We start from the raw sequence: 135,067 nt of genomic DNA, 5'->3' as shown, positions 1-135,067 counted from the left end.
CAATCCAAAAGAATTGACAAACTCCTGAAACTAATAAGCAATTATAGCAAGGTTACAGAATCCATAATTAATATGCAAAATCTATCACTTTTCTATATACCAACAATGAGCAAGTGGGATTTGAAATTAAAAACACAATACCATTTACATTACCAAGAGAAAAAAAAGAAATTCTATGGTATAAAGCTAACAAGATATATAAAATGAAGAAAACTGCAAAACTATGATGAAAGAAATTAAAGAAGAACTAAATAAATTGAGAGATATTCCATGTTTATTGATAGGGAGCCTCAATATTATCAAGATGTCAGTTCTTCCCAAATTAATCCTTAGATTCAATATAATTCCAACAAATTATTTTATATATATGACAGACTGACCCTAAAGTTTATATGGAGAGCAAAAAGGCTTAGACTAGGCAACAAAATATTGAAGGAGAAAATGTTGGAGGACTGAAGCTATCTGATTTCAAGACAATATAAAGCTATAGTAATCAAGATAGTGTGGTACTGGTAAAAGAAAAGACAAGTAAATCAATGGAACGTGATAGCCTAGAAATAGATCTATGTAAATATATTCAATTTGTTTTTGACAAAGACACAAATGTAATATAATGGAGCAAAGATAAGCTCTTCAATTAATGGTACTGGAACAACTGGACATCCTCAGGCAAAGAAATGAATCTAGACACAGACTTTATACCTTTCACAAAAATTAACTTTAAATGAATCACAGACCTAAATGTAAAATGCAAAACTATAAAATTCACTGAGGATAACATAGGAGAAAACTACATAATCTTGGGTATATTGATGACTTTATAGGTTAAATATCAAAGGTACAATCCATGAAAAAAATAATTGATAAACTGGATTTATTTAAAATTAAAAACTTCTGCTCTACAAAAGACAATGAGATGAACCACAGAGTGGAAGAAAATATTTGCAAAAGGACTCCTAAAGAACTGATATGCAAAACATAAAAGAACTCTTAATTCTTCCTGTGATTCAACAGTCTTGCACAATTCACAGTGCTCACCATAGCGATTAATATAACATAAATAAATAAAAAAAGAACTCTTAAAACTCAACAATAGGGGAAAAAACAAGCTTGATTTAAAAAATAAGCCAAAGACCTTCACAGAATATCTTACCAAAGAAGATATACAGATGGCAAATAAGCATACAAAAAGAGGTTCCACATCATTTGTCATCAGGAAAATGCAAATTAAAATGAGATACCATTACATATCTATTAGAATGGCCAACATTTGGAGTACTGACAACACCAAATCCTGGTGAAAATGTGGAGCAAGAGGAATTCTCATTCATTACTGGTGGGAATTCCAAATTGTACAGCCATGTTGGAAGATAGTTTGGGAGTTTCTTAGAAGAGTAATCATACTCTTATCATGAGATTCAGCAATTACACTTATTGACATTTACTCAAAGGAACTGAAATTTTATATCCACACAAAAACCTATACATGGATGTTTACAGCAGATTATTCATAGTTACTAAAACTTGGAAGCAAACATGCTGTCCTTCAGTAGGTAATGGATAAATAAACTGGTACATCTAAGCAGTAGGTAATGGATAAATAAATTGGTACATTCAAGGCTAAAAAAAGTGAGCTATCATACCATGAAAAGATATGGAAGAAATTAAATGTATATTAGTTAAGTGAAAGAAGCCAATCTGAAAAGGCTACAAACCATATGATTCCAACTATATGACATTTCAGAAAAGGCAAAGCTGTGGAAACAGTAAAAAGGTGAATAGTTGCCAGAGGTTAAGGGGGAGGGAGGTGTGCATAGGCAGAGCACAGATAATTCTTAGGGCAGTGAAACTACTCTGTATGATATTATAATGGTGGATACATATCATTAGAAATTTGTCCATTTGTTGAAGGGACTGTTTTTTTTCCATTGGACATTCTTTCTTGCTTTGTCAAAGATTAGTTGACCATAGAGTTGAGGGTCCATTTCTGGGCTCTCTATTCTGTTCCATTGATCTATGTGTCTGTTTTTGTGCCAGTATCATACTGTCTTGATGATGACAGCTTTGTAATAGAGCTGGAAGTCCGGAATTGTGATGCCGCCAGCTTTGCTTTTCTTTTTCAACATTCCTCTGGCTATTCGGGGTCCTTTCTTGTTCCATACAAATTTTAAGATTGTTTTTTCCATTTCTTTGAAAAAAGTGGATGGTATTTTGATGGGGATTGCATTGAATGTGTATTGCTCTAGGTAACATTGACATCTTCACAATATTTGTTCTTCCAATCCATGAGCATGGAATGTTTTTCCATTTCTTTGTGTCTTCCTCAATTTCTTTCATGAGTATTTTATAGTTTTCTGAGTACAGATCCTTTGCCTCTTTGGTTAGGAAAATTGGACAGCCACATCCAGAAGAATGAAACTGGACCATTTCCTTACACCACACAGAAAAATAGACTCAAAATCGTTGAAAGACCTAAATGTGAGACAGGAGTCCATCAAAATCCTAAAGGAGAACACAGGCAGCAACCTCTTTGACCTCAGCCACAGCAACTTCTTCCTAGAAACATCGTCAAAGGCAAGGGAAGCAAGGGCAAAAATGAACTATTGGGACTGCATCAAGATAAAAAGCTTTTGCACAGCAAAAGAAACAGGCCACAAAACCAAAAGACAACCAACAGAATGGGAGAAGATATTTGCAAATGACATATCAGATAAAGGGCTAGTATCCAAAATCTATAAAGAACTTCTCAAACTCAACACCCAAAGAACAAATAATCCAATCAAGAAATGGGCAGAAGACATGAACAGACATTTTTCCAAAGAGGACATCCAAATGGCCAACAGACACATGAAAAAGTTCTCAACATTGCTTGGCATCAGGGAAATCCAAATCAAAACTTCAATGAGATACCACCTCACACCAGTCCGAATGGCTAGAATTAACAAGTCAGGAAACGACAGATGTTGGCGGGAATGCAGAGAAAGGGGAACCCTCCTACACTGTTGGGAATGCAAGCTGGTGCAACCACTCTGGAAAACAGTATGGAGGTTCCTCAAAAAGTTGAAAATAGAGCTACCATACGATCCAGCAATTGCACTACTGGGTATTTACCCCAAAGATACAAATGTAGGGACCTGAAGGGGTATGTGCACCCCAATGTTTATAGCAGTGTTGTCCACAATAGCCAAACTGTGGAAAGAGCCAAGATATCCATCGACAGATGAATGGATAAAGAAGAGGTGGTATATATACACAATGGAATATTATGCAGACATCAAAAGGAATGAAATCTTGCCATTTGCAACAATGTGTATAGAACTGGAGGGTGTTATGCTGAGTGAAATAAGTCAATCAGAGAAAGGCATGTATCATATGACCTCATCGATCTGAGGAATTCTTATTCTCAGGAAACAAACTGAGGGTTGCTGGAGTGGCGGGCGTGGGAGGGATGGGGTGGCTGGGTGATAGACATTAGGGAGGGTATGTGCTTTGGTGAGCACTGTGAATTATGCAAGACTGCTGAATCACAGAACTGTACCTCTGAAACAAATAATGCAATATATGTTAAGAAAAGAAAAAAAAGAAGAAGATAGCAGGAGGGGAAGAATGAAGGGGGGAAATCGGATGGGGAGATGAACCATGAGAGACGACGGACTCTGAAAAACAAACTGAGGGTTCTAGAGGGGAGGGACATGGGGGGATGGATTAGCCTGGTGATGGGTATTAAAGAGGGCACGTTCTGCATGGAGCACTGGGTGTTATGCACAAACAATGAATCATGGAACAGTACATCAAAAACTAATGATGTATGGTGATTAACATAACAATAAAAAATTAAAAAAAAACAAGAAATTTGTCCAAACCCATGAACTGTACATCAAGAGTAAACCTAAAGTAAATTACGGTCTTTGAGTGATAATAATTTGTTAGTGTAGTTTCATCCATTACTCCTCTGTTGAACGATGTTGATAATGGAGGAGGCTATGCATGTGTAGGACAGGGGCTAGGGTTTATATGGAAAATCTCTGTGCCTCCTCTCATTTTTGCTATGAACCTAAACAGAGCCCTAAAAAATAAAATTTATTGTAAAAAATTTACTCCTGACTTAATCAGATGATTTTTTCCCATATAATTACTCATTTTCCCCTTCTCTTCCTGCTATAACTCATATTATTTATAAGACACAATTCTGCTTATATCATGTTAGGTGTAGCTAGTTATGCCTTCATGTGTATGATTTTGCCATTCTAAATAAATATTGTGCTCCTTAAGGGAAGGGATTTTGTTTTATTCCTCTAAATTTTCTTTCTTCTAAGTATATATATGCCTTGCTCTCTATATGTTTGTAAATAAGAAAATGTTTATTGTGCAGAATAATGTTTAATATTTATTTTTCTTTCAATTTGTTTTCTATATTCTATAATTTTCAACTCAGCAATGCTGACATTATTATTTTTTTTGATTAATAGAATTTTTAATATTTTTTGGTTCTAAAAGCATTGAAGGCAGCAGGTAGAATTTTTATTAAGGACAAATAATTTATAAGACTACCTAGGAAAACAGGATTTACTTGTTCTGGAAACTGATATTTGTATGGACATGTATTACTGAATTCACTTTTCTTCTTCTTTGTCTCTAAGACCAAAAGGAAAACATATTGTGTTACTTCACTCCCATGAACTAATAAAAGGAGGCCTATTAGTTCTTAATGTTTTTAAATGTGAATTTTATATAAAAGTCATGGCATGACATAGAAAGCATTATCTTTATAGCAGGTACATGTCAAAGCTGCACAAATGTTTTTCATATTCTATAGTGGTAGGCAAATGATGGCTCCTCAAAAACATCTATCTCCCGATCTCTGGAGGTTGGAGATGGAATTAAGGTTCTAATCAGGTGACCTTAAAATAGAGAGATTATCCTGGATTTTTCTAGGTTAAATCTTACCACAGGGATCCTGAAATATGGAAGAGGGAAGCAGGAGAGTCAGTGTCAGAATGATGTGATGTGAAAAAGACTCAAATGCCCATTTCTTGCTTTGAAGAGAGAAGGAAGGGGGACTATGAGACAAGAAATGCCAACACTTTGATTATAATCCATCAAGGCCCCTTTTGGATTTCTGACTTTCATATTATAATAAATTTTTGTTGTTTTGAAGTCACTAGTTTGTGGTAATTTGTTAAAGCAGCTATAGGAAATAAATAACACCCATCATATTAGCCCTTAAAAGCTTACAGGAATGGCACTGTCATAGGGATGATATCAAATATTCTATTTCCTACACTCACATTTTCCAGTCTCCTTGAAGTTAGATGTTACTCATTTTGGCCAGTGAAATATGAGCAGAAGTGAAATGGGTCTCTTTCAAATCAGGTTCTTTTCTCCTGTTTGTATGGTTCGGATGGTACAACTACAAGGTGGTAAGTCCTCAATCACCCTGGGCCACAGACTGTATATGTATAGCAGAGCAGACACTCTCGAATACTTGTTGAACATGTAGTGAAGCTAGACAAAAATGCTTTATTATGTTGAGCCACCACAATTAGAGTGGTAATTTGTTACTGCAATATGGCAGAGTTTATCTTAAAAAAATACAAATATCAAGTTATAGCTTAGTAAAGATCAGGGACTAAATTTCTCTGATTTCTAGAATTCTGGCTTAAAGATAGAGTTTAGAAAATTTAGAAGACTTCATGGCTAACATTCCCTTAGACTGTTATATCCTACCTACACGTTTAGCACAAAAGATTTCCAATTCCAGGGGCACCTGGGTGGCTCAGTTGTTAAGCATCTGCCTTTGGCTCAGGTCATGATCTCAAGGTCCTGGGATCGAGCCCCGCATCGGGCTCCCTGCTCGGCGGGAAACCTGCTTCTCCCTCTCCCACCCACCCTGCTTGTGTTCCATCTCTCACTGTCTCTCTCTCTCTCTGTCAAATAAATAAATAAAATATTAAAAAAAAAGATTTCCAATTCCAAATTGTGTTCTCTGGCTAGTGACTAAAAGGAAGACTGTGTATCTTATTTAAAAAAGCTATACCTTCTTTATGAACAATGGTCAGTAGCAGAATAAGATGCAGTTATTCACATTATGTACTTTTTTTTTTTTTTTTTACTTAGAGGTAATTCCACCTTTTCATGAAAGTGGCTGGGGCAGAGGCTATAGTAATGCCTGGCAGGGAGTCAACATTTCTCAAAGAGCTTTGAGCCTCTAATATGCCTGAACAAATATTTTTTTTAGCAGTTGAGAGTTCTATAAGAACTAAAAGTTATGATTTTATCTTAGCCTAGGAAGTTTTTTTATTATGTTATGTTAATCACCATACATTGCATCATTAGTTTTTGATGTAGTGTTAACCCAGAAGTTTTTAACGGCAAGTAGTTGCCATTTAATCCAGTCAATTATAGAAGAACTTTAGTGTGAATCTGTTATTAAATTAACCAAAGATGGGCCCTAGGTTGTTTATTTCTTCACAGAGTTCTGGGACTTATTAGCCCAAAGATCAATGGTGCCAAATTAAAATTTTTACACATCCAATATTTTTAGCATAGCCCAAATAAACAGATTTTTATCCATTTTGAGCTGGCTTGCTTTGCGTATCATGGAAAACAGTGCCCAGCCTCTGCTAGCCATAGATAAAATAAACCCTGTAGCTATAAAACATCCTGAGCTGCTGCTGCCATTTGGAGCTCTGTGACCCAGACTCCCCGCTCAGCTGTTGAGTGGCATCACCTACCCATCATTACAGTTGTTGGTAGGATTCAGTTTTTCAAGGTATATTGGACCAATGGACTCAGCGATTCACTAGCTTTTGACCAGAGGCAACTCTCAGTTCCTTGTCCTGTGGGCCTGTCCATGTGGGCTCACATCATAGACCTTGCTTCATCAGAGCTGCAAGCCAGAAGAGCCACAGAGTAAGTGCAAACAAAATAGCCTTCTATAGCCTGGTCTCAGAATTGACATCACATCATTTTTTTTTATAGTCTTGAGATCCTTTATTTTCTTACACTTATTATGCCATGAATTCATAGGAAATGGGTTCTAGCAGCTCAGGCTCCTTTCCATTGGTTCTCACCAAGTGTGTGACTCTGGTGGAGCAGATTGGCACTTTCGTTGAACCCAAATACCTTTCTCTTTGGTTTCCTTCTTTTTCTGGTCACTTTCCTTCACGTGCTTCTGGAAGCTATCTTGTCTCTTTAAGTGCTTAATATGCTCAATATGCAAATTAATTCTCTTGGCAAGATTCTTGCCTTTAACTTGTTTACAGCAATGCCAACAGCATGCTGGGTAACGTTGTAGAGTTTTGCCATGGTAGCATTTGTGGGTTGTTCCTTTTTGAACAGTGCCCATTCCCTTGAGGTCCACAATATCACCTTTCTTGTAGATTTGTACGTGTGTGGCCAAAGGAACAACTAAATGTTTTCTAAAAGGCCTAGAGAACATACAATGGGTACCTCTTCTCTTTCGCTTTGTGTTGGTCATTTTGGAGAATTACAGGAGGATGGCAGTTCTGGCTGAAAGGTGACATCTTATCAATTTTTTTTATTTTAAAGATTTTATTTATTTATTTATTTTGGAGAGAGAGCAAGAGAAAGCACTTGCAGGATGAGGGGTAGAGGGCGAGGGAGAGAATCTCAAGCAGACTCCCTGCTGAGTGTGGAGCCCACACTCTCATGACCCTGAGATCATGATCTGAGCTGAAACCAAGAGTCTGATGCTTAACCAACTGAGCCACCCAGGAACCCCACTCTCATCCCTTTTTTAAAAAGTTAAACTATAACTTTATTCAGATGTCACAAGTTTTTCCACCCATGTTCTGTTTTAGGACCCAATCCAGGATGTCACATTGTGCTTAGTCATGTCTCCTTAGTCTCCTTGATCTGTGATCATTCTTTCCTTACATTTCATGATCTTGACATTTTTTAGAAGAACTGATGGTTTTTTGTAGAATGCCCCTAAATTTGGGTTTGTGTGATATTTTTTCATGATTACACTGAAGTTTTGCATTATGGGAAAGATAACACAGAAGTGATTTGCCCTTTCCATTGCATCATATCATGGATACATGATGTCATGTATTGCCAGTATCGTTAACCTTGATAATTTGGTTAAGTTCATATACAGCAGGTTTCACTCCAGCAAAGTTCCTTTTTTATCATCTCACCCCCCACCACTTTTGGCATATCTTGTTTGTTGGAGACAAGTCATTAGTTCTATCCAGTACACACAAGGGAAAGAGATGACATAATGGCATAAATTCCAGAAGATAGAATTCATTGAGTGCCATGGCAGAAGCTGCACATTCATACTATGAAAGGAAATGTAGGGATACAGTGGTAGGTAAGGTAAAGATGTAGTACGTAAGGTAAGGATACAATACTGCACATAAATGACTTAATATGTTGCTGTCAAGATGAAAGGTAGCTATTATGATGATTATTACAATGATAACTATTTTGTGGCTTTCTTTCAAATTGATTCATTCAACAAATGTTTGTGGACCCCTTAGTATGCCAGAACTGGAAATACAAAATTCCTCTGGTTTAGGAGGAAAATAATAAACAGGTTAAGAGAAATATTTGTGGACTGTGATACATGATATAAGGAAAGTAATCAGGACAAGGTGTTACAGAATGTGTATTTGTGTGTGTGTATGATGATTATTTCAATCAAACAGAAAAAGCCTTCCTGAGATGACATTTATGCTGAGCTTGAATGTTGTGAAAACATCAGCTTTACAAGATCCTGGAAAGTAACATCCTAAGCAGAGTGACTAGCAAGTTCAAGGGCCACGAGACGGAGAAGAGTTTGTTATGTGAAAGAAATAGGAGAACCTTATGACTAAATCATATTTAGCAAGGGGTAAAGTGTTATGAACTAATGTTGGAGGTAGGCAGGGGCTAAAATATATAGGGCCTTGTAGGCCATGGGAACAACAGTATTTTACTCTAAGTATGATGGAAAGCATTGGAGAGTTTTATGAAAGGTAATAACAAGATCTTATTTTTATAAATTCTAGCCTCATTGCAAAATTATATAGAAAACTTACACGAATAGTGCAAGTAAGTTCTATATACCCTTCATGTGAGGTGAAAATTATATGACAATGCCCGCTTTATATTATTCTGATCAAATCTATTCCAAACATCTAAAATGGTATACTGCCGTTTACTTTTCTAGGATTCAAAGAAAGACAACATTTCTATACCTATTATATAAGAACCAGAAATCATAATAATTAGGTTCCTTTATCTTTAAATATTTAGATAATAACTACAAAAATGTTGGAGGGACTATTAAGATTATCTGTAGTGTTTATGTTTAGGACAGCCACAGATTGGCACCTATTGGCAGTTGGGAAACTATTTTCCAGATCATCCTCTATTGTCTTGTATCATTCCAAGTATCCCATGAGTAATTTTATTTTACTGGTTGATTTTACCTTAGGATGTTTGCCTTTACTCTTGACTTTTTTTTTCTTTTTTGATAAGGAAATATAGGTGTAAGTTTTTTTTTTCTTTGCTTATTTTTTATTGGTATGATTGTGTAGGTGTAAGTTTCTGAACCATGGACATTATAAAAGAATGTATAAATGATTCCAAAGCCTTGATACCATCTATCATGCTTGAATATTATGACACATACATTATAGTAACCAATTAATGTTTATGCTTACAGTATTTTCATGTTTATAGCATATCATACCTACTGATTTATTATACTTCGGTAAGTCTCATGTGGCATTTGTTCAATATACCTTTTATATTCAGGTACATTATTTGGGAAAGCATTTGTTAGTGTACAGTTGTGTATGACTTACTGTTTTATGACTCATTCCACTTCATGAATAACCTCAAAAGCAGGTAGTATCCTCGTGTGGCTTCATTCTTGTTTTCTTACTTTCCACCCACATCCCAGAACTGAGTCTTCCTTTGCTAACGTGTACTTTGAATGCCTTAGACACATAAAGAAAACAAGAGTCTAGGTAAACAGTATATCAGAAGCCTGAGAAATATTTGTCTATTCAGTCAAGGAGTATTAAGAAAGGAAGGTAGTTACAACCAAGAAACATCTCAGGCAGTGAACTCATGAAAGGTTCCAGTTAAAATACAATACGGTCCATTTATTTGCTTGGCCAAAGCCTGGAGGTAAACAGAATTGCTAAACTATGGGAATAGGATCAGGGGAAGGAATAAAAGTGGTCTACTGAGTTGACAACGGAATTCTTAGTTCTGACACTAAATAAATGTTTGATGAGACAAATTTTAACAAGTTTATGTTCGTGTCAGTATTTTATTAAATTAACGGATGAGTACAGATTTTTAGCATCATTGTATTTCAGATTTGGAATGGGTTTCAGTGGCTTCAGTCTACTTTAGTTTATCCCATTTTGTAAAGCTCTAATTCTACAGGTCTTAAACTATTTTATCTCAAGACCCATTTATATATTTAGCACTTATTAAAATTGCAAAGAGCTTTTGTTTATGTGGGATATATCTATTGATGTTTATCATATTAGAAATTAAAATGAACCATTTTAATGATTCATTTTAAATAGCTATAATAAACCCAGTATATATTAACATAAATATTTTTAAGATTCAATAATTATAAGCCAGACACAGAAAGACAACTATCTCATGACCTCATTTGTATGTGGAATCCAAAAACAAAACAAACAAACGAACAGTTGGATTCATGTAACAGAGAATAGACTGGACATTACCAGGACCTGGGAGGTGGGGAGGGAAGGGAGATGTTAGTCAAAAAGTACACACTTTCACTTGTAAGATGAGAAAGTTTTGGAAATCTATTATATACAGCACAATGACTATAGTTAATGTACACTGAGAAATTTGCTAAGAGAGTAGATCTCAAGTGTTTTCCTCATACACATACACACACACACACCCACACACACAGATAACTATGTGAAAGGTGATAGATATGTTAATTACTTGACTGTGGTAATTATTTCACCACATATACATATATCAAAATATCATATTGTATACCATAAATACATACAATTTTTGTTTGTCAATCATACCTCAATAAAGCTGGAAAAATATATTTTCAAAAATTATGGTGAAAAGAATGGAATGGTTTTACCTTGTTCAAATCTCTTTTATGTCTGGCTTAATAAGAGGTTCTTATGTCTTCTTTTTGTGATATGACATGTCCAGTAGCCTCTGGAAAACATCACTGTAGGCTCATGAGAAAATGAGAATCTAAAAGGCAAATAACACCCTAGAATCATTTTGAATATAATTGTGAATTTGAAGACCCTTTCAAAAGGTTTCAGATTTCCCCTGGGGATCCTGGATGACATTTTGAGAATCGCTGCTCTAATTATTTATAAAGATTTTCCTTTATTTTGAGCTCATATTTTTCTTCTTCTACTTTCAAGATCCTTGTACTAATCTCAAGAACCATAAAGAATAAGTCTGATCTCTGTTTCAAATGGTATCTCTGCTCAAATATTTTATGACAACTCTGTTGTTAACCCTGTATCTTTCCTTCAGGATCAACTTTCATAGTTATTTCAACTAATGTTCATGTGACAGATCTCAATTTTTCTATCTTAGTTATATTATCCTTGGACCTGCTCTCATTAGTCATTTGTTCTTTTGGTAAAACAATTAGGGTTGAGTACATTATTTTAAGATAGTCTGAATGTTGGGAAGTAGAAGTAGAAGTAGAGTTTCACCTTCTTAGAATTTTTTGGTATTCTTTTCTCTTTCTAGTCTAGCAAATTTTCCTCTCCTCAGATAAGCTGAAGTATGCAGAACTTCGTATCTTCTCTTCAAAGAAGACACATTGATTCTGTGAATTTTATCTGATAATCAAGAAATTCTCTCTTTTCTTATCTCTTTCACAGAGTATAAAATCTTCATCCTTGTCCTTTAGGAATATGCCCTGAGAACTTTCACGAGTTATAAAATAGAAACGTAAAGGTTTCTAAGGTTTTGCTTTGTTTTATTTATGTCTACTGACTTGAGTTCTATTCATTAAAGCTCTTATTTGTACATACAAGTAAGTTATTTTACTAATTAATAGTAGCCTGCTAGCTCCCTCAACCTTACACTAGACTTCTACCAACTTCCAGTAAACTATAAAAAGATCACTATGAAAGAATATATGACAATTCCTCACTCACCACTACCATACCCCTTGTTACTGGCCTATTTCCTGCTTCTAATTACATTGAGGTTTTGGGTACATTTGACATTAATCTGCCTAGAAACAGGTTGTTGGAACAAATGACATCTTGATGTCCCTTGTAGTTCTATAAATCTAAATTTTAATAACCGTCATCATCCACTTTGTTAAGAAATGGTAGTGATTAAATTGTAGGAATGACGGGACTATCAAGAGTGGCAGCATGGCTGTTTCTCTGTTCAGTAAAGCTGGTGTTTTGTCATGATGATGACCTTGTGATTACATATATTCTACAAAATGATAACATTGAACTGTTTCCTGGCATCAAAATCAGATCTTGAGCAGAAAAGAAGTATGTTTTGAGAAATATTATCCTAACTATTCATTTGCTGTAGAATAATTTCTTCTAGCTTAAAGCATTTCTTGATATATATATATAAATCCAAATATGCTATTTTCACTATACCTAATGTTGTGATATTTGTATAATAAATACTCTTCTTTAGAGTTCACAGTATTTTGAGTAAATTATAATATTAATCACTTATCAGTGAAATGCTTAACTTGATACGCTACAGTAAGTTTTATGCTAGTATACATTTTTCACTGCCTACTGAGTTAGCTTTCTTATGGGATTATAGTATTAAATGTTTACATGTTTTCTTTTTAAAAAATTATAATCATCCATGTTCATAGATATGAATTTCTTAATGATTTATGATTATATTACTGAAGAAAATATAACTGCAATTTCTTCTAAACATAAATGTATCTTTCTGTGGAACTGCAATCAAAAAGTATTAAAAATAATCTGGTTCAGCATTACATTTTTCTTAGATATAATTTATTTATTTTTTTAAAAGATTTTATTTATTTATTTGAGAGAGAGAGAATGAGAGATAGAGAGCATGAGAGAGAAGAGGTTCAGAGGGAGAAGCAGACTCCCTGATCAGCAGGGAGCCTGATGTGGGACTCGATCCTGGGACTCCAGGATCATGACCTGAGCCGAAGGCAGTCGCTTAACCAACTGAGCCACCCAGGCACCCAGATATAATTTATTTTTAATTACACATTTTATAGAGCATTTAAAATAGAAAAGATAAATGAACAATACTAAGATCACTTAGATTGTGCCATTGCTTTTATTTAATAAATATAAGATCCAGTGGTACTAATAAGTCATTAATAGTGATGTTTTTAATTACCACAACAATATCTGCACTTGACCCTCTTTGTATTCAGGCTCTCTCAAGATCCTGCAGTTTTAAAATTCTGTGAGCATCATAGTGTTATATTACTAAAGGATTTATATCCACTATACACCTGGAAGGGAACTAATAAATTATTAAAAGTACACAGAAAGAAAAATGATAAAGTACTCAAGATAGGCATATATTTCCATCCTATAGGTATATCTACATGGAAGGCCAACATATAATGATAAGATTTCTTTTAAGCATGGAATCAGACCAAGGGGAGTTAGTGGGATAATCTTGATAGCTTCTGTCATTCAGCCACTTTGTCTTGGTTCATCCAATTCCTGAAGGGAAAGACCTACTGCACATTCCAGAGAAAAATCCATAGGCAGGGACATCTGCTCCTGTGTACAATGTTGGAGCTTTACTGTAAAATTTGGATACTATTCTTTATCCCATTCCCTACCCTTTAAAAATATATCAGCTGAAATCCATTAAAAGAATAGCAATTTATTAATTACCTTCTGAAATTTAACATGGTGTATCTTGACTACGCTCACTAGATTTACCCTACATGGACCAAAGAATTAAAAAATAACATAATAATAATAAAAAAATGACAACTTTCCACAGAATTATAAGAGAAAAAAATCTATCAAAATTTTTTTGTTTTGCTTTGTTTTGTTGTCTTTGTTGCAAACCTGAACCCCCTTCCTTCCATCATTGCAGCACAAAGGATATAAGGGAACAGGAAAGTGGTGTTGGTAACACTTTCAGTAAGAGCAAGATGTATTTAAGATGAAGCAACAGTGCTTTCACTAATCTTTAAAAAAAGTACTACTCTTTTTTTTTTTTAAAGATTTTATTTATTTATTTGAGAGAGAGAATGAGATAGAGATAGAGAGCACGAGAGGGGAGAGGGTCAGAGGGAGAGGGTCAGAGGGAGAGGCAGACTCCCCGCTGAGCAGGGAGCCCGATGCGGGACTCGATCCCGGGACTCCAGGATCATGACCTGAGCCAAAGGCAGTCGCTCAACAGACTGAGCCACCCAGGCGCCCCCAAAAAGTACTACTCTTTAGCACTGTGAAAGTGGAGTTTTCTCCTTACACAGTACCGATTTAAGTGCATGATGATTATGCTACTTGGATTCTGATAGTATAGTTTGAATTTGTTATTTCAAAGCTTGTGCAAAAGAGTCTTAATCCATGACTGTGTTTAATCATATTTCATCAAAGCAAAATTTGCTGGTTGTTTAAATTAGTTCATATTTCATAGACAAAATTGTGATCATATGTACATTTACACTTTTAGACATCACTCTAAGTCCATTTCTGTGGAAACTTTTTACAATAGAAGGCCTAGGGGGATTCCATATCAGGCCTAATTTGGATATCTGCAAAATCTGAATATCTGCACTTCAGAGCAGAATTAGTCTTCCAAACCTTATCAACATCAAATCATACGACCATTGATCTCCTAGAATGGCTAGCAAAAATTCTAACCAATAGTGATAGGCTGTAGCAATTCAGAGAGAACTTCGAGTTCAAGTCTGTCAGGCCACTTATTAGCTCTATGGCTTTAGGAGAGTTACTAATGTAGATAATAATAGCTACTGCTCTAGTAAGGATTAAAAATGGAATATATAGAAGAAATTTAAAAAAAAGATAGTTCCTACTTCTACTCTTTCACTATGTTCTTGGCCAGTTTAGATTGTCAGGGAACAAGGAACAGGATGTACGTCTGTTGAAAGTAAAATATATGTATTTTTGATCTCAATCCCTCAGCTCAGTAAATAAAGCAGATATAACTGAAATAAAATTTGCACAAAATGGTAGCTATCATGTGTCGTGCACTGTGTATTTCTTCTGAATTCTAGTACATCTCATTAAGAAGTAATAGTATTTGAAAACATTCCTCTAAACCATTTTAAGTGAGGTTAGTGACTATCTTTAGAAGAAATAAACACATCTTGTTTTATGATGAGGGATAACTTTTCCATCACCATATTCTCTTCTCTAGGATTAAGGCTATGCTTGGATATGGTCATCATATACTACCAAATCATTGCTATTCAGGAGGTATTAGCACTGAATCTAGAAGTAGCTTCTTGGACAGGCAATCAGCCAGGTGTTTAATGAAGACAGCAAAACTTGGAAACTCTTTTCCAATTTTTAGTGAAGTAATCTTTTAACCAAAGGACCTTTATAAATGAATAATAGTACTAATGTATTGAAAACAATTATAATAAGACAGGTGTAGATAGTAACCTGACATCTGAGACCTCGATTAACTTTGCTAAAGGTAGTCCAGACACATTGTTTTGAAGTTTTTTTATAATCAATAATTAGATTTGAGGAAGTAGTTTCCTTAATAGTCTGAAGTCTTATGAAACGTAACAGCTTTGTGTATATAGCCCTATTACACAGCAAAAAAGGAAATATGTGTGATTTATATTATGTTCCTTATCACAAGACACATTTAATTTAGGGAAAGATTAACATCTTGAAATGTTGATACAGTTTTAAAAATGTCTTCGTTTAAAATATATTATTTTAGTATGCATTAGTGTATGTTCAGAAGGCAAAGAGAATGGATCCTTTGAAAACCTAATCGTGTCATGACATGTCACTCCTTGGTTCCAAACCTTCCTATTTCAGTCACAATGGAAGCCAGAGTCCTTATGATGGCTTCCAAGGTTTAGCCCCAATCACTTCTTCCCCACCCCATCTGCACTGCTTCACCTGCCTTCAACTCCTACTGTTCTCCAACCATTTCATTCACCCTAGCCATTCTATTCTGCACATGAGACTCCCTCCCTTACCTCCTTCAGGTCTTTGCTCAAACTCAGTGAGGCCTTTCCTGTCCACCATTTTTTGATGAATGAATGGAAGAATGAATTGTAACTATTGCATAATAGTGTGTGTGTGTTTTTTAAAGATTTAATTTTTATTTATTTATTTGACAGAGAGAGAGAGACACAGAGAGAGAGGGAACACAAGCAAGGGTAGAGGGAGAGGGAGAAGCAGGCTTCCCGCTGAGCAGGGAGCCAGATGTGGGGCTCGATCCCAGCATTCTGGGATCATGACCTGAGCTGAAGGCAGTTGCTTAACGACTGAGCCACCCAGGCGCCCCAATAGTGTGTTTTTAAATTGATTTCACAGGTAGAAATTATTACATGAATATCAGCATTGCTGATCTTAGCTATGCAGTATACAGCAGAAAGAATATCATATATAGGTTTTAAGGATTTCTAATTTCTGTATCTTCAGTTTTGGGGTAGCCAAACCAAACAGATGGTTATGTTGCCACGTTAATGGCCGTGGTAATGGGGAGGAGACCGGTGGGGATTTCTGTTTCTAGGGAGCATGACAGGTTAAAGTCGCACCATGATGTTCAAAATCCAAAGTATTGTATTTGTGGCTGCTTGACTCTTGGCAGTCCAGACCTAATCCGGTTTGGTAGTCAGCAAAGGAAGAAAACCGGCAGGATATTTTCTGGAATGATCTCCTGATGCAACTGTGTTTACAGCTTTCCTGTCAGCACCCAGAGGGAGCTTTATGGCCACCAGACTCGCAGCCTCTGGTTAGTTCCCAGGCCCTGGGCTCTGGGAAGCAGCGCGGCGGGCTGAGGGGCTTCGCGGGGTCAGCTGGCGGCGTCCGGGCCGGGCCGCACGCCCGCGCCCCGCAGTCCAGTAGACCCCCGCGGCAACAGGTGAGGCGCGGCCGAGCGCCAATCACCCCGCCAGCGGGCCCGGCGTCCGCGCTCCGCGCTCTAGGCGGAGGCAAGCTCGAAGAGGAGGGTTCCCGGCGGCACCGCGGCGGCGGCGGCGGCGGCGGCGGCGGCGGCGGCGGCGGCGGCGGCGGCGGCGGCGGCGGCGGCGGCGGCGGCGGCGGCGGCGGCGGCACAGCGCTTTAGCGGTGCAGGAGCGACGGCACCGAGGCGGGAAGTCTTCCCGCACGGGGGCGCTGCCACCTGCGCGGGGGAGGAGCCAGAGGGGAACCGGGTTTTTCTGCCGCTAGAACGCGCTGGAGTTGGGAGAACCCATCCTGACCATGAAGGGCGGCAAAGGCATCGAGAACCCGGCTTTCGTCGCCTCCAGCCCAGACACCCCGCACCGTTTGTTTGCATCGCCCTCTCACGTCGAGGTCTCTGACTTGTCCGCCAATACCCAGAGACAGAATTCGCAGCCACAGGAACCTCAGAAGCCCCAGAAGTCACCGGAGCCACCCCGGCCTTCGGCGGATCCCGCTGTCTCCCAAGAGCTGTCCGTTCCAGAGCCGCTGAACGAGTTTGAGGAGGGACCCTGTGGGTGTGGGAACTTACAACCGCGGAGTCTCCAGCGCTGCAACACGCCCCAGGGCTTTCTGCTTTACTATTGCCTTTTGGCCCTCACGCAAGGTAATGGCCAGCGCCCGCTCGAGAGAGGACAGTGGCCCAGCGAGGGCGAGGAGGGGCGCGCGGAGCTGGTGGGGCGGAGAGGGCAGGTGCGCGCCGAGCCCGCATGGTAGACGCGCGGGGCGAGGCAGCCCTGGCCTGGGGACTTGGAAGCGCTCGCACACACGTCAGCTGGGTCAGGCATCGCATTTTAGCTTTTCCTTTGTTGTAGCAACTTTTAAAACTTGCCATACGAGCTTTTCTCCCCCCACCGCCTTTTTTTTCCTTTTGTGTTCTACCTCAGTTTACTCGTTTCGATTCCTTAAAGGAAGGTGGAGATTCTTGGGGCCTTCCTTTGGGAACCGTTTACACTGGGGGTATCCAGTTCTGTGCTACGGAAGCATATATTTTGCTAAGCTCCTTACTAAAGGTTTGTTTTTTTTTTTTTCTTCATTGTTCTGGAAGGGAAGGATTAATTTGCAGGTGAGTTAGGTAAGGTAATTCTCAAAGGAGAAACTTGTGGTTAGGTAGAAGCATTCATGTTTTGTGAGTATATTTAGTTTGCGTTGTGTGCAGGTACGGGTGGAGTCCAGTAAATGTTAGCAAAGGCTCGAGGCGTTGTTGAAGGGTGAGGCTTTTGAAACGCAGAGGAGTTGTGCAGTATCTGTTTTGTTCCAGGATCTCTTTTAGGGTCTCTTGGGAGTTACTGATAAAGTCCACGTTTATACCCTTAGGAGTTTGCAGTCTAAACCTGGTTTGGAGGAGTGAGTGGTAGAGTAGAGGAAGAATGGCTCCCAGGAAAGAAAGCGTGGAGAAGGTAAAAGCTGTTGCTGTGTTGCCTAATGCAGGGGGTGAAAGAAACGGGAAGTCACACTAAGGTGACAGACACATTGAGGAGAGGTGAGCATTAAGATGGAGCATCCTGAAGGAAATGCTGAAGGTTAGTTAGAATTTGATGGTATGTGATATTTTTTGGTCACTTGAGTCTTACTTTCAAAGTATTTTGTAAAGAGAACATCCAGGGCTGATTGAAAGAAGTGTAATCCAAGAAATATGTTTGAGGAGGCGGATCTTTTTTAAGATTAACAGAAGAGTAAATCTAAATATATTCTTTCTGTTCTTACTGCTGCTCCCCTGTCTGAAAGGAACTCAGCGCCCCTTGCTTTTGCACATATTAGGTGTTCAGGAAGTAAGCATTGATTGAAGGTCAACTGCAGCTCTTCTGCCAAAGGTTGTTTTGTGCTAAAAATTTATTTCCATTTCCACGTTTCTTGTCCCCACCCAAGTTCGCCTTCTCTCAGTGTCTTGGTCTTAGTTGTCCAAAATCCATGATCAAACATTTCAGTGCCAAAGGAATGCAAAGTTCAAAGAAGGTGGACACAATTAAAATTTCTTGTTTTATCTTAAAACATATTCTGAAATTTCTGTATTCCAGAACACATACATCTAATGTAAAATATTGTTTAAAATTATTAGCAAATATTATTGACACTCCTAAAAAGATGTGTCAGTTTTAGCCTAGAGCTACATCTACCCAGAGGTCCCCAATTTAAGTAGCATAATCCTAGATGAAGGTGACCCAATAAATTCTTGCTCAGTTTAAATCTGAATTATTACCATTTAAGTTTGAATTATTACCATGTTTCTCAGACATGATCCCTGGGAGGTCCTTTTCCATGGTATATTAAGAAGTGTTTGGGAAAAACAAAAACAAAAACCCAAAACTTGTCAGGTTAGTTTACTTAGCCCAGAGTTTCTCTTAGCACTTAACCTCCTAATGTGCCTCCTATTTTCATGTATGTATAATAGAGACATATAGTATGCAATTTTTCATGAAATTTCCTTTTTTAAAGCAGAGTTCTTAGAACTTTTGCAGCATAGAATTCAGAGTGGTATTCATAGGCTTAATGTACTAAACCTCCACAAGAGTTTATAAATTTCTTTCTCAGAGAAGTACCAAAAAGACAGTGAGTTTTCATGATTGACTTTTAATCAGTATGGCAAGTGTTTGTTTTGGGAAGTTGATTTTTTTCTGGGAGGTGGAGTTGATTTTTGGATGGGGAAAGTTTTATATTCTCAGGTAGATTTATCTCATAAGCATGTCATTCCTAGGTACATTAGACACTTTACCTTTAAATTTTAAGAATTGTAAATTGTCTTTTGACTTATTAAACTGGCATAAAAGTAAAATCATGTTAGGACTTTTAAAACTTGTTATATCGATTTTCTTGAAATGTATTTCCAGTTAACAGTCTTGATAAAGCAAAATTTAAAGTGGTTGTAGAAATCATGTCTTGTGTATACTCTGTTAATTAATGAATGAAAACAATTCATGGCATCCTCTTAAGTAAAGGGGGTAACTAGTTACAAACTGTAATTTGATCAGATGCTTTTTATTTTCAACTTATACTAATGTTTAGACTCCTGTAAATTTAATCTGTATCTGGACAAAACGTTTTTGTTAAGTCAGTCACAATTAAATTTTCAACTTTTCCTTGTTTACCTTATATTCTTCCATCATAGTTGCAATAAACAGATGAAGTGTGTATTTTTTGTTTACTTTGCATTTGATTTAGAATGCCCGTAGTTGAAATGACTCTTAGTGTTTGTTTATTTTTGCTCTAGGACCTTTTAAATTATAACTTTAATGTCTATAAAAGTGTTAGAGGAAAAGAGGTTTGAGAGATCAATTTCACCTTTCATAAGACTAAGTCAAGGATCTCTAGTTGTATATAAGTATGTTTAATAATTGAACAACCTGGGCAGCAATTGGGCATTACTTTTTTTTAAACATGTTTATTATTTTTTTAAGATTTTATTTATTTATTCATGAGAGACAGAGGGAGAGAGAGAGAAAAGCAGACTCCTAAGGAGCAGGGAGCCCGATGCGGGACTCGATCCCAGGACCCTGGGATCGTGACCTGAGCCGAAGGCAGACGCTTAACCATCTGAGCCACCCAGCCACCCTGGGCATTACTTTAATGACCAGTGGAGTCACTTGTATTTTTGTACTCTTCTGAGTGAGGTCCATGAGTAAGTATGCTACTCTTGGAGTCTCTCTAGCGAACTGGCTTCATGAGAATTTACCAGTCTGATTCTCTCTTTGTCATATAGAGAAAAATGAAGTTAGCTACAATTTAGTATGTGGTAAGCATCGATTTTATTTAACAGCTGAAAAGTCACAAGTGTACCATTTAAAAGCAAACTGATTTTTAAGGAAGTATGTTTGAGTTGCTAGCTTTGAAACTTTGGGACTTTTAAAATTGGTGCATTAAAAAAATGTCAAAATAAATGACAGTCAAACTTTAGTCACAACCAAACTTTAGTACATTGTGTTAAAAATCATAATCCATATGGTGAAGTTAATAAAAATCATGCACATACATTTTCTTTTCTCTCTTTTAGGTATTATAGTAAATGGCCTCGTAAATATCCAGCATTTCCACTATTGAGAAGCGCTATGAAATGAAGAGTTCTCTGACGGGCCTGATATCATCAAGCTATGATATCTCCTTCTGTTTGTTATCTTTATTTGTGTCATTCTTTGGTGAAAGAGGCCACAAACCAAGATGGCTTGCATTTGCATCCTTTATGATAGGACTGGGAGCACTTGTATTTTCAATGCCAAAATTTTTTGGTGGAAAATACCAGTTGGGGTCCTTTTTTGAAGGTAAGTTTCTGTTGTGTTTTTGTTTGTTTTAATTTAAGAAGTACTCTAAAACAAGGCCCTTAATTCTATATTGCAACTCACTTGTGCAGGTAAGGTAAGGACTTAGTCTCCTCCACTGTTTACTGTTTGTTTTGATGTGAATTGTGTGAAGTAGATTACAGAGATTGCATTATTCATTGCTTCAGTCATTATTCACATTATTAATCTTCTGATACTCATTCTCCAAATTACACACAGTCCTCAAAAAGCAATGATCAATTTTCCTTTGCACTTGTAACCTCATTGGGGTTCTAAGATCTATAGTTTTCCCCTTGTGTGTGTGTGTGTGTGTGTGTGTGTGTGTGTGTGTGTGTGTGTGTGTGTGTGTGTGTGTGTGTGTTTTAAAGATACTATTTATTTATTTGACAGAAAGAGAGTGAGAGAGAGAGAGCACAAGAGGAGAGAGGGTCAGAGGGAGGAGCAGACTCCTTGCTGAGCAGGGAGTACAATGCCAGGATCCCTGGGACTCTGGGATCATGACCTGAGCCAAAGGCAGACACTTAACCAACTGAGCCACCCAGCACCCCCCTAAGCCACCCCTGCCTTCTGGTTTTATTTGCTGTGCTTACAGCTCTGCACCCTGGACATGTTGATGCCCGATTCCTGAGATAAAGAGAGATGAAATTTATAGAACTGAAGCTGGCTGTATTTATGACTGTAGTTTAGAGATTCAGAACTTCATGAGTTACCTAACATGTTGCTCTGGTTAGTTGAAAAAAGCACATTGTCCAAAGGCTCAAAAGGAAATTTGACTGTATTTCTACTTTTTTTTTCCTCCCAAGGAATCATTTTCAGTGGAAAAACAATTATGGTAGAGCCAGAGGGATGTGCTAATGAGGACCTTAACATTTTTATTGTCTTTCCTGGGATTTTTAATAGCAAATGTTGAGAAAAAGAGGGCTATAAAATTAACTTTCAGGAGTTAGGTAAGTGAAGAAAAGGCTTAGCATAAGAAGAAAGGAGAACTGGGGCCTGCTGCAATATAGGCATTATTTTTAAAAAGTTAAGGCTGTTACATTTGTGAGTTTTAATATTGAAAATTAATACTAAAGTGTTAACATTCCTAAGACCAACTTCCAAATTATAGAATGACGACAAATTGGAAAGTATTTTTAACAATTTAACAATAATATTTTTAACAATTATGCATTGTGGTTTTAGGAGTATACTTATTAGGTAAGCACCCTTCATTTTGGAAATAAAAATAGAATATACAAGCATATAGGACAAATAGAGGGTTTTTTTTTTTCAAAGATTTTATTTATTTATTTGACAGAGAGAGAGACAGCTAGAGAAGGAACACAGCAGGCGGAGTGGGAGAGGGAGAAGGCTCCTTACTGAGGCTCTCTACTGAGCAAGGAGCCAGATGTTGGGCTTGATCCCAGGACCCTGGAATCATGACCTGAGCTGAAGGCAGATGCTTAACCAACTGAGCCACCCAGGCACCCCCAATAGAGGGTGTTTTTAAAGTATGGTAAGGGGGGTGGGGGGATGGGTTAGCCTGGTGATGGGTATTAAAGAGGGCACGTTCTGCGTGGAGCGCTGGGTGTTATGCACAAACAATGAATCATGGAACACTACATCAAAACTAATGATGTAATGTATGGTGATTAACATAACAATAAAAAATGTAAAGTAAAAAAAATAAAGTATGGTAGAGTTTGGAATAAATGAGATAAGGAAAATATGTTATCAGTGGAAAGATCACTTATATAGATTCTAGTACATTATCTAATATTGGACAAGATTCTGTAAGGCCAATGTCACGTAATTTCACTGGAGGTAGTTTTAGGAACAAGGCACACTAGGCTTTAGTATGACACTTTTGAAATCTTAACAGTAAGGTAAAGTCTAAACTTGAGTCTGTCACACAGGAAACATGATACTGATTCTGTGAGAGCAAAGATATTGTGTTTATTGCATTTACATGGTAAGCTTTGTGCTAAATCAGATTCCTCACTCTTCCAGCTGATCAGATGCCCTACTTGTTCTTAAAGTATATGAGCTTTGATAAAATCTCTGACTCTCTAAACTAAAACATAACACCTGTTCCAGTACCAAAGTCTGATCTCTCTTCAGCAATTTTCTTAGGTTCATCTCTTGCCAAACACTTTGAATTGCAGCTAATCTGAATGATTTATAATTCTCAAGGGGAAATGGCCACAAATTAAGGTGTATGTGGGGGTCGGGGGCAGGGATGAAGCCAAGAAGATTGCTAAAACCAGGTCACATTATGGTGTACTATGTAAATTTTCACTAAGTTCTTTTTGATAAATCTTACTGATATTTTTTATTATTTTAGTTGAAGTAGATTAGATAGAGGAATTGGCTGATTATGAGGTTTTTAGTCTAAATTAGACTCATAGTTTAAATAATAGCTTATCATTGGCAAATGGAAACAAAAACTCAGGTTGCCCTTATGTTCTATCATTCATAAAATGAATATTGACATGGATTGTACATGGTGCTGAGATAATAACAGTGAAACAGTTTCATGCCATCAGGATTTTATGTAGTGGAAGAAATAGAAAGTTGATAAACAAACAAAATAATTGAGGATTAAAGTGAGTGTATGAAGGGAACAAATAGTATGAAGTAATAGTGTATAAAAGAGAAATATGTGGGCAAACGAAGGCCGTTGTGACAATAACTGGATAATGAGGAACCAGCTTTGAAAGATGCTTTCCAGGTTGGAGAAATACATGGTAAATGGCCTTAGGGGGAAAGAGGTTGGTAGGTTTTAGGAATTGTCGCTTTGGCCAGCATGATCAAAGCAAGGGAGAACATGCATGAGATGAATTGGAGAGACAGGTAGACACCAACATGAGGCATTTAGATTTTCCTTTAAGTGCAGTGGGAAATCATTAGGAAGTTCCCCCCCCCTTTTTTTTTTAAGATTTTATTTATTTGAAAGAGAGAGAGGAGGATGCACATGAGCAGGGGGTGGGGTGGTTAGAGGTAGAGGGAGAAGCAGATGCCCCACTGAGCAGGGAGCCCGACTACACAGGGCTCCATCCTAGGACTCCAAGATCATGACCTGAGCAGAAGGCAGACGCTTAACTGACTGAGCCACCCAAGTGCCCCGAGAAAGTTTTCCAAAGAGATGTGCATGAGCTTATGTTCTGATATCATTTTGGCTTCTGTTGTTCTGAAGGACGAGAGTAAATGGGAAAAAAATCACCTAGGAGTTTTTTTTACTAGAGTCCAGGTGAGAGATAAAGTTGGTTGGACTGGGCTGGTATCAGTAAAGATCTAAAGGAATGATTGATTGATTCTCAATGTTTTTTCAAGGAAAAAGAGATAGGACTATTTGGTAGATTGAATATGAAAGAGGAATGAGTAATGACTCCTTGATACTTGGCTTGACCAACTGGGGCCATTCACTAGCATTAGGAGTGGAAATCAAGAAATCAGGTTTGGAATTAGTGTGAACTGAATATTATATATCTATCCAGTGTTGTAATATGTATCTTTGAACATACATGTTTATATAAGTGTGCCAGTTACTCTTTAGCTTTCATCCCTAGAAGTGCTCATATTAGGTTTGAAGGCCTTCCTCATTCTAATTTTTGTTTTTTTTTATTTTTTATTTTTTTTTATTTTTTTAAAGATTTTATTTATTTATTTGAGAGAGAGAGAGAGAGAGTGAGAGATAGAAAGCACGAGAGGGAAGAGGGTCAGAGGGAGAAGCAGACTCCCCGCTGAGCAGGAAGCCCGATGCGGGACTCGATCCCGGGACTCCAGGATCATGACCTGAGCCGAAGGCAGTCGCTTAACCAACTGAGCCACCCAGGCGCCCCCTCATTCTAATTTTTGATAGATAATGCCACGCTGACTTTTAGGAAGGGATGTACCAGTTACTCTCTCACACTTAGTATATGAAAATGCCTAGTTGCTATTTTGAATTTTTGCATTTTTTTCTCCTGAAAGTTTTCTTTAATAGGAATGTGCCTTTGTGGTATGTATGTGTCGTGTTAACGGTATAACCAATACAAAATTCAGGACTAAAACCACATTACATATCTAAAGGAAAGGGACCCAGGCATTTAGAAACAGAAGGAATGCTAGAAATCATAAATTCCTTCTTTCATAGTGCAGAACCTTAGGGTAAGAGGTGAAATAGTGATTTCATAGAGAGGTCAGTAACAGCTAAAACTAGTACTAGTTTTTAATTTTTTTGTTTATTTCTCATAGGTTTATTAACTATATTGAATAGTTTCAATATTTTTACGAATTTATTTTTTAAGTGTTTACTTATTACATAATTATTTTTATGAATTTAAACCACTTCCTGCAATTTCAAATAGCCAGTTATAATGATCTATACTTTCTTAAAAACAAGGAAGTCAATCCACTTTTGCACATTTTGGACTCTATAACCAAAAAGCTTAATGATTTGTCCAAGTCTAAGGGGAGTATACAAGAAAACTGGAGATCAGTGGGCAAAGAAACAAAAGAGTTGAAAACTCCCTGTAAATAAACTGGAAACAAAGGCATGTACAATCTTGTTAGGTAATATAACATAAATAACCTAAAGAACCTAACACTAAGAAATCATTTTATTAATTGAAATTATACATGTAATTTAATTTGAAAATGACATTGAGAGCATTTTTCCTTCGTGTGTTTTTTTTTGTTGTTGTTTTTTGAACTTGAGAAAAGTCAGGGCTCAGTTTGGATGAAATCATCTCTATAAGGGGAGATTAAAGTAATATAATATAGTTGGTAATTAAAGGAAAACAAAATGTGAAATATGATAAGCATGTATAATTTCCACAGGTGTTAGAAAAACACAAAAGGATGTCAAGAGTTAGCAAAAGGTAGAAAAGTGTTTGAAAACAGCTTGAATTTTCTATTCTGTAAAAATTAAAGTAGGTTTGGAAAAGTATTTTTTTAAGGGAAATGCTTATGAAGACCTAAGGGTTAGGTGTGATTATCTAACTTTGGAGATAATATTTATCAAAGGGAAGTTTTGATTGTTATTGGATACAAAAAAAGGGTAGAATTAAAATTGAGAGAAATGCTTCTCAGGACTAATTTTTATATATGTTAGCCTGAAAATAGAATAGTGTCATAAAATATTTTCAAGTAAATAATATTTGATATTTACTTTTGATATATTTTAACTTGTTATAATATATTTTAATATAACTTTGAAATATTATAAAAATATATTAAGTAAATCTTTACCACATAACATTTTGTTTTCCTCCAAGCACTTTTTAATTCCTTGTGGATGAACGTTAATTTAATGGTGTTAAGGAAAATAATCTTTTTGTCTCTTTGAGACCTTGGGAGGGGGATGATTAGTAAAAACTTAGAAATTATGGGTAATTATTAAATCCAGTGAAGCTCTTTTTCTTTATTGACCAATAGTTGGATAACTTTTCTTAAGTTGTATTATTTTCATGTTTCTCTTTTCCATTCCTTTCTCAGGAAAAGGTAGCTCTCAACACTTTACATTTACTTCAGCATTAAATTTCTAATGTTTTAGATTGGTATTTCAGGAAGAATTCTGTACCAAAGGATGTTAGTTATGCAGTGACTATTTAAAATTTTGAACTAGGAAAATGATTAGCGTGGGACTCAATGTGTGATTGAGCTTTAATTACTGTTTTGTCTTTTATCTTGTATTCATAAGGACTTTTTTAATATGGAATACTTGTCTAGATTGGAGAAGACATAGGGCCAAGGATCTTACAGTTTTACGGTCACTAATTTAATACAGTATACTTTAATTTTGCTGGGCCTCTGAGTGTTCTTTCTTGATATTCCTTCTTCCTTATAAAGAATCAGTTTTATTTTTCTTATATTTCAATTTAATTATAACAAATGAATAAAAAGGAAAGATGATATCTTAGAAGATGTAATGGTGTAATAAAACAAGTGATTCAAAAGATTTTTAAATTCAATATATACAATAAAAGATCTAGAACTAAATTTTAGGGATGGTCAGTGCTCCAGATGAAACTAGCACAGTTTTTAATATCCAAGGCACTTCGGACTTCCCCAAACTTCCTAGATTGTATGAGTTACCCTGGATGCTTGCTACTGTCACTTAATGTCCCTTGGGGATCCTGATTCAGTAAGTCTGGAGTAGGACTCAGGAATTTATATTTTTTAAAACTACCCAGGTTATCTTATCAGTCCATTTGGGGAAACATATGTCCAGTTTGGTGCTTGATTATTTTGTACTGTTTCAGCTGTGGGCACAGAGGTTCTTTTCATTTCAGGATTATTGCTTTATAAATTCCTTTAAAATAGAAGTTTCACAACTGTCATGAAATACTAGATACTTTAATGCAGCCAGTTTTTTTGAAATTCAAATGACCAAGCTTCTGAAATAGAGGAAACTAACAGAGAAAATTAAGTAGGAAGGCATGTGTCAATGAGTTGTTAGCACAAACTCATTTCTGCTCACAGCTATAATTTGTAAATAGAAAAATGCATGCCCTTGTGTAAAAGAATATAATGTCCCAGCATTTCCCAAAGTATGATCTGCAGAGCACAGTTTCTGAAGATATTAAGAATATCTTAAAAATAAGTTCCATGGTTCAATGAGTTTGGGAAAATCAAAGTTAAGGGGTGTCTCTGTTGCATCCCTATAAAAGTTAATGCAGTTTTGAATCTTTAGTTAGAGGATGTGATATGTACCAAAGGACTCCACTGCTTGCCCCTTTACTTGGCTTCTAGGGCTTACGTCATGTTTTCTCCCCCAGATAAGTGTTTTGGTGAACAGGCTTTGGGAATACCTGTTCTATGCTATCTTATGTCATTTTGAAAGCCCTTGTTGAATTTAGCATCTTCATTATGGCCAGCTTTAGAACAGCATGTCATGGATAGTATGTGTTCAAGAAAGGTTTGTTGAGTTGTCAGATACATTAATGAATGAATGGATCCTTTCAAATTAGAGGCATATTAGGAGTCTAATGACTTCCTTTCCACAGAAGGCAGTAAGAGCAGTTAATGTCAGATAGAGGCAGTTTGGGATGCTCTGTTCACATTTTCCATAAACCTGGCCTTAAAGAGTAATGGGGCGGTTTATTTTCTTTTCTTTTCTTTTTTCTTTTCTTTTCTTTTCTTTCTTTCTTTCTTTCTTTCTTTCTTTCTTTCTTTCTTTCTTTCTTTCTTTCTTTCTTTCTTTCTTTCTTTCTTTCTTTCTTTCTTTCTTTCTTTCTTTCTTTCTTTCTTTCTTTCTTTCTTTCTTTCTTTCTTTCTTTCTTTCTTTCTTTCTTTCTTTCTTTCTTTCTTTCTTTCTTTCTTTCTTTCTTTCTTTCTTTCTTTCTTTCTTTTTCTTTCCTTCTTTCTTTCTTTCTTCTTTTTTTCTTTCTTCTTTCTTTCTTTTTGCCACTGAATTGGGCGGAACTGTGTTATCAGAGGCAAAGTAAAGATGATCTTTACATGTAAGATTTGGGATCTGAAAAATTTGCAGTGCGAAAAAGGAAGCTAAAACAAGAAGCATATTCAGAAATAGTAACACAATGTTTTGATATTCTCCTTTCGGTTTTTGTCTTAATTACTTGCAAAACTGGATTTCCCTGTGTAGCTACCATGCTTCTAAGGTGATGCTAAAATGGCAGGAATTTTTCTTGATAGACTATTAGTAGGGATTACCCTTATTTGTTTTCATGTATAAAATAAAAGGAAATGCTCTGATAAGGCATTCAAGTTGACCATAGGCATAGTTGTCTCTTACTGGTATAATGTATGGGAGGTAATAATTAAGCAATGCTTTTGTCGCTTCCTCAGAAAGGTTGGTAAAACTGTGGTTTGTGGCAAGAAAGAAATGAGGAAATTCTGTTTTCTAAGTCACTGGTCTTAAAAAATGCACAAAGAGCCACTGTGTGTTTTAATGTATTTTTTCCCTTTATTTTAATAATATTAACACATTACATTCAAGGAAAGTATGCAGGAGTATAGCAGGGATATTAGGGTCAGACAAAACTGAATCTAAATTTTGCTCAAACATTGTGTGATAGAGCTGTGTGGCCCTGGACAAGCTTTACTATAAATTATGATGATGATAATAACTCCTACCTCATAGGAGACTGTACATGTACAGTGATAAGGCAGTGCCTGGTGTATGGTAAGTGCTCATTAAATAGTAGCAATGAATAATGATGCTCATGATAATTAAGTAACAGCTATACTAATGTAAAAAACTACCTTTCTTGGGGCACCTGGGTGGCTCAGTTGGTTAAGCGTATGCCTTCAGTTCAGGTCATGATCCCCAGGGTCCTGGGATCCAGCCTTGAGCCTCGGGCTCTCTGCTCAGTGGGGAGCCTGCTTCTCCCTCTCTCTCTCCACAGCTTCCCCTGCTAGTTCTCTTTTTCTCTGTCTCAAAAGAAGGAAACAAAACAAATAAAAAACTACCTTTCTTGGTTTGGTTAGTTATGGGCAATGGTAATTACAAAATCATATAAACAACTAAAAATCTTTCAAAATGGTACATATATATTTTTTTCCTTTGGTAGGTGTCACTTGATACTGATGTATCTCAAGTCTGGCTAAACACCTCCAAAATATGATATTAGAGAGGGTTATAATTAGCTATGTTTCCAGGATTATATTCTTAGGAGATGAGAAGGTAAATTTGTTTGGTGTAGCTCAGCTTAAAATGATCCACTCAAAATAGTATACTAAAATATTATCTTTTAAATAGTCAGAGTGCCTATTTAAATATCTTTAATTTTTTATCTGCTTTTAAACATGATACATCCTTTGCAAGCCATTCAGAAGATAAAACCAAAACCAAAACCAAAAAGAAATGGAATAAAAGGAAAAATGGTGAATAAATGGAACAAAAAAGGAAGGAAATAAGAAATTTTTTTCTATTTTTTGTTATGTTAATCACCATACATTACATCATTAGTTTTTGATATAGTGTTCCATGATTCATTGTTTGTGCATAACACCCAGTGCTCCATGCAGAACGTGCCCTCTTGAATACCCATCACCAGGCTAACCCATCCCCCCACCCCCTCCCCTCTAGAACCCTCAGTTTGTTTTTCAGAGTCCATCATCTCTCATGGTTCGTCTCCCCCTCCTATTTACCCCCTTCATTCTTCCCCTCCTGCTATCTTCTTATTCTGCTTTTTTTTTCTTAACATATATTGCATTATTTGTTTCAGAGGTACAGATCTGTGATTCAACAGTCTTGCACAATTCACAGCACTCACCATAGCACATACCTTCCCCAGTGTCTATCACCCAGCCACTCCATCCCTCCCACCCTACCCCTACTCCAGCATCCCTCAGTTTGTTTCCTGAGATTAAGAATTCCTCATATCAGTGAGGTCATATGATACATGTCTTTCTCTGATTGACTTATTTCACTCAGCATAACACCCTCCAGTTCCATCTACGTCGTTGCAAATGGCAAGATCTCATTCCTTTTGATGGCTGCATAATATTCCATTGTGTATATATACCACCTCTTCTTTATCCATTCATCTGTCGATGGACATCTTGGCTCTTTCCACAGTTTGGCTATTGTGGACATTGCTACTATAAACATTGGGGTGCACGTACCCCTTCGGGTCCCTACATTGTATCTTTGTGGTAAATACCCAATAGTGCAATTGCTGGATTGTATGGTAGCTGTATTTTCAACTTTTTGAGGAACCTCCATACTGTTTTCCAGAGTGGTTGCACCAGCTTGCATTCCCACCAACAGTGTAGGAGGGTTCCCCTAATAAGAAATTTTTGTAACACAACATAGATTACCCACTGCTAATATTGTTTAGCCTTCTTAGTGTACATCTACATTTATACATGTATTCACAAATAGTCACACATAATACACACATTTTCATTATAGTCATTAATACACGTTCATGCACAATCCACACACTCTTACTAACATTTATACATATTCATACATCTTACATCACATTTACACATATGTATTCAAATGTAAATTTTAAGGAAACACATTTTGAATTTCTAGATATCCACTTTTTCTTTAGGAATATACATTGGATATTATATGTTAAAACAGAGTTGTGAATTATTTATACTTTTATATTCATTTTATAGATAACCTTTTTAATCAGCTCTCTTTTGTTATGTTTTTTATTAATACATTTTTCTGGTTAGAGAAGTTCTGTGGGTCATTGCAGACAATTTGGACAATAGAAATAGGAAAAGAAAAAAATTTTCGTTGTTTTTTCTCAAGGAAAACAACTTTGGGACAGTGTTAATGTTTTTAGTATGTCTCTTTCTTATCAAGTTAATATTTTGTATAGTTTGCAAACCTTGAGCATTCTTATGCTTGCATAACATTCCATTTAAAATTTTCACCATTCTCATAAAGTTGAATATTTATATTTAAAAAGTTTTCTATTGTAAATTACCTCATGCTAACATTGTTATGTTTAAAGATTTTACTATATTTTGGTAATTATACAGTATTTAACATTTCGGAATTGGATTTTTTCACTCAGGCTAATTCTCTAAAAACTCATCAGAGTGATGGTTATCAATTATTCATTCCTTTTTATTGCTAATTACTAAGTAGTTCATGGTGTGAATATATCATGCATGGTTTGTTTAACCATTTACCTACTAAAGGACATCTGAGATGATCCCTTATTTGGCTGTTACAAATAAAGTTATGAACATTTGTACAGATTTTTGTGTGAACATAATTCCATTTCTCTAGGATAGATGCCCAGGAGCAAAACAGCTGGGTCATGTGGTAGTTTTATGTTTATTTTTTTTGAGAACTGTTTAACTATTTTCCAGAGGGACTGTACTATTTTATGGCCCACCAGCAACATATGAGTGATTCCACCCTTGCCATCATTGGGTGCTGTCATTATTTTTTATTTTAGCCATTCTGATAGGTTGCGATGAAATCTCACTGTGGCTTTAACTTGCATTTTCCTAATGGCTGATGATGTTGAGCATCTTTGCTTGTGCTCATTTGCCATCTATTTGTCCTTGGTGTAATGTCTGTTCATGTTTTTTGCCCATTTTCTAACTGGATTGTTTAATTTTTACTGTTGAATTTTGGAAGTTGCTTATGTGTTCTAAGTCCTAGATCTTTGTCAGATAGGTGATTTGCAATTATTTTCACCTGATGTATAGCTTATCTTTTCATACTTTTAACAGGGTTTTTTTTATAAGAGCAAAGGTTTTTTAATTTTGATGAAATTCAGTTTATCAATTTTTCCTTTTATGGATTATATTTTTGTTGTCAAGTCTAAGAATTCTTTACTTGTCCTAGATCCTAAAAAAATGTTATTGTTTTCCATTTTTGTGTGTGATACATTTTGAATCTTGACTCTCTTTGTATTCCCATTAGCACTAGCATTCTCTGTGATTTTCCTTTAATACTCCAAACACATAAGAGATATATTTGTCACAATTATCATACTGGTTGGGAAAGGAGAAAATACATAGCAGTCACTAGTTCAGAGAAATCCTGAAATCCCACTGGGAAGATGTTATGCTTGTTCCTTGAGTAAACCTGCTTCTTGGGAGGGGCTCAGTGTTCTCTGTTGGTCCTTTTTTTTTGTCTGTGGCTATATTTGAAGAGGGCAAAAAGAAAATATACTCCTTGGATGGTTAGAATCTGTATCAGCCTCTTTCTTACCTGTAGAAATTTGGGAACTAAGGGTTATTTTCATCCTCATTCAGTCATAATCCCTCTGAGAAGAGGCTGGTGGGTCATTTGGTGGTGCAACTGTTTCAAAAAGCCAGTTTGTTAATCTAATTGATTCAGGTGTATGTGCCAATAACCATACTCATAGTTTTGTTGTATGTCTTATCTTTCTTAACCTCATGCCTCTCTCTGGACTTAATTAAGCATATCAGACTAATGGGAGAGTCATACCCTTAGGTACTTTTCTCTAAGCCGTATTTTCCAATTAAAAGTATTTGCTTGGTACCATCTTAATCCATTTAATGGTATTAACAATGAGTGTGACCAGAGCCTTGTTTTTAATCCATGACACAATCTGTTTTAATTGACCTTTGTTGCTCACAAAGGACTTCTGAGTTTTATCTTTTATAGGATTTGGATGAGAAGCAGTTGTCTCTTCCAACTGTAAACTCTAATCATCCTGTGCCCTTTCATTCCATCCAGAATACTTGGCACAGATCCACTGACCACCCATAATGTCATTACTGTCAGTTATTTGGGTTATTGGAGAAGATCAGAAAGGCAACGACCCATAAGGCTCTGTAGGATGTTAAAATATGTTACTTAAGAGTTTCAGCACAAACTTACACCATTGTTTAGCCTATTATCTGGCATAGGGTAGATAGTAGATATTTGTTGAATAAGGAGAGGGACACTCTATAATGCACAGACGAGCCCACCACATGAAAGAGGACAGAAGGGAGAAAGGAACTGTTTCAGAAAGTTAATGAATAAACAAACTTACAGGATTTCTTTATTGAAATAATTCTGAACTTCCTGAGTAGTACTAAATTGTTCATGGGATCCCTGGGAATAATGTGAAAAACTTCTTTCTTGAAAAATTATCTGTAGCCGTGCTATTTTCTTTTTGTAGATTGTATTTCCTATTATCTCCATTTTGTTACCAATCTGGTCGTGTTTCCAATTTCAGTTTTATAAGAGCAATTAATTGCTATAATAAAAAGTATTTTACCTTTTGTCTGAGTTTTTAAGATAGACTCTGGTATTAAGAAGAGGTCATAATAACTATATAAAATAGAAAATATTGGTCCTTCTGTTTTTACTAAATAAGACATTTTCTAGGATACAATTTTTGTGACAGAATTCTGGTTACTTCAAACTGAAATATTCTCTAGTCCTAATGTAGCATTTAAATTTCATTTATTACTGTCCTTAATTTATGATTTCTATCCATTCTTTTTCAGATTAATCTGTTACACTCTGACATTTCCATTTCGTTTTTTTAGCATTTATTCTTAATTTCTTTTGTTTATTTTTATTGCTATAATACTTAGAGCATATAAATTTTGTATTTGTCAGGTTTTAATTTTTATAATATCAGTTAGTACTGTTACTACATCAGACTGAATTTTTGGGGAATGTAAGGGTTATAATTTATTCATCATTTTCAGTAGCTAAAATAGTAGCTACTCTGTCGAATTTTAATAAATTGAGTTAACCAGGGCTTTTTGCTATGAAATTTAATTGATCTTATATTCTTTTTTTAAGATTTTATTTTATTTATTTTTTAATATATTTATTTATTTAAAAGATTTTATTTATTTGAGAGAGAGAGAATGAGAGACAGAGAGCATGAGACAGAAGAGGGTTAGAGGGAGAAGCAGACTCCCTGCCGAGCAGGGAGCCCGATGCAGGACTCGATCCCGGGACTCCAGGATCATGACCTGAGCCGAAGGCAGTCGCTTAACCAACTGAGCCACTTAGGTGCCCTTTATTTATTTATTTGACAGAGACACAGTGAGAGAGGGAACATAAGCAGGGGGGAATGGGAGAAGGAGAAGCAGGCTTCCTGCTGAGCAGGGAGCCCCCTGCAGGTCTTGATCCCAGGACGCCGGGTTCATGACCTGAGCCAAAGGCAGACGCTTAACCAACTGAGCCACCCGGGCACCCCAAATCTTATATTCTTATTGTAACCCTTGTTTTTTGTAAATTCAAAAAGACCTGTAGGATATAAGTTGTACTGGATAGTCTTCATTTGTCCATCCAGATCCTGGGGAGGTAGAAACTACATGGCTATGCTAACCTTCAGAGGCAAGGTTGGCTCCATTACACGAATAAGTTTCAGAAACTGAATTGACTTTTTTTTTTAAGATTTTACTTATTTATTTGACAGAGAGAAACACAGCGAGAGAGGGAACACAAGCAGGGGGAGTGGGAGAGGGAGAAGCAGGCTTCCTGTAGAGCAGGGAGCCTGATGTGGGGCTCGATCCCAGAACCCTGGAATCATGACCGGAGCCGAAGACAGACGCTTAACGACTGAGCCACCCAGGCGCCCCTGAATTGACATGTTTAAGTGGGAAAGTTCTAAGTCTTATGGGCAGAAACCCAATCTGAATCAGTATTGTAGGGTTTCACAACCCTTTAACCAATTCCCAGATCTAAGCTAGTTCACAGATACAGAATTCATTATTGATAGGGAGGCTAGATATCTTTGAAGAGCTTTACAACAAAGCCAGGAGTATGTGATGCTTCTCTTTTCCTAAACCTATCCTAAAACCTTTTATCCAGTGTTGAGGGGGAAGGGTAGTATTCATACTCATTAGAGGTGATTAGATAATGGCTCTGAACTCACCTGATCTCTGGAGTTCTAGAATAGTGCCATGGTCCGCTGGTAAGAAAGGGACTTACAGAGGTCCAATAATGGACTTGGCCCCAAACTGCTCTATATCACAGTGAGATATCCATCCTGTAATTTCCCCTAGTCTTAGGATATAGAAAGGGTATAGATATATTAGCTGGTAGAATCTCCACACTGGTTACCTGGCCTGTGGTTTGAGACATATTATTGTAGGAAGAAATGATTAAAAACCTGTGAATGAACTAGTAAACTAGAAGTAATACTGTATTCTTAAGAGGATTATGGAATTTTGTGATGCCATCAAGATTTGAAAGATACTGGGATGGTGAGTCCTACTACATTTTCACTTTTTTTATGAATTTGGTATAAATGAACGATAAAGTCATGGAAAAATGACTTTAGATCATTATAAATATAATCAAAATTATAACTACTTTTTTATTACTTTATAAAGTATACATAATACTAATTATAGCCATGTTTCCAGATTTGGTACCTTTTCTGGAGCAAATCAACATAGACCCTGATATCTAATATATATCTATTGATCTGGCACATGTTTTGTTTCACTTTTCAACTGCAAAGTAATCAAGATGACTTGCTTTTCTGTGGAGGAACAAGCGTATACCACCATTGTCTTACATCAGTACAGCATACATCGTCTTGCTCTTTGGTATAATATGGTCTCGAGCAGTGGTTCTCAACTGTGGCCCATTTTCTCTTTCTGGAGACATTTTTTGATTGTTATGACTGGATTGGAGGGTGCTACTGGCACCTGGTGGGTAGAGGTCAGGGACACTGGGAGACATCCTACAAGACCTACAGGAGGGGCCCTGCCACAACAAGGATTATCTAGCCCCAGATTGACATTTGTGAAACTCCAGTCTAGAGGTACCATGATTATCTTACTATCCCACAGAATGTCATGCTGGATTTTATCTTGATGGTATTAAGCTAATTGGACTTGCTTAGTTGAGTATTTATTTATTTATTTATTTATTAAGGTATTTTAGAAGCCTTAGTAAAGCATATGCACGCTAGAGAAAAACCACAAAAATATCAGGAGCCTACCATAACAGTGTGGCCAAGGCCATGTTATAGTATCCACTTTGCATGTTCCACATTCTGTACTTGAATAGCCCTTGGTGTATCTTTTGGGATTTGGGAGACCTCACCTACCTCATTTATATACATTAATCTAACATATTTATTGGTTAATGCCTAATATTGCCAGAATTGGGTAGGAACTGAAACAAGGTAAAGTTCTTGCAGCAGGTATAGGCAGTATTTTTGGCGGACAGGCAGGATGTAGGAAGCCTCTGACAAGTCTTCACAGGGAAATCACTGTGAGGACCCCTAGGTTTTTGTAGTAAGACCATGCTTTCTTCTGCTTACAGTATTCTCCATTTGAAAAGCAACTCTTGGTTTGGTACTAGATGTTGGTATATTAGACATAAACATGATTATGATCTGAACTCCCCATGATGAAGTATGTGTTATCTACTGTAACAAATCATAAAATTAGACATGTAAAGCAATATTTTTTATTAAATGAAATGGTAGATACAAGTAGGTTTGGAAAGCACAAGTAACTCTATAGGCAGGCATCTCACATTTGTATGCTGCTTGTTTTTATTGCCTTGTCTATGAACTGAAAGATATTTTTGTAACTTGTTCACTTGAGGATATCCTTTGTGGAAGAGGTTCTCAATCAGAAAGAAAAGATGGTCTGTACAGGGAATGTCATTCAGTGTCTTGTATAATTGTACCATGTAAAGAGTGGCCATAATGACATAAGCATGGATTCGGAAACATGCCTTTCCTTCATCAAGACTGGTCTAGCTACCCTCACTGCAGATGGACTGCTTGACTTACTAACTATAGGGGCCAGTTCTGAGAGCTTCTGATATGCCACCTTTCCCCAGGGCAACCAATATACCCAAAGGCAGTTAAAATATATCTCAACTAGTGGCAAAGTATCCTCCTGACTTAACCATATATTCTAGATATGAATTTCTTTTCATGCCCTCCATGTCTCTACCAACACTCAGCATTATTTGACTCCCAGAATGTCTTATTCATTATTATTATATTCTATACATCACTTCTGACCAATAAACTTATTTTGCATCAAGAGAAGTATAGTAACGAAGTCCTGCTCACGAAATTCACCTATATGTCTTACTCTGTACCCTAAACCCAGAAACCACTGACTTGCAGGATTGGTGTCCATTGCGTTGTAATTTGCAGGATAAAATTTTCTTAGAACACGGTATATGTGTTAAATAAGGCAGAAACCACTCTGTTTTGCTGGATCCTTTATAGCCATAATGCTTAGGGTAAGGAGCTAGGAGTGGCAAAGGATTTGTGCCTCTTCCTACTGTATCTAAAAATCCATTTATGGAATTTTTGCTTTCTGCCTTGGTTTTGTTGAGTCCTAGTCCCCAAGGGATAAAAACTTTCATCAGATAACACAGTTATTATTCCCTTAAAGTCAAAGCTGAGACTGTACCCTAATTATATATATTATATATATATATATACATACATATATATAATATATATAATTATTTTATCTATTTATATTAAATAATCAACAGGAAGAGAGGGTGGTCACTGAACTGGCAGAAATGATAGGTCTTAGTTACTCAGGGGAAATTGGGTTGCTTCTATACAGTGTCCCCCCAGAATATATTTTGGACTGAGGGAATTTACTTGCAAGCCTCTTAATACTCCCACAACCAATAGTATTGTTAAAAGGATAACTGTGGCAACCAAACAGATAAAAGAGCTGAAGACTTGAAAATGCTATGTAAAATCCCAGACCAGTTGAGATATAGGCAGGAAGTAAAGAGAACACAACCTGGATGATAGGAAAGGAAGTGATGTTTGTCAACTCAGGCTTTCTGACCAGCTATAGAAGGAAGAACTATAGAACTTGTCAATTGTCCTACTGTTGTTTTCCTCTACCCATTATATGAACACCACTGGTGATGACCAACCTTTCAGTGTTGGTTTCAGGTGGGATAATAACTGGATTGACATCACCCCAGGATGATGTTTTGGTGATAGATTCTGTTGGATTTCTTTTGTTGAAGATAATGTTTTTCACCTGGACAAAGATAAAAATGGATGCTAAGATACCAAAAAAACCCACCAAAAATGGACAGTGCTGGATATCCTCTCTTAGTCCTTCCAGATCTGTCATTCATTTTATCCCTGTTTTATCACCCTGTTTAATAGAATAAGCCCCATGGACTATGTTGCCTTGGCACTTTTGCCACCAGGTTTCTAGTTGGGTTTAGCCAATGGGAGATTGCATATGGGAAAGAAGGAAGTTGTAGTGCCTATTTTCCTGGTATGTTCCCCACCAGAGTTGGTGCAGAAGTTGCTGTGTGCCTTTACCTATGCTAGAGTTTTTGCAGTGTTTTGGTAACTGCCTAGTGGTACTGGTACGTAAGGTTTGTTGCCTTTAACTCTGTCTTTGTAAAAAATCCATATCCATAAAAAATGTTAAATTCCCTCAGTAATCCCTTTTGTCTGTATTCTACTGCAATCTTATCTGATACATAAAAAATAATCCATACATATTTTCTAGCTTTAGTCTTTTAAAAAATATTTCTTTTTTTTAAGGATTTTATTTATTGATTTGACAGAGAGAGACACAGCGAGAGAGGGAACACAAGCAGGGGGAGTGGGAGAGGGAGAAGCAGGCTTCCCGCTGAACAGGGAGCCCGATGCAGGGCTTGATCCCAGTACACTGGGACCATGACCTGAGCTGAAGGCAGACGTTTAACTGACTGAGCCACCCAGGTGTCCCTTAAAAAATATTTCAATTTAAAGTTCCTCCTTACAAATGACTGCCTTTTTTTTTTTTTTTTTAAGATTTCATTATTGAGAGAGCGAAAGGGAGTAGGGGTAGGGGCAGCGGGAGAGAGTCCCAGGCAGACCCCTGAGCTGAGCACGAGCCCAATGTGGGGCTCAATCGCATGACCCCGAGACCAAAACCCAAGCCGAAACCAAGAGTTGGAAGCCCAACCGACTGAGCCACCCAGGTGCCCCCCAAATGACTGCTGTTTTGAAATGAAGTAGTCCTTTTTTTTTTTTTAAAGATTTTATTTATTTATTTGACAGAGAGAGACACAGCGAGAGAGGGAACACAAGCAGGGGGAGCGGGAGAGGGAGAAGCAGGCTTCCTGCGGAGCAGAGAGCCCGATGCAGGGCTTGATCCCAGGACCCTGGGATCATGACCTGAGCCGAAGGCAGACGCTTAACGACTGAGCCACCCAGGCGCCCCTAAAATGCAATAGTCCTAATACTTTATAACAAATTGGAAACTTTATATATTCTTCTCTATATTGGAATAGTTTAAATAACACACAGCGTTGATTGTTTTTGATTGAGCTTTGATATAAATTCTCCAGAAAAAAACATTTAGAGTAGATTTTTGATTCCCATTTCAATTTATTCCAGAATCAGAGATACATATTTTATATAATTTTATATATTTTATATAATTTGACATAATTTATATAATCTTACATAATTTAAAATCAATATTTTATATAATTTAAATTTTATATAATTTATATAATTTATATATTTTAAAGTCAATTTTATATATCTATATAATTTTATATAATGTAAATTTTATATAAAGTCAATATTTTTATTTTAAGACATTTTCAAATTTCTTAGTATAAGATTATACATAGAATTTTCTAATGTTTTAAAAAGGTTTTATGCATTTGTGGTCATTCTTATGAGAGTCGTGGTGTGTTGGATTCTACTTTTCTTGTAGTGAGTTATGGGCACTTAGGTCAGGGGTTTGTATTTTAGATAAGTAGATTGACTGTTAGAAATTATATTAAAAGTTTTTGTCTCCTTATTTTATCTTGATCGAAACCCTCATAGAAATGTTTTGAATTTACATCCCAAACTATTTAAGTAACCAATTAATTTTACTTTATGTCACCATTAACCATGTGATGAATCTGTTAAAAACTTAGGCTCTTTAGTCTTAAGAGATTTTGGAAGTAGTTAATCTAATCCTGATTTTGCTCATCTGTAAAACGTGGAAAGTAATGGTACCTCCTTCATAAGTTGTTTCTGGGGATTAGATAATACATGATAGGGAAGGATCTTGCATAAGATGATCGCTCAGTAAATATTACTGTTATGGCTATTAACATAAATGAGGATCGAATATAAGTAAGGCTTGATAAGCAAGAACCCATTGAGTCATACAGGCAGTTAAAACTCCAGGGTTCATTGTCACTGAATGGAGAAAGATGATAGTAAATGAAGAAAGCGAAAGGCAACTCAGAGGAAGTGGAAATTGAACTGGACTTGAACAGTGGGTGTGATTACAGTAGGAAAGGATATGGTGTGGTCATTTTAGGCAAGGAATATAATGTTGAATGATTCTTATGTTTTAAGCTTGATGGCTAGAAAACAGTTGTTATAAACAGATATTGGGAAATCAGGCAGACAGAGAAGATGGTTTTTTGAGAATGATGATGAGTTCTGGTTTAGACATTTAAGGTAGAAATTTGGCATTAGAAATATGTTCTAGAGCATAAAAGAAATTGGAAGTTTAAAATTGACATTTGTAGTCATCTTCTCAGTTTCTACATTTGTGATAGTGGATGTTCATTCCAAAGGAGAGAGGTAGTAAGAAAGAAGGTAAATCTTGGCAATAGGAATCATTAAGTGATCACTGATAAAACTAACTCTGTAAGTTTTAAGTCTATCCATACAAGGGTTAAATTGAAAACATTTTAATTACTCCAAGTTCTTTTGTTTTATTTGACCCCTTTGTCATACTTGAAACCAGTATACTTCAAAAACGTGTTTTATAAGCACATTCTGTGAGATATTACACATTAATGGAGGAAAAAAGTAAATTGAATATATGATATGTTGTGAAAAACTTTATCATATGACGTATAAATGCATGCTTATTACTTTCTAAGAGGAGGGTGTAATAATACAGTATTTCCTTCACTAATCTGACCATAGAAGCCTATGGTTCATGGATATTCTCAGAAGCCCAGGGTTCCATAAAATATACTTGGGGAAATCTTGCTTTATAACTCTCTAGATGATGGTTCAGCTCATTAAGTTGTAGCTCAAAGATTATGGAGAATACACTGGGGGATTAGAACTAGGAATTGGATTATTGGGTTATGTTAGAAAAATCTGACTATGCATAGCATGTGACTTTGAGATTCAGTTTCCTCATTTAAAAAAATGATTAAAGTTGTTGGAAAGGTTAGGTTAGGAAATGTCTGTGAAGGCTTTGACTGTTGAGACGCACCATAAAGTATAACAGTATTTGTTTATATAGTTTATTCCCCTCCTGAACCATCCAACCTGGGTAAATGAGGCTCTATTTCACTTTAGTGAAAGGTTAATGTGTTAGTTTTCAGAAGGTTTTATTCATATTTGTAACTTCAGTGTTTCTCTTTTGTGTATTCATAATTTGCTCATTAACATTTTTGGAATTTCTTATCCATTCTTATTAGTACTCACTCAGTAGCCTCTGGCCTCCTGTGTATTCTGAAGTCATTTTGAAGTGCTTGTAACACTTGATATATATTATACTGCTGGTATTCTCTACAAAGAATATTCTCAGTAGTCCATAGGTCTATGCAATTTGGAGTGTCTCCTTTTTTAAAATTTTTATTTATTTATTTTTTATATATTTTTATTATGTTAATCACCATACATTACGTCATTAGTTTTTGATGTAGTGTTCCATGATTCATTGTTTGCAGAGTGTCTCTTTAAAGTCCAGTCCAAGTTAGGTGTTGGTGATGACTATTGATGTCATGTGTCTCTCGCACCCAGTTACGGAGATTGAAGTATATAGATTTACATACATATTTTTAGATGTTAGGGACATTCTCTTAAATTTTATCTTTGAGTATTTTATTCCAGGATGTTAGAGTTTTTTCCTCAGATACTTAAATTATGTGTATATATGATCTCCTCGGACTACCTTCTGTAGTTAACACTTCCTGTTTTTTTTACCATTTATTTCTCTCACTTTTCTCATTTTTGTACTGTATGCCTGTTGCTGTGTTTTTTCAGTCTCATCACCTTTATGCCCCTTTTAATTTTACCTTCACTTCTATGGGGTTTTAATTTTTCCTTTCTTTCCTGAGTTCTGCCAGCTCATGTCTCTTCTCTGCTTTCTTTCTCTCACATTTCTTATGTCATTTCTGCCTTGCTGTCTTCCTTCAGATAAATAATTGCTTTGTTTCATGATGCAGTATGTGTTCATACTTTTCACCTGCACCATGAAAGTACTTTTGTGGTCAGATTAAATCTTAATTTAATAAAAGTATGTTGCTCTTTTTATTTACAGCATTTTTACATAGATGCTGTTAGAGCTCCTTTATAAAATCACTTTCTTGACTCAGGTTCCCCATAGGAGGTGAGTGAGCAGGCTAGCATCCTAGGCAGGTTGACTGCAGAGGCAAAGGCTCTCTCATCTTTTCATTTCCCAGAAAGATAGAGTCCTGAATTGTCTTGAGATTCCTTGTACAACCTCTTGCCACCCACCCACCCTCTCTATTTTTATGAATAGTAGCAGCCCAAGAAATCCCTCTGCCACCTGGCTCAACTCCTACATGAGTTGTTGTAGGCAAGGGAAATGTGGACTTGAGAGGGTAGCTCCTCACGTTCAGGAAGAGTATTTTTCTTGCTGCTTTCTCAGATCTTCTGCCACCAGCTGCCCTCTGCCGTGGGCAAGAAGACCCCTGCCCTGAGCCATGTGCAGAGAGGGACCCACATCACAGACACTGAAACTCAAAGATAACTTGTTTTCTCTTTAAAGAAACTTTTTTTAAGGAAAGGTTATAGAAAGATTGGTAACAGGATTAATGAAGAGAAGTTATAGAAGAAGGATGCGGGGATGAGCTGTACTCTCTAGGCCAGAGGATGTGGCTTAGACTTGGGACTGGTCAAGTTTAAACAAAAGCAGGAGCCCTTTCTCCTTCAGGGCATTCGCTAGGAGATGGGAGATGAGGGGCAGGGGTGATTACAGTCATTCCCTGGGAATGGAGAAAGAGAGGCTGTTTTTGTTTCAAGTTAGCCACCTCAAAGTAGCTGGTGTAGGTAATTAGGCGGACCAGGTTCCCTAGAAAACTATGTTTCTTCTCAGGAGATATGGGTACCTCCTGGAAATTGAAAAAGAAAAAAAAGTGTGCCTAGGGGAGTGAAATCTCATCTCAGCCTGCAGCAGCTGATGGGCCCAGAGGAAAACATGGTCTCTTAACTTCCATGTTTTGAAGGTAAATGCCTTGGGAGAAGCAGGCTATGGGCCTCTGAGTGGGGATGAGGGTTGGGCTGAGTTTTCTATTTAATTTATAAATGTCCAGGTGTGTAGATTTTCATTTTCCCTTTTCCCTTTCGTTCCTGCACAGGTTAGTGGGTAGGACTGAACACTGGTTTGTCCATTAAGTGAAGTTGTAAGCCTTAGTTTTATTGGCAGCACTCCCTCGGTTCATGAACAGCATAGGCGCTCCCTCTTGTGGTATATTGTCAAATCACATGCTTTTAAATTAGTGTTGAAAGTTATTTTGTCAGGAATTTTTATTTCTCACTAGAGGTTGAAATTCCAGGTTCGGGTACTTTCCTCAACTAATAATACTACAGAATTCACATAATAAGTAAACGTAGCTATTTTAAAAATCTGTGTTATAACAGGTGCAATTTAATAAATTATTTAATATTACTTAGGATGAATAGTCTTCAGGTCCCCATGGCATCTCAGAATGAAGTATTTCTTGGTAGGCTGAAAAGTATCCTCTAGTAGTTCTTGTGCTTGTTTTTGTTTTTTTTTTCAGGAAAGGTTAATTCCCTGAGATTTATAATATGTTTAAATATTTGTCTTTTGCCTTTATACTTGAATGATAGTTTGAGTGTAAGATTTGTGAGTCACATTATCTTTCACTGACTACTTTTTTTTAAAAGCCATTTCCTTTGCTTTATGAGATTAATGTTGCTCTAGAGAAGTCTGATGCCAGCTAAGTGTTTTTTATTTCCCTCTACGTAAGTGACTATCTTTTTTCTTGACTGCACAAGTAAGTCTTTCTTCATCTTTAAAATCCAGTAACTTTATAAAGGTATAGTCTTGAAAGTCCTGCATCAAATTTTCCTGGGATGCTTTATGCTCTTTTAATTATAGATCAGTTTTCATTTATTTCAGGAAAGTTTCGTAAGTTCTACCTCAGAGTATATACTTTTTCCTATTCTGATTGATTATGCCCATGTTTGATTTTCTTTGTCTGGATCTCATTTCCATAATTTTCTCTCTAATCTTTTAAGTCTTAGTTTTGGTTTATTTAATTTTGTTCATATTTCTCAAGTCACAGATATGTATTCTGTCTCCTTGTAATTTTGAGTCCTGTTTTCTTTTCCCCATTTTTGATGTGACTTTTATTTCTATGGTAGTTTTCATTTTTATTTCATGTCTTTCCTGATTTTTTCAGCCCATTTTTTTCTTCTCTTATTCATCACATTTATGAGCTTATTAAATCCCTGTTTCCAATTTTGATTTTAAGAAACAATTGTTGTCATCACTTTTAAAGCGTGGTAATATGGTAATTTTTTAAATCTACGTCATAGTGACATTTTTCTGGAGACTATTCTGCCATGTGTTTTGCTTTTCCTTTTTGGTTATTATTCAACCTAGAATGAGGCAAATTGTTCTTTGGTTAACTTTTGGTAAGATGTTTGTATTAGTTTTCTATTGCTGCATAATATATTATGCAAACTTAATTCGAAACAGCACAGTTATATTATCTTACTGACTCCATGGGTCAAGAGTCTGGCACAGCTCAGCTTGGGTTCTCTGTTCAGAGTCTCAAAACTCAGGGTGTCAGCTGGCTGCATTCTAATTTGCAGCTCTAGAGGAGAATCCTTTTCCAGGCTTATTAAACTGTTGGAAGTAATGGTTTTTGGGGATTGTTTAACTGAGATCTCCATTTCCTTGATGATCATCATTAGGTGTTGCTGTAAGCTTCTAGAAGCTCCTCATATTCCTTGGCATATGGTCCTCTCCATCTTTAAAGCCAGCAACATTCCATAGAATCCCTCCTTGACTTCAGACTTTTCTGATTTTTTATCCATTTCTTCCAGATTGCCCCATTTGTTGGCATATAATTTTTCATGATATTCTTGATGATTCAATGATAATCTTATCATTGTTTGTATTTCTGTGGTGTTGGTTGTGATCTCTCCTCTCTCATTGGTGATTTTATTTATTTGGGTCCTTTCTCTTTTCTTTTTGGTAAGTCTGGCTAGGGGTTTATCAATTCTGTTAATTCCTTCAAAGAACCAGCTCCTAGTTTCATTGATCTTTTCTACTGTTTTTTTTTCCTGTATCATTTATTTCTGCTATAATCTTTATTATTTCCCTTCTTCTGCTGGCTTTAGGCTACATTTGCTTTTCCTTTTGCAGCTACTTTAGGTGTAAGGTTACGTTATGTATTTGAGATTTTTCTGACTTCTTGAGGTAGACCTGTATTGCTGTATACTCCCATCTTATGACTGCTTTTGCTGCATCCCAAAGGTTTTGGACCATGATGTTTTCATTTTTATTTGTTTTCATGTATTTTTTTCATTTCTTTTTTAATTTCCTGGCTGACCCATTCATTCTTTAGTAAGATGTTTTTGACCTCCATGTATTTGTGATCTTCCCAACTTTTTTCTCATGGTTGACTTCAAGTTTCATAGAGCTGTGGTCGGAAAATGTACAGGGTATAATCTCAGTCTTGTTGTACTGGTTGAAGCCTATTTGTGATGCAGTATGTGGTCCATTCTGGAGAATGTCCCATGTGCACTCGAAAAGAATGTGTATTCTGCTGCTTTAGGATGAAATGTTTTGAAAATATCTGTTAAGTCCATCTGGTCCAGTGTGTCATTCAAAGCCATTGTTTCCTGGTTGATTTTCTGCTGAGATGATCTGTTCATTGTTCTAAGTGGGGTGTTAAAGTGTCCTACTATTATTGTGTTATTATCAATGACTTTATGTTTGTTATTAATTGTTTTATATATTTGGATGCTCCCAAGTTGGGGCCATAAATATTTATAATTACTAGATCTTGTTGGATAGACCCCTTTATTATGATATGGTGCCCTTCTTCATGTCTTGTTACAGTCTTTGGTTTAAAATCTAGTTTGTCTGATATAAGTGTGGCTACTCTAACTTCCTTTTGATATCCATTAGCATGATAGATGGTTCTCCGTCTCCTCACTTTCAATCTGCAAGTGTCTTTAGGTCTAAAATTAGTCTCATATAGGATGGGTCTTGTTTTTTTATCCATTCTGATACTCACTGTCTTTGTTTGGAGCATTTAGTCCATTTACATTGAGAGTAATTATTGATAGATTTAAATTTAATGCCATTGTATTACCTAACAGGTCATTGTTTCTGGAGATTTTCTCTGTTCCTTTCTAGTGTTTGTTGCTTTTGGTTTTTCTTTCCAACTCAGAGTCCCCTTTACTGTTTCTTGCAGGGTGGTTTAGTGGTCATGAATTCCTTTAGTTTTTGTTTGTCTAGAAAACTCTCTATCTCTCCTATTCTGAATGACAACCTTGCTGGATAAAGTATTCTTGGCTGCCTATTTTTTCCCCATCCCATATGTTGGATATATCATGCCACTTTCTTCTGGTCTGTTAAGTTTCTGTTGATAGGTCTGCTGCTAACCTTATTTGTCTTTCCTTGTAAGTTAGGGATTTCTTTTGCCTTGCTGCTTTTAGGATTTTTTCCTTCTCTCTGGGTTTTGCAAATTTTACTACAATATATCTTGGTATTGGCTGGCTTTTGTTGATTTTGGTGGGAGTTCTCTGTGCCTCCTGGATTTGGAGGTCTGTTTCCTTCCCCAAATTAGTGAAGTTTTCAGCTATCATTTCCTCAAATAAGCTTTCTGCCCCCTTTTCCCTCTCTTCTTCTTCTGGGACTCCTGTGATATGAATGTTATTATGTTTTATGGAGTTGCTGAGTTCCCTGAGTCTATATTTGTGATGCAATATTTTTCTTTCCTTCTTTATTCCAGCTTAATTATTTTCCATAATTTGATCTTCTGTATCACTTATTTGTTTCTCTGCTTCTTCCATCCTTGTGGTCATTACATCCAGTTGGTTTTGCATCTCTGTAATAGCATTTTTTATTTCAGCCTGACTAGTTTGGGGGTCTTTTATCTCTGTGGTAAGGGACTCCCTGGTGTCTTCTTTGCTTTTCTGAAGCCCAGCTCGTGTCCTTATGATTGTTGTTTTAAATCCTGGTTCAGGCATATTACTTACATCTGTTCTGATAGGATCCCTGGCCATGACCTTTTATTGTTATTTCTTTGGGGATGAATTCCTCTGCCTTCGCATTTTGTTTAGGTCTCTGTCTTCTCTGTGTTAGGAAAGCCTGCTATGTTTCCTGCTTCTGAGAGTAATAGCTTTATGAAGAAGAGGTCCTATAACCTCCACAGCCTGGCACTTTAGGCAGTGTTTCTGGGGTATGGTGTGTGCACTCTGCTGTTGTATTTTGGCTGCTCTTTCCCTCAGGTCAGTCTTCTGCAGAGCTTCTCTTTGCCTGCAGTGGGGAGTGTTTGGACCTTATGCAGAGTGTGGAGAGTTTTAACTAGGTGTGCTGTGGTCTGCTTGTTAAAAGGGGCCAGATCCTATTTCCCCTAGAGCTGAAGCTTTGCAGCACTCTATGGTCAGTAGACTTGGTGCCTGTGGGGGGTTCATGCTGGTCTTCTGGGGGAAGGGTGCTGGGTTTGTGCTGCTCTGGGGCATGCTTGCCTTAGTAAAGAATCACCTGCAGAGCATGAGGGTGGGAGGTTGGGGGGGGGTGGGACTTTGTGTAAGCGGCTGAGGCCTTCACTGTGGACCCTGTTCTGCTCACTGAAGTTAGTCTGTGCTGGAGAAAAATAGCTCCAGCCCCGTCTCTGGTCTTCAGAGTTTGTGCCTAATGCTGTTTGGGAAGCCCTCGTGAAAGAATGATCACTCTCTCCTCATGTGTCCCAGGCATTCCTCAGATCCCTGCCTTCATCCTCTCTGTGTCCAGACTGTGTACCCTCCTGGCGGTGCAGTACACCTGTGTTTTATCTCAGGCATGTCAGCTGAGTTTCAAAACTCTAAACTTTAGGGACCTGGCTCAGCACAGACTATGCTGGTCTTCTGAAAGAGGGCCTCCCTATGCTGTGGCTGGTGGCGTTTGTCCCAGACTAATTCACAGGAACTTGGAGTTCAGAGTAAAACACAGTGTCCAGGTTAGCTGCTTTCAGCAGGTGTGTCTCTGCCCCTATGCTAAGGGACTGGGCAGCACAATGATGCCCGCTGTCTCGTTTGTCCCCTGAGAGGTAATGCCACCTCTCCCAAATGCACTACAAGTAGGAATAACTGTCTCCCCCAGTGTGTCCTAGGGGATCCTCATATCACGATGTCTGCGCCCTCTCCCCCAGGAGCACCACTGTGCCTGCTGGGCTCCACACTGACCATGGCAAGGATTTCTAAAACTCCAGTTTTTGAGTTCCACTGGTTGTAAAAACTCAGCAATAATCAGCCCCTCTCCTTTTCCCAGGTATTGGTTTTGGGGAAGTGTTTTTCTTGTGCGATCCCCTGCATGCTGTGTGTGCTTGCTCCCTTTCTCTTTCTGTCTCTCCCTTGCTCTCTCTTTCTCCACTCTCCATCATCAGGGCTCCCTCCCCTCTGCAGCACCTGTGATCCTTTTACCCCCAAGTCACGTCTCATCTCCACACCTCCTACCTTCCATGTTGTGGCCTCTTCTCTCCCTTTAGTTGTGCAGTTCATTCTCTCAGTTCTCAGATTGATTTCTTGGGTGTTCAGAATGATTTGATTTTTATCTAGCTGTGTTGGAGGGAGGAGGCAAGCGTGGGGTCCTCCTACTACCATGTGATCTTAACCCCACCTCCCCAGGCTGGATTTTTCACTTAGCAGTATATATTTAAGATTCATTCAAGCCTTTCTGTGACTTGATATGCCATTTCTTTTTACTAATTTTAAGAAAAGCAATAGAAAGAAATTATTCAGAAATAATACAGAGAGTAATATATTGGATAGAGTAGTTTTCATAAATAGCTCTTAGGCCTTGTTTACTTGGGAAAAATGATAGAAGAAGATGTTAATTGTTACCACGCCTTTCATGTAGTACTGTGAAATGGGTCATAGCTGGGATGAGATGTTGATATCTCAAAGCTTAGACAGCTGGAGTAATTACAAGAGATTTGGTCCAGAGAAAGACTGCAAAGATCAGTAACATAAAACTAAGTATCTAAAAATAAACCCACACCCAAGAAATTGAGTAAAAGATAATCTTTGGTTAATCCAACAGACTACTGCATCCCAGTCTTTCCCCACTAAACTATATTACATATGAATTAAAAATACAGTTGAGAAACACAAAAACCCAAGTTTGAATTGTGTGGGTCCACTTATACACAGGTTTTTTTTTTGATAAATATAGTACAGTACTTACTATAAATGTATTTTCCTTATGATTTTCTTAACATTTTCTTTACTCTAGGTTACTTTATTATAAGAATATACTATATAATACATGAAACATAAAATATGTGCTAATCAACCTTTTATCAATAAGGATTTTCAACAGCAGGCTATTAGTAGTTCAGTTTTGGGGGAGTCAAAAGTTATACATGGATTTCTGACTATGCAGGGACTGGCACCCCAAATCCTGCACTGCTCTAGGGTAAACTGTAAAGTAGGAAAAATTCTGTGATAAAATCATGTTAATTTATATGTAATCTTGGAGAAGGGAAGACTTTCATAAATCAAATATCAAAATCAGAACCCATGAAGTAAATTTGAAAAATTCATAGAAAATATATACAAGTGGCCAATAAACATATAAGAAATGCTTAATTGTACCGATGAGCCTAAAAATTTGAATTAAAAAATATGTGTGTGTATATACACGCACATGTGCGCACTTTTTTTTAACCAGAGAGACTGATAGTAATTTAATTTTATTATGCAAAGTGTTATTGCATTGCTGGTGTGATTGCATATTTGTTTAACTTTTTGATAAGGCAGTTTGGCAATATCAAAATATAAATATTTATACACTTTGACCTAGCAGTTCCACTTTTTAGAAACTGTACTACAGATAGGCTTGCATAAATATGCCAAGGAAATTTCAAAAATGCATATCACAACATGTTTGTAATGACCTAAATATATGTACAGTATAATAATAATAAATGTTATGTTATTAGTTATTAAGTGTAAGTTGTGGATTAAGTAAATTATATGGCATTTATGCTGTGGGATGTTATGGCAGTGCCAACAGAGAAATTTAAATACGATCAAATTCCAACATCAAAGATGTCCAGGACATAAGTGAAATCTGGAAGTTGTTGAGTATAAGAACAGTATGTTTAGTATGACCATACTTGTGTAAAAAAAGTAAATGGATATAAAATGTGTGAATGTGTGAGAAAATGTCTGAAAAAAAAATAAAAGGAACTGTTAACAGTGGTCATTACCTCCATATGAGTTATATGGAAGAGCATAAAGTGGAGGCAGGCAGGGGGAAGGGAGTTTTGTATTTCTCTTGGTCTTCTTCTGTGCTATTTAAAAATTTACTTAAACAAACATCTTGAAACCTCATAGATTACTTCCTATGGGAAAAAACAAACACCAAAACCCCACAGAATGCTCACATGGTCAAGATATCTACTAGATTACTACAGAAAGATATTTCTCTATTATAGAAAAATAGGAAAAAAATAAACCAAGAAATACATGTAAGTATGTTTAATTGTGCAATGTATCAAATAATAAGAGACTAGTTTTAGTCTAATCTGCTACCTCCAGAAAAGTGAATATTGAAACCAGAAGTCACAGGTCAAATGTCTGATGTGGCCAGGGAGGTAAGACAAATAATTCAGACTTAGCCCAATTACAAATACAAATGATCTGCCAAAATATTCATTTACCTCTTATAATATGAATATGTACAAAATTATAGGGTATGTTTTAAATTTTAAAATAAAAATAATAAATATTTTATGCATAAAATTTGCATCTGAAAATCTGATGGTCATGGACCAGTTAAAGAGTCTTCAGGATTGGTGCTTTGGGGGTCTTACTCATCTCATCATTCAGGAAGTAATACATCTTGATCTGCTATTAAGGAAATGAAAATAGAATCATCTAAGGCTATTGTTAAAATGCAGTTTCTGGATACTACCAGCTTCAAAGGGAAAGAAAGTGCTGGGCATATATATATATATATATTTTTTTTTTTTTTTAAAGATTTTATTTATTTATTTGACAGAGAGATAGAGAGCACAAGTAGGCAGAGTGGCAGGCAGAGGGAGAGGGAGAAGCAGGCTCTCTGCTGAGCAGGGAGCCGGACATGGGGCTCGATCCCAGGACCCTGGGTCATGACCTGAGCCGAAGGCAGCCGCTTAACCGACTGAGCCACCCAGGCGCCCCGGGCATATATTTTTAACAAACATCTTTATTCATTAATATTTTCAGGTGAGTTTAGGAAATATGGATTTACTATATTATCCAGGCTTTGAATGTGATTTTTAAGAAGATTTTAATCAAATCTTAAAAATAACCATTTTTCTTTTGATGATATTCAGAAGAATATTCTATAGGGCTAAAAGTTGCTTAAAAATAAATTTGATAAAATAGTTTGAGCTACAAGAAAGAACTAGACATAACTTTAAGTATTATGGCTTTGTAGTGAATATTAAGAAATTACTGTTTTGACCAAAATATCATATAACCTAAGTATGCTTTTCACATGTGTTCAGGGTGTCGATTGACAAATTCAGTATGCTGGTCATACTGTATTTATGACTTGGAAAGAAAAATAAAGGCTAGTTTTTTTTTTTTTTCCTTAATCTGAAAACTTCCCTGGCACCACTTGCTTCAATTGTGTTTATATTAACTTACTCCAAATTTGTTAATTTTGATTGTTTAATGTTCCTCAGTTTTGTTCTACATTGTCTAAATTTTAACATGATATTTCTTTAATTTTCTTTAGTAATGTATGTATTTTAAGAACAGTTTAATCAAAGTGAAGTGATTGAAAGAAATAAAGAAGGTTGTTAGGCAAGTATAATTGATAAAAATAGATATTTCAATTATTAGCTAAATTTCTGTAAATTCACAATTTAATTTTTTACCCCCAAAGATACTTGCATAACAACAAGGAATAGAACCAATTGTGCCTCTTCAAGTTCTTCACTTTCTAACTACTTGTATGTCTTCATCTTGGGACAACTATTGCTGGGAACAGGAGGAACTCCTCTCTATACCCTGGGAACAGCCTTTATTGATGATTCTGTTCCCACACACAAATCTTCTCTGTACATTGGTAAGTTTTCTCTGTAATATAAATGTTTCAGTATCATTTCATTTTATTGCTTAATTTATAAGTAAAAATATAATAGATGTTTATTAAAAAGTTAGTTGTAATTTCATGGGTATTTCCATTAGATTCCCAGTAGATGGCAGATACAGCAATATTACTGTTTTTGTTTCATCATTTACTGACACATGTACTTCAGCTGAATGCAGTTAGGAGTTTTGTGGACATCCTGCTCTGTTTTCTGTTCTGGGACTGTCTTAAGTTCTTTCAGTCTGCTATAACAGAATACCATAGACTGGTTGGCTTGTAAACCATGGAAATTTATTTTTCACAGCCCCGGAGGCTGAGAAGTCTAAGATCAGGGTACTCACAGATTCAGTGTCTGGTGAGACCCACTTCCTACCTCATAGACATTCATCTTTTTCCTGTGTCCTCACATGACAGATGGGAAGAGAGGGCTTTCTGGGCCATCTTATAAAAAGTTTGTGAGGATAGATATGAATTCTGTATTCTACAATTTGGGATCCCCTCTTTGTAATGTCACAGATTGAGTTTATTTGAAGCAAAGCTGTACTTATTCTGTGGGCAAGTCTACTTCTAACTCACCCTTACTTTTAGAGTATAGCCTCCTAGGTGCCTACATAAAATGTAGGGTGGGGGAAGTTTATAAAGTATAACTCACAAGTTAGGGGCCCTGAACTGCAACTTTGGTTTCCCTACTTCCTGGAGAAGAGCAAGGATTGTTAACCTTCCCAGGGTCTTTTGTAGAATCAGCAAATATGCCCAGGAAAAAAAAATCAGTTCTAAGTTTTTAGGTCTTTCTCTTCAGAATCTTGACTCAGTGGTCCTTCAAAAGATCACCTTTCATGACCCTTACTTTGGAAACTTGGTCAAGTACATAAGTCATTTTTACCATTGACACAATAGATTCTGTTCTTTTGTGTATGCAAATGAGAATCTTATCAGTTAATAAAAAATTCAGAAGGTGGTAATATATGAAGATACTAATGTATGCATAATTTTTTGCAAAAATTTAAATGTTACATATGGCAAAATTTTAAATATCTGAGAGAAATAAGGTCAGTTTAATTCTGCTGCAAGTAGAAATGGAAGATTCACTAAGTGCAGGAGTTTAAATTAATGGCTTACTTTTATGAACCAGGCTAATCACCAAATCCAGGCTTTAAAATCAGCTGCTGTAGAGCAAAATACAAATTGCTTTTAGAGTGTGTACAGAGTGGAAAAGCCTTCTCATTTCGCATTATTTTCTTCCATAAGAACTGTAAACAGTAATTATCATCATCCATAAAGGGTAATCGTAGATATATTACCTCTGTTGCCATTTAACATAATGCAATTTTCCCTGAATTTATTGTTGCTGGATTTATTGCAATTATTATTATAGTCTAACAACTTTTACATAGAATTACATATATATTTAAAGCATATTTTATAGTTATATTTATTTTTAAAAATATTCTTAAGTTCCTTGACTTATTAACAAGTGATACCAAATTGTACTTTTTTATGGAAAATGCATAATTTTGTCGTAATTCTAATCATTTCAAATTTTTACAGTAAAATATTTCTTCACTACTGTAAGACATTCATAGCAAAGTTGTACAGTTGACCATTTTCAATGTCTTTGTTCTTCTAGGAATTGGCTATTCTATGTCAATATTAGGCCCTGCTGTTGGCTATGTATTGGGAGGACAGCTGCTAACCTTGTACATTGATGTGGATTTGGGACAAAGGCAAGGCAATATCTATTCTTCTCTTATTTAAATTTATTTTATTTTAATGATTTTAACATCATAGAACATTTTCAAAGTATTTGAAACAAAACTGAATACACACAGTTTTTCTATAATGTTTTAGCTGCACTGCTTCATGAATTAATGCCATACCACCCCCTACTATAATGCATTTATTCATAAATAAGGATGCATAAAAGTCACCTGTGAAATTTTTCAACATACATATCTAGGACCCCATGCATTGTTCAGAAAGAAGAATTTAATCAAAATTGGTTGTTCTTTTAGTAGATTTAGCTGGATGTAGATAGCCTGAAAAGCCTCAAGTGTCTATGATTCTCAGACTAAGTTCTGTAGTAGTTCTGATATGGTCAGAGGAATCACAATTGTGTGGTTTTAACTGTGGCCATAGAGGATAATAATAGGTAATGTTTATTTATCCCATCCTATTTTATATATATCATAGGTTTTGTGTGTTACTTTATTTTACATACCACTTAATTTAATCCTTTTAATAATCTTATTAGGTAATTGATACACAGAGGTTGGTAAGTGGCTAAGGCATGAATTCAAAGTGATCTTTTTGACTCCCAAATCCTCCTTTTAACCACTAAGTTACCTTCTCTTTTTCCTGAATATAGAGAAGTTAGTAACCTTTGATGAGGCCATATTTTCTCATTTTACCACTAGGAATCAAAACTGCACAATCCTATGTGTGACTCTGAGTAATGAATAAGAAAATGTGATTTTAGATGTGTGATTTGTTCTTTGAGCTGTTAGTTCCAGGTTAATATTTTAGAGACTATATAAAAAATGTACAGAGAAAGTCCTTGAAGCAGACAGCTGAGTTTTTAAGAAAGGTTTTTAAATTCAGTGGAGAATTACATGAGTTGTAGGAATGGTGTGTTTGGGGGAGAAACCTATTGATATAAAACTATGAGAATCATTATAAAATACTGTTACTAAATTACTTTAAGAAGAACTTTACAGTCAGACAGAGAAAGACAAAATACTATATGATTTCATGTGTATGCAGAATCTACAAAAGCAGACAAAAAAACAAGCTCGTAGATACAGAGAACAAATTCGTGGTTACCACAGGTGGGGGATGGTGATATGGGTAAAAGGAATACAAAGTTCTTGTTGTAAAATAATTAAGTCATGGGATGTAATATACAACATGGCAAATATAGTTGGTAATATTGGACTGCATATTTGAAAGTTGCTAAGAGAGTAAATCTTATAAGTTCTCAAAACAAGAAAAACAATTCTGTACTATATGGTGACAGATGTTAAGTAGACTTAATGTGGTGATCGTTTTGTAATATATTGAAATATTGCATCATTATATTGTATACCTGAAACTAATATAATATTGTATGTCAATTATACCTCAATAAATAGGTAAGTAAATAAAATAAATGAATTTTACATTTAAATGAATGCCTTAATCGAAGCACAGTGTATGGGCTTTTAACATCGATCAGTGATTTGCTGTAAGATGTACTCACTATAGTAGAGAAGAAAAACTTAGCCAAAGTTAGGTAAACAATGTTCAGAAATTCTATGTATGCTTTCAGATATTCAGCATACCTGTATTTACTATTAAATATTTTGCACTTCTCTGTTATATTGCCATATGAAATACTTTGTAAACCATTGTTCTTACAGCTCTCATTTGTCCCTGCTCCCTGTTATCTGATTCATCACAATGGCTCAACTTAACTTAAAATGTTGGGTACTATAATACTTTCCCCTATATATGCACTTGAATTACAAAGTCTGTACTTATCATAACTGCATTTTAATGAACAAGGTAGAGTTGACTTTTACATTTTGTTTTTCTGTCCTATAGCATAGCTATCACTGAAGATGATCCACGATGGCTGGGGGCGTGGTGGATTGGATTTCTTCTGTGTTGGCTCTTTGCTTGGTCTTTGATAATACCTTTCTTATGCTTTCCAAAACATTTACCAGGTAAACATATTTTCTTCAAAACCAGGGAATTTTATTCCAATTCTGGGCCAAGGGTTGCTTATAATTTCTAAGAATCCTAGAAAATTCATTGTTTTATAGAATTTCAGTTGTCTTCCTATATTAACTTTTGAGTATTTGTCTTTAGGAAATTTTGTGTAGCTATCTTAATACTCATGGTTTTCCTTTATTTCCAATTAATAAAAGCAATAAACTTGTCTACATTCACTTTTTTAGTATAGATATACTTAATAATATAATAAATTAATAATTTATTAATAACTTAATATATTATTATATATACTATATAATACTATAACATGTTAATAATATTTTATTTTATATGTATATATACACACTTAATAATAAATTTGTTTCCTGTGTATTATGTGTTATCTGGAATCTTGCTTTATGTATATGCAAGATATAGGATCTTTCAAACTATTAGTTTGCGTTCAATTCAAACCATTAGTTTGCATTCAGTTCCTCACTAACCAACAATCAATCTGCCTTAAATCATTGATGTTATTTGTTGATGAGAGTACAAGTACTTTATTTTCAATTGTCACCAGAGTAATACTGCAGTATACTCATTTTCTTTTTTTTATTATTATGTTAATCACCATACATTACATCATTAGTTTTTGATGTAGTGTTCCATGATTCATTGTTTGCATATAACACCCAGTGCTCCATGCAGAACGTGCCCTCTTTAATACCCATCACCAGGCTAACCCATCCCCCCACCCCCCTCCCCTCTAGAACCCTCAGTTTCTTTCTCAGAGTCCATAGTCTCTTATGGTTCGTCTCCCCCTCCGATTTCCCCCCCTTCATTCTTCCCTTCCTACTATCTTCTTTTTTTTTTTTTTTTAACATATAATGTATTATATGTTTCAGAGATACAGGTCTGTGATTCAACAGTCTAACACAATTCACAGCACTCATTTTCACCATATTTCAATATTAGTTTGCCTAAAAAAGAAAAGATTAAGAGAAAAGAATATCCATTCCTTTCTCTGTAAAAATTTGCTTCTATATAACCATGTAGTTCAAATACATTATTTGTTGAAGTATTTTCTGTAGGCAGAAATTAGTTAAATAGTTATTCCTGTTGTTATGTATAACAGGTTAGATGATTAACTTTTCGGAATGGGCAGAAGAAAAGTTGACAGAGTAGAAATAGGTGGACTCATTGATTTCTTTCTACCCTGGGCCATCCAACTTATAATTCCATACATTGACTGTTTTCTCAGATTTATTGACAGTGCCATTATTAAAAATCAAAGGGTCATGGTAATACATGGTAAATATTTCATTTGCAAAGCATGTTAGAATAAAAGAATGTAAAGGAAAAGAGCCTCAAACATACTTCGTTTAATATGTAATGGATGATGGATGAAAAAGAGATCCATTTTAAAGGAAGAAAAGAATTTAAGAGATATTTGTAAATGGAATAAATATGTCATTGGAACAAAATTGTCTCATTTTAATTTCTAGACTGATTGGAACTTCTTTAGCTATTAGGAATAATACTAGCTCTCAGGACAGACAAATTACATACATAGATAATTTGTGCAATTTGGTTGACAAAGAGAGGAACTGGCTTCTTATGTTACAGAATATATATATTTGTAGAAGTGTGTGTCAGTTAAAAAGCAAGCATTTAAAAAAATGAAGAATGAGGGCACCTGGGTGGCTCAGTTGGTTAAGCGACTGCCTTTGGCTCAGGTCATGATCCTGGAGTCCCAGGATCGAGTCCCGCATCTGGCTCCCTGCTCAGCAGGGAGTCTGCTTCTTCCTCTGACCCTCTTCCCTCTTGTGATCTCTATCTCTCATTCTCTCTCTCTCAAATAAATAAATAAAATCTTTAAAAAAAAATGAAGAATGAAGTGATAGAGCAAGTACATTTACTATTTTTTTAGGCACAGCAAAAATCCATAGTGAAAGAACTTGCCAGACTCATCAGGAAAAGCATAGCTCCTTAAAACACACAGAGGAGAATTTTGGAACAAGTTTGAAAGATTTTCCAGCTGCTCTAAAGGTAAAATAACACTGTACACACACCCACCCACACCCACACACACACACACCCTGCTCCACATATAGATAGGTAGATATATGTATATATTACGTATATACATGAATAAATATATACATATATACACACAAATATTTTCATGATACATTTTTGTTTGCCTATTTACTATAGTTCTAGCTCTTATAAATAAATAACTTCAGATTTAATTTTATTATGCTTTGAGTAAATGAGAACTATTCCGGGGTAGAACGGTTAAAAGAACATGAATTAACTTATTGATATCTAATATCATTATTCAGTGGTTCCTCATTAGTGCTATAGCCAATCATTGTTCCTTGCCATTTCCCTCATGTAATGGATCGATCAGTTATCACTGAATTGTAAATATATATTTGAGAATGTCAAACCAATATTTTTCTGTTGTGAAAGAAGTGGCAGTTAGTGGTTACTTGGTTTGAATTTGAGGTTGAAGAAACAAATGTTCTGGTCTGTTCTGTTGTACTCCTCAGAAAAACATTCTTTCCATTTAGATCATAAAAGTTTTATACGTACAGGAGTTTATAATTTTACCTTTTCAAGATTTGAAATTATTTACTTTTTAATTATTTTTATTTTCCCCCTTAAATGAAAACTTAAAATGTTCTTACTCCATTTATCACACCTTTCAACTCTCTGTTCTCTCCCATGCAGGCAAATTCTTGTGTTTTGCTGAGATTGTTCCAACTACTGTTTTCTTTTATAATAACTTTATTTATTTTATAAATTCTTGTGTATATTGCCATCAAGGGTTATTACTCCCTGCTGCTTTTTTTATTCCTACGGTTTCATGCTTCGAAGTCTCAATTCTCAGTCGGATCTCTCTGGGTACGGTATTTTATTGCTAGTTTTCCTCAGGCAGGATACCATCTAAGTATCCTTGAATACGAAATGGTATTTTGACTAGATGGACACTTCCGGGTCATATTCTTTTAGTCCCAGAAGTCTGTGGGTGTTATATTGCTCTTTTCTACTTAAATGTGTTGTAGTTGAGAAGTTTCATGTTAGTGTGATTCTTTTTTATCTCCATTTACAAATTCATACATTTTTTCATTTATCTTTAATTTCAGGCAGTTTGATAGGTTATACCTCACTATATGTGTTTTTTCATTAATCCTTGACAGAAATCCATTATTTTTTTTAATCTGAAGACTTAAGTATTTTCTGCTATTATTATTTTTAAAAAATAGTGAATGTTTTCATTCAGGTACTTTTTCTCCTTTTGTCACTATTGTTATTCTTATGTTAGATCATCTGGATCTGACTTCTAACTATCTTGCCCCTTCATCACTCCTGTGTGTGGGTGTGTACATGCATGTGTGTATTTTGTTTGATTGAAATTTTTTTGCCTTTAATATTCCAGAACTATAATTTGGTTTTACTTTATGGTTAGATAAACTGGCTTTATTAATCTCTATAGTCTCCCTGATAGATGAAAAAGATTGAGAAGTCCAGCAATCCATATTTAAAATTATAACTACCTAAGGTTCTTAACTATTGAGTCCTTTACTTATGGAACAATATAAATTTGATAACTTACAGACCATTCTCATCTGTGCTTGTAGTTGAGTTCTTCATTTACTAGACATGGAAATTCAAAACACAGTAAAATAAATCAGACAAGGGGTAGATTTAATGTTTGGAGATTTATAGTAGACTGCGGAAGGGAATCTTTCCAAGCTGGTTTTTAAAATCCTTTACCCAGTCCCTGCATATGATAAGGCACAATCACCCTCCTGATGAATCACCTGTCAGTTCTCTAGATATTGCACGTATAAATTGTTCAACATAGTATATATAAAGCTATTAATATTCCATAGTTATGCTTTTGTATTGGAGAAAATGCTGAAATTTTGTAGATAATTATATTGTATTTATTAAAAATTAGTCATTTCATCATGCTGCTATTCAAATGCTACATTTTGCAGTATAATCATAGTTATTCATTTGATGAACTATGTTTTTTCCTTAGAATTTGATGCGGAATACTGTCTTTATGTGTTTAGTTCTTTCAACTGCTTCAGAAGCCTTAATTACTACTGGGTTTGCTACATTTTTACCTAAATTTATAGAAAATCAATTTGGATTGTCTTCCAGCTTTGCAGCCACGCTTGCAGGTAAACCATTTTTCTTTTTGTTTGAGTTTAATCTAATAATTTTACTTTACCACATTAAATGTTTATTAGAATAGTGTATCATTTTGGATAGCCCACTTTTTAAAATTTAAACTATACTGATTTTCATACAAGTTTCTTATTTTCTGACTTTAGTCTGTTGTATGAATGAGAAATACAGAGCCTGTGTAGCTAAAGAGAATATTTGCTGATCTTAATATCCAACACATTAATTTTATTAATCTCTTGACATAACCACTATTTTAGTTATAGGTTTCTAAATTGCGCGATAGTATTCGTTAAAACAATACTGTGCTTGTTTTTGATGTTTTCCAATTGTCATATGAGTAACTGAGTACACTTGTATGTTTTCTCACTCTGTGTCTTCTTTCTCATCAGGGGCTGTTTTAATTCCTGGAGCTGCTCTTGGTCAGATTTTAGGTGGTGTCCTTGTTTCAAAACTCAAAATGACATGTAAAAACTCTATGAAGTTTGCTTTGCTCACATCTTTAGTTGCGTTTGCACTGAGTTTTGTATTTGTTTATGCCAACTGTGAAAATGAGCCACTTGCTGGTGTGTCTGAATTGTATAATGGGTAAATATATTTCAGTGCTTTTTGGTATTAATTCAGGGTAATAAGTGATGTGCATATTTCGAAATATATGCTTTCTTGAATCAAATAATGAAAGATTGGCTATATTTTATTTTATTATTTTTTATTTTTTGTTTTGTTTTGTTATCTTAGTCACCATACAGTACATCATTAATTTTTGATGTAGTGTTCCAGGATTCATTGTTTTCATATAACACACAGTGCTCCATGCAATACGTGCCTTCCTTAATACCCATCACCAGGCTAACCCATCCCAATTGGAAGACTTTTTCCTATAAAAATTATGTAGGTTTGTTTTGTTTTGTTTCTTCACTTAACTAATTTACATCTTATTAAATGTTGGGTATTTATTTGGAGAGCAATTAAGGAGCACCTGTTGTATCCTGGGTACTACATTCACGGATACAGATATGAATATGACAGAGTCTTAGCTCTGAAGGGATTCACATCCTAGGGAGAATTTTACATTTTATATTGCCTTTGATTTAAGTCTTTAAAAATGGGGGTGACTCCTTATGATGAAATTCATGTATTAGGTGGGTTGAAAAGAGTCTAGGAGAGAAATTAAAATGAAGCTAGTCCTAGGTTATACTAATGATTATTGTTTCTACTTTAATTAATTAATTAATTAATTTATTTATTATTTTTGTTTCTACTGTAGGAGTTCATGTTTATTATAGAGAAATAAATGACTTTTTGTTCTGACCAGTAAACATGTTTTTACCTATAAGTGATGTGATCATTTTATTTCTTTGCCGTGTTTGTTTGGTTTTGAAATCCTAAACCATGAGTTAGGGGATCAGGCAGGAGGGCGTTGCACAGTGGTGCATTTATAGCCTGCAATGCTGCTTTGATTGTTTCATTGCATGTGTTTGAGACTGATGAGGGAGCTGGTACTCCATCCAGGTCAAGGCCTCCACAGTTTTGTAGAATATGGCATTCAGAGAACATAAATAGAATGTACTTTGAATGAGTTTGTCGGTAACAATTATGATTTGCAGGTGCTATGCATTTCTGTCATTCTGTTATGTTAATGAGACGCTAAGCATTCTGAAGCAATGTTAAGGTCAGTTCCATTACATTTATTCAACATTTGTTGACCACATCCTCTGGTTGACCTTTAGGACAAAATCTCTACTCTAAAGGAGTTTACAATGTAGCAGGAGAGATTGGGAAACAAAGTGGTAAATGAACAATGCATTAGGTAATGAGAGACATACAAAGGGCTATGAAATTCAAAAGGAGAGCTTTTCAGTTTCCTTTAATAAGATTCAGGAAGGGTATGGGCTTACATATCCTTTAAGGATAAAAAGAGCTTTGAGTAGAGAGAAAGGCAAAGGGAATATGTTAGCCATAAATGCTAGAAAGTAAAGGCTAGGTCTTCAGGAACCGGTTTAAATGGGACTTAGGTCATGTGCCTGTAAATAAAAAAGTATCTGGAAATGTTGAATGTGGGTAGAGGTAAGCTCTGCAGACCTGACTTGCACACCTACAAACTTTAACCAAACATATCCCGAGAAACCACTTGTTTTTTTGTATGTTCCTTTTAGAAGAACAGAAAGTTCTGGATAGTATAACACTAGTTAATCACCTTGAAAAATGAATGACGTAGATATGAATCAGTTTTCTATTTTTTAACCTTAAACATGAGTTACTACCAAATAAGTTGTCTTTAGCCTATGGACAGGAAGGAAGACAAGTGACAAGGTGCCAGTTTGAGGGGTGTGTGTGTTCAGATATAGAGATAGAGAGTTTAATGTCTCAAAGGAGGTGAGACATTGTCACATTGTTTTTTCTCTGTGGCCCCAAATTCTCAATTTATCTCTGCATGCTGCATATTAAAATGTACATACCATGGGCAGCTTAGTCAGTATAGCCTCATCCAGGAAACATGTATAAGAAAAACTAGTATATGGAAAGAAGACTAGATTAAGAAGCTTAGTGGAAGAAAGAAGAAGTTATGAAAATGTAGTTTCTAGTAGAGTGATGCAAAGAGTCTTTGCCCTTGCCATGTAATCACAGGTGGTTAAAAACAGCTTTTTCGACTATGTACTAATAAGTTAGACTTATTGATAAGTTCATTTAAAACCCTGTTAAACAGTATATATAAAAAACTTAAGATCAACAATACTGATTCAGGGGATATTATTAGTATTTATAACATTTTATATGAATTCATTCTTAAATGCTAAATATGGACACAGCAATTGAAAAGAGACTGTCATTTCTAGAATCTGTTGGTTATTAAAACTTCCCATGGTTCTTTTATTGCCTTGACAATCTTTAGGCAGTTTGGCTCTGTTTTGGTAATCTGTTGGTGGTGGTGATTTGTGTTTTACTTTATACTTAGAACTTCATAAAATATGAAATACTGTAGTAAGTACACACAGTATTTTTTCTCTATCTGGTCTCTAGCTAGAATTTCTTTGCTTATCTGAAACAGCACCTTAAAGAAACATACCTATTAGGATGTTGTAATAGGTTTAGGGAAATCTTTGCTTATGGTAGAGGAATAATTAGAGGATAGTTTGGACTCAAATAAGAAATTAGCATTTAGGGGCGCCTGGGTGGCTCAGTTGGTTAAGCGACTGCCTTTGGCTCAGGTCATGATCCTGGAGTCCCGGGATCGAGTCCCGCATCAGGCTCCCTGCTCAGCAGGGAGTCTGCTTCTCCCTCTGACCCTCCCCCCTCTCATGTACTCTCTCTCTTTCTCATTCTCACTCTCTCAAAATAAATAATAAAAAAATCTTTAAAAAAAAGAAATTAGCATTTAAATTCTACTTGTGATAAATGTGTTACTCATATATATGAAAGTGTGCATTTATACACATATATATATTTTTAAATATTCAAAAATTTTAAAATTTAAAATATCTTGTATATTTTTAAAATACTATGTATATATTAAGACCATTTAATAAAGTTTGCAAGCATTGGCTATTTTCCTAATAACAGGTTTCCCTTTACCTCCTGCAGTAAATCCTTATAAAATATATAGGCTTAAGTGGCTTATATAGGTTTGAAAATAAGGAATATATGCCATATTTCTCTGTTTCTACTGAAGTTTGCATCATACTGTCTTTTATTTTCATGTTCTCAGTAGTCACTTATTCATAACGTGAGAATTATACATTGGAAAATTTAAATTTAAAAATGTTTGTGTAGAGGTTGTTTCTAGAATTGAAGGGGTAGTATTTTTCTAGTCGCTGTACTTCTCTATTTATATTGTAACCTAGTTGTAAGTAGACCAAAGTGCTTTCTTTTGTGAGAAAAACAGTGCTTGATAAAGAAATCTAGCAGCAACCTGTGGCAGGTATTCCTGATACCTAGCCTAGGGCCCAGCATTTGCTCAATGTTTATTGGTTGAATGAATGAATAAATAGGGATTGGAGAAGTGTCTTTGCTTAAGGTAATCCTTTATTTTATCCAAGATACTGCATCCTATTAAGCAGCAGCATGGAACAGAACTGAGCCTGGGAACCAGGAATATTTGGCAAAGACAGAAAAATAACTTAATCTCTCTGGGCCCTAGTTTTCCCACTGATAAAATGAGTATGTTGAATACCATTATTTTATTCATCCTTCTAGGTTTAAAATTTTGCCCACGTCCCAGGGAAATTTGTTGATGTCTGCAGACATTTTGGTTGTCATCACTGAGGGTTGCTATAGACATCTAGTTTGTAGAGACCAGGGATGCTGGTAAGCATCCTACAATCCACAAGATCATCAAGCCCCTCCCTGCCACCCCTTGAAAGAATAATCTAGTGCCAAATGAGAAACCTTGTTTTATTTGCTTACTCTGCCTATTTTTCTTATCACTGACATACATTATATAAGTATTGTTTATACCACCTCTCTCTCCCATAAGAAATTAAATTCTATGTGAAAAGGCAGACATTTTATTTGTTTCATTTTTTCAGTAATTAAATACGTGTTGAGCAAGTAAATTGACTGAATGGCAAGATATAGCAATGCTACTGAACTGTTCATTAGAAGTTATAACATAGATAATTTGCCCTTATTTCATTTCTTGTTCACAGGACAGGAAAACTGGGAAACTTGACCGCTCCTTGTAATGCCAATTGTAACTGCTTGCGATCATATTATTATCCTGTCTGTGGAGGAGATGGAATCCAGTATTTTTCTCCCTGCTTTGCAGGTTGTAGAAATTATATTTCAAAAAGACATCTGAAGGTAACTTGTGTCTTCTACTTTACTTTAATGAGGCAATGTGTTTGTATATGTATGGATGGCCATCTTTATTCCTCCAGTGGAATTATGTAGTGCTTCTTCTTCCCTTGCTCTCCTACCTCCTCCATTCAGAAGCCAGAGGTAAAGTTTCAGTCAAGTTAGATGAATAAACTCTAGATCTGCTGTACAACACTGTAACTATTATCAACAATAATGTAAGCTTTAAATTTGTTAAGAGGGTAGAGCTCATGCAAAGCGTTCTTACTTTAATTATGTGTATATATATATATATATATATTTTAAGCCCCTGAGCACTCCAGCTGAAAAAGACTCTTCTTCCTTTATATCTCGGATGCATTGAATGTGGAAAAATCAATTTTGCAGTTACTCACATCCATCTTTGTACATTACTTCTGTTATAGTAGTGAAATATTATTTACATTTTTATATTTTTAATTTTTTTCTCAGCCATACTTTATGCCCCTAGAAGTCCGAGAACTTCTATTCTTACTAAATACTGTGTATATAATGGAAGCATAATAAATATTTATTGCTTTGATATGATGTACCATGGATTCGTTTTAAAATACTCAAATCATTAATTCTCAGATACAAATTTACTTTTAATTCTAGATTAGAATGCATATTAGTTTACCTAGATATGATGTTTTTAACAGTTAAATGATTTAAGAGAATCCCATAGAATTTTATTGGATTTCATCTTGGCTAAATTTAAGAGTTTGGGGAAAAAATAACATTCAGATTATTTGTAGTACATATGTTATGCATTAATAGATAATGTGATAACTTTAAGAAGACCTGAGGGAAATCTATACTATGATATAAGAGATCACAATGAATAAGATATATAAGAATTACATGACAAAACAGCAAAATCTTGAATATTTGAAATGTAGAATAATGAAATGGCATTCATTTTCCCATATAAAGAGAAGTTTAAGATTGTAAGAAAAGATTTCTATGTAAATAAGTAGAAATAGATAATTGAAACAATCCATAAAATTACTTCAGATTTCTTCTAAAACTAACATGGATGTGTTTGTGTGTGTGTGGTTATACACATTTGTATGTTCATAATTACATACATAAGTCTATGTATGTGCATGTACATATATATGCATATCTTTAATGATTTTATGTGCAATAAATACAGTAGAAGTTTGCACATACTAGGATTTGATCTTCCTGCAGGAAGTGTGAGAATATGAGAAACAATGTATATTTTTTCATATTACCTAGGTTATAGATTTTTTAAATGATCATCTAAGAACTTTAAAAAATATGACAGAAAAAAATGTGGTGAATCATAGTAGACCTAATAGACTTGGATGCCACTTGTGCAGTTTTAATCCTTGGGATAAGACTAATTAGATCATTACCGTTAGGTGCCTATGAAAAATAAAAGACATCAAGAAGATTTTTGAGCTCTCAAGTCTGAAGTTTATCATGCCTTCAAACCAGTAGACATCTGGGATTGCTTTAGTTTCAAAACAGATTGAGAAAATTAGGTGTTTGTGTCAGAAGGAATCGAATTCCACAAATGAGCATGATGCACATTATAGAATCAGAACTACCGGTAAGGTAGCTAACTGTTCCTTTGAGAGGCAGGTATGTAGGTATTATTTTCTTGTGTATAAAATATGATTAATAATTGTTATTGACTGACTCTACTTAGAAAAGGATCACAAGGAGATATTTGTAGGGTTTTAGTCACATAACTAGAAATGTTAGACACAAATAGTATCCTGCATATGGAAACCCCCTCCCAAAAAAAGAAAAAAAATCTAATAGCCAGAGCACATTTTAAATGGTATTGGTTATTTTGATATGATTAATTTGATATTTATATTTTTCTCCAAATACTGTAATTGCCATCTTAACTAGCAAATTGTCTTCTAGGGATTGTTTAGGAAAAACAAATTATTTTGACTTCCATATTTTCTATTTGTCCTGGCTTTTTCATGTCCATTTAGTCCATGTAACAACTCATTTTTTCACAGGATTTTTTTTTCTTAATGGCATATTTCAAATAGGCAAAATGCATTGATAATAGTATAGTAAATACCTATGTACATTTGTTCACAGAAATATTAGTCTTATATTTCACACTAATGACCCAAACAACAAAACAGATATTGACTGACAGCTAGGTATAGTTATAGGGCAAGGAAAATTGTATACATTTTTATGTAAGAGAGGTGTAAAATTACATCGAGATAGAAAATACTTTTATTTTAAAAATTTAAAAGGCTACATTTCTTCATTATTTGATACATCCCATTGCTGAGCATGTAATATTCCATTGTGGGAGTGTCATCTGCGTATTTGGATGTCCTGAATCAATACCAGCAGCCTTAGATTAGCTTTAGCACTGAAAAAAGGTTTCTGGCCTTCAGAATAATAAAAGAACCATTTCCCTTTGACTTCTTTGGCTTTACTCTAACTTTATTGAGGCCTTAAACTTGTAAAAAGATTTATAGTAAGGATAGAATTGAGGTGTAAAAGACCTTTAAAAAATAATTATGCCTTACGAACTTCCTAAACCCTCTTTTCCTATAAACGTGATACTTGTGATCTTTTAACATGTTACCTTTCAACACTTTATATTATTAATTTACATGTATATATATTAAATAGTTAATATTTTATATTTACATATAAAATAGCTTTCAGGATAATGAAGTAATAATTTCTATTTTTTATTGTTATAAATATGTTATCTTAGAAGGCATATAGTTTGCTTTTCCTTTTAGTAAAGCAATTACAAAAAGTTCAGAAAGTTATAGTAATTTAGTTGAAAGTAGCATTTTTTTTTTTCCTAGAGACTTGTGATGTATTAGTTGATTTGACTGTGGCACTTGTTAAAATTACAGTGTTCGTCCTTTCGAACTAATGTGGAGAGTGAGATTGTCACTCTATATGCTTCTTTGCCTTCTTTAATGGAAAACTATTTGAACAATTATGATCCATTAAAAGTAGTCTAGAATGTGAGATCTGGTAATTGCTATATTCTTGTCAATTTATAAGTCATGAGTCAATAGTAGATTACAATTTGAAACAATGAACATGAAACTCAAATACAGGTCATAAATATGGCCCCTTATTTTCACTTAATTTCTTAAGAGTTAATTACTCTTTCTCAGCATTATTTTTTGTGTATAGATTAAGATTGTGTAAAATGTTTGCCGTGTCTAGAGATCACATAACTTAATGTTTTCAAGAGGGGCACCTGGGTGGTGCAGTCGGTTAAGTGGCTGACTCTGGATTTCGGCCCAGGTCATGATTCCAGGGTTCTGGGATGGAGCCCTATGTTGGGCGGTGTTCAGCAGGGAGTCTGTTTGAGGATTCTCTTTCTCCTTCTCTTTCTGTCCCTCCCCCCATTTGCACTCTCTCTTTCTCTCTCTCTCGCTCTCAAATAAATAAATAAATAAATAAATCTTTAAAAATATGTTTTCAAGATAAGTACTTTCAATATTTTCTTGTCTAATATTTCTAGGTATATTACAACTGTTCCTGTATTGAAAGGAATATAGAAATGACACCTACTTTGGCAAATTTTGATTTTGAAGCTAAAGCTGGAAAATGTGAAAATCGATGTGCAAAGTTGCCCGTTTTTCTTGGCATTTTGTTTGCTACAATTATCTTTACATTTATGGCTGGTACTCCTATAACTGTGTCCATCCTAAGGTATATATTATATTGTGAAATTTGCCATCCCTAAGACATGTTGGGTGAAAAGAAAATGGACTCAAGGGTTCATTTGGGGTTTCTATTGACCACTAGTTCCAATACTAATTCAGTTCTTTTAAGATCATTAGTTCCATGGCATGGAAAACCTATTTCATTGATCCCCAGATGAATGAGGTTTAAATTTGATTATGTATGTGAAAATATCTTGATATTGCCTACCTGGAATATACCTGACTTTAGTTTCTCTGCCTCTTTCATAACCCTTCAGTTGAAGCTGTTGGACTGTGTTTGAGTATGATGGAAATGCAGTGCATTCCACACTGCATTTCCATCATTCTACCTTATGTAGTAGGTGCTGTGATATTCAGCTTTCCTGTAAACAGTGCTCTGCTGGATGAGAAGCTAGCTGTCACCTGGGTCTTAACAGTGTTTTGAGCTTCAAGTTGCTCTCTCTCCTTCTACATCACTTGATAAAACTATTTTCTGTCTGCGCTTTCATAAGTTCATCAGCCTTTCTATGACTTTCCTAACAAACTGTAGCTTTTTTACTCTTCAGTTTTTGTTCCCTGATACTACCCTTTCACATATTTTTTTGTCAATTGGAAATTTTAGAGACTCTGTCTAGAAGTACTAAATAGTCTGTTAACATTATCCTACGTGGACATTGGAGTTGTTTAGAGAATTAAGAAAATGCTTTTTTAAAACTTCATTTTTGAAAAATTATCTGCATTACCTTTCAACTACATGTTGATCTTTTTTATCTCCAAATTCTTGGGTGCCAGTGTCATGTTTTATTCATCTTTGATAACCACTACTTAAAATCAGATTGAGCCTCAGCAACTATTTTACATTGACCCAGATTTGTACCTTATCCCATGGATATGACTTCTATCTCAAAGTTAGTAAATTAGAGTAGGAATTATTTGCTTGTGACTTAAGGGATGGTTAAAAATAAGTCTTATTAATAAATGTCCTTTCTTTTTTACATTTGTTACAGTTCGTACATATTCAATACATTTGTTAAACTTCATTTGACCCTTTTTGGTGTTACTTATATTTGTAGTGTTTTTAGTTCACATATCATTTTTCTTCTTTATAATTACAGAAAAGTTGAACTGTATATAAGCTGTCACAAATAGTTTATTTCACGCACATAACATTTACTTTAATCCAGAAATGCTAAGCTGGTATAAAAATAAATTTGCTCAAAGAGCAAATATACGATACAACCACTTTTGGTTTAATATGTATTTGATATCTCCAGGTGTGTTCATCACAGGCAGCGGTCCCTAGCATTGGGAATACAGTTTATGCTGCTTCGATTATTAGGTATGCTCTTTTTCTTAATTCATCAGTGACTGTTGGTTATTTTTGTTCGTTAGTGTTATTGGTTTACTCACTTACATTATGTGTCAAGAAAATAATTAATTTAAATACCATGGAAAACTACCTAATTGTCACTGAAGAAAGCTGTTTTCTAATATTCAAGATATAGTATTATTTATATATCACATAAGAAAATAATGACTGTACTTTTCACTTAACTTACCTAACTGGTTAACCGTTGTTTCCAATTCTGTTACAAATATAACTTTAAAGATTATAACATATTTATTTAAAGTACAACATAGGATCATGAACACATGTTTAATAGAGCATAGTAAAATACATAATTTTTTTTCTATTCATGTAAAGCCCATTACCAATATAAATTATGATGAAATCTTATTTATAGCTATGGTAATTCCTTTTCTCCCAGCATTTATCTCCATTTGGGACATAATTATATTGTATTAGCAATGAAAAATAATGAGTTAAAGTATTTAAATGAAACTCTGGCATAGATATTGTGGCTAGTTGAGAATTGTTGGAAGATTTTATGGAAATTTTTATAAGGTTCCAGATGTAGAAAGAAGTAGAAGGACAGAAATACTGTATTATATATTTAATTATACGTGTATATGATTATACCCACAATATTATACAGATAATACTGAGATCATTTATAAAAACAAAAACCAAAAGCAGGGACATTAGAGGTCACTTGGACCAGCTTTCCAGTTTTCAGATGAATAAATTAAGGCTCTGAGAGATTTAGGGATTTGCCCATAGTTAAACAATTCGTGGTGAAAATGAGACTAGGAAAATGATATCCTTACTCTCAGTCCAGTGCTCCTTTGACTCTTTATCATGCTGCAGGTCATGAAAGAACAGGCTGGATGTCGTTGAAATCTTTGTCTAAGAAATGTATTTGATTTGTAACAGTTGAAAACTCCTTAAATATGTGAAAGTTTATTACCTCATGACTTCATGCAAAGGAGGGGGTATGTTTGAGATAGTATTCCCAGGCATGTTGGTATGAATGTGTGTGCCTGTGTGTGTGCATACCCATGTGCACTCTCATGCATGCACATGCACATACACATAACACATATCAATAATTTCGATTTTTAAAAAGTAGAATAGCTAGGGCCCCTGGGTGGTGCAGTTGGTTAAATATCCGATTCTTGATATCGGCTCAGGTCATGATTTCAGGGTCATGAGATCAAGCCCCGTATCGGGCTCTGAGCTTAGTGAGGAGTCTGCTGAAGTTTTTCTCTCCCTCTCTGCTTCCCTGTTATTAACTTTCTCTCTCTCTCAAATAAATAAATCTTTAAAAAAAGTAGAATAGCAGGCGCCTGGGTGGCTCAGTTGGCTAAGCAACTGCCTTCGGCTCAGGTCATGATCCTGGAGTCCCAGGATCGAGTCCCACATCGGGCTCCCTGCTGAGCAGGGAGTCTGCTTCTCCCTCTGAACCTCTTCCCTCTCGTGCTCTCTGGCTCTCATTCTCTCTCTCTCAAATAAATAAATAAAATCTTTAAAAAAAAGTAGAATAGCTAATTTCAAAGGCATATTCATTAAATTAGAAAAATTAGAAAAGCAGTGGATTAAAATATTTACTTAGCTAAGTGTTAACCCAATATATGCCAGATTTTTTATTAAAATAACTTTCTGAGTTGATTAGAAATATATAGTAATTATTTAATTATTTTAGAATATTTTATCTATATTTCTTTCTATCACTTTTACTTGCACATGACCTGATCTGTATATGGACAGATTAGTTCCTAGTCTTATTTACATAAAATATATTTATAACCATGTATATAAAAACCTGTTAACTATAGATTGTAATCTTTACTGATTGTGTATTTCACATATAATTCTTCTAGGCACAATACCTGGACCAATTATATTTGGTGTCACAATAGACAGCACATGTATTTTGTGGGATATTAATGAATGTGGAGCTAAAGGAGCTTGCTGGATTTATAATAACATCAAGATGGCCCATATGCTAGTAGCCATAAGTAAGTGGTGATTTCTTGATAACTTTAGATTAAATTGATGATATCAAGAGAAAAAGATCTTACTGTTACTTACTTAAGTTTTGTAATGTTCAGCCCGTGCTGTTGGGCTATTCTGTAGTTCTGAAGCAGAGATCATTTATCACAGCGAGTTATGAAAGACTTTAATGAGTTGTAAGGCTCAGTCTAAAATAGAAGAGAATAACATTTTAGCTTTCATAAAATCACATATGCTTTTTTTAAAACTTCCCTCAAAATTTTTTTTGAACGTCTAACAAAAAACTAAAAGACAATTTTGAGAAACTCTCTGGAATGATTGTCATCTAGGTACCTGGGCTTTGGAAAGCAACTAGAGCTGAGGTAGGAAGTATCCTTTGGCTCTAAAGCATGTTGTAAGAAATGTTTTTATAGTTTAAAAGGTTAGCTATGATGTTTAACCCTTTTTTGCTTTTGGTAGTCTGTCTTAGATAGTCTTGGTTAAGCAATAAATAACAATGAAAATTGAGGAAATAGACCAATGTATCTATTTTGTAAGAGTTAATATTTAAACATTTAAAATCAACCTAAAATTATATATTTAAATTAAAAATAGAGGTAGAGGTTTCAATATGGTGGCACAGGAGGACCCTAAACACATCGCCTCCCATAAACACAACAAATTTATAGCTACATGTAGAATAATTTCTAAAGAAAAGGACCTTAGCACTGAACATAGCACCCCATAACAAGGGACAAAAGAGATACATGGAGTAGGGTAGAAAAGACAGAAACATGGCCTTGCCCATGATCTTACCCCAGACATGATAACTCCACAATTGGGAGGGATCCCAAAAACAAAGAGCACTTCTTCAATGAGTGAAGGGGTTGACTCAGAGGACTGGCACTGGAAAGACAAGATCTCCAAACATCTGGTTTTGAAAATTGATAGGGATTAAGACCAAGAGAAACACAGAACTACAGGGAACAGAGATTCCACTCTTAAAGGGTTCATGTGCAAACCCACTCATCCTGAGATCTAGCACAAAAGCAACAGAATGAAAAGCACTCAGACCATAAGCACAGAAGACCCACTTAGTAATTTTAAAGTGGCTGCTAGAGAGGCAGGAACCTGCAGGGGCTTTATCCAGGGACAAAAGCTCTGGCGAGCACCATTTTTGTAGTCTTATCCTAACTTGCTGGTGACAGAATCAGGGAGTGCCATTTTCCATGCCCTTCCTCCAGCCTGCTAGCACCAGAGGGCATGCTCTGTCCATCCTGCCCTGTAACCAGGCTGGACAAATACTGTGCACCCCACCTACCCTGTGCAGAGATCTAGCCACAGTTAGGATGGGCAAGCTTCCTGAGCCCCATCCTTCCCATTTAGCAGCCAGGATGCAAACATGTAGTCAGGTTCCCTGAGCTCCACGCTCCTAATGTAGCAGACAAGCTGCAGCTGGATCAGGTGAACATCCACCCCTGTCCTATTTACACAGCTACCAAGCCAAAACTGGGCTGGCTGAGTACCCTGAGTCTCACTTATCCCATACAGCAGGTGCATCCCTTTTATAGACAGCTAGGACTGCAGCCCACATGAGGGATGTCCATAGAGGGACTGGGTCTGTAACCAAGGAAGACTGTGTTTTTGGGCCACATGAAGCAGCTCTTATACAAGCCCACTACCTCAAGACTGAAAGAGGTGGCCATTGTACCTAATGCATATATATAAACACAGAGAGACAGGGAAAATGAGAGGGCAGATTCCAAACCAAAGAACAAAGCAAGTCCCAGAAAAAAAGACCTTAAGGAAATGGAGATAAGCAGTCTACCTGATAAAGAGTTCAAGGCTATGGCCATAAAGATGCTCACCAATTTTGAGAAAAGAATGGATGAACACAGCAAGAACTTTAACAAAGAGGTAGAAAATATAAGAAAGTACCAAACATAAGTTATAACTGAACTAAAAAATACTCTAGGGGTTTCAGTAGCAGAATGGATGAATTAGAGGCATGAATTAGCGAGCTGTAAGACAGCAATGGAAAACACTCAGAGCCACAAAATGAAAATAGAATTAAAAGACAAGATACCTTAAGGGACCTCTGGGACAGCATCAAATGGAATACCATTTGCATTCTAGGGGCCTCAGAAGGAGAAGAGGAAGAAAAGGGCTAGAAAAATTAGTTGAAGAAATAATGGCTGAAAACTTCCCTAACCTAGAGAAGGAAACAGACATGCAGGTCCAGAGTTCCAAATAAGATGAACCCAAAAGTAAATACACCAAGACCAATTATAATTAAAATATGATAAAGGTAAAGATAAATAGAGAATCTTAAAAGCAGCAAGAGAAAAAAAATTACATATAAGGGAAACCCAATAAGGCTATCAGCAGATTTTTCGGCAGAAATTGCAAAGGGCAGAAAGAAGTGGAATAACGCTCAAAACACTGAAAGGAAAAAAACTGCCACCAAGAATACTCTCCCCAACACAGAAGTGAAAGAGAGATGAAGAGTTTTCCAAGTAAGCAAAAGCTAAGGAAGTTCATTACCACTAAACTGGCCTTACAAGAAATGCTAAAGGGACTTTTCTAACCTAAAAAGGAAAGGCATTAATTAACGAAACGTGAAAATAAAAATCTCAGCAGTAAAGGTAAATAAGTAATAGAGATAGTAGATAAGCATCTTATAATGGAAGTGTTAAGGGTGAAAGACAAAATTAGTAAAGTTAATTTAAAATACAATAATTAGTTAAGGGAACATAAAATAAAAAAGATATGTGTCATCAAACATCTAAAACATGGAGGGTGTGAGTAAAAGTATCAAGTTTTGAAATATGTTCAAAATTAAGTTACCATCAACTTAAAAGAGACTGTTATATACATGTTATATGTGAACTTCATGGTAGTCACCCACATAAAAAAATTATGGTAAATACAGAAAGGAAAAGAAAAAGGAATCTAAACATAACACTAAAGAAAATAAACCACAGGGGAAGAGAGAAAGAGAATAAAAAAGGATCAGAGTGAAACTACAAAAACAGCCAGAAAACAGTTAACAAAATGGCAATAAGTACATACCTATCAATAATTGCTTTAAATGTAAATGAATTAAATTCTATAATCAAAAGACATATAGTGGCTGGATAAAAAAACAAGACCCTTGTATATGCTACCTATAAGAGACTCACTTAAAATCTACAGATGCTCACAGGCTAAAAGTGAAGGGATAGAAAAAGACATTCCATAAAAATGAAAATGAAAAGAAAGCTGGAATAGTAATACTTATCTCAGACAAAATAGACTTTAAAACAAAGACAGTAACAAAAGACAAAAAAGGGCATTACATAATGGTAATGGGATCAACAAAAACAGCATTGTAAACCCATCATAGCAGCACCTAAGTATATAAAGCAAATATTAACGGTAGTAAAGGAAGAAATAGTAATATAATAATAGTAGGGGACTTTAATACCTCGCTTAGATCAATGGATAGATCATCCAGATAGAAAATCAATAAGGTAACTATGGCCTTAAATAGATCAAATGGACCTAATAGATATATACAGATATATATTTCACCCTAAAACAGCACGATACACATTCTTTTTAAATGCACGTGGGACATTCTCCAGAATAGATGACATGCAAGGTCACAAAACAAATCTTAATAAATTTGAGAAGATTGAAATTATATCAGGCATCTTTTCTGACAAAAACAAAATATGAAACTAGAAATCAGTTACAAGAAGAAAAGTGGAAAATTCACAAATACGTGAAGATTTAAAAACATGCTACTGAACAACCAATGGATCAAAGAAGAAATCCAAAAGAGAAATTAAAAAAAATACCTCGAGATAAATAAAAATGGAAACACAATGTTCCAAAAATTTTTGGAATGCTGCAAAAACAGTTGTAAAAAGGAAGTTCGTAGTTATACAGATACAGGCCTAACTTAAGAAACAATCAAAATCTCATGGGGCGCCTGGGTGGCTCAGTCATTAAGCATTTGCCTCCGGGTCAGGTCATGGTCCCCAGGTCCTGGGATTGAACCTCTCATTGGGCTCCCTGCTCCGCGGGAAGCCTGCTTCTTCCTCTCCCTCTCCGCCTGCTTGTGTTCCCTCTCTTGCTCTCTCTTTCTGTCAAATAAATAAAATCTTTAAAAAAAAATCAAAATCTCAAACAATCTAACTTTATATTTAAGGGAACTAGAAAAAGAAGAGAAAACAAAGCCCAAAGTTCTTAGAAGGAAGAAAATAATAAAGAGCAGGACAAAAATAAGTGGAATAGAGACTAAAAAAGCAATAGAAATGATCAGTGAAACTGACAGCTGGTTCTTTGAAAAGATCAGCAAAATCAACAGGCCTTTAACTAGATTCATCAAGAAAAAAGAGAGCCCAACAAATAAAATCAGAAATGATAGAAGAGAAATTACATGGACACCACAGAAATACAAAGGATCATAAGAGGATATTATGAACAATTATACACCAGCAAATTAGACAACCTAGAAGGAATGGATGAATTCCTAGAAACCTATAATCTTCAAGACTAATTCTTGAAGAAATAGAAAATCTGAATAGAAAATAGACCAATTGCTAGTAATGAGATTAAATCAGTAATCAAAAAACTCCCAGCAAAGTTCCAGGTCCAGGTCCAGATGGCTTCATAGGTGAATTTTACCAAATATTTAGAGTTAGTACTTATCCTTCTCAAATTACTCAAAAAAAGTGAAGAGAAAAGAACACTTCCAAACTCATTTTTTGAGCCCAGCATTATCCTTATATTAAAACCAGACAAAGATACTACAAAAAAGAAAATTACAAGCCAATATCCATAATGAACATAGATACAAAAGTCCTCAACAAAATATCAAACTTAATTCAGCAATATATTAAAAGGATCATACACCCTAAGTGGGATTCATTCCAGGGATGCAATGTTTGTTCAACACCCACAAACCAATCAGCGTGACACATGACTTTAACAAAATGAAGGATAAAAAATATATCATCATCTCAAAAATAGAAGGAAAACATCTGATAAAATTCAACGTCCATTTATGAAAAAAGCTCTAACCAAAGTAGGTATAAAGGGAATATACCTCAACATAATAAAGGCCATATATGACAAAGCCACAGCTAACATAATATTTAACAATAAAAATCTAAAACTTTTCTTCTAAGATCAGGCACATAGTACGGATGTTCATTCTCACCACTTTTATTCAACATAATATTGGAACTCCACCAAAAACCTATTGGAACTAAAACAAATTCAGAAGTTGCAGGATACAAAATTAATATACAGAAATCTTTTGCATTTCTCTGTACTAACAGCAAACTATGAGAAAGGGAAATTAAGACAATCCTTTTACAGTTGCACCAAAGAGAGCTCAGAAGTAAACCCACATTTATATGCTCAATTAATCTACAATAAAGGAGGCAAGAACATTCAATTGAGAAAAGACAGTCTCTTCAATAAATGGTGCTGGGAAAACTGGACAGCTACATGCAAAAGAATGAAATTGGACCACCACAACAATAAACTCAAAATGTGTTAAAGAATTAAATGCAAGACCAGAAACCATAAAACTCCTAGAAGAAAAGCATAGACAGTAAGCTCTTTGACAGCAGCCTTAACAATATTTTTTTGAATCTGTCTCTTCAGGCCAGGGAAACAAAAGCAAAAATAGACAAAAGGACTACGTCAAACTAAAAAGCTTTTTTGTACAGTGAAGGAAACCGTCAACAAATGGAAAGGAAAACTACTGAATGGGAGAAGATACTTGGAAATGAGATGGCCAATAAGGGGTCAGTATCCAAACTATATAAAGAACTTATACAACTCGATAACAACAACAACAAAAGCCAACAACCTGATTAAAAGATAGAGGATCTCATAGGCATTTTTTTCCAAAGAAGACATCCAGATGGCCAACAGACAAATGAAAAGATGCTTACCATCACTCATCATCAGGGAAATGCAAATCAAAACCATAATGAGATACCACCTCACCTGTCAGAATGGCTATTATCAAAAAGAAGAAGTAACAATTATTGGTGAGGATTTGGAGAAGAGGAAACTCTCATGCACTATTGGTCGGAATACAAACTGGTGCAGCCACTATGGAAAACAGTATGGTGTTTCCTCAAAAAACTAAAATAGGACTACCATATGATCTAGTAATTCTACCTCCGGCTATTTCTGGGTATTTATCTGAAGAAAACAAAATGCTAATTGAAAAAGATGTATGTACCCCTGTGTTTATTGCAGCATTATTTATAATATACGAAAGTAACGCAAGGGTCAATTGGATAATATCCAATGGATAAAGAAAATGTGGTTTATATATACAGTGCAATAAAAAGAATGAAATCTTACTATTTGTGACAGCATAAATGGCCCTAGATGGTATTATGCCAAATGACATAGGTCAGATAAAGACAAATTATATATGATTTCACTTATAAAAAGAATCTAAAAAAACCAAAAGAAATGAAACAAAACAAAACAGACTGATGGATACAGAGAACAAACTGGCTGTTGACAGAGGGGAGTATATGAGCAGACAGGCAAAATAGGTGAAGGAGAGCAAAAGGTACAAATTTCCAGTTATAAAATAGGCCACAGAGATGTAATTTACACCATAAGATATATAGTCAATAATATCATAAGGGCGCCTGGGTGGCTTGGTTGGTTAAGCATCCGACTCTTGAACTGGCTCAGGTCGTGATCTCAGTGTCGTGAGATCGAGCCCTGAGTTGGGCTCTGCCCTGATCCTGAAGCCTGCTTAAGATTCCTTCTCTCCCTCTCCCTCAGCCCCTGATCTTTCTAAAAAAAAAAAAGTAAATTAAAAAAATAGTATTGTAATAACTTTGTATGGAGACAGATGGTAACGACCTATTGTGGTGATCATTTCATAATGTTTAAAAATATCAAATTACTCTTGTACATCTGAAACTAATATAAGTTGTACATCAATTATAATTCAATAAAAAGAGAAATCCTAGATGAACATACACACATATATGTATGTATTATTACATAATGTGTGATTTTCATTGTGTGTATTTTGGCACATGTATCAAGAGAGCTTATTAATCTTAATGCATTTAAACCCAGAGAATGATGTCTTAATTTGTAATGACAAAATAATAAAATACCCACTGAAGAAATAAATTACATAGATCCAAAAATGTAATAGGAGGGTAAATATTGGCTAGATAGACAAAATTAATCTTTCCACAACTCTTACTTGTTGAACCTTTTTTATTCACTGTGTTTTTATGTTTAAAAGATTATTTACTTGGTGATGCATGTACTTTTTGACCAGAAGATACCAATAATGAATTGTTCTTCTTTCTACTCTGTGGTGAATATGAGAATTTTTTTCCCCAAACCATATACACCTTTAAATGTTCTAAAAACATTAATCGTGGTAGTACCTACCTAATTAGTCTTCCTGTAAATCTATAAATGCTTAGTTCAATGAAAATTCATGTTTTTTAAACACACATTTTGAGTAAAGTACTAATGGCTAACACAAATTATGTACTGCAGAAACTATAGTGTGAGGCCATTTAGTTTTTTCAACTGTCACTTAAATGCTTATACTCTGGCCAGAAATAGTTTCTCTTTATATAGCCAAGCTCAAAATCAGAGTCCTTTGAAAACAAAGCTTGTGAAGTGAATCTCATTTTCACATTTTTAGTTGATACTTAAATTTGGTTGAGTAATCAATATGGTATATTTTGTGGAGGCTTTCTCCTAAGAACCCCAAAGCTTTTTTATTTTTTAGAATTATTTTCCATCATGGACATGAAAATTCTACAACTTATTTAGGTTCAAGGATATTGTAAGCTATTTTATTTTGTCATTGACTTCATTTCTTGCAATTTTTTATATATATGATGTGGTGTTAATAAAGCTAGAAGTAGAGCATGGATTTATTTAATTGTATGTAATACTTTATAAGAATGTAAATCATAACGAAGAAAAGAATAGTTATTGTACAGTTTTAATGTTTAGAAAGAAAATTAAGGTCTAGTTCATTGAATTGTATAAAGATATTTTGCTGAAGAATATCACCTTTCTCTCTAAAATTTTAAAAATTTAAAACATGGAACTATAATGCATATACTTCTCCTCTTTAAAGTAGGTTTCTATTTGTGAAGAATTTCTCAGTGAGAATTCATTTTGTAATACTTAAAGGCCCAAATGCATGATTAATTTTTGTTTTTATATTTAGGTGTTACTTGTAAAACTATCACCGTTTTCTTCAATGGGTGTGCAGTCTTTTTGTATAAGCCGCCACCATTAGGCACAAATGTATTATTTGAAAATCAGGAAACAGTTGTGAGTACTGTTACAGTAGAATGTGATCTCAGCAATACAGGAAATGAAGGGTGAAATAGAAAAAGGAGACTACTTTACAGCTGGAAAATTGGCCGTCATTTGTAAGAGTGCACATTGTCATTGCAGCAATATCTACCCAATATGGACAATCACATTTTAAAAGTTGGTATTTTATAATTAAATGTGTTTTCTGTACATTTATGGACTTATTTTTGTTTTAATGTAAGAAACAGACCTGTGCCTTCAGAGCCCACCAAAAGCCTCAGAACACACACACACACACACACACACACACACACACACACACACGTATACAGGCGCACACACACAGACACTTCCCATTGTCCAGGTGTGAAATAACAAGATAATAAACTAAATTAGAAAAAATAGCCAATTATTAGTTAAAAGTTTACATTTTAAAGACAAGGTGACATTTCTGTTCTTTTTGCAACTTGTTTTAATTATCATTGCCAGTGGTTTGGGCTTATTTAGGAAAATTTGTGGTATAAAAATGTAAACTAATCAAATTTATGTGATGATTTTTAAGAACTATTACTGAATACTCATGAATTTAAAACTAGCTATTTTGTTTTTAAATTTATATACACTAGTCTGTCCTTTATCATAAAAGGTTACTGAACTATTAAAATATAGGTTATCTTTTTTGTGTCCCAGTATATAGTGAATTTAGAAATAGCATTACATATACATATATTCTCAAGAATTCCAGGAGGTAATTTGCTAATCTTGCCTATTTTTAACACTTTAATGATTCCAAGACAGTATTCAATTATATGTCCTCCAGGAAAAAGTACCAGATTCAGTAAAGAAAAGTGCCAATTACATATGAAAAGATTTTTTTTTAATGGCTTAGGTGCATTTTATTGGTTTTCTTTGAAAAGATTTCTTAATAAACTGTTGATCAGTGTTTACATAAGTCAGTAATTTAATTTTTCTCATTTTAAAAACTTGTTACTTAGTATATTATTTATGGCACCTAAAATAGTGGTTTGCTCATGGTAGGCATGTATTAGTGTTGCTTGACTCTTTAACTGATCCATTTATTTGAAAGATAAAGTATTTCACATATCTGATAACATTATAACACTCTATGTCTTCAGTTCAGATTTAAGCCAACTTTGTCTACTCAGAATGTAGAGGAAATAGATCAGTGAACAACAACAAATTACTTCTACCTGGTCAAGAATTTTACTGATTCAGAAAAGTGTTGAAGTTCATCCTTAATTTAGAGAGAAGAAAAAAATCACCCTATCTATACAAATAGTTTGAACAAGTCATTTAAATAATTGGCATTCCCAATGGTTTTTAGTTATGAAGGGTTTTGTCTTATTCAGTGTACTCAATTTTATAAGATGATACATTTTTACAAACTTTTTAATGAAAATGGGTAAAGTGAAAATAATTTTGACCCTTGAAAGAAGTCAGACTCTTATACATATTTACAAAGAGTACCTCATTTCATGACAGGGCAGTGTAGACACTACTATAATTTATAAACATTATTTATACTTTTGAATCAGCTGGATTATATGTGTCGTTGGTGTGCTACTTTAAGAACAAAATTTTTCATAGTATATTTTTTCACAATTTATATGATTAATTTTATATTAAGCTTGAATCTATAAATCGACCTGTGGTGGTTTTTGTACATAATTGGATATATGTCTTAAAACTTACTTTTAACATTTAGATTTCCCTAATTGTAGCACATAAAAATCTAAAACTCTTATATATGAAAGAACTATATACAACTGGTTTAGCTATGTAAATTGGGGAAAAATATAAAGAGAATTTTAGCTCTGTTTCCTTGTAGTATTTTCTTTAGTTTAAACAATTATGTAAAATGCATATATGTATCTTTTTAAAAATGAGAATATTTGTACCAGATTGTTAACTGTTTAACCTTATTAAAAGGCACAGATTTTGAAATGGGGTTTGTATCTGTTTATGAATACACACACGTTTGGTGGTTGGAAAAGGGAAAATCAGTGTACTTTTGAACTTGGTGAATGTAATTTAGTTCAGTGATTTCTGGTATCTCAGCAGATGTATTTAATTCAATAGAAACCACATTCGCTATGAAATATATACTAAAATTGTTCTATAGAGTAGTTTTCACGTATGACAGGGAGATGGCTAGATCTATAGGAACAGGATGCAGTTGCAGACGGTTGGTGGTCAGATATCTGATACCGCGAAAGTAATGTGTCTTTGGAAGGGTTATATTTAAATCATCTTGTGTTATCAAAACACTCCGTCCAAAGTTTTTGAAGAAATCAGGTTGGACATTGGTTTTGGAGGTAATGTCCCTTCCCCCCACTACAACACATTTCAGGCTTCTTCAGGCTCTTTTGTGCCCTAAGCAGTAAACATTAACTTACACATTATATATGAGTGATCCAAAATAAATAAAAGACAGTCTGTTTTTAAAAACTGCACGGGTAAATTGGATTAAAACATTCTAGTGTTTTTTTTTTTTACTAAAATTAACAGCTTATAAAAATCATCCTCCATTAACATTTTGATTTTTTTCTTCCTGGATTTAGTTTGACTTTCTTTTTTAAGCTCTATTTTGTAATAATTTTAGACTTAGAAAAACTTGTAAAAATAGTACACACAATTCTCCTTTAAGCTTTACCCAGCTTCCCAAATGTTAATATATCAAATACCCATAGAAGAATTATCTAAATCAGCAAATTAGCATTAAAATATAGTCAATACCACATTTGCAAAAGGGCATGGCAGAACTATTTTCTGTGATGTCAGTATATCTTTTTTTAATTGTTAAATTGTACAAATTAAAATGGTACACTCTACTATATATAACTTAGGCCCCAGTATAGTTGATTTGCAAAAAGAGCTGATATAAGAAACAATGTTTATTTTTATTTATTTATTTATTTATTTTTATTATTAACATATAATGTATTATTGGCTTCAGAGGTACAGGTCTGTGATTCATCAGTCTTACACAATACACAGCGCTCACCACAACACATACCCTTCCATCACCCAGCCACCCCATCCCTACCACCCCGCTCCACTCCAGCAACCCTCAGTTTGTTTTCTAAGATTAAGAGTCTCTTATGGTTTGTCTCCCTCTCTGGTTTTGTCTTGTTCCATTTTTTCCTCTCTTCCCCTATGATCCTCTGCCTTATTTTTTAAATTCTGCATATCAGTGAGATCATATGATAATTGTCTTTCTCTGATTGACTTATTTTTCTTAGCCTAATACCCTCTAGTTCCATCCATGTCATTGCAAATGGCAAGATTTCATTTTTTGATGGTTGCATAATATTCCGTTGTGTGTGTGTGTGTGTATATATATATATATATATATATATATATATATATATATATACCACCTCTTCTTTATCCATTCATCTGTCAATGGGCATCTCAGCTCTTTCCATAGTTTAGCTATTGTGGACATTGCTGCTATGAACATTGGGGGCAGGTGCCCCTTTGGATCACTACATTTGTATCCTTTGGGTAAATACCCAGTAGTGCAATTGCTGGGTTGTAGGGTAGCTCTGTTTTCAACTTTTTGAGGAACCTCCATACTGTTTGCCAGAGTGGCTACACCAGCTTGCATTCCCACCAACAGGGTAAGAGGGCTCCCCTTTCTCTGCATCCTCGCCAACATCTGTCGTTTCCTGACTTGTTAATTTTCGCCATTCTGACTGGTGTGAGGTGGTATCTCACTGAGGTTTTGATTTGGATTTCCCTGATGCTGAATCGTGTTGAGCACTTTTTCATGTGTCTGTTGGCCATTTGGATGTCTTCTTTGCAGAAATGTCTGTTCATGTCTTCTGCCCATTTCTTGACTGGATTATTTATTCTTTGGGTGTTGAGTTTGATAAGTTCTTTATAGGGTTCGGATATTAGCCCTTTATCTGATATGTCATTTGCAAGTATCTTCTCCCATCCTGTCGGTTGTCTTTTGGTTTTGTTGACTTTCCTTTGCTGTGCAAAAGCTTTTTATCTTGAAGAAGTTGCTGTGGCTGAGGTCGAAGAGGTTGTTGCCTGTGTTCTCCTCAAGGATTTTGATGGATTCCTGTCTCACATGTAGGTCTTTCATCCCCTTTGAGTCCATTTTTGTGTATGGTGTAAGGAAATGGTCCAGTTTCATTCTTCTGCATGTGGCTGTCCAATTTTCCCAACACCATTTGTTGAAGAGACTGTCTTTTTTCCATTGGATATTCATTTCTGCTTTATCGAAGATGAGTTGACCATAGAGTTGAGGGTGCATTTCTGGGCTCTCTATTCTGTTCCCTTGATCTATGTGTCTGTTTTTGTGTCAGTACCATACTGTATTGATTACAGCTTTGTAATAGAGCTTGAAGTCTGGAATTGTGATGCCACCAGCTTTGGTTTTCTTTTTCAACATTCCTTTGGCTATTTGGGGTCTTTTCTGGTACCATACAAATTTAGGATTATTTGTTCCAGCTCTGTGAAAAAAGTTGATGGTATTTTGATAGGCATTGCATTGAATGTGTAGATTGCTCTACGTATCATAGACATTTTAACAATATTTGTTCTTGCAATCCATGATTGGAAGAAACAGTGTTTAAAAACAACTATTGCTGGGTCTTTGCAAGTCTGATGAGAATGGCCTAAGAGGATCTTGCTAGTGTTGAGGATGTTTCTAAGAAAGTGTGCTGGTGTCTCCTTCCTAATTGGATGTTTTCTTAGTTCAGTCCCATCAGAATGGAGTCCTTTCCTCCCTCACCCCGAAATGGTGAGGGAGGAAAGGAACACAGAATTAGATTCTTGGCTTAAGACTAGGGACCAAATTCCCAGAGAGGAAGCCTTGGAGGAATAGCTTAGCTTCAATTATAACATCTGAAAATGAGAATTTCCTATTCCATGAAACGTGATATTCTAGAGCAGTGTTGATGGGACTCTGTCCATGGCAGCTGCCTGCTGTGAGGTCCTACTAGAAGGTCCTACTAAATGGAACTAAAGTCAGTAGGGAGCATCACGCTTTCTGGGAATTGATCAGTTCAGAAGTCAGTATGAACCCACAATTGCACCCCGTAATTAAGCTGGCTTTTGGAGTCCTGCCATAATGGATGGTGTGGAAGTCAGTATCAGTCAAGAAAAAATTATATAGGTCATGGTAGTACAGGGGTTATGCCTCTCTTCGTCTACTCCTTCACTCCATGTGCAGAAGAATACAGAAGATGGAAAGGACTTAGGGATTTTTCCTCTCTCCTCTTAGTAGGACACTTTTCTACAAGTCAGTTCTTACATGGGGGCATGAAAGAAATGAGACCTTTGTAATAATGGCCACAGAGCTATGGAATTTATCTAAGAATGTTGTCAAAGGGGTAGAGTTAGTAGTTCCTACAGAATATATTTGAAGGTAACAATGGGATAAGAATAAGACACTTAACAGGTTTGTTTGTTTTTTTTTTTTTTACAAGTTCCACCTCTTTTGAGTTACCTTATTATTTTTGTATCTTTTTACTTTTCAGAGGAAATAAACATTATGATTTTATTATATTTCTCCCTCTCTAACCCATGAAACTATTCCTTAAATTTTTGAAATCCATTAACTAGAGTTTGGGTTGAGTGGTAGGCAATGACTAAAATGGAAGTTGCCTGTGGAGCTCTAAAAATCAACAGTGTTCAAGCCCCATCCAGGACCAATAAATATGCTTTGTTAAAAACTAACACACTGAAGGAGCGCCTGGGTGGCTCAGTCGTTAAGCGTCTGCCTTCGGCTCAGGTCATGATCTCAGGGTCCTGGGATCGAGCCCCGCATCGGGCTCTCTGCTCAGCGGGAAGCCTGCTTCTCCCTCTCCCACTCCCCCTGCTTGTGTTCCCTCTCTCACTGTGTCTCTCTCTGTCAAAATAAATAAATAAAATCTTAAAAAAAAAAAAAAACTAACACACTGAAGAAGGTGGGGTGAAGGGCATGAATCACATTTTCTTGTCAGTGATTTAATTATGTTTCCTGATTTCCAATTTTGGTCTCTAAGGGAAATTTTGGCTTGGAAGTAAAGGTGAGACAAGTAATGGGGTAATTTTGAGGGTTGAGATACTACTGGGGCTTCTTCTAGAAGCATGTCTCTGGGATGGGACAACATTGAGTTGAGAGAGAAAAAGGTACAGAAAGTAATGGAGAAACTGACTTGTTTTTAAATTTTTCTTAAGGCTCTCGATTTCAGAAATAAAATATCAGAGAACACCACTAGATTCATTCTTTTCCTGCATTATTGTGTTACTTTGGTAATGATGTGGACATAATACCTACTACAGGATTATTTCATGGAGAGATCCAAGAGTAGTTGGGTTGAATGCATGGCATCATGTGATACGGTAATGTGAGAAATTCTGATAAGGAAAATAGAGCAGAATTGACATAGCTTTGTGGAGATTCTAAAGACACAGACATAAAACAAAGACATCCTGTTATAAGCTCCTCAGCTCTGTTCTTGAGATCTTCCAAAGAATGTGGAAACAGCTGACCCATCTGGTCTTCCCAGTTACAGAATACCCTAACTTGTCTCTCTGCTAATTGTCAGCAAGGCAGAAGCTTGCCCAAGGAAAGGAAAAAATAAATCACTGTATCAACTATGTCTGCCCTTTTTTCCCCTTCTCTCTCTTTTCTTTGTCTTATATTCATGCTGTTTTTGCATTGGTTAGATTAAATCAATCTGTTATTGGCTTTCCTTTTTATATGAGTAAATGGTGTAATGATACTATCACATGTATTTCACAGGCAATTTAAAAGTCTGAAAATTATAAGCAAAACCAGCTAGGAAATACTGCTTGAAAAACAGTTCAAAATAAAAAAAAAGCAAAGAACAGGTAATTCTAGTGAAAATATTGCTTATTGCTAATCTGTTGGGTATGAGGAAATGTACTCGATGTATTACATGTTTATGCTCATTACAATCCTATCAGTTGTTTCTTATGTGAGACAACTGAAGCCCAGGGAGATAAATTTTCAAGGCCAAAAGGCTAGTAAGTATCGGAACTAGAACTTGAATCTGGGTGTCTCTGGCTCCAAAACTCATGCTTTTTTTTCCCCCCACTGGAATTTGCTGAAGTTAACTACATAGATATATTTTTTAAACCCAAAACACAACTTTTATTTATGGGGGTTATCCAATATCTTTCAACTCTAAAAAATTATATTTTCTGAAGTTATAGCTAATAAGTAAGCAAATTTGAGACACTCGACAAAAATGTGCTCTTCTCTGTTAAATAAAATAAAAGTGGTACATACAATTAAATCCTTTCTTGTACCTCTGAAACAAATAATACATTATATGTTAAAAAAAAAAAGGATAGTAGGAAGGGGAAAATGAAGGCGGGGGTATTGGAGGGGGAGACGAACCATGAGAGACAATGGACTCTGGGAAACAAACTGAGGGTTCTAGAGGGGAGGGGGGTGGGGGGATGGGTTAGCCTAGTGATGGGTATTAAAGAGGGCATGTACTGAACGGAGCACTGGGTGTTATATGCAAACAATGAACCATGGAACACTACATCAAAAACTAATGATGTAGTATATGGTGATTAACATAATAAAATTAAAAAAAAATCCTTTCTTAGTCTTTCCAGGATTACAATTTATATTTTTACCAGCAGGTGGCGGCATTGTACTTACTGCCACAGTAAAAGTGTTGCTTTAGGAGCCTTTTTCTTTGTTGGAGGAGGATTTCTGGCTCTTTCGTAAAAATTTCATTTGCGTTTTTTTATTATGGTTGTTCATATCCTTTTTGCAATTTTTCCAGAATTATTTTCTCATTGCAGATCACTGGAAAGATTTGCTGTTAGAAGACAAACTGATAACTAATGAGAATCATTTGGTGGATTCAGCTTTTGCTACTTTGACTTCTTTTCTCATTTAGAAATAGATGATACATATTTCTGATTTCATGGGTTTTCTCTCTAGATATTGACCAAGAGTGAATTTTTGATATTAATATATATTTTATTTTTAAGTAGCAAGCAGCCATTTAAATTACCTTGCATAAAAAGATTTGATCCTTTAAAAACTTAGAAAAGAAATGCCAAACATAAAAAAAAAATCTCAAAATTTTGACCAGGTTTGTCTATTATTAAGCATGAATTTTTTACATATTAAAATTATTAACATTGTTCACTATTATACTGGATTTTCCTCCTAGCGGTCTCTCTAAGACGTCCTCAAAATAGAATTTTTAAAAATGAATCTGAAAATATAAGTAATATGTTCTTATATGCTTCTATTAAAAGGGGCTTCAACTGTATTTATAATTCCCAAACCCTTTTGGTTAGCCAAGAAATATGTTATGTAGTTTTCTTACAAAACTGCCTCTCTTAGAGTTTTCTTTTTAAGCCAATTGGGGCTTTAATATGCAGTGTTGTGATTACTCTCCTCAAAAACTTAGCATCTAATTGGCCAAGTAAAGCACAAGTATATGAAACGTTAACAAGCAAAGCAATTCAAGATTTAAACAAAAAGTCAAAACATTCAGCCTCCAGAAACATTTATTGATCCTTAATGTCAGGCTGTTTTGAGCTCCAAAAATTGGGGAACAAAGAGGGGAGAAAGAGATAGAGAGATAGAAACAGAGAGGTACTCTGTCTATATTCTTCAGGTGCTCAGGGGCTTTTGTAAATAGAACTATTTAATCAATTCTATTAAAATACAGTTTGGTTTTATCCCCAGGCATTTTTTTTTTTTTTTTTGTAGAGGAGTTAGTGTCAAGCATAGCACTGATAATTAGTACAGAAATATAGTCCCTCCCCTCCTGTCCCCTTCTCAAGCCATTGCTTGATTTACAGTCAGTAAATCTACAAAGAAATGTAATATGGAGGGTTCAGAGTTTTCCAGAAAACACAATGGAAGTGACTCAACACCTCTATCTGGGATTTTAATTCAGGAGAGTGACAGCTGTGTTAGTGGTTTAGAAAGTGATGAATTGACATGATGTTACAAAGCAATGCCTGATCACAAATGACTTGCACAGCTCTATGCTCAAAGTGGTTTAGTTAGAGCTATCTCTATAATGGAAAAGACATTTAGGAGCCCTGATTATGCATCTAACCTCATTTTCCACAGGTAATACTGCTTTTTTTCTTTACGGAGAAGAGAGAGACTATTAAATAGGACTATTCTCAGGTTCTATTCACATTTCTTTATATCCTGCTTACAAATTAACATGTATCTTTCATCTCAACTCAGTGGAAAAGACATTTTCATTTTTCCAGGTAAACTACCAACCTGGTTTCTTCATCCATTCCGAATCCCCCTGATCTTCTTTCTCAGCACCTCGCTCAATCAATTTCCCTCTGTTCTGTAGAATATATTAATCTCTGCTCTCTTTCATCCCTTGCACATCTAAAGAGTTCAAGTTTCTCCCTTCTGTAGAAAATTCTTTTTCTCCCCTCTTGCCTTCAAAGTGCCCAACACCAGCACTGATCTGCCTCCATATTCAGGTTTATAGTGGACGTCTTTCTGGGGCTAAATCACAGGCGTCAAAACTCAGTTTGTCAGTAACTGAACTCACTACTTACCCTGCTGCCCCACCCCTCCCCCACCTCCTTTCTTCCCACTCTTGTTTTCTCCATTTTGATGAATGGCTGCACCCAGCTGACTCCCAGCCTCCCCTGCCCTTGTGTTCTAAACCCATCAGCTATCCTACCCCAAACCCATAAGCAATCCCCATGTTGACAACTGACTATAAACTAGCAACAAATATTACATACAATGGTTATAATTTCAAAGAAAAGATAACATATAAACAGTTTTAAATTTCTTCAATAAATATGTATTGGGTTGTACTATGTGAGACCAGAATAAACATAATGCCATGTCTAGATCTAGATGACATTTTTATTTCTCCATTACCTTTGTGTATATTGTCAAGAAACAATTGAGGAAGAATCAAGAATGATAAAATATTTAAATTTTATTTCCTGGCTTTATTTTTATTTTTATTTTCAAACATTATTTCTTTCATGAGTCTATGATAATTTAATAATCTGAAATGAATAACTTGCTGATATAAACTGGAAATGGAAATGCTTATTTTCTTGAATTCTTCTTTTCCAGTTTTACACCACCAGCTCACTGACCAGAGGGAGTGCCGGGGAAAACCTATGAGATAAGATGGATGGTTTTGAATATTTTTAAAAATAATTTTATTAAGCATTAGTGTGACAAAGTAAAAATTGCACTGGGCAACATTAAACAGGAAAGGAAGACTTTATTCCAGTTGAGAGACCAGAACTCAGTCTGAACTCAGCTCTGCAGAAACAAAAGACAGTATGGTTTTTAAAAGATGGGGTGAGAGAAAGATAATAGGCCATCTGTGTTTGCCAACTGGCTTTCACCAAAGGAAAAGTAAACTTTCTCTCTCTCTTTTTTCTTAAATTGAAGTGTAGTTGACTTACAATGTCAGACTAGTTTCTTATTTTCACCATAGTGATTGGACAATTCTATTAAGTTATGCTCACTGGGATAAGTGTAGTCATCCTCTGTCACCATGTAATGTTATTACAGTATTGACTATATTCTCCATGCTCTACTTCTCATCCCTATGATTTATTTATTTTATAACTGGAAGTTTGTACCTCTTAATCCCCTTCACTCATTTTGCCATGCCCTTCCCGCCACTGCCCCCCCCCGCCCCCCCGCCAGCAACGACCAGTTTATTCTCTGTATTTATGCTTCTGTTTCTGTGTTTTTGTTTTTGTTCATTTGTTTCCTTTTTTAGATTCCATATTTAAGTGAAATCATATCTTCATGACAGGAAGAAGTTTTACAATTCAGATCAAGGAGCCCACTGGTTAGACTTCTACCCTTCCGCAAAAATGGGGGTGGGGGAGATGGGGATTGGGGTCCTATCTTTCTTGATAACTACATTTCAAAGGGATGGCTCCCAAGTCTTGAGAAAGATATTCCTAGGTTGTAAAATAGGCAAGTTTTTAAAAATATTTACATTTCAAAGGGGCCAAGAGAAAATTTAGTGACCAGTATTCTTTTTTTTTTTCAGGTTCTATTTTTTTTTATTATGTTATGTTAGTCACCATACATTACATCATTAGTTTTTTTTTAAATTTTTTATTGTTATGTTAATCACCATATATTACATAATTTGTTTTGGTGTAGTGTTCCATGATTCATTGTTTGTTCATAACACCCAGTGCTCCATGCAGAATGTGCCCTCTTTAATACCCATCACCAGGCTAACCCATCCCCCCACATACCTCCCCTCCAGAACCCTCAGTTTGTTTCTCAGAGTCCATAGTCTCTCATGGTTCGTCTCCCCCTCCGATTTCCCCCCTTCAGTATTCTAATGTTCTCAGGAAAGTAAGAGCTGGAGCCTAGAGTCAGGAAGATTTTCTAATGTTTAGTTAAGCTGAGGAAAAATGTTAAGGCTGTCGTGGTCAAGGGGATGCAAATTCTTTGATTTCATTTCAATTTGCCCTGGAGTCTTTCTGAGCACATTTTTATATAGCATATCCTTGTGGTTGCTTGGTATTTGATTTTGGATTTAGAGACTCTGTAATAAAGTAGCCCTTCTTAAATTTGGTCTGACTTAACCTATTATTTTTTTTAACTAAACAGTACGTCTGTCAATGATTTGTGTTCTTACTCAAAAGAGTATAACAGAACAATTAGTAGTTGTTAGAAACTGAAAAAGTAAGCCACAGTGTCCTCAACAGACATTGATCCTATTTTGACTCTTTAAATTCTGATATAAGCAGAATACTCATAAAAGGCTGCTGTGAACAGAGCAGGCAGAGATAACAGAGGCTCAGACACAGTAAAGCTAATTACCTACAGTAAATGGTTTGAATGTGGGCCAATAAGAGATTGGGGAATAAGCATATTAAAACCACTATAATAGAAGACATGAAATGAGACAAAAGAAATGAGGGATGGAAATGTAATGCATGGAAGGAAAGTCATACAGGAGATTAAGAAAATTACATTGCTATTGTGTTTCATTCCAGTTAAAGTGAATGACCTTCCTTGGCAATGGTTCATGAATCCAGTATTTATAAGAGAACACAGACGCATACAATGGCATACAGGTTAACTTCTTTTTGCCTTTTTCTTCTTTTCTCTTTAATGCCTAGATAATGAGCTACACTGCAAATACAACAATCTATACACACGAAACCTTAAAGAATATAGATGCAATAGGCTATGCTTATCTAGTTGAAGACAAGACTTTTCCAATGTCATATCTTCTTCTCCAGTCACACACCTGCTGGACTTACACATTAATAATTATTTAACTGATGAAGGATGTATTGTCAGCCTTTTCCCAGTTTTCAGTGAATTGCTAGGCCCAGAAAGTCTGGCCCTTTGTTGAGTGGATGCTTCCATTTTGGTGGAAAGCAATTTTTTCTTTAATTCATTCCCATGTTCACATAACTGAAAAATATGCTTATTCCCATTATAATAATAATTCCTATTATTCCTATGACAAGACATCACTGGATTCTGGGGATAGGGAGGAGAAACAAAACCTAAATTTAGTGCCATCTCAGATCTGTCCTAAATAAAAAGTTTGTCTTAGAATCATTCTCATTTTAATGAGTATGCACTTAACCTTCAGTGGGTGGGAGGGAGCAAATATCTCTCTATCATTAAAGTTATGAAAACATAAGGTACAGCCTGAGGTGAGTTTACTGCATTCCTATATTGAACAGTAGTTTTGAGGAATTCAGTATTGGTCCAGGGGTTCCCATACTTTCTTAGTTCACAATGAACTTAGTGTCTCAGTAATTTTTTCATGGCACATCTAGATCCAAAGATGTGGTTAACAATGTTTGTTAACTAAATATGTCCAAGAATTTAATAAATATTTATTTCTTAAAAGTTTAATAGTTATTTGAAAGAAATGACACATACGTTGAAAGAAAACATTTTTATTTCATTGTTAATCACAATTATTAATGTGTATACCTTTTGAACACTGCGCAACTTCTCAAATATTTGAATCAGATTGGACACTGTCTTCCCTTTTTCCTATCCTACATTGATTTTCATAGGTACTAACTTTTCATCATAGTGATTGCTGAAAACATACTTTTGCAAATATATGACATCATCTCAAGGAATATAGTGCAATCAAATGTTAAGATTTTGATATCCTCAAGTTAGCAATTTGTATGGACTACAATGGATATTGAGTATTGCTGTGTTTGATTCTTGATCTTGGGGTCACAAGTTCATGCTCCATGTTGTAGAGATTACTAAAAAATAAATAAACCTAAAAAAAAGCCTGTTAAATATTCCCCAGGACCTTTGTGAATTTGTTATGGCCTATTGGGATGTATGAAGGCAAATACAAATTGAAGAAAAGAGGCTTACTTCTCCCTGTGGAAAATAAGAAAAAGATTTCTTCTCTCTCTGTTTTCTTAGAGCAGTTACTTTTAAAAACTTCTAATTGTAGTTTTCTTTCTGTCTCCTCCTGTTGGGAGGAGATTCTGTTTTTAATTATATTTCCTGAGGCTTTGGCTTTTGTTTCAGAATATGATCCTAGACACAAGTTTCCTCCAAGTTTTGACCTATTCAAACATTACAAATTATGATCATTATAGATTTACACATCTAGACATTTTCACTTTCTTATATGTTGAAGAAATGATTCGTATTCCATAACATTACCACAACCTCCTAAAAGGTAGAAGGCAGGTATCACACTCATTTTTAAAAATTGATTTTAGAGATTAAGAACAATCTAACAGGGATTATGTGGTGTGCCAGCAAAATGACAAGGTTAGTACCTAGGGTGAGTATGATACCTATTTTTTTCTCATTACTTTAATGAACTTAGAATATGTGGTTTGCCAGAGAGTCAAATTCAGCACCTGAATTTCAGTATCTCATTCTGCTTTCCATAACCTTATAAAAGAGGTTTTTTTTTTTAAAGATTGCTAAAGAAGAAATATGGTTAAATTATGAGGAAAAAACCCCTCATAATTAAGGTGTTAAAAGTTGTAAGACATAAGAAATTATGTTCAAGTAAGGTTCTGGAACTCTCCTTTCAGGAGATTATACTTTATTGATATTTTTCCATATTACTTAAAATTATAACATTGTTATATGACTATTGAAACAAGTCAAATAATCCTACCATCCCTCTAGTCCTTTCTCAATCTTTGTTTATTTAATTTTATAAAACTAGAAAACGCATTTGTGTTACACAGAATTTAATACTACTTTTATTATGTCACGGGAATAGTCAATGTCTCCCTAGGTATATCTAACCCAGTGTTTAAGCAATCTTATAGATTTCCAGTGCATGACTATGATGATTATTTTACTCTTCATTTCCATATTTAAAAAAATATTATGGCAGACCAATACCTTTAATTAGGTTTGAATGCAGTTCTGATCAGATAGGAGATGAATTTGATGAGTCTATCAGTTACCTAAAGACTAAACAATCTTACATGGTAGTATATAATATGGTCTTTCTGATAGATTTGATACTTTAGGACATAAAGTGGTTTTAGAAGGAAATTGAAAGAATAGATAAACAGTTTTCTTTGTTAATATTTTGAAACCATGTCATTTAACTTCATAGATCTGAGATTGGTATCTTAGAAAACTTTCAAAGGAGTAACACATTTTGAGCAGAACATGAAGAGGGCAAGATTATGTTTATATTGTTGGAAAAGAAACCAGAAGAGATCAATAAAACTAGGAGCACTTTAATAAAATTGATAAAACCCTAGGCAGACTTATCAAAAAGATAAGAGAAAGGACCCAGATAAGTAAAGTCATGAATGAGAGAGGAGAGATCACAACAAACACCACAGAAATATAAACAATAATAAGAGAATATTACAAAAAATTATATGCCAAAAAATTGGGCAATCTGGAAGGAATGGATAAATTCCTAGAAACATACAAACTACCAAAACAGAAATGGGAAGAAATAGAAAATTTGAACAGACGCATAAGCAGTAAAGAAATTGAATCAGTAATCAAAAATCTCCCAACAAACAAAAGTCCAGGGCCAGATGGCTTCCCGGGGTGATTCTACCAAACATTTAAAGAGTTAATACCTAGTCTTCTCAAACTGTTTCAAAAAATAGAAATGGAAGGAAAACTTCCAAACTCATTCTATGAGGCCAGCATTATCTTGATTCCAGAACCAAAGACCCCACTGTATCTCAGGCACACTTGCCCTAGTAAAGAAACACCTGCAGAGCGCAGTTGGGTGTGGCTTGGTGTAAGCCTCTGAGGCCTCCACTGTTGGTGCTGTTCTGCTCACTGAAGTCAGTCTGTGCTGATGGGAGTTGGGGCAGAGAAAAATGGTGCCAGCCTTCTCCCTCATCCCAGAAGAGGGGAGTTCGCACCTGCCGCTGTCTGGAAATCCCTCACAGAAGAGCGAACAATCTCCCCTACTGTGTCCCAGGTATCTATCAGATCCCTGCCTTCACCCTGTGTCAACAAAATGCACCACATTAATAAAAGAGGATGAGAATCATATGATTCTCCCAACAGGTACAGAAAAAGCATTTGACAAAGTACAGCATCCATTCTTGATAAAAACACTCAACAAACTAAGGATAGAGGGAACATACCTCAACATCGTAAAGACCATATATGAAAGACTCACAACTAATATCATCCTCAATGGGGAAAAACTGAGAGCTGTTCCTCTAAGATGAGGAACAAGACAGGGATGTCCACTCAGCATTGTTAATTAACATCGTACTGGAAGTACTAACCTCAGCAATCAGACAACAAAAAGAAATAAAAGGCATCCCAATTGACATTCTTTTGACTATTTGGGGTCTTTTCTGGTTCCATACTAATTTTAGGATTACTTATACAAATCTGTGAAAAAAGTTGATGGTATTTTGATAGGGATTGCATTGAATGTGTAGATTGCTCTAGGTAGCATAGACATTTTAACAATATCTGTTCTTCCAATCCATGAACATGGGATGTTTTTCCATTTCTTTGTGTCTTCCTCAATTTCCTTCATGAGTGTTCTGTAGTTTTCTGAGTACAGATTGTCAGGTACTTTGGGGATGTGTATTAAAAGCTATATGTAAAACTACTTAGTTCAATGCCTGGCACATGTTTATCCTCAGTTAATAGGAATCATTATTCTAGATTTCATATATGATTCTTAAATAACTTCAAAGATTAAGTCATATAATATTTTCTTATTGATGAAAGAACTAAAACAGTTTAAGCATGTCATGCAGCAATTAAGTAGTAGAACTGATATCCAAATCCAGGTTCTTGTGGTCTCAAATCCCATACCTGGCTCACACATTAGATTTTACTGATGATTTATAAAATGCTGTGTCTGCGGCTTACTCCTAGACATGTTAATTTAAATGAGGATCCTAATGTTTATTCAGAACTGATAGCTTTTTTTTTTTTTTTTTACCCAATTCTTCTCCATGAAAAGTGCTTATCATGGTATCTGGTAGTACATTTTAGAACTAAAGAGAAAGATACTATCATTGTTGTTATTATTTTATACAGCTGAGCATGTCCAACAAATTCCTCCCATTCTCTCCCACAGAATATCAAGCAGGTTTTTGAGAAATTGACTCATGTAAATTGGTTAATTGGATTGTTTACATTTCTTGACTTGTTTCAAAATTCTGTTACAGTAGGTTCTAATAGTATTTAATAGATACTTCAAAAATAATCAGAATAAAGCAGTATATTCTCCAGAGAAGATCCTAACTGATCAAAGAGGAGGGCAGAGATGAGGAGCTGAGTTGAAAATAAGGAAACAGGCATACAAAATTCAGCGTAGTTACTTGTGAGACTGGAACTGAAAACATGAGCCTGGAAAATAGAATCTAGTAACGTGTGTTAGACCCCGATGGACACAGTGATGAATAAAAGACCCCAAGATTAAAAAATAAGCAACATACAAATAAAAAGAAAGGGAAAGGAAAGGAAAGAAGAGAAAAGAACTGCTAGAAAAGCACCACCACCACAAATATTGGCAGAAATAGAAACATAATTATAATACTTGATTTAGAAGCTTGTGATAATACAAATAATTAATGACTGAATAGAGGCTGAAAAAATTATTAGTGCGTAATGAGTGGAGGGCAAGATAAATTTTAAGAAATATATTTTGGGGTGGGGGGTTGGCAAAATGGGTGAAGGAGAGTGGGAGGTTCCACTTACGGAAATTATGGAATGAATTAAGTCATGAGGATGAAAGGCATAGCATGGAGAATATAGCCAATGGTGTTGGAATAGTCATATATGGTGACAGATGGTAGCCACACTTGTGGGGAGCATGGCATAACATACGGACTTGTTGAATCACTATGTGGTACGCCTGAAACTAATGTAACCTTGTGTTTCAATGTTACTTCAATAAAAAAATAATGATATTTTCACCTGTCTAAATAAGAAGTTAATGGATACCATCTAAAATTGACAAAAAATTAACAACAAATAATTATTTAGTAACAAAGAAATAATAAGGAACAGAAAACAGACTTGTAGATAGTTTTCTCTGGTCAGTAGACTGGTGTATGTGTCCAGGGAGTACAGGGAAGAGGTCTGTGTTAGCAGAAACTTATGTTTGTATTAAGCTCTCAGAACTATTTGACATTTCAAACTTTATGTATTTATTACTAATATAAAGATTGAGTTAAAGTTAAAACCTCTTGACTTATGCAGGGAAACTTTTTATTTTCAGGGGAAAAATCATTGACTTACAAAGAGTTTTGTGGTTGTTTTAGTGGAATGCCTAAAATATTCCTTCAGTTACAATTTCTTAAGTTTTGATACACCTTTGATAGCATATCCTGTTTTACTCTACTCCACCCATGTACTTATGAAAAAGATGCACAGGAATTTATATATATATATCAATCTCTCTCTCTCCCTCTCTCTCTTTATATATAATATATCTCAAGGGGAAGCACATTCTTTGAAGACTTTGTTCAAAGTCCTGATTTCTGAGATTTGGGATTTGTCCATAAATATGGAATATATACTGACTCCATGTCTGCACATGATGCCAGAATAATTAGCTAAAAAGTGAAGAATGCAGTCAGTCAAGGCAATGCAAAAAGTATTTTGATTCATTGCCAAGTTTTTCAATGTCATATAGATAAAAACTCAGTGCTTTCTAGCATTTATTTAAAAAAAAGTGTTTTAGATACATTTGCTATGGAATGGTTAAATATAACTCCAAGTTTTTGTGTGTGTGCACACACATGCATATTCTTTTTTTCTCATAGAAAAAATCAAATCTTGAATTTTAAGAAACCACAGTAATAGAAATATTCTGGTTGAAAACTGAATACTGCCAGCTTATGGCATGAAGACTATCAGGAGTTGGTCAGAAAGTCAGACTCTGTAATTTGTTCACATGGAATAAGTCTTAGGTCAATGTATGCCTTAAGAATTATGTGCTCCCCACAGCTCTTTGAATTAAAAAATGTGTGTAAGTAACAGTAAGGCACTCTGAAAATCAAAGTAATCTTTCTTTCTCCATTACTGATAAACAGTCTCAATGTAAATGAGCACACCTTTCTAAAAAATTTTAAAGAAGAAGGAAAAGAGTTTTATTAAAGCCCAAGTTAGGATTGCTGCCCAGGATACACAGTCTTCACAAAGAAGAGTGCTGTGGGGAACGACCTTTTAGTGCAGGGTTACAGAAGAGTTACAAATCATCATGACCGAAGACCTTGCAGAAAGTTACAGACTTTATCTTAAGCTTGTAGTATTGCAAGATTGCTCAATTCCAATCTTAGGGGAACTAAGGAGGTTTTACTCTTATCTTTGTGTTTGGAATGTTTCTTTTTAGGTTATTTATTAATGAAACAAATGTACAATGTGTACTCTGGGCAGAAACAGCCCATGCTTTGAGGTTTTGCTAACTCTGGTAAATGTAAAAGTATGGTTTCTCTGAGACCCCATACACAGGGCCCACAAACATTAAAAGTTGAAACTCTCCTCCACTTTATCAAGTCTTAAGCTTTAAGATTGAGGAAATGAACAACCATCTACTAAATTCATTTAATATCTAGATATCAGAAGCCTTAACATTAAACTAATAAAAGAAAAACAGTTCATTATGTTGCTAAGATACAACCATAGGAGATAGCAAGCCTAAAGAATCTCCCAAAAAGGACCTTACAGTCTTTGCAACACTTTCAATCCCAACAATGGCTAACTTTGAAGTGGCAGTGTGATTTCAGGATCTTTCTGAATTAGTGAATATTGAAACAGCATTTCTATTAAACAAAGGCAAAGGAAGGTCATTTGGAACCCAATGAGTAGAGTGGGGTATATGATAGTGGATACAAATAACTAAGGTTACATGCTATTTTTCAATGAAATCTCTTGTTTTCAATCACTAGGAATTAACGAAAATAAAACTTAGTTTTGATTTGAGTTTTTTGACATTTGTTCTGAGGCTTTCCTGACGGTGTTGTTCCTGAAAGTCAAACGAGTTTATTCAGCAATATTTGAAAACCAAGGTCTTGGGGAAATATATTTAGTTTTGCAAATATTAGTTTGTGCATTTCCTTATATAGCCATCCCTAAATCAGTGATGGATGAAACTTAATATTGGAAAACCAAATATTCCATAAACTTTTGGAAAATTGTTTTGGATAAAAAATTGTAATATTGTAAAACTAGCATAATTCTGTAGTTTTAAAAAATTTTTAGTTTATTTTTTAAAAAGATTTTTATTTATTTATTTGAGAGAGAGAGAGAGCACAAGCAGGGAGCAGAGGCAGAGGGGGAGGGAGAAGCAGACTCTTCACTGAGCAGGGAGCCCGATGCAGGACTCGGTCCCAGGACCCTGGGATCATAACCTGAGCTGAAGGCAGACGCTTAACTGACTGAGCCACCCAGGCATCCCAATGCTGTAGTCTAATGCCAATAAATACAACATTTTATTAAACATCTGATTCTTCTTCAAACTTTAAGCTTATTCTTTTTTTTTTTGGCTTTTCTTCTTGCCTCCCAGATGTCACTTTTTCTCCTGTTCCCAACCTGTCTTCTTGTTTATGTTGTATACAAGTTGCCTGAATCAGTTCTCAAGTCCCAGCTATACATTTCTGATTCTCCTGTTAGAATCACATACTCAGTGCTAGCAAAACTGGATCTAGAGTCTACACATTGCTTTTCTTGTCGACTATACTTATTTTATTCCTTGCCTCTAAATCACATAGATTCAAATCATCTTAAATCTTTGGACTCTAGCATTTCTTACTATACCAAGATACTTCAATACCCAGCCACATCCCCTCAGCACATTCTAAGGAGCTGATTCACAGATCTTTGCCCCACTTGCTGGCATCCTGAGGGAATCCTCTGGTCATGGGAGCAAGTTTGACCCATGTATCAAGCTAGCTGAAAGTGCCAGGAAGTTGACTGCTTATAATTTAAACCAACATTTTAAACTAATATTTGTAATATATAAAATGAAGACTTTGAAAATATTGAAGTTAGTCACCTAAAGGTTTGCAGTGATTTTATGGAGACTGCATAATTTTATATACTCAGCTACTGATTTATGGAAATATTACAGAGAAACTTGCAAAAACAGCTGTCAGAAAATGGAAAGAAATGTCAAAGTGTCCTCATAGTGCTAGCATAAAACATACATTTCTTTTATCATATTGCCTATTCTTTTAAAGAAGATGTGGAAATCTGTGCCTTAAACAAATCGTAAAAATTACATTCCTTGTCACACAAATCTAGTGAATGTGTCCCCTATCCACCTAGTTCCCATACCAGGGCATTATCTGCCAGTCATTTTGTCCCATGGTATATTTATTCTGAGCTTGCTTTTTTCTATGTGGCTTATCTATGACATGTTGCTAATTTTTCCCTAAGCAATAAAACAAGGTCACGACTAAATGATGATGGGGCACCATAACTGGGGAGAGGAGAGGAGGGGGAAGTTGATCCACTGGTGCCTACCAAGACTTACAGCCCAGTGGGCAGTCAATGCTGAAAGAATTCTGGGCTCCTGGTAGAAAGGCTCCCACTGGCCCAGACAGGAAAAACATAAGGGACCTCTCCTAAATCATTGTCAGGGACAGAATGCTGATATGCAAAAAGTTTATTGTTTGTGCTTTATTGGTCTACTACTGACCTAAGCATGAATGTACCTCAGAAATCTAGAGCACAACACAGGCCACATATATGTCCTTGCCTGCATTCAAATCACTTATCTCCTAGTTGGCACTTAATGAAATCAATACACTTCAGGTATATTCAGAACCTTCTAAGTTCCTAAGACAGTCCAAATGTCTTCCCATATTTAAACTCTTGAGGCCACACAACATTTTCAGGTGGTTTCATAGATGAGAAGATTAAATGTCTGTTATTCAAATTAACCACTATAAAACGATGAAAGGATACACTTTAGGCACAGTAACATGAAACCTCACTCTCTTTCCTGCACACAGCACATATTTAAAGTATGTTTATGAGGCAGCTTTGGATTAAATAATTGTTCTGAACAGCCTGTAAGTAAACATAGTCCAGAAAATGAGTTTCAATACTTAGAAACAATAGCATGCATCATAAAATTTTCTGAATACTAACTGAAACCCTGGGTAAGTAGAGGACCATAGGAAATCATCTAGATTGACATTTGACTTTTTTCCCCCTGATATATAAAATGAAAGAAACAGTATAAATAAATCAATTGTAATACTATTTACCTTTTATAACTTTTACTTCTCTTCACAAAATAAATCAGAAATGAAGTTATATCACATCAAAGATTACTAAGCCAGCATTGCCACTGTCAGGAATTTAGAATGGAAATAGAAATGCTACTTTTCCCCCTAGATGCCTCTTCATCTTCCTCTAATCTCCAATTGACCTTTTTACCACTCTTTCAATCCATTCTCTTGGCTTTTATCACTGCTGGCAAATATGAAGAGGTGGGAAATGTTGAAAAAAATGCTTAAAATACTCTTCAGAATTGCTGTCCTCTCAGAGGGAAGAAAATCACATTAATTTGACTTTTTTTTTCCCATTGGTTTACTTCCCAATATGGAAGGTCTTAACCCTCTGGAAGATTTGGCTCTTCCTCTCCCCTCCCCAGCTCCCATCACACTTAAAATGATCTTTTCATTAGACTAACATTTTTCAAAGGACAGAACAAAGACTTGGCTTCAAGAACATTTTGTTTTCCTACCCTGCAAAACTCTTTCAGCAAGGAAATACTAAAGATCTGGTTAAAGCCTTGAAATTGGAAAAGAGTAAACTATAGAAAATACAAATATTCTCACCTGTGTTTCCTTATGCCTATGAACAAAGTTGCTTGAAAATGTACAAATTCAAACTGAAAAAGAAAGGTCTGCTGATTTGTCTTTTTTTCCTCATGATTAGACACATTTTGCTCTGTGGAATTAGGTAGTTCAAAGGAATAAATATCAGGAAATGGAATTCTCAATTAAGGGTACTCTTTTATTTTTAATTAACTATATCCATAAATAAAAGGAGCTCTTAAATGCAGTTATTATTCTTTATTTAAGGGTGAGATTTGAAGGATTTGTTAAGAGTATCCATAGATCTTGGGGCGCCTGGGTGGCTCAGTCGGTTAAGTGTCACCTTCGGCTTAGGTCACGATCCCAGGGTCCTGGGATTGAGCCCCTCAACAGGCTCCCTGCTCAGAGGAGAGCCTGCTTCTCCCTCTCCTCCCTGTTCATGTTCTCTCTCGCTATCTTTGTCTCTCTCTCAAATAAATAAATAAAATCTTTAAAAAAAAAGGGCATCTGTAGATCAGAATGGATGCTTGCATACCACTTGTCTTTCTAAATTAGAGTGAAATTAGGAGAAAAATATGGATTTATGTAATTAAATATGGTATTTATTATCACAATATTGAATACTCTTTCTTTGTAATAATAATTACCATAATAATAATAATAATAATAATAATAATAATATGGTATTCATTCTTTGTTTTGACTATTTGTCCCCATCGTTTCATACACTTTTAATACCTATAACTTTGGGGATCCAGGGATCCCTTCTTCCCATTTTTCACAATACTCTAAATCTCTAAGCTTAGAGAAATCAAGTCAGCAACTCTGCTTTCAGGGATGAGACTTCTCTTTGTGTAGCAAAACAAATAAGTAAATAAATAGCAAGCGTCTTTGCAAAAGTTTTCTTACGATCACAAAATAACAGAACATGGGGTTTCTGGAAAGTCCTTGATCTCATTGATCAGCCTCTAAAGGAGCTTTGTAATAGGAAAGGTTTAGAATTAACTGAAAAAACAAATTTCTAGTTGTAAAGTACTGCTATACTTCCAGATTCTTGCTGTTTGTCTCTGTCATTGATATTTTATGAGAGTCATCTGGGAAAATGGAGCTTAATTTCCATCCTTAGTTATAATATTTTAGAAACTGGCCCACCAGTGAATAGTTAGAAAAAGATTGCCTTCAAAATGATATGGATCAGGGCGCCTGGGTGGCTCAGTTGGCTAAGCGACTGCCTTCGGCTCAGGTCATGATCCTGGAGTCCCCGGATCGAGTCCCGCATCGGGCTCCCCGCTCAGCAGGGAGTCTGCTTCTCCCTCTGACCCTCTTCCTTCTCATGCTCTGTATCTCTCATTCTCTCTCTCTCAAATAAATAAATAAAATCTTTAAAAAAATGATATGGATCAGTTCTGTGTTTTCTTCTATAACCTCGCCACAGTACCAAGATGACATGGGAGAGCCATCAGGAGCATGGACAAGTTGCACTTGATCTAAAAACTAGGGCAAAGGGCCTTCTTACTGCAGTGGGCAATGTGTGAGTGTCATAAAGCAGGGACAAGCCTACTGGGGGTGGAGAAGCTGCTTCCACCAAATCAAATTTTTTCTCTCAGCATCACATATCACCTAGCTTTAATTAAACTCACGTGCTTAAATAGATCCTTTTGCTCACTCCTGGTATTCCCAAATTTGCATCTTACTGTTTGAAATTTGCAAGTAGAGAAGCTAGTCTTATGCGAAAGTGAAGCAAATTCCAGCTATTTGGTTATTTTTGTCTTATTCTGCGGGACTGCATTATTTGTTCACTTTTTCTCTTCCTATTGGAATCAAAGCCTTGTGTCAACCTTTGTTTTAAAGGTGAAAAGTTGCATTTTCCCCCCTACCTTAATATGTAGAAAGGGTGAAGAATTGTGAGGGTAAGCATTGGATTAGCATCCTTTCTTCATAAAATAAATTTTCAAGGAATAAGAAATCCACTATGTGAAATCATGTATGAGGGTTGAATATTTTTTGATATTTGTATATTCAAATGAAAGAATTTCTTTACTTCCTATAATTTATCTGATTTTTCTTACAATGCCTCGACCATTAGAACCAACGGTTCTCATCTCCTCCCACTCCCACCTCACTATATTAATTTATAATATAGTAAACTCTTTCAAATTCAACAATTCAAACAATTTTAATTTGGGTAACTTGGTAATGTATTCTCTTTGGGATGATTCAACATTTCATTTTTTTTTTTTTTTTGTCATCCCTAGCTCTTTGTCGAAATGCCTTCTGCCAGGATTTCCCTTAAATCAGTGTTCCCTTTCTATAATGATATTTACCCTATTTCCTTTTTTGAGGCGGTAGGTAGGGATTGGGAGGAGAAAGTTGTTTATGAAGAGAAGAATATAAATCAGGAGATATTCAACAAACATGGTACTTATTACACATGGCCTGCTTTTATTTTTATTTTTATTTTCCTACTTGTATAAATAAATGCCAATAAATAAGCACTTGAAAGAGTAGATTGTCACTTTGTTTTTCCTAGTAATGCTAAAATATTCACATGAATATTCATTCTCTTTTTCTCAGATAAATTAAGTAAAATGTCATGAGTCTGAATGATCTAGGTAAGTGAAAAATAAGAAAGACACTTTAAGAATAATGCTGTGACATGAGCAACCATGGGGCACACTCAAACTGTGCTTCTGCTGCACATGGAGTTCCTTCAGCTCTTTTCTTTCCATTCTTCACATTTTTGGACATATAACTATTCTATCTCTATTTCTATCTCTCAACTCTAAACTGTATAGTACCACACAATTTGGGAGTAGACATTCAATTACATTTCGGGTGATTTATATAGAATACTATAATAGACTTCAGTGCTGAGAGGATAGTAAATATCTTTATTCATGCCTGTTTGTAACTCAGAACCTTTAGGAAAGTTCTGAATGAGGTTTTTATAGTAGGCACAATATGTACTTATTTTTCACTATAATTTAGAACTTTATGCTATAGTGAGGATCAAAACCAATATCTACAGATATTAGATCTAATACTTTTTTTTAATACTCATTCTCTCTGTTTACTCATTTCCTATTCTCTCTTCAACCCACTCTAATCAGTTTCATTTCTATCACTTCACTGAAATTACTCTTGTATAAGGGCTTTGTGATCTCTATCTCCAAAACCCACTGGATAATCCACAGAATACTCTTACTGCATCTCAACGTTTAACACCATTGATTTATCTCACCTTTTTGAAATACTTTCTTTACTTGACTTCTGGGCTACAACACTCTTCAGAACCCTGCACACTTTTCCTCTTACTTCACTGGTTGTTCCTTTTCAGACTCATTCTCTGGTTTCTTCTCCTCTTATTTAAAAATTTTTTTTTCCTTTTACTTGTAGCAGGAATTACTGTCCAACTCCACTCATCAGGCCAGAGACCCTTGTGGTGTTAGGAAAGACCTGCCCATCATGTAGCATACTACCGGCACGTTCTTCTCTGTTGAATCATTAAATCTTGGAGCACCTGGTGCTTATCTGTGCATCTGTGCAACTTTCTTTTTTTTTTCAATTTAGACTCACATCCTGGATCTGATTTAATCTCAAAACTTCAAATACCATTTTATATACCTGTAATTCCCCACTTCATATCTCAAGCACTCATTGTGTTCATTAACTATAAATGCTATAGATTTCAGTAACTATAAATGCTTGCTTGACTTTTGTACTTGAATGTGTAATAGATTTCTTTATCAAAGTTCGTTATCCAAACCTTCCTCCCACCCCACAAACCTGAGTGTCCCTCAGTCTCCATCAATGATACTTTCTGTTTCACAACAGAACCATGACCAAACCATGAGCAGTGAAGTCATCTCAATCTTCAAAATGATACCCTGAACTTAATTAACTCTCAGTTCTTCCACTGTTGGCACACTGGCCCAGGCCACATAGCCTCTCACCTGGGTACTGTAGAATCTTCAGCCAAATTCAGTTAATGTGCCACAAGAACTTCAAGTAATTCTGTCTAGTAGGATTTAAGACAAAAATTCTATTCCATGAGAATTTTCAGTGTTCCAAGTGATTTAAGTTATAGGGTTGAGGGGAAAAGTACTACTTTGTTTATATTATATTTAGGAAGACAAGGTCTCTGTGCTTAAATATGACAAGTAAGATGCAAAGGTGGGGCATCGCTTTAAAGATTATATGAAGTGTGAGTAACAACACATAACTTAAGGACTAATGCTTCACACAATGACACCCAGGATACAATGTCTGAATTTCATGAAAAGCTCTGATACATCAAGCTCCCATCTGATGGCAATAATAATTCTGACCCAATCTACTTACTTGGTTGTACTTTCACACATTCCAGTTTATCTTGAAAGATCTGTTTCTCCACTGGAAATAAATTAGGATAATAAGCAATACAAAGTTCTTTTTACTAGATTTGTGATGAGATTTTGGATCATTGAGGTGAATCATTCTGATGTCTGGCCCCAGGCACTGGTGAAGAAATCCATGAAAGAGAGCTTCTCAAAATGTCTCGACTACTCTCAATTCCTTCCAGGTATATAGTCCTCTTTGAGAGCAGAGCTAAGAATTCTGACTTTCTTTCTTGACTTTATTTCTTCCTATAATTTTAAATGATATATCTCATTTAAAACTCCTTCACTTCTGAGATATGTAACCTATAATGGTAGAAACATTAGATTGGCAACAGACTTATCCACACAGACCTGGCAGGCCAGAAAGGACTGGCATGATATCTTTAGAGCACTAAATGAGAAAAATATGCAGCCAAGAATACTATATCCAGCTAGGCTGTCATTGAAAATTGAAGGAGGGATAAAAAGCATCCAGGATAAACAAAAATTAAAGGAATTTGCAAACACGAAACCAGCCCTATAAGAAATATTGAAAGGGGTCCTCTAATCAAAGAGAGAGCCTAAAAGCAGCATAGACCAGAAAGGAATACAGACAATATACAGTAACAGTAACCTTACAGGCAATACAATGGCACTAAATTCATATCTTTCAATAGTTACCCTGAATGTAAATGGGCTAAATGCCCCAATCAAAAGACACAGGCTATCCGATTGGATTAAAAAACAAGACCCATCAATATGCTGTCTGCAAGAGGCTCATTTTAGTTGCAAAGACACCTCCAGATTGAAAGTGAGGGGGTGGAAAACCATTTACCATGCTAATGGACACCAAAAGAAAGCTGGGGTGGCAATCCTTCAACAAATTAGATCTTAAAACAAAATCTGTAATAAGAGATGAGGAAGGACACTATATCCTACTTAAAGGGTCTATCCAACAAGAAGATCTAACAATTGTAAATATCTATGCCCCTAACATGGGAGCAGCCAGTTATATAAGGCAATTAATAACAAAAGCAAAGAAACACATTGACAACAATACAATAATAGTGGGGGACTTTAACACCCCCCTGACTGAAATGCACAGATCCTCTAAGCAAAAGATCAACAAGGAAATAAAGACTTTAAACGACACACCGGACCAAATGGACTTCACAGACATATTCAGAACATTCCATCCCAAAGCAATGGAATACACATTCCTCTCTAGTGCCCATGGAAAATCCTCCAGAATTGATCACATCCTAGGTCACAAATTAGGTCTCAACTGGTACCAAAAGATTGGGATTATTCCCTGCATATTTTCAGACCACAATGCTTTGAAACTAGAACTCAATCACAAGAGGAAAGTCAGAAAGAACTCAAATACATGGAGGCTAAAGAGCATCCTACTAAAGAATGAATGGGTCAACCAGGAAATTAAAGAAGAATTAAAAAAATTCATGGAAACCAATGAAAATGAAAACACAACTGTTCAAAATCTTTGGGATACAGCAAAAGCAGTCCTGAGAGGAAAGTATATAGCAATACAAGCCTTTCTCAAGAAACAAGAAAGGTCTCAAATCCAAAACGTGACCCTACACCTAAAGGAGATAGAGAAAAAACAGCAAATAAAGCCTAAACCCAGCAGGAGAAGAGAAATAATAAAGATCAGAGCAGAAATCAATGAAATAGAAACCAAAAGAACAGTAGAACAGATCAATGAAACTAGGAGCTGGTTCTTTGAAAGAATTAACAAGATTGATAAACCCCTGGCCAGACTTATCAAAAAGAAAAGAGAAAGGACCCAGATCAACAAAATCATGAATGAAAGAGGAGAGATCACAACCAACATCAAAGACACACAAACAATTATAAGAACATATTATGAGCAACTCTATGCCAGCAAATTAGATAACCTGGAAGAAATGGGTGCATTCCTAGAGATATATTAACTACCAAAATTGAACCAGGAAGAAATAGAAATCCTGAACAGACCTATAACCACTAAGGAAATTGAAGCAGTCATCAAAAATCTCCCAACAAACAAAAGCCCAGGGCCAGATGGCTTCCCAGGGGAATTCTACCAAACATTTAAAGATGAATTGATACCTATTCTCCTGAAACTGTTCCAAAAAATAGAAATGGAAGGGAAACTTCCAAACTCATTTTATGAGGCCACCATTACCTTGATCCCAAAACCAGACAAAGACCCCATCAAAAAGGAGAACTACAGACCAATATCCTTGATGAACATGGATGCAAAAATTCTCACCAAAATACTAGCCAATAGGATCCAACAGGACATTAAAAGGATTATTCACCATGACAAAGTGGGATTTATCCCTGGGCTGCAAGGTTGGTTCAACATCTGCAAATCAATCAATGTGATACAATATATTAACAAAAGAAAGAACAAGAATCATATGATCCTCTCAATAGCTGCAGAAAAAGCATTTGACAAAGTACAGCACCCTTTCTTGATCAAAACTCTTCAGATTATAGGGATAGAGGGTACATACCTCAAGATCATAAAAGCCATCTATGAAAAACCTACCACAAATATCATTCTCAATGGGGAAAAGCCGAGAGCTTTCCCCCTAAGGTCAGGAACACGGCAGGGATATCCACTATCACCACTGCTATTCAACATAGTATTAGAAGTCCTAGCCACAGCAATCAGATAACAAAAAGAAATCAAAGGCATCCAAATTGGCAAAGAGGAAATCAAACTCTCACTCTTTGTAGATGATATGATACTGTATGTGGAAAACCCAAAAGACTCCACCCCAAAACTGCTAGAACTCATACAGGAATTCAGTCAAGTGGCAGGATATAAAATCAATGCACAGAAATCAGTGGCATTCCTATACACCAACAACAAGACAGAAGAGAGACAAATCAAGGAGTCGTTCCCATTTACAATTGCACCCCAAACCATAAGATACCTAGGAATAAATCTAACCAAAGAGGCAAAGGATCTGTACTCAGAAAACTATAGAATACTCATGAAAGAAATTGAGGAAGACACCAAGAAATGGAAAAACGTTCCATGCTCATGGATTGGAAGAACAAACATTGTGAAGATGTCAATGCTATCTAGAGCAATCTACACATTCAATGCAATCCCCACCAAAATACCATCCATTTTTTTCAAAGAAATGGAACAAATAATCCTAAAATTTGTATGGAACCAGAAGAGACCCCGAATAGCCAGAGGAATGTTGAAAAAGAAAAGCAAAGCTGGCGGCATCACAATTCCAGACTTCCAGCTCTATTACAAAGCTGTCATCCTCAAGACAGTATGGTACTGGCACAAAAACACATAGATCAATGGAACAGAATCGAGAGCCCAGAAATGGACCCTCAACTCTATGGTCAACTCATCTTTGACAAAGCAGGAAAGAATGTCCAATGGAAAAAAGACAGTCTCTTCAACAAATGGTGTTGGGAAAATTGGACAGCCACATGCAGAAGAATGAAACTGGACCATTTCCTTACACCACACAGAAAAATAGACTCCAAATGGTTGAAAGACCTAAATGTGAGACAGGAGTTCATCAAAATCCTAAAGGAGAACACAGGCAGCAACCTCTTCAACCTCAGCCACAGCAACCTCTTCCTAGAAACATCAGCAAAGGCAAGGGAAGCAAAAATGAACTATTGGGATTTCATCAAGATAAAAAGCTTTTGCACAGCAAAAGAAACAGTCCACAAAACCAAAAGACAACCAACAGAATGGGAGAAAATATTTGTAAATGACATATCAGATAAAGGGCTAGTATCCAAAATCTATAAAGAACTTATCAAACTCAACACCCAAAGAACAAATAATCCAGTCAAGAAATGGGCAGAAGACATGAACAGACATTTTTCCAAAGAAGACATCCAAATGGCCAAGAGACACATGAAAAAGTGCTCAACATCGCTCGGCATCTGGGAAATCCAAATCAAAACCTCAATGAGATACCACCTCACGCCAGTCAGAATGGCAAAATTAACAAATTAGGAAACCACAGATGTTGGCGGGGATGTGGAGAAAGGGGAACCCTCCTACACTGTCGGTGGGAATGCAAGTTGATGCAACCACTCTGGAAAACAGTATGGTGGTTCCTCAACAGTTGAAAATAGAGTTACCATAGGATCCAGCAATTGCACTACTGGGTATTTACCACAAAGATACAAATGTAGGAATTCGAAGGGTTACGTGCACCCCAATGTTTATAGCAGCAATGTCCACAATAGCCAAACTGTGGAAAGAGCCAAGATGTCCATCGACAGATGATTGGATAAAGAAGAGGTGGTATATATACACAATGGAATATTATGCAGCCATCAAAAGGAATGAACTCTTGCCATTTACAACGACATGGATGGAACTGGAGGGTGTTATGCTGAGTGAAATATGTCAATCAGAGAAAGACATGTATCATATGACCTCCCTGATATGAGGAATTCTTAATCTCAGCAAACAAACTGAGGGTTTCTGGAGCAGTGAGTGGTGGGAGGGATGGGGTGGCTGGGTGATAGATATTGGGGAGGGTATGTGCTATGGTGAGCGCTGTGAATTGTGCAAGACTGTTGAATCACAGATCTGTACCTCTGAAACAAATAATGCAATATACGTTAAGAAAGAAAAAAGAAGATAGCAGGAAGGGAAGAATGAAGGGGGTAAATCAGAGGGGGAGATGAACCATGAGAGACGATGGACTCTGTAAAAGAAACTGATGGTTCTAGAGTGGAGGGGGTTTGGGGGATGGGTTGGCCTGGTGATGGGTATTAAAGAGGGCATGTTCTGCATGGAGCACTCGGTGTTATGCACAAACAATATTTATAGCAGCAATGTCCATGGAACACTACATCCAAAAAAAAAAAAAATAAACCTCCTTCACTTCTCATGTATTTTTCCTTGACTTCCTTAGTTTAGAGCATGGGAAGCAAGCAGACAGGAAAGAAATAAAACTGAGAAACAAAGTATATGGTAAGAACTGAATTCCACGTAGCAAGATACTATCTCAAACATTATAAAAAATAAGGACGGGGCACCTGGGTGGCTCAGTCGTTAAGTGTCTGCCTTCGGCTCACGTTATGATCCCAGGGTCCTGGGATGGAATACCGCATCGGGCTCCCTGTTTAGCAAGGAGTCTGCTTCTCCTTCTCCCTCTGTGCCTCCCTGCTGCTTGTACTCTCTCTTAAATAAATAAAATCTTAAAAAAAAAGAGGACATATTTTGCTTTAAAAACTAAAGAGGAGGAAATTTTATTATTGAAATAGCTTGTCCTCATGGCTATTACCATGTGTACTAAGGGTCATTATCTTAACCTCATATCTTATTTCCAATTAGGAATCTATTTATAATCATCCTTTGTGTAGTAAAGTACTGTACTATTCAATTGTCCAGTGAGTACTTATTTAAAAATTATTTCATTTTACTTTGATATGTTATTTGATATCATTCCACACACAAGAAATTTCCACTATTAAAGTAATCATAAGAGGGGCGCCTGGATGGCTCAGTTGGTTAAGCGACTGCCTTCGGCTCAGGTCATGATCCTGGCGTCCCGGGATCGAGTCCCACATCGGGCTCCCTGCTCAGCAGGGAGTCTGCTTCTCCCTCTGACCCTCTTCCCTCTTGTGCTCTCTGTCTCTCATTCTCTCCCTCTCAAATAAATAAATAAAATCTTTAAAAAAAAAAGTAATCATAAGAATTTATTATGGAAAGTGAGGAAGTCATTAGGAAAATATACATAAGCCTATTTGGTGAATTCAGATTTTATTATTTTGAATTTAACATAGTGATAAAGACCATGAAAAGTTAACATTCTTTAAATTATCCATAAAAAGGAAGAATAGTGTTAATTTTTCTTTAGTGATCTTTTTCTTCAGTTTTTTTTTCCTGTGTCCTCATGATTTGTTTTTTTAATCCTTTAGCTCATATAGACCCTCTCATGTGTCCTTTTACAATTTTCCAGTCTTGGCTTGTCCCTACCTAGAACTGTGCAAGGTCGAAGCCTATTGAGAATACTCGCATTTCTATATCACATTTCAACTGAAACAAGACTGAAGAAATATTAAACGTTAAAATGGAAGAAAATACTATGATAACATTGTTAACTAGTCTTAAATATTTCCAAAATTGTCAGTTTCTTACCTGAGCTGTTGTCTGTTTTAGAATTGATTTTAGTAGTTTGTTTTCATGTCCTGTCTCTAACTCCCCTCCTAACTTTTGAGCCAGTTAAGTGTTTTTCCTTCCTAAATTTCCTTAGAAGTCGTTCCTGTAGCATTTAGGATGGCACTCCACTGCCAGAAGCAGCAATCTACTTCAAGTGGCTTTAATAAGGGAATGGTTTATTTCTTTCTTCATTTATAAGAAATTAGAGGTGGGCAGCCAAGGAATAGTATGTTGGTGTCATGAACAACAGGGAACCCTGGCTACTTCTGTCTTTCTATTCTGCCACCCTTACCATGTGGCTTTCATCCTAAGCTTGACTTGTGGTCCAGTATGGCCGTTGAAGTTAGAACCTCTTTATAAGCTGGAGGAAAGAGGAAGGGCAAAGGGCACAATATTTCACAGAAGCCCTCCCCAATCTCTGCTTTTACCTCATTGGTCATTTCTAACTGCAAAGAATGTGTCTCCTATGCTATCCTTAGCATATGGCTTTCTTTCATCAAAATCTACTCCTTGGAAAATATCTACTAGTTTTATTAACATTAAAGAATATTTTCATCTGTAATGGTAGGTCTTAAGCTAAGATTTTTCCAAACTTTAGTCCCACCTTCAAATTTTTGACACATACAACTTGTACTATTACTTAATACATTTACTTTATCTTAAATAGCTTTGGAATTATTCTTTGCAATAATCTGCTTAATATCATGGGTTTAGTATTTTAATTATGCTTTTTCAAGTCACGTTAAAACAAACATCAAAAAGTTTATCAATGTCTTACCTAAAATCATCTGTATACAATTAGTTGTTCATATACTTTCAGCAATGGCTAATATTGTGTGACGACTAGACTATGCTATGGTGCCCAGTTGTATGGTAAAACTATAGTCCAGATGTTGCTGGGAAGGTATTTTTTAGATATGATTAATATTTACAATTAGTAGGCATTAAGTAAAGCAGAACACCCTCCATCATGTAGATGAGCCTCATTCAATTAGTTGAAGACATTTAGAGCCTCAAGACTGCATGGTCCTGAGCATCCCTGGAGTTCTGTCCATTTAGTGAACATTCTGAGAGGTGGAAGTTCTTTTCTGTCAATAGCAAAGGAAATTCACTAGGGAAGGATTCCATACAGCCTGGTCTGCATACCTTGCCCAACACTTGGCTCTGTTTGGACAGCAGAGTGAAGTGCTCTTATTGGCCCAGTGTGTGCATATAGGCCCATATCTGTTCACCACAAATTATCTGGTTAATAACTTGTGTTGCTGCAGAGGTATCATTATTTGTTGATGAGTAGCTCCCTTTTGCCCCTAAGGTCACACTGTATCAGTGAAACAACCTTCTTGAAGTCTGGCTCTGGTTTCTTTATGTGCTTTGGTTTAAAGAGAGGGGAAGAAAATAATGCTTGTGGGTATGTGTGAAGGAGAGAGCGAAGCAGAGAGAGGGACAAGAAGGAAGGCAGAGAGAAAAGACAGGCAACACCAATAAAAGAAGAGAGGAGAGACTGAAAAAAAGCAAAGCAATAAGGATCTCTATGGGAGCAATGGAAGATGTGAAGAGGGCAGAAAGTATACAAATTGTTGATAAATTGAGGATACAGATCTGCCTCAGAGTTTTGTGCCTTGGCAAATGCTTTTATGTTCATGGCAAGTTTTGACTCCACTTTGAAAAATATGGCCTTAGATGAAAAGAATTACTTATTTGAAAGAATAGGAATGGGATTTTACTAAAATAATTTTTGAATATTGCTGCCTTACTGGATATAATTGAACATGGTTATTATCCTGTAAGTGTTTCATAATGTGTAGTGAAATGTGCCCTGAACTTAACCCCTTCAGCACAGACTATACCTCTCCTCATTATGAAAAGCAAATACCAAGTATATTTTGTACTCTTGGCTTTAAAACCACACACCAAAGAGGGAGAAATGGTCTGCAGATTCTAATTCTTTGCCTAAGGCCATGCAGAAACACAACAACGTATAAACCAGCTATTTCTCTCAAATTTAAAACAATTATAAAATCAACAAAGCCATCCAAAGGGGTTGAGATCAGGCATCTCTTAATTGATTTCATTTCCACCTGTCAATGGGTTTCTTAAGAAGCTAGTCAATAGACACTTATTTAGTGGTTAATATGAACTCAGTTTCCATAACTAAAAATGTGCTGCCTCATAGAAGGGAGAATGGGAAACTGTGTGGCATTTGGCTTTACTGACATATTGAAAATGAAATATTTATGTGCAAATGTACTTTGAAACATATTGCAGTAAGATTTTGGGCAGGGTGTTCCTTTTTAAATATCAATCTTAATTTTACAGCAAGGTTTGCATCACAGCTCTGCAGCAAAAACAGGGGGCGCTGTTTCCCTATAATTGATTATACAATTCCTAAATCTGACAATTTGTGCACATTATTTGTAGGACTGATGGTGTTTTCCTCTTTCTCCAAAATGATCGTGCACTCCTTGAAAGCAGGGAGAATATTGTATCTTTCACATACTTTTTAAAATCTTCCATATACTTTAAAAATTATTTAACACAGATCAAAGCAAATGGTGTGTGCTTAATTCATATATACTGACTAGATGTAGTTCACCTTGCCTTAACATAGCTGCCAGAAGATCATGTGGGTCAGTCTACAAACAGATTTCTTTTTTTTTTTTTTTAAGCCCCTCTGTCCTTAACATTCCTTTCAAACTATCCAGTATATTATTGCCTGGGCCAAAGCCCAGGAGGGCATAAGTCATAGATTCTAAGTGTAAGTTAATATCTGTCTTTTCTCCTTCCATCTCATATTTGTTGTTGTTCGTAAGGTCCTATTTTGTGGCTCTTTCTTTCTTTCTTTTTCTTCCTTTCCTCCTTTCCTTCCTTCCTTCCTTTCTTCCTCCTTTGTTTTATTGAATCATTAAGACTCTTTATTATATTCTTGGAAAGATAGGTTTATGGCTGGCTACTTCCTCATTGTTGTATGCTTTTCCTGAATCTGGGCTCTTGGCTCTGCACCCTATTTTTCACATCTAGTTTGGCAAAGCAAGTCACACATCTGGGCCCCCAAATCAGAATGGGTGATATTACAGACAGAATTGTGTCCCCTCAAAATTCAGATGTTGAAGCCTTTATCCTCAATGTGACTGTATTTGAAGACAGGGCCTTAAAGGAGGTAATTAAGGTTAAATGAGGTCATAAGGGTGGGGCCCTAATCCAAAATGACAGGTGCCCTTACAAGAAGAGAAAGGAACACCAGAGATGAACATGCACAGAGAAAAAGCCTTGTCAGGACACAGTGAGCTAAACTGTTTCAGTCTGAGTTCTAGTGTTCAACTCTGGAGAGAGTCTTCAGGAGAAACCAAACCTGCCAACACCTTGATCTTGGACTTCCAACCTCCAGAACTGTGAGAGATAAACTTTGGTTATTTAAACCACCTAGTCTATGGTATTTTGATATGGCAACCATTGCAGACTAATACAAGTGGGATATATAAAATTTCAGAGCACAAGGCATGGGCACAGGGAGGCCATTAATGTCATTAATTTACAAAAGAAATTTATAAGGATTTTTTTTAGAATATACTTTTTAGTATAACATGAAGTATAACACACATGGAGAAAAAATGGATAAATCATGAGTATAAAGTCTGGTGATTTTTTTTTCCAAGGTGAACACACCCATGGAATCCCCATCAAGATGAAATTAGATACTAGATTTTGGGTGTGGGAGGGATGGGGTGGCTGGGTGATAGACATTGGGGAGGGTATGTGCTATGGTGAGCGCTGTGAATTGTGTAAGACTGATGAATCACAGACCTGTACCCCTGAAACAAATAATACATTATATGTTAAAAAAAAAGAAGATAGTAGGAAGGGGAAAATGAAGGGGGGAAATTGGAGGGGGGAAATGAACCATGAGAGACTATGGACTCTGAGAAACAAACTGAGGGTTCTAGAAGGGAGGGGGCTGGGGGATGCATTAGCTTGGTGATGGGTATTAGAGGGCACGTTCTGCATGGAGCACTGGGTGTTATATGCAAACAATGAATCATGGAACACTACATCAAAAACTAATGATGTAATGTATGGTGACTAACATAACATAATAAAAAAAATTTCAAAAAGGTGAAATTAGAGAACACTATGATTTGTGTGAGAGTGCAAGTGTATGTTGTGAGAAGGTGATCGATCCATTTTTTCTTCATGGATATCCAATAAAGTCAGCAAAAGTACTAGGAAGATGTCTTTTTTTTATTACTCTTTATGCAAACTTTGTCATAAATCATGCAATCAGCAAATGACCATGATCACGACTTAGCACCTTAGTTTGCACCTCCCTTGTACTTGAATCATCTATTGCATGAAACCTGAGCTTTAGGTGAGAAGGCAGTATTCCTAGATAACTTCTCTGATATTGCTCTAGGACTGCAGTTAGTGCCAAATCTAAGGCATGGTTTTCTTATTAGAGAAAGTTAAGTATTCAATGCTAAATAGGAGACTGAAGACTTGAAGGCATTTTACAGTGGTGACAGGTGTTTTGGTTCAGGAATAGTCTGTTTAATAAGCCAAATGAATATTAATTCCCTCTTAAACATTAACTTTTTTTTTGCAATAGAATTATATATTTTCTGGCTTGAAATGTATTTTTATTTTATATTTGATTCCTTGCTTTTCTCAGTAGATGTTACTATCTCCTCCAATATTTCTTCAAAACTTTCCCCTTTCTGGGAGTTTTTCTTCAAGGCCAACTTTCACGTTCTGCGTCTCCAGCTGGGGCAACTTCTTGATGAACACGTGGCCAAGGGTTGTAAAGCCCCTGTGGCTGCTCCTTGTTGGTGCTGATGCTCGGGTCCGGCGGGCCGAATTGCAGAAGGCCAAGGAGGCACACTGTGGTGGGACAGCGGCTGAGAGCAGAAGCCACCAGCGCTGACGGCCGGGAGAGGCCAGGTGGCGAGAGGCATCTCTGATCGATCACCTTGTGGTAGGAGAAGGCGGTGCACAGGTAGTGCCTGGAGTCCAGGCTCTTGGTGCCAGGACCGGGGTGGGTGTGCTGTTGCAGCTGGAGGAAAACCGAGAAGAGGAGAGGTGGGCCTAGCCACTCTTCAGTGATAGGTCTAGTGACAAACTCTTTTAATTTTCCTTTGTCTGAGAATGTCTCTCTCCTTTATTGTTGAAGGATAGATTCGCTGGAACTCAGGTTGATACTTTTCTTTCTTGCGGTATTATACTAGTTAGCAGCTGCTGTGGAACAAGCCACTCTTCAAATCAGCAGCTTAAAATAACAAACATTTATTTAACTTTTATTTAGTAGATTTGCACTTTAGTCTGGACCCTGCTGAGGACTTCTTTTGTTTCAGCTGGGTTTCTTCATTTGTCTTAAATCAGGTACAAGTAACTAAACAGTTATCCTTCTAAAGGTTTGTTGTCTCTCAGTCTGGGTGTCTCATCCACTAACCCTGTTCACATGGCAGTCGTAAGGATCCATGAGAGAAAGACAAAAACTTCAAAAATTTGCTGGAGATGAGGCCTGGAATTTGGCATAGCATATCATCAATTGTATTCTGTTGGCTAAAAGCAAGTGACAGATCCACCTGTATATTGCGATGTGGGAAGAGATACCACCTTTATCTACCAAGTCAAATTGCAAAGGGGGTGGGTGCCAAGGGGGGAGTGGAGAACTGGGGACAAGTTTGAAATTCATCTACCACAAATACCTTAAAACTTAAAGCCTGTGTACGTCATTCATGTTGTCAAATAGGTTAAAATTTTCTTATTCATATTTTGGATTTGTTTTTATTAGGAAAGTTGGTTTGATACAAATTAATTCTCTATCATTAGAGGTAGATGTCCTACAATGATATTTTTAAAACATAAATTTTGAAGGAAGCGGTGTCACAAGTTCAGAAATTAAAAAAAAATAAAGCCAATGAATAGGTGAAGTAGTAGTTGAGAATGTTCATTGTGCAGACACCAAAAAACCATTCACAACCAGGAACACTCAAATCAAAACATGGAATGAGGCTCAGGTGTATATTGTTATAAAGCAGCTTCTATAGTGAGAAAACAGTGACAGTTCTTCACAGTGATTGTTTATAATATTAGAATTTTCTTAAATGATAGGAAATCGGTTTGTGGTTACTTTGTTTCAGTCTTGGGAAACAGTTTGAGTTGTGCTTACAATTTCCAGAGGCATAAGCAAGAAATGATGCAGATCAAAGATAGTCTTGCAAAATAAGTAAAGCTTTGCTTGTATGACTAAATTGGTTTTGTCTGCTCAGGGACTTTTTAAGGCTGATCACCATTTTTAAATTTTAATAGTGGAAAGATTATTTGCACTTTTGGAAAAGGTAGACATCTATACCGTAAGACTATAAATGGTATCAACTGTTTGAAAATAAGTTAAAAAAACTTTTGATTTCCTTTGTGTAGGATGAATATGAGAATTAAGATAATTTAGCAACAGCTACCTAATCAAGATAGAAATGGAGCAGTAAAAGGAACAAGGCAATCGTTGTGAGAGAGAAATAGAATATAAGTGGGGAATGAAGATAAGGTGATAGATCTATGTCCAATAGCATAGACTAAATAAATGAACTTAAATTTCAAGAACCATGGTAAACACAAGAGGGAAGGTAGAGTTCTCTACCATACCAGTGCTATGTTTTTTTTCTATTGCTATGAAATTATTTTCCAAGGATAAAGATCAATAGTAAGGCAAATCACAGTCTTAAATTTAGTTAGCCTGACTTCAACATGTTATTTCTGTTGATGTCTTTCTATTATAATATGTGCCAGAGCAATTTGATTCTTTATAGTAGCCATTAATAAAAGTAAATTATAAGTAATTTTTCTTAGACTATAAAAATGCACAACTTATTATGTGGTTTAAAATAATCCTAGCAAAGCAATCTAGGATATTTGCTTTGTAAATAATGATAAAAACAGAAATATATTCTAGTGTGTACATTGAAGACAAGATTTTAAAGTGTCAAGAAAACATGAAGTAGAAAATATGAAATAGGAAAACTGAAATCAATCCTAATATAATCATAGTAATGAGTAGTCTAAATATTTTGTTTAATGGTGAAGAGTCTCAGATTTGATGATATAGAACCAGTGTGATTCAACAACATGGAATTTGCTATCTAGAGATTTTGAAAAAAACAGTAGGTAACAATGACAGGTAGTTAACTGAATTCAATTACAATAAAATTAAAGGAAAACATGGATAATAAATAAATGCAGTAACAATAATTACTGTTAAATGATAGAGTTTTAATTATGTTCAGGGCTACATATCTCTTCAAAACTACAAATACTATGATTCTGATAATCCTCATAACAAAAAAATTCTCAGATCAGGGAAATGTAATTGGGAAAAAGAAAAAGTACATTCTTTAGATTGGATGTAAAGAGAAAGTGTTTCTGCTTTTTTATCATAATCATGGAATACAGTTTATACTTCTTTTTGTCTGTGGGTTTAGACATTCTATGAGATCATTTCCAGGCTTAGATTTTTTTCCCCTACTTCCTTGGATTATTTGGTTGGATGGTTCTTACTGAAATACAGTGTATCTTGAGTAAAATTTGAAAAAATTTTGTTGGGCAAGTCCATGTGGAACTTGAAAAGAATGAGGTGTCCTATTGAGCTTTGGGGAGAGGGTGGAGGAGAAGAGACTGTTCTTTCATTCCAGAGTCCAAAATCAAGGGCCTGATCCATTTCTGTAGCTTTCCTGGGATAGGTAAATCACTCTTAATCTTTAATCACACATGCCTTCGCATGATTTTTTAGTGGTTATCCGAAGTAAAAGTCAAATTTTTCCAACTTGGTCAGGTTGTCTTCCTGCCTAATCTTGTCTGTCTTCTTCCTGAATTTACTGTTTTTCTTGCCAGTCCAGCTGCTGCTGAGGGAAAGGCAACATGAGAAAACAAGCAAGACACTAGGGTTAGAGCTAGACATTGATGTAGTTTTAGAGTTTTCTGAGACCTCAAAGTGTTGTCAGACTGTTTCATATCTGGCCATCTCAGGGCTTCAAGAGTGTTGGTCCTCAGGAACAAGGCCCCAGTGGGACACGAATAGCTGCATGCTCATTGTTGTCCAGGGCTACTGTGGATGGATATACTCCTGTTATTCTGAGGTTTATTCAAGTTAGTGTCCATATTTTTATTTTGTTAGAAGTTAAAAATGAAAAGGAATATGTGATAGTAAAACTAATTGAAGGAAACCCACGAATGTAATCAGAAAAATGAATGTTATCCAAGTGTTCTATATTCATTAACCAATTATAATTTTCTTATCAACTGTGCTGTCAGATTAAATGCATAATTTTTTCAGAGCCTGTGTTTTGAGCTCAACTGATTATCACAAAATTAAGTTGCATGCTTTCAAATTAATACACATCACCAACAATAAAAATCTTGAAGTCTGCATAAATTTGCAATTTTGCTGATGCATAAAGATTAGAACACAAAGGGCTAGTCTTGCTTTGTAATACTCAATCTTCTCTTGGTAAAGACTTGATAACCAAGTTATCTGCACCCATACAGATAACTGAAGGCTACTGCTATATGTTAGAAGCCTTGCTCTCCATTATGCTGCTCGTGGTAACCCATCAGAAGAGGAGGAGTGGGCGGAAGATGTTAAAGTCTTGTCCCTCTCCAGTTACCTTGTGAACATCTGCTGTATTGTTCCTTGGCAGCTCTGATCCTCTCCATGGTGGCTGTTGAATAGCCATGAGTATGTGTCTGTCACTATAGCTGATGCCTACCTTGACAGTGCCAGTGTCCGTGCCAGAACCGAGATTCTGATCCTTGCAAAATTGGGACCCAGGGTGACGGGTGATACTGTCTTTAGAGCTGTGATGAGTATTTAGCGGAACTGGAGAGAATGTTCATTTTCTGATTCAAGCTTAAATTCTCTTAGGACTTGAACCAAGTCTAACATGTCATGAATATAGCTCAATTATGTATTCTTGAAGCCCCACCTACCAATTGGCCCAGATTTCAGTCTGACAATAGGCTGAGACTTCATGCATCCATTTCCCTCATTAAAGATTAGTTCAGACCACAAAACTTAACCTGCTTGTACACCTCCAGGAAACATCTCTCATGCCTAGCTAACTCTGATTCCCAGCAAAGGATTCAAGCTGGGTCCTCTGCAACACAAATATGCACAAACAGAAATATGCACAAATGCTTCTTAAAGTTTCACCTAAGCTGGTATTTGGTAAAGTTTTGTAATGTTGTATTGAAATGACCCAGTAGTCTTACTTTCCAGAGTTTGTTCCTTTCATCAATTATTGCACCTGAATAAAGGTGTCAATTAAAACTGAAGCCAGTGTTTTGACTTGCCAGAAAGTCTCTTCTTTATAAATTATTTTCAATTTCCTTAAGTCAAAAATTCCTGAAATGATATTTGTCTTTACAAGGATTCCCTAAAATAAGTATTCTTCAGAGGATCAATTGTGAGAGGAGTAGAATTTTGATTCTTATGAAAATGATTTCTCTGAATTGTTTCTTTATATTTCAAGAGCAACTCAATTTTGTAAATTGATTTCCAAATGTCTCTAGAGATCTGCTGACCATTCTCAAGCAATTACACATGATCCGAATGTAGACCATTATCTGAGATGGAGTGATGGTTCTGCTAACTTCTAAAGTGAGCGTTCATGTGTATAAGGACAGTGAATTTCCCTCAAATAATAATCTTGACTCTCTACCTCTTAACAATAATACAGGGGGTAGAAATCCTTTATTGAAGTGAAGATAGAGACAAACATTTTTGTTGATTAAAAATCCACCTATCTCCAGTCAGTGGGAGACTGTAGTAAGAAAACATGTAACACTTTAAAGATTCGTAGATATTTAGGGATTTAAAGGAAATGGAAAATGACACTTCAAAGCTAATAAACAGTCAGATTTTTTCCACAGTTTGGCTGCGACAAGTTGAAGGATAGCAAGAACTATTTCATCAGTAGAATTCTTCCGTGATGAATAAAATTTTGGAAATAAATAGCATATGTGTGGAGCAGCTAATAGGTGTTTTTGGAGGGCTCACTTGCAGAAGAGCTCTACCAGGTAAGTTCAAGGTCTTTGAGTCTCTTCTGTTTGTGGTTGCCCATTCCAGTCATGGTGCCAGTTTCTTGGGAATTGCTACTTGCTCTCAAGTTTCCTTGGAGTGTCATAGAGATGGTCACGGGTCATGGATTGCAAAATATTCTCAAACTAAGGCAGTATGAAACCCAATTTTCCAGATGCTGTGTTTTCTTTAAACGCCCTGCCCTGCCTTTTTTTTATCCCTTTTCCTCCTCGGAGGCTTCCTAGACCACTATATCTGCCTTTCCTTACCTGCTAACTTAGCAGGAGCTGCTTATTTGGTTCCCTATATGCACTGTCTTTCTCTTGAAAATCTCCCTGCTCTGTCATATGTTAGAAAAACAACCTGCACTTCACAAAATTCATACTTTTGTTATTAGTTCTCAAAACTAAAGTTGGCAAATTTTGATGAATTAATGAATCCACAGGCAAAGGTAATTAGAAGTTAATATGCAGCCATACTAGGGCATGCCATTTATGTTCAAATAAAGATTTTTTTTTCTTTTTATAGAAAAAACAAAACAGGGTTGGGAATTGAAGGCAACAGAGTTGACCTTGGTATTTGTCTTGATGCAGACCTTAGTGGAGCTCTCAAATCAGCCAAGCAGGGACACTTTGCTTAGAGTGGTTTCTGCTTTAAATTTGATCTCTCAGCTGCATGAATTGGTTGTGCAATCTGTTATGCTGTTGAACGCATTCATTCTGTAATTGTTCAAGTTAGAAAAAATAGTCAAGGCTCCTGAGCAAATGTGACTTCACTGTCTTCCTATGGAGCACTGTATGATGCTTCATACCAAGACCTTATCAGATTTTCACTTAGTTTCTACATATTTTACACTTAATTTAGAAGATGCTTTTTTTTTGCTCAGCAATCACATCCCCATTTTATATAAAAGTTCTGTCCTCTATCAGGTCCTATGGCTGTCAGTCAGAGCAACAGAGCCTTTTCATCCTCCCTGAAGTCAGTCAGGCAGAGATACCATGTCCTTATAACAGAAGTTCCAAGCAGAGGGGGAAGCTCCCAGTGATCATCAATCTCCTCTCCTGCAGCCACAAGATGGCAATGTGACAATTTAAATTCAAAAGTTAGTGAGCTTTATTTTAATGAGTTCAGAGGAATTTAAAGACCACAGAATCCACAAAGCAAATACTTAAGTTGAACTGGAAACTATATCCCACAATGTATTAGTGTTTGTGCCATGGTTCAGGAGATGGATGACCTCCAGCCAGAATGATGCAGGCTGGGGCAACGTATGATTCTATAACCACACATTTTGTCTTCTTTTCTCCTCTGACATACTTGAGTGTAGTGGTTGATGCAGACCCATGCATTTGGCCTTTATATAGTAACAAGGAGGTTTCAAATGACATTGACTGGCACTGAAGGACAATAGCAGACACTTTGGTTTTATTTTTCTTTCTGTGAAATGAAGACAGTAAATTCCATCAAGGAGTTAGCTTTTGTAAGGCAATAAATCTTGTTCTTTTATAGCTAAGTCATTTAACAATTCATCAAAAGCTCATTTTTTTTTCTCAGTGAGAGAATACATGGTGAGCTTTACTTTATGAAAAATTTATTTTTTAGGTGCTTGAATCTGTATTGTAGAATGTAGGATTCATTATAGAGAAATATTGAATGTATTTAGGACCATGCAGTTTGAAATATGCAGGTGTATGTTAATTTGTTAAATAGGTCCAGGGAATGTTTTATTCCTTAGGACCTAAAATGTGTGTGTGTGTATATGTATATATATGCATGTATATGTGTGCGCGTGTGTGTGTGTCTGTCTATGTGCGCATACATAGTAACTACCTAATAGAAAGTTTGTGAAGAATAAGGAAGTAATCCATGCAGAACACTTAGTATAGTCCTTGGCACCTAGACATCATGCAACAATTGTCATTTAACACTATTATTATTTGTTGTAGTATTCATGGTTGTTGTTACACTGGTAATTATCAACAGGAACCAATTAGCTTGGTCCTGTCACAAAACCACAATTGGGAATGCAGACAATAATATTAATAACTAATGCATGTTGACTAAAATTTTAAAATGTGTTTTATGTGCATAACGTCTCCTCCCTCCCTCATTCTCTCTTAAGATGCCCGAATTACCTTTGCACAAATCAGAATGGCACTCACCTCTTTCTCCTCCTGTCAGTAGTTACTGAGTACAATCTGTTTTCCCCACTTTAACCAGTGCTCCGCTGTTTTTATCTTTGCAGAATCAAAGAGTAGGAGTGATTTCAGTTTCTGTTACTCATAAATACCTGAGTGGGCTGGATGCTTCCTATCCCTGCAACTGTAGACTTCAGGGCTAGATGTCTTGTCCTCATAGTAAGCAGCACTTGCCTAGGTCCTTTTGGATTGCAGTCTACATCAGCCAACTGGGCACTTTGAACTTCTTATGTTCAGAGGCTAATAGGTGAGAAGTGGAGATACCATCTTGGCAGGAGTAATCGATCCTGATCGTAAGGAAATTGTAGGACTTTTGATACACAGTTGGGGCAGGTCAAGGTAAGGTCTTTAGGTACCACTTGGGTCCTCTTTATGGATTGAATTGTATTCCTTCCGCCCAGGTTTGTATGCTGAAGCTCTAATGCCCCCTATGACTGCAGTTGGAGATAGAGTACTCAGAGATAATTAAGGTTAAGTGAGGTCCTAAAAGGAGCCATAATCCAACAAGACTGTTATCCTTAGAAAAGGAAGAGCTATGCTGCCAGAGCATGTGCTCTCTCTGCACGTGTGAGGAGAAAAGGCCATGTGAGGCCCTGGTGAGGAGGCAGCCATCTGCAAGCCAGGAAGAAAGGCCTCGCCATAAATCAACCGTACTGGACCTTGATCTTAGGCTTCCAGCCTCCAGAACTGTGAGAATAGAAATTCTATTGTTCAAACCTGTCTGTGACACTCTGTTAGGGAGGGCTGAACAGATGAATACATTCCTGTTGCCCATTTTCTATTTTACTGTAAATGAACGGTTACAACAATTCTAGTTTGAAAACAGCATACCAACTTGGGTCCTAGTCCCCTCTGGAGTGCGGGTTTGGGTCCTGTCACCAGATAAGCCCGGGGGACTTACAGAGGTGGTGGCTGCAAGGGGACTGTAGCACGGGTAGTGGAGGAAGGTGAATATCAGTATCGATGGCAGACTGGGCAGCTGTTGCTATCTACTAACCTTCCTGTTTTACATTTCTCCACAAAAGTGAGGCTTACTGGATTCCTGAGCATGCTGTTTCCTGAACTTTCACGCAGAGACAGAGCTAAGTGGTGCAAAGGGGTCCATATAGACAGGAATATTTGCTGCTTAGAATCCCTTCAAGGAAGGACTTACTATCTCAGTGCTGCAGCAATGGTCTTCAACTGTTGAGTGACAGTCTGAGCTGCAGAGCTGTCTCCCCCAAAGGCATGTCCTTCCAGGTTCCGTTCACATCCAGTGAGTGATGGAGGCAGAGGGGTAAAGGCTCACTTATTTTGTTCCAAAGTGGGATGACTCCGAAGGATCACTTAAGCTCCAGTGTGTTCTTGGGTTTTGTGAGCCTGTAAGACCTGTATGGCAACCTGGCCTATTCTCCCTCTGCTCGATTCTGGCTCTTCATCTTCCCTTCCAGATTGTTGATCCCGGCGGTGTTCCTTCTTAAATATCTTGTGTGCTGAACTCGGTCTCAGAGTTTGTTTTCTGGAGAACTTAACCTATAACACTGACTAACAATTGGGTCGTTTGTATTAAAATGGGGAATGTTTAAAGCTTCTGATTTTCATTTGGGGTCCTTGTCATCAATTTGATGGCAAAAGGCAAAGTCACACTCAACATTCTTGCAGTGAACAATTGCCTTTTGACTTAAGATTGTGTGAGTTGGTTTATAACTAAGAGTGTCCTAAGTGCAACCAATAGATGAGGAGCTTATACGTGAAAATATGCTGCTGTTTTATTGTAGTTTCCACTGACTGCGCCTTATCACTTTGACACCTCCTTTCCTTAGACAGCTATAAATGTTGCAGGTGGACAGAAAAAGGCTATATAATAGAGATGAGAAACATTGCATTTTCCTTCTGTGGGTGATAGATAACCAGGTATAATCTTGTAATCTTTGTTCTAGAATTGTGTCAAACTGACAGTTGTTGTCATTGATATTGAAGGGGACCAAAACAAATGGGACAAGCTGTGTGCGATCTGTTTGGGATGAGACATCCATCCTGGGTAGACAGTCTATAATTCTGTAATTATGTTCTGCAAGATATGTGAAATAGCAATAACAAAAAGCATGGTGTTTAGCTTGCACATTATGATAAGAACAACACAATATGTGCGTCCTACTCTGTTGATTAATTGCTCTTCTGAACAGTTTCTCTAATGTGAGGTGTGTGTGTATGTGTGTGAATCAGATTTATTTCATGGGGCTTCCCCTTGGGTTAGCTGTGTTCCTCCACTGAAAGAGGTACTTATAGAAGGGGAAAAAGGAAAGTAAGTTTAAAATATTTAAATAGGAGAATAATCCTCTAAAAAGTTGAACTGTATTTTATATTATAAACAAAGTATTAAATGTTAAATTTAAACATTCAAGGGAATTTTCACTTTTAGTTTTGGTATAGTAACTTAGATCTGGATTAATGGGATTTTGTGATCCAAAAGACATTTTAAAATTATCCTTTTAGTCCTTCGTCAACCTTAGTTTATTTCTGTGGCCTACATACATTTTAAAGTCCCTAAACTTTCTTACTAAGATATGTACTTTTTGTTTGTTTTCATTTCCTAAGTTTAAAAAAGTGACTAAATGTAATTTCAGTGGACATTTGCTGTTTCACAGAGTAGCTTTGTATCTTGGAACACACGTTTTCAGGGTTGACGTTAATTTGATAAGTCTAAGGAGGATGGTAGGAACTAGAAATAGCAATTTTTATGTGGGACATTCAAGAGTTTGGACTTGACCTCCAAACCCATGAGTAGCTTGGAAGCTGCAGGGGTGAAGTATGCATTTTTAGAGAAATCAACTTGACTGCTATACAGAGAGTGAATTGTAGGAGATCTAAAATCAAAACAGAGAAAGCAGTCAAAGCTATTTTAAGAGTCCAGGTGAGATGTTGGAGGGAAGATTTAAAACAGAGACTCACTATAATTAATCTGGATGCTCCTCCCAGGTAATAACGAAAAGAGGGACCACAAAAGCAGGTAAGCCTTTCCATTGTTAGTTTTAAATGTAAACCCTGTAGGCAGGTTTCTTCCTTCTTTCCTCCCTCCCTAGCTCCTTCTCTTCCTTCCTTCCTTTCTTGAATTAAACAATTACTATGTGCCCTTGTCAAGCCTTATCCTGACAACTTAGTGTATGATGGGGAACGAAGCAGGTGTATTGGCTACCCTCATGTCTGTCAGCCAGGATTCTAGCTGGAAACCATGACACATTCCAAAATGGTTGATTCAAGAATGGCTTAATAAAAGGAATATTTTTAAAAGTGGTAGAAGGTTGTATCCTGGTGTGAGTAACAGCTGTTATCACTCTTGACTTGGAGAAACAAGGGAAGGAAGTGGTTTCTACTACCTGGAAGAAGACCACCTTGTGGAGGGGAGCCACCTTGAGTGAAGCTGTGACCTTCATTAGAGGTGGAGGATATTGCCAATCCATGGCGATTTCTCAGAGAGAGAGTGGAGAACAAATACCCTGCTTACCCTTCTACAACTCTGCCTTATCCTCCCCTCCAGTATCTTTCTGGGCTCTCAGTTGGCCCAACCAAACAAAAGGGCAAAATGCGTCGGGGGGTTAGAGGGGCTGTTGATGATGATTTCTATTCAAGTGCTCATCCTGGATCATATAGACACAGTATAGAAGTTTTCAGAGTTAACTGGCAGGAGCATACAAGAGGTAGAGAGAATGCCAGGAATCTCCCAGGCATTTCTCTCTATGTGTGTGCATGTATTTATCTTCTCCAGACAGAATCTAATGTTGGTTTCACCTTGGTTTTACCCAGAAGGAACAGTGTGGGTAGGGAGAAGGATTACTATGCTGTGATTTTTCCTGTGTTACTTTTGCCTTAGAAGAAGTCAGGGATCACATCTCCTTTTCCAAGACATTCTTCTCTTTGAAGTAGGCAGGTATTTTACAAACAAATAGAATATACACAGCTAAATATTTGTTACATGTGTATTCGATGTAGTATACAAATCGCATTTATGTATTTACTTGGTGCTGTGAAGTCTGGCACTTCAGGCAAACTTCAGCATGTGTAAAGAAGCATTTAAGTAGAAAACAGTTGTATGCATAGACTTTGCTTCCTCTTATTGTGGCCTGTGTTTGCCCGTGTGTGAATTATTTGGCATTTTTGCTTTGTACAACATTGTGGGTTTCCAATGATAAAAAGCTTCAGTGTCAGGTCTGTAAAATCCACAGCCATCTGTAATTCTTTTCTCTATAAATAGAAGTTGACAGTGGGAACTTTTGTCATTGGCAATTTCAAATTTGATTATTCTGAATACAACTGACATTCAAGTTCTTGGCTAGTCAGTTACAAAGTAAAAGATGTAAAAATGACAAGGAGAGTAAATTTAGGCAAGGGGAATTTGTGATGGTGTATTTACATTTAATATTGTCAAAGAGGAAACTTCTTGACATTAGTGGCCTTTTCTGTGTCCTGGAAGGATAGATCTAGATTGTAAAGAGCTAAAGACTTCAGTCTTCTTTTTAGACGTCTTACAGATGGACATTAATAAAATACTTTCAAAGAAAAGAAAGGAGACTGACTCTTCTCAACTACGCATTTATTTACTACAGTGGTATATTTGAGAATAACCAATTTATACTTCCTTAGAATATGCCAGTGTTTTGGGGGAGAGTATCAGTCCTTTATCTTTAGTATACTTTACTTACATGAGAGAATCTTTAATAACCTTTACTCAAGAACTACCATGAGGTTTAAAAACAAGAAAGACACTGGAATCATGTAGCATAATGAAAAAGGTCTGCTGTATCCTTTAATCTTTCTGGCAAAGACAGTAATTTAAAAGCAATATGGTAACATGCTGGGACATAGAGAGTCCGAAAGTAGGTTGTATTGCATGCTTCGGCAAGCGTGAATTGAACAGGGATGGATCACAAAACTTCAGGTCAAGTGTGATAGCCTATATCTAGAGAAAGTGGAAGGTTAAAGTCCTCACAGAGCCTTCAAGGAACCTTACCTGTCTTGAACAAAAAGGACCATATTTTTTACCTGACATTTAAGACATTGGAGATAACCAGTATGAGTCAGAAAGAGAGAAGTGCAAATATAAAAATTTGCCTGGTTTCTTGAAGTTTCTCATTGGCTCTAGAAAAGCCCAGAAAATGGCAGGGAAAGGAGTCATGTGGAAGTCAAAGATGAGAGTGTACATCTTCCCCCAGATCTGGACAATATTTAGGCTTGTGCTGGAGGAGGAAAGTTTTGGATTGAACAGGAGGTTAAAGTTTTAACTTAGAGTAGATGAAGATTTCTGGTACCTGAAGGTGAATCGTAGTTGCTGAACATGGATTTTTAATCCCCTAAAATGACTCAAAATTCATGGAACATGTACGAAATATGACCGAGGAAATGGGAACAGAGATTTAAACGGAATGTGTTTGAAAGTAGGGTTTGTAGAAAAATAAAGCTACTTCCTAGTTTCTGTAAACCTGTGATAATAATAGTATAGGATTTTCTCCGAGTTGAATTTAATGCCACAGTAGCCTTATTGGTCAATACTATGCTTTCTGAATAATTTTATTTCATTAGCAATGTAATAAGAAGGTTGAAATCATTTAGTTTGAGCAAAATAGGGTGGAGTATCCATCATTCCAAGTAAACTGAATCATTGAGTCTAGGTCTCCACAGCAGCTACCTTTCCGTCCTGGCCCTTAACTCTTTAACGTCCAGGAAAATTTTTCATTCATATTCACTCAGCAGTGATACAGGCTACTCTTCATTTCAGTTTTAAACATCAGCATTTCTGGAAAATAGGCAAAAGAGGCAGGCAATTTAGAATCTAGGGAATTGGGAGGAAAAACAAAAGTTTGATTTTGAAAAAGGGACAGCTGAAGGGGAGACAGCAGTGCAAAGGGGAAAATATGCATGTCTTTTTTTAATTGTATTATGCAATTTTATTTTATTTTATTTTTCAAAATTTTATTATGTTAGTCATTATACATTACATCATTAGTTTTTGATGTAGTGATCCATGGTTCATTGTTTTCGTGTAACATGCAGTGCTCCATGCAGTACATGCCCCCTTTAATACCCATCACCAGGCTAACCCATCCCCCCACACACCTCCCCTCTAGAACCCTCAGTTTGTTTCTCAGAGTCCACAGTCTCTCATGGTTGGTCTCTCCCTCTGATTTCCTCCCCTTCATTTTCCCTTCCTTCCCTAATGTCCTCCGTGCTATTCCTTATGTTCCACAAATAAGTGAAACCATATGATAATTGACTTTCTCTGCTTGACTTATTTCACTTAGCATCATCTCCTCCAGTCCCATCCATGTTGATGTAAAAGTTGGGTATTCCTCCTTTCTGATGGCTCAGTAATATTCCATTGTATATATGGACCACATCTTCTTTATCCATTCATTTGTTGAAGGGCCTCTCGGCTCTTTCCACAGTTTGGCTATTGCATACGTTGCTGCTATGAACATTGGGATGCGTATGGCCCTTCTTTTAACTACATCTGTGTCTTTGGGCTAAATACCCAGTGGTGCAATTGCTGGGTCATAGCGTAACTCTATTTTTAATTTTTTTGAGGCACCTCCACACTGTTTCCCAAAGTGGCTGTACCAACTTGCATTCCCACCAACAGTGTTAAGAGGGTTCCCCTTTCTCCATAACCTCTCCAACATTTGTTGTTTCTTGCCTTGTCAATTTGTGCCATTCTAACTGGTGTAAGGTGGTATCTCAATGTGGTTTTGATTTGAATTCCCTGATGGTTAATGAGGATGAACATTTTTTTCATGTGTCTGTTAGCCATTTGTATGTCTTCTTTGGAGAAGTGTCTGTTCATGTCTTCTGCCTATTTTTTGACTTGATTGTTTCTTTGGTGTTGAGTTTGAGAATTTCTTATAGATCTTGGATACCAGCCCTTTATCTGTAGTGTCATTTGCAAATATCTTCTCCCATTCTGTGGGTTGTCTTTTCATTTTGTTGACTGTTTCCTTTGCTGTGCAGAAGCTTTTTATCTTGATGAAGTCCCCAAAGTTCATTTTTGCTTTTGTTTCACTAGCTTTGGAGATGTATCTTGAAAGAAGTTGCTGTGACCGATGTCAAAGAGGTTACATGTTCTCCTCTATGTTCTCCTCCAGGATTTTGATGGATTCCTATCTCACATTGAGGTCTTTCATCCATTTTGAGTTTATCTTTGTGTATGGTGTTAGAGAATGGTCAAGTTTCATTCTTCTGCATGTGGCTGTCCAATTTTCCCAGCACCACTTATTGAAGAGACTGTCTTTTTACCATTGCATATTTTTCCCTGCTTTGTCGAAGATTATTTGACCATAGAGTTGAGGGTCTATATCTGGGCTCTCTATTCTGTTCCATCAGTCTATATGTCTGTTTTTGTGCCAGTACCATGCTGTCTTGGTGATCACTGCTTTGTAACATAGCTTGAAATCGGGCAATGTGATGCCCCCAGCTTTGTTTTTCTTTTTCAACATTTCCTTGGCAATTCTGGGTCTTCTCTGATCACATACAAATTTTAGGATTGTTTGTTCCAGCACTTTGAAAAATGTCATTGGAATTTTGATCGGAATGGCGTTGAAGGTATAGATTGCTCTGGTTAGAATAGACCCTTTAACAATGTTTATTCTTCCATGAGCATGGAATGTTTTTCCATTTTTTGTGTCTTCTTCAATTTCTTTCATGAGTGTTCTGTAGTTCCTAGAGTATAGATCCTTTACCTCTTTGGTTAGGTTTATTCCGAGGTATCTTATGGTTTTTGGTGCTATTGTAAATGGAATCGTTTCTCTAATTTCTCTTTCTACAGTTGCATTGTTAGTGTATAAGAAAGCAACTGATTTCTATGCCTTGATTTTGTATCCTGCCACATTACTGAATTGCTGTATTAGTTCTAGTAATTTTGGGGTGGAGACTTTTGGGTTTTCCACATAAAGTATCATGACATCTGTGAAGAGAGAGTTTGACTTCTTCTTTGCCAGTTTGAAGATGTTTTATTTCTTTTTGTTGTCTGATTGCTGTTGCTAGGACTTCTAGTACTATGTTGAACAGTAGTGGCGAGAGTGGGCATCCTTGACGTATTCCTGATCTTAAGGGAAAGGCTCTCAGCTTTTCCCCACTGAGGATGATATTTGCTGTGGGTTTTTCATGGATTTTATGAACTTGAGGAATGTTCCCTCTATCCCTATACTCTGAAGAGTTTTAATCAGGAAAGGATGCTGTATTTTGTCAAATGCTTTTTCTGCATCAATTGAGAGGACCATATAGTTCTTCTCTCTCCTCTTATTAATGTGTTCTATCACATTGATTGATTTGCGAATGTCGAACCACCCTTGCATCCTGGGGATAAATCCCACTTGGTCGTGGTGGATGATCCTTTTGATGTATTGTTGGATCCTATTAGCTAGAATTTTGTTGAGCATTTTGGAATCTATATTCATCAGGGATATTTGTTTGAAATTCTCCTTTGTGATGGGGTCTTTGCCTGGTTTGGGATTAAGGTAATGCTGTCCTCATAGGATGAGTCTGGAAGCTTTCCTACTGTTTCTATTTTTTGAAACAGCTTCAGGAGAAAAGGTATTATTTCTTCTTTGAATGTTTGGTAGAATTCCCCAGGGAATCCATCAGGCCCTGGACTCTTGTTTTTTGGGAGATTTTTGATCACTGCTTCAATCTTGTTACTGGTTATTGGCCCATTCAGGTTGTTCTATTTCTTCCTGTTTCAGTCTGGGCAGTTTATAGGTTTCCAGGAAGGCGTCCATTTCATCCAGGTTGCTCACTTTATTGGCATATAGTTGTTGATAATTTCTAATAATTGTTTCTATTTCCTTGGTGTTAGTCATGATGTCTCCCCTTTCATTCATAATTTTATCAATTTGGGTCCTTTCTCTTTTCTTT

General features: G+C 36.0%; 1 protein-coding gene across 1 annotated transcript; it reads left to right on the top strand.

Annotated features, from left to right (window-relative positions):
• The first annotated feature begins 17,368 nt into the window (after positions 1-17,368).
• Positions 17,369-81,358, top strand: SLCO4C1 (solute carrier organic anion transporter family member 4C1). Its single transcript, XM_028102760.2, is given in 14 exon segments — positions 17,369-17,754; positions 21,136-21,164; positions 21,166-21,400; positions 52,883-53,065; positions 54,717-54,813; positions 56,669-56,790; positions 58,710-58,828; positions 60,834-60,978; positions 61,375-61,570; positions 65,629-65,782; positions 69,297-69,487; positions 70,755-70,819; positions 72,703-72,840; positions 81,057-81,358. Coding segments are annotated over 14 exon segments (2,181 nt in total). The 5' UTR covers positions 17,369-17,408; the 3' UTR covers positions 81,218-81,358.
• The last annotated feature ends 53,709 nt before the right edge of the window (positions 81,359-135,067 follow it).

Source organism: Eumetopias jubatus, unplaced genomic scaffold (genome assembly GCF_037043125.1).
Source record: "Eumetopias jubatus isolate StellerSeaLion01/CBP00866 unplaced genomic scaffold, mEumJub1_p1.0 scaffold_5, whole genome shotgun sequence".
NCBI classification, from domain to species: domain Eukaryota; kingdom Metazoa; phylum Chordata; class Mammalia; order Carnivora; family Otariidae; genus Eumetopias; species Eumetopias jubatus.
Note: the sequence above shows the minus strand (reverse complement) of the source record. Positions and strands in the feature narration are given on the sequence as shown.